A 111,119-nucleotide genomic window follows, 5' to 3' on the forward strand; every position below is an offset into this window, starting at 1 on the left:
GCCTGCAATGGCTGTCCCTCAATCTTATCATGTGCAACACATGATCGATTACTTAGCAATATATGGGGGTCCCTAGTACTTACTACATGTCTATAACTATAGTTATACAACAAGATAATAAAAACAGAAAAAAAGTGAAAAAAAAAAAAAATAGAAAAGCTCAAAAATGTCAAAATCGTTATTTTATATGTGTGGGAAAAAAATATTTAAAGGCTCTATTTGTTAACGCTTTTGAAATGATAATTTTTCTTGTATCTAACTTGAAAAATTATTTTATTTTTTGAGTGTTTTATGTTTCGGATAATTTTTTTTTAAGTTTTTGTTTTGCAAAGGAAAATATAAAAGTGAGAAGGAAAAAATATTATCAAATAATTTTTTTTTTTTTTTTTATCCTATCCTTGGTGAAAAGAAGATTCTAGTTCAAAAGTGATAAAATTTGATAAAATCATTTGATAAAATTTGAAAGTTTTATCCATTTGCTTCTTTATCCTTTTTCTATTTAGAAAATAATTATTAAATTGATCTTATGGGGGGTGCATTTGGGATTGCGATTTTGTAAGAATAATCTGCGTTTTTAAAAAATATCACAAAACTTAAAACGTTTGGCATTACGATTTAAAAAATATTTAATTTAAAATAAGAAAAAAATTTGCGATTTCTATAAGCAGACTAGATAGTACTTATTTGAAAAAGCGTGAATTTAAACCAAAGTCATGATTTCACACAACAAATATTTTATACAAAAATACTTTTTAACATATTTTATCAAACGTCTTTATGATTTTAAAAAGTAGCAATTTTTTAAATCGTATTTATTGAAATCGCAATTCCAAACAGATCCTTAACCTTGTTTTAAATCCATCGTTGTATAAAAATAATCTTAAAGATTATTGGGATTTTGTCATGTGTCAAACTAGTTTTTTTCGACCAACTTTCGGTCAGTTTTTGTTGACAGAGATCATGACACATCAACGTATATCCATGTCAATGCCAAGAGTTCTTGCCACATAGGCTAATTGCTGATGCAACTTGACACGTTGCAAAAAAAAAAAATAATAAATATATATAACCGCAACAGAAAGGGTGTTTTTTTCTTTGCTTTTTTGTAACGTGTGACGTAGACATGTGCTGATGCGTCACGGTCTTCAATCTTCATCACCAATTCAACGTAAACAGAAAGAAGTTAGACGGAGTCACGGAGGCACTGGTTTGAAATAAGAAGACACCCCAAGATAAATCTCAAGAATCAATTTAATATTTATCCTTTCTATTTATTTTCTCTAAAGCAACACTTGGAGTAATGTTATTATTAATAATGTTAAATGATGCTTTTAAGAAAGAACAAGCCAACAAGGTGTTAATTAAAAAAGAAATGAAAATGATGCTTTTAGGAAAGAGAAAAGTGTTTTAAAAAATATAAATAAAAATAATGTTGCTCTTCATATCTATTTATTACGCTTATTTTATACCCGTTAACTTGACATGTTTGAAATGATTTTTTTTTTTTTTTTAAATGATTAACATGAAAAACTACTTAAAATACATGTAAAATAGAATTATGATCTGATAATAACCAGTTAGTTATATTGAACATGTATTTTCATCAACTCAAAAAGTAAAAAAACAAGAATACCCTTATAATATAACTAATTGGATATTATCTTGTTCATTATCATGTTCCTATAAAGAATTGAGATTTCCGGTTGCCTCAAGCATAAGATATCTGACCTTTTTTTTAAAAAAAATTTGTTTTTTAAATTGAAGAAGAGAGATATTAAAAGAAAATTCAAATTTGAGGTATTAGCACTAAATTTAAGATGATAAAATCCCTTTTAAGTGATATCATCCCTAAATGGTTAACTTTCCACCCCTAGGTTTTAGTTTTAAATCAAAAAATAAATTTTGAGGTATTAGAAACTAAATATTAACTCATAAAAATTTAACAAAAAAAAAACAAAATCTAGCAGGACTAGAAAGAGAGAAATTTTTCTACATTTTTTTTTTCTAATAAAGTCACATAAGACTTTGATAGACACTTGTCTGACTCTTAGCAGCCTGATAGCAGAACTCTCCTATAAAATAAGTGTGATAAAATGGTGTGAAGAATAATATTATTTTTTTAAAAATTACTCTTATTTCAATGTCATTAGAAACATTAACGAGTTCGTTTGACAATGTTTTTTGTCCAAATTTTTTGCCAAAAAAAAACCAATTTTAAAAAGTTTTACCAAATGAATTCCGAATACATTAGTAGACTTTTTATTTAATTATAAAAACACCTTTGTAATTTCATAAAATAGCTAAAGAAACGATGAACAAGTGTATTCACCAATAAAATCTTTAATTATTACTTCTCCATCAATGGTAGATAAACTCTGACCAATATTACATTATTTTAATATAGTTTCAAAATAGTGTAACTTTTCCCTCTCTCTCTCTCTCTCTCTCTCTGGCCAACTTTTATAAAAGTTTAACCGACCAACCGCTAGCTGTTAATAAGTCAGTGTTGGGAGGTTCCTATCCTAAAGTCTCTTTAGTTTTGCTTACTCTACCCGCTTGCCAACACAGACCCTTCTCACCTCTCTCTACCAACTCCACCTTTTTCTTTTCTTTTTTTCTTTTTCTTTGAGTCCATGATTTTCATTTTTCATCTTGTTTGGTGACTATGAAAAGATCAACTTCAAAGGGTGTAATGAATAATGGGATTAATAGGGAGATAGGTTGGGAGCTCAGGCCTGGTGGTATGCTTGTTCAAAAGAGAGACATCGGGGATTCATCTTCTGGGACTATGATCAAAATCAAGGTCTCCCATGGTTCTTATCACCATGATATCACTGTCCCAGCCCAATCCACTTTTGGTAATCATCAGATTGTATAGTTTTGTTTCTGGGTTTCTGCTGTTTTGCTTTATTTGTTACAATTTTGTGAGCATTTGCTTTGTTGGGTCACTCTGGTAAAAAGGTTCATGTGTGCATTTTTCCTAGTTTGGTGCATCTCAATTTCAACTGTTGAGTCTTTGTTTGGTGGAAAATTTGAGAAGTGGGTCATTGCCATGAAAGCTACGTTGGTAATTTTGTCCTGCATTTTAGTAAATTTTTTTTGATAAAAGTCAAAAAGGAAATTTTGAAGTTGATCTTTGTCAATAAAGAAGTTACTTAGGACTTACTTTTTTGATTCAAGGTAATGGACTCTTAAAGTTAGCCTTTTGAGATATGGTCATTATATTTTGTGTTTGCTTTATCTATTGTTGGACTTTGGCTGCAACACTTGTAATTACAGTTTCTGAAATTGAGGTTCAATTTCTATTTTTGGTTAAATGAAAGGGGATTTGAAAAGGGTTCTTGCCCATGAGACTGGTCTTCAGCCTAAGGAGCAAAGATTGTTGTTTAGAGGGAAAGAAAAGGAGGATGAGGAATGCTTGCACATGGCAGGTGTAAAAGATATGTCTAAAGTAATACTGTTGGAGGACCCAGCTAGCAAGGAGAGGAAGCTTGAGGAGATGCAGAGAAATCAATGTGTAATGAAGGCCTATGAGGCAGTTGCCAATGTGAGAGCAGAAGTTGACAAGCTCTCTGAAAAGGTTGTTGCTTTGGAGGCAACTGTCAGAGGTGGCACCAATGTCGAAGATAAGGAATTTGTGGTCTTGACAGAGTTGCTCATGGTGCAGTTGCTTAAATTGGATTCAACTGAGGCTGATGGAGAGGCAAAAGTGCAGAGGCGGATTGAGGTATGTGTGTGATTATTACTTATCATTTTTCTATTATCAAAACTATCAATTTGCTAGATCATGTTGGAGCCTGATCATCTGTCATTGAAAATTGTTGTTGTTTGGTTGGTTGATGTGTCAGAATTTCAGAATTCAGGACAGGCTTTTAAGAGCTTCTTGTGCATCTTAGTCAAAAAATACATAATGAACCAGTAAGACATGTAAGATATTTTTCAACTTCTAGCTGATCAACAGTGTCTAGGTGAATTAAAAAGTCCCTATCCTTTATAATACCTTAATATTTTGAATTGCCCATATTGAGCGGGTGAATTATAAAAACTAAACTTATAGCCTTAATGATACTAAATCTCACAATTCGAACAACGTTTTATAACTTGACTAGTCTTTTTGAACGGACAACAGATATGACTTGATTATTCTCAGGAAAAAGTTGAGAAAGCAAATTAGATGTTTAACTGTCAATGTATATGCTAAATTGATGACAGCAATGTGATGCTGATAATTTGTTGCACAGGTTCGTCGAGTCCAGAGCCTTGTAGACACACTTGACAATCTGAAGGCAAGAAATTCTAATCCCTTCAGCAGCAGTAAGGATGTGGTGTCAGTAGCCACCAGATGGGAGACTTTTGAGTTGGGAGTGGGGAGCCTGTGCGCCCCAACACCACTGCAATCTTCTACCAAAATAACACAGGACTGGGAAGTGTTTGATTAACAAGAAAAAAATTCCACCCACTATAAGGGATCTGTGTAAATCTATAATTGCAGTATGTATAATGTTATGGGAGCCAGAACCCATTTAGCTTGTTCACTTCTTTTTGATTGTTGAAAAGCTATCTTCATAGAAATAGAGGCAGAGGCAGAGGCTTATGCTTGAAGAACTGTACTTGCTGTACATGTGGTTCATGTTGAATGCTTGAGACTGGGGTTGAGATGCTTCTGCATTCTTATCTGTTTGCCTTCTCTTGTGTAGGCCCACACTTAAACCAAGTTAATGCCAACATGACTTGTCTTGAGTAGACATATGAATTGAAACAACATGACTTTATGATGTAGTCCCCAAGGGATCTAGAAACTCCTAGGCATATATGCATGAGTTTATGACACTAATTTTTTTGCTTATTCAAAAAAGGGTAGATCAGGGCAACCAAAGTCGTTTTTCTACTTAAATAAGACAATAGTAGCATTTAATCACTAGGGGTTCACTAAACTGCTAGACAGCTTGCAGATGTAGGGATTACAAGTGCTTCCTCAAATCGAGGTGGGTTATAACCCAATCGAGCCCCACCAAACTATCAGCGGAACAAGTCAGTGTTTTACTAATAAAAAATAAACAACTTAAATTCTAATGCCCCCTAACAACATGAAGATAAGCTTAAGGATCACTGGACCACAACCCTTGTTTGTATACGATAAAGGCTTATGACAAGATGTAATTGGACTTTATAGCTGAAGTAATGAAGAATTTTTGATTATGTGATACTTGGGAGATTTGTCAATGCATTTTTACTCCAACTTACTCCATTCTTTTCAATGGGAACCTGTTTGGGTTCTTTAAGTCAAAAAGTGGCCTTTGACAGGGATCTTATTTGTACCTTCCTTTTCATCCAGTTTTCTAATGTAGCTTCTCGATTAATTGAAAGGGAGGAACAAAGTAAATATATTAGGGGCATCATACTCAGCAAGTCCAAGTATTTGGGCTTTCCTATTAATCTTCATCGATCGGAAAAGACATTTTGAAGATATATGTTGAAGTTTGTGGGAAAATATAAAATATAGAAACAATAGCCGAAGCAAGAGAAAGAAAAGAGAGATAACGAAGTGATTCGGTGTTAAACATTTACATCTACCACTCTGAATGACTCCTAGGGCTACATTATGTTTTCATTAACTTGATTGTTTACCGTATATAAGTTCTTATTTATAGTTGAATAAGTCGACCTATACAAGTAAACCTAAATCAACTTATACAAGAAAATATAAATCGACCTATACTTAAAAATATAAATCAATCAACTAAATAATATCAAAGATAAGATCGAATGGAAGGCAAAAGTGTTATCACATGCGAGTAGAACTGTTCTCATCGTATCAATGGCTGCAAGCCTGCAAGTATCCCCTCTTACAACATGACGTCGTTTTTACTCCATAAATCCTTTCGAAAACTCTTTGGATGTGATGTTAAAAGAAATGTCATTCACAAGTGGGCGGAACAAGAAAAAGGTTCCATAAAGAACACCTCAAGGCTTGGAAGAAAGTTTTCAAGACATGCTTGAAGACAAAACTAGTCGCCTCCCAAGAATTTTATACAGATCAATTTCGATGTGGGGATTCGAGCCGAATAATTTTCAATAAAATTTGGTACACGTAAAACGCAAATCCGTTGTAGTCTAGTTGGTCAGGATATTCGGCTCTCACCCGAAAGACCCGGGTTCAAGTCCCGGCAACGGAATTTTAATTTTTTTTCTTAATATTTTTGCATCTCTTAGTCAAGACTTAAGAGGATCCAAACGTCCTTGGGTCCTACCGAAGATATAAGTGTAAAAACTGATCATAAAGAGTATTAGCACTCGCTTCTCTTTGATTTTTCTTAAATTTATGAAACAAAATTATTTTTTGTTTTTTTATAAAAATATATTTTACAATAATTTTTTTTACATTTCCTTATACCACTAAAATATTATTTTTTTACAAAATATAAGTTCTCAACCTCCTCTCACTTTTTTCACAAAATCTCAACACAATCCCAAACTAAATACATAAAGATGAAAGAGAATGGAGAAGAGATGAAAGATAAATATTTATATTAAAATAATGTAAAGAGAACCACTTTTGATTTCCTATAAATTGAAAAACAGTTTAGCAACCCCTGATGCGCACGTGCACATGACACAAGTTGAAGTTGAAGGTGTTATTTTCAATTACACTTACACTTCTAACATGCATCCTGTGTATACATGATACAAAGCCAAAAGTAAGCAATTGTAAAACATATGAAAACTCATGGACAAATTTTATTTTTTAATTTTCTCGACAATTTACGACAAGGAGTACTAAGAAGTTAGCAAGTCATCAAGAGAAATGGGGCATCACACTACAGTTTATGCTCCTCTACAAATGATTTAGAGCCAACGACATAGGCACACTGCACAATTAATCACCCTCTTAACATTGTAGACTAGCTTTATAAACAATTCTAGAAAGCTTTAATTGCAACTTGAATAATTCTCAACACTATGCTAGAGCTTTCTTCCCAAAGCTATAGCTGCCACCGGGTATACGTGGGATTCAGGATGTTCATATCAGGCAACACATGGAACTCCAAGCAGGCAATAACTTATCAAGGGATTAACTTTCAGTTCTGAATTTGCTTTGTGCTTGGGTAGATAGTCAAGAAGACAGGGAAAGGAAAGAAAAAAAGTACAGAAATTCACTCAACACCAAAGTCTTATAATATTTAGAAATTTCCATTTGCCTTTCTTACTCTTTCCCGAATTGGAACCATATTGATATTGGTACACAAGCTGTTCACAATTGTTCGAGTCCAAACATCTAAAGAGCTATGAACTCATTATACTTTCATAAGATATGCTCTGCTATGGCACACCAAACTGAGAGAATCATGTTGAATATTCAGCCCCCACCAAAAGAAGAACTGAAACATATTTCCTCAGCCAGGTATATGATGGTATCGGTCATTGGCCTGACAAGCTCATCAGTTTCATGGCTCTGGAAATGTGCCATTTGAGTACTCCTCACCTGCAGCACCGGATGTTCCGTTTGATAACCGGTTTGTGCTGGTGGAATTTGAATAAGCAGAATATGTGGAAACAGGGCTGCCTCTCGAATACCGGTTCTGTGCAGCCGTGCTACTTCTTGTTGCCTTCGGTCGAGCCTTTCTACCCTGTAGTGGATTACAGAAGGAAAAGCAAGAGCTAATGAGGATTGAGGAATGCCTTGTGTAAAGAAATGGATTTTCACACCAAAAAAAAAAAAAAAAAGAAAGGAAGAAAAATTTCATCAATCAAGTGAAACAAAATGTTTATGGATGTCCATGATATTCTATGAAAACCACTACAAATATTTGATTTCCAACTTTAAGAAATGGACTACTAACTATAAAATCAAGGGAAAAAAGGATCACCTTTCCCATGCACTTCTCCAAATGAGGGGCAAATCTCCCAGCCATTATAGATCGACCACAATTCATGCACTCAAATATTTCATTGGCTACAGGAGGATGAGTTTGTCCAAATATGTCAACCACATATTTGCTATTAGCTTCACCACTATTACTGGGATCAGCTACCCTTACCCGGGCTTGTGCTGACAGCCTCAATTCTTCCTCCTCTTCTTCCAAATTACGATCAAGGCCCAACCTTGCTATTCGATGACACTCAGATGCGACATCAACAATTATGGAATCAAGGAGATCCCCCAAAAAATGAGATGAAAGCTGCAAGCAAAAACAAACAAAAAGCAAGAAAATATGACAAATATCACTTGGAAAAATTTCTACACATGAACAAGTTTCTAAATTTTATCCTAATCTTTACTTTAGGTCATTGTATGAAACCACTCTGCAATATTTAGGGTCATATATTACATTGTGCAGTCAAACCAACAAAACAACGTCAGTTGATACAAAGACTCATGTATGATATATCTCATTTGACTGAGAAGAACCAAAAGAACACGGCAAAAGAATGGAAAATAAAAATAAGTGAGAAAAAGAAAATCTTATGAGAAAAAGAAAATTTTATTTCTTTACAGGTCCCCGCCCCCCTACACCCCAAAAAACCCTTTCTTCCGTGTGCAACATAAAAGGGAAAAGGGTACCACAACTTCTTCTCTATCGTCTAGCTGTGATTTCAGTCTAAGACAGGTCTTAAATCAGGAAATTTGAGGCCTTCTATCTTGTCGTGTGCAAGAAGAATCAGTCAGATCTGAAACTAAACTTCTGGAGATTGTCATCTCATCACCCATTGTTCAACAGCTAAGCCACAAAACAAAATGTGTTCCTATGAATCAAAGGGATACCTGAGAATGAGATGTCATATTATCCTCGTTAGGAACTGACATTAGTCTTAGGAGCAGCGCTGCTAGGTCCGATGTGATGCCTGCTAACCAAAAACTCCAGTTAAAGACAGAAACCCCCTTTTTTGGGTAAATAAAGTCAGAAACACTTCATTATGTAGCAAATAGCAGACAATAATGATAGAACCAATTATATTGATTATTGTGATAAAAAGAAAACAAGAGGGCATAGCTGTATCACACACAAAGTATACAAGATATACACAGAAAGAAAGAGGGAACAAGCTAATAACAAAATTAAATTCTGCCTTATACGCCGCTATTGAAAAATGCTAATTGAACTATAGATTTTCATCAACTCTTATAGGGGGTAAAGCATCTTAACCCAGAATCTCATGAGAAGTAATAGTTGTTATTAAGATGTAGATATCCTTTGGGTCTTTCCTGATCCATATTGCTCCTACTATTGAGTTTTCCCACCCTCTTTTCTTCCAACTAAGTAAAAACCCCATTTTTTTTTCCTGGGTTGTCCTGCCCCTCCCACTTCATTATGTAGCAAATAGCAGACAATAATGATAGAACCAATTATATTGATTATTGTGATAAAAAGAAAACAAGAGGGCATAGCTGTATCACACACAAAGTATACAAGATATACACAGAAAGAAAGAGGGAACAAGCTAATAACAAAATTAAATTCTGCCTTATACGCAGCTATTGAAAAATGCTAATTGAACTATAGATTTTCATCAACTCTTATAGGGGGTAAAGCATCTTAACCCAGAATCTCATGAGAAGTAATAGTTGTTATTAAGATGTAGATATCCTTTGATGGTCTTTCCTGATCCATATAGCTCCTACTATTGAGTTTTCCCTCCCTCTTTTCTTCCAACTAAGTAAAAACCCCATTTTTTTTTCCTGGGTTGTCCTGCCCCATTACATATAAGATTTGTATTAGATCTCCTTATTTTGTAATCTAATCCAGAAGTTGCACATTGTATGCAAAATTTATCCATTTCAATAACTATAAGAGTATATACATATCTGGTTCACTAAGAACAACACTTAGCTAGTTTTCTATCAGACGGCAACAGATACGTGGGCGATCCAATGCACTAACTTATACAAGGGACATACGTCCTATTTGCTTCCAAGTTTCCAATAGTTAAAAAAAAAAAAAAAAAAAAGGAAACCCATTTGATTATTGAATAAATAGGTTATGAGCAAAAATCAAAGACCCTTTGGTCCTAAAACGCACAGAATTGCTGAAGGAGAGGAAAAGCTATGAACTTTCAACAAGAAAAAAGAAAAACTGTGAAATTTAACTGGAAGGGAAAGATACAGAAATAAAGGTAGACGATGATCAGCTTAGAAAAGGAAAATCGATGACATCCTAATAGTCTTAATGAACCCAACAACGATTTTACGTGCAGATTGTGTAACATCGATACTAGCCAAATCAATACAATATGAATTTGCAGATCCAGAAAAAGTAGGCATTTTTGCGTGTCTGTGAGAGAGAGAGCTCACCAGGAAACTATTGAAGGGCGGTGAGAGAAAGTGCCACCAATCTGAATAACAAACAGAGTGAGAGAGAAAGAGAGAGAGTACTGTGACCTCGCCGTCGCTACTTTGGGAAGGGGAATTTGGATCGAGTTCGTGGTGACAAGGCCTAAAAGCAGCTAGTTTTCAAAAAAGAGTTGTAGTGGCGACCTACATTTGTTAAGGCGATGGTTATTGGCCTATGAAAAAGAGAGTCTCAGGGCAAGGATTATTACAAGACGAAGTGTTAAGTTGTTAAGGCGAACTACTTTTTTTTTTTTAAAAAAAAAATATTCCGGCGAAAAGGACTACTTGAAAATGTGCTTTCGTAACGAAATATATGTGCTTCTCGTGACCCAATAGTTCACTTTTGTTACCACATTTATTTGTAAAGACGATAAAGGAATATCGTCAAAAAGTTGTAAAACGAAAAAGTTCCGTTGCCGGGAATCGAACCCGGGTCTCCTGGGTGAAAGCCAGATATCCTAACCGCTGGACGACAACGGAAGCTTGTTGATCTAATGCCATGAAAAAACAAGGAAAGAAAAAAAAAAAAAAGGTTTAACTAGCAGCCACGGAATATACTGAGCAAAGAGAAATACCAACCAGATTCTTCTTCTCCTTTCTTTTTTTTTTCCTCCTTTCATTGCCTCACCCAAGGGCCAAAGCCATCTCTGCCCCAGTCTATGTAATAATTATATGATGCATACAATACGACCTCATTATCTATTTGTAACAATTCTGTTTTTATAACAGCAGTTATGAATGCCAATATGAAAAGGAAAGAGAGAAAGAATAGAAAGAATGAATGAATTGATTATTGAACTAAGTGTTTTGAAGATATCTAAATTTTCTTGAGTATTTGTGGACTCATCCTCTAAGTTCACAATGAACAATTGTCTTTAAAGCTACTTATTACATTCTCATTCAAATTATTCATACATCCTCCTCCAACTAACACTTCAACTAACTAAATTGTATTATAACCTTTTCAACTAACTAAACTATCTTATAATAGTGCCTATTACATCTACTTTAACCCATTAGACTATGGTACCACCATAAAAAGAAAGAAAAAAACGGGAGAGAGAGAGAAGAAAAAAAATAAAAATAAAAAGAGAAAAATTTTAAGATTTTTGGTTAATTTGTGAGTTCTTCCCGGTTGATCCTTGGCTCTTGCTCGGAATGCTGAGGCCCTTCAGGGTTTGCGAGCTCTGCTTCACCACCATCCTTCTTCACGGGTACGTCGTCGTTTTATTAGTTTCTCTGATTTAAGAACTTGAGAATTTGGTTCCTACAGTCTACAATTTGAATTTCTTGACTGTGAATGAACCCTTTTGTAGATGCTTCTCGGGGACCCTTTAATCGTAATTGTCATCTCTGTAGGTTCTCCATTTTGTTTCTTGGAATTCTGCTTCTTTTTATTTTTTTCTTAGCTTTAGGGGGTTGAAGTAAAAGACGAAGGAAGTTGAAAGATTGTTTTTTTTTTTTTTTTTTTTTTAAAAAAAAAAAAATGTTCTGCAAACAGTTCTCTAACTTTTATAGTGTTGTTTTCAATATATCAGTTATAAAAATTTTGTTTGATTGGCTGCAGACTAGCATGCTATGCAGTTTTGTTTTCATATTCGGTTTCAATCATCCAACACTTGTGCTTGATTGAGTTCTTGCCTTTTTTCAGTGAATGTATGTTTAAATTCTCCAGGAAAGTAGTCGAAGTGATCGGATTTTGTTCTCCCCTCTTTATCAGCGGTGCATTATATTCAAACGTGGGCAATGGGTTTTATAGCCCACTGGACTCTATGGACAGTCAGTGGCTAGTTTGCAATAGCTGTATAGAATGTAGTTGAAAGTTTGTTCTGTAATTGAAACGAAAGAGAGAAAGACAAATTGGGTACCCAAGAAAGGTCTCGCTTACGAAGATATTCCCATGTCTTTAATCTTTTGACGGCTGCATAAGCATAAGAATAAATGATATTAGGAACTAAGTTAAGTAAAAACCATTCTAGCTTTCCTTAATCAACAAACAAAGCATCACTCTCTCTCAGAGGCTAGTTTGCAATTGCTGTATAGAATGTAGTTAGAAGTGTATTCAGTAATTGAAACGAAAGAGAGAAGGACAAATTGGGAAGACAAGAATGGTGTGAGAGCCCCAATGTCTCTCGCTTAGGAAGATATTCCCTTGTCTTTAATCTTTTGAAGGATCCATAAGCATATAAATGATATTAGGAACTAAGTTAAGTACAAAGCATTTTAAGCTTTCCTCAATCAATAAGCAAAGCACCATTCTTTCTTTCTCTCTCTCTCTCTCTTTGCACTAGGAGTGTGAGTATATAAAATACATATTGGGAAAGAAATGACTTGGTAGCTTGAAACCATAACCCTCTTTCTCTTTCTGTATCTCCGTTTGTTTGCGAGGATCTATCCGTGAAGCCAAAAGTGAATAAATCGCCATGGACGAGGAGTATGATGTGATAGTGTTGGGTACGGGTCTCAAGGAATGCATCCTCAGTGGTCTTCTCTCCGTTAATGGCCTCAAGGTAAGGCTTCTTCAAAATTGTTCATTTTACACTGTCAATCTTCAATTTATTACTTGGTAGTTGGTCTTGGATCAAGATCAAAATGGGTAACTCAGATTGGAATTTGATCATGTTGGATCTACTTTCTTAAATCTCTGCTTCTGCCCTCGCTTGTCATAGTTTTCTTGTCATTTTTTTTTTCTCTCTGTTTGTTTGCAATCGTATAGATTGATTTTGTTTAGCCTACAGTTCTGTATGTAGCTTTGAAAATCATAAGGAATGATTTGATTTAGCCAAGTGTTCTATATGTAGCTTTGGAAAATTCTCAAGTGGGGGATTTTTTTTACATATATTTTTGTTTTTGATCTGGCTTGTGATTGCCATTAATAACCTGATTATGGCACTGCAAATCTCACCAATAAATTGTTCACGTACTTGGCGTGTCGGCTGGACAGTAATAGTTCTGGAGTTGTCAACTTAATAACTTGCATTGAAGTGGGCTATCCATGATGTTACACGCTGAAAAAGAAAAAAATGGTGGACTAATCAGGAAGTTGAGAGGTTGTTTTTGATATATGTTTTGTCAGTTCCTTTTCATCTTAGATGAGTATAGGAGAATGGTGGCAATATTCAGCTTGAATATTGCTTATTGCTTTTTCGGGGCTTCTATCAATTTCATTGGACTACCTTGTATTTATGCACTTATAGAGTTGTATATGGTTTTACCTTTGCACAAGAGTACAAGTTTTCTGGGATTTTTGTTTTATAAAAATTTTGGCATGCAAAAGATGCTCATGCAATGCACAGATTGAATTAGTAGTGCATGGACATTGAGGAGTTAACCTTCTTGATAATAGCCCTTCCAAGAACATCCATATAACCTATCATGAGTGGCAACACTGAGCAACCTTTGGATTTGGTTGTCCAAAGATATTTTATTTTTATAAGTAATAATATATCATTATAAGCATAAGGCGTCCTGGGTACACAGGAAGTATACAAGTATCATTATGATTGGTTTAAATCAATGGACAAATACTATTCTGTCGATTGCACTGCAATAATTGATGTATGTATCTTGTGAATCAGGTCCTTCACATGGATAAGAATAACTATTATGGAGGCGAATCGGCATCACTTAATCTTGTTCAGGTCCTATTTCTGCAGTGTTATTTGAGATTTGTTGAAGTCTGAAACTTTATATAGCTCTTTTATTTGTTAAAATCCAACTATTTATTTACTGTGATTGTTATCCTTATTTACAGCTCTGGAAGAAGTTCAGGGGAAATGATAAGCCTCCCGCACATTTGGGCTCTAGTAGGGATTATAATGTGGGCATGATCCCTAAGGTGTGTGTTTACTTTTTCTTGTCTTCTTTCTCTCCTCATTGCTGTTTGCTTCACCACCTATGGCTGTAATTCTCTTCTGTTTCAATTTCTTCTGATACATGACTAAATCTCGTTTGGCTAGTTTATGATGGCAAATGGCACTCTTGTTCGTGTCCTCATCCATACAGATGTCAGTAAGTATTTGTACTTCAAAGCTGTTGATGGAAGCTATGTCTACAATAAAGGAAAGGTATAATTTTTATTTTTATGATATTGGAATTTGCTTGTTATTAGGTTTTGTATATATTTGATCTTCACTTGGTTTGCTGGTGAGTAAACCCATGATTATAGATTCACAAGGTTCCAGCAACAGACATGGAGGCACGCAAATCTTCACTGATGGGCATATTTCAAAAGCTCCGTGCTCTCAAGTTTTTGACTTATGCTCAAAATTATAATGCAAATGATCCCAAAACACATGAGGGGATGGACTTGACTAGAGTAACAACTAGAAATCTAATTGCGTAAGCTATTGCTCATTGCCTTTTCTGTACAGGTTTCTCTCTCTTGCTTTCTGTCTTTAGATATTTAACCGTACAATTTAAGTGGTCTCAATATGTTTTCATAGACATCAAGTAATTGGTGTTAGGGAATGTTGTTGGAGCTTCAGTTTATAGGGGCACAGTATTTCATAGTTGTAAATTGTAAATGTTATGGGAAAAGTGCTTTGGAGCATAACCACATATGATATGGGAGCGTAGAATATAACGTGGAAGGTCAAGTCTTATAGAGCTCTTTAATTTTATAATAAATATTTGAATGTGAAGTTCTTCAGTGGAAGTAATAAATTTGGTTTCTTGTTTCCCGATGTTTACATCTTTTATTATTTACTATTCATCTCTTCAAAGAAAGAAAAGTTGATCTCAACTGATGGCCTTGTTGATAGTACATGTGTGCTGAACATAGTGAGAACCATATCCCATTTGCTTATCATACTTTTGACATATTGACAGAAAATATCGTCTGGATGACAACACTGTGGAATTTATTGGTCATGCATTGGCGCTTCATAGAGATGATCTCTACCTCAATGAACCTGCACTAGATACCGTGAAGAGAATGAGGGTGAAAATTGCCCTGATTTTATATTTAACACCTTTTTGTTGATTCTGATTCTTGCACATTGAAAGTTTCAGCAGCTTTTTTTTGCACTTATTTTTCTCGTTCCTGTACCATGTCATAGCTTTATGGGGAGTCTTATGCACGTTTTCAAGGAGGATCCCCATACATATATCCTTTGTATGGATTGGGAGAGCTCCCCGAGGTCTCTCTCTCTCTCTCTCTCTCTCTCTCTCTCTCTCTCTCTCTCTCTCTCAGAGATCCCCCCCCACCAAAAAAATAAAAATAAAAAAATCTCTCCCTTGTACTTTTAACTCATTTTATAAATTATGGGCTCTATTCAAGGTTTATCAGTTGAAATCAATTATTTCTTTCTCAGGCATTTGCACGGCTTAGTGCCGTCTATGGTGGGACATATATGTTGAACAAACCTGAGTGTAAGGTACTCCGTATATTAGGTTTCACAGATCAACACTATCTTTGTAGTTGCACTCATCATTTTTCTGGTTTATTTGTTGTTGCACTTACAATTTTCTGGTTTATAAAAGGAAAAATCTTTATGTATGGATGATAATGGACTAGACACTGAGTCTGATTTGATCTGAATTTCAGGTGAAGTTCAATGAGGAAGGCAGAGTTGTTGGTGTCGTGTCAGAAGGGGAAACTGCTAGGTGCAAAAAGGTTGTCTGTGATCCTTCATACGTGCCCAACAAGGTAATAACTATAATATCCTTTTGGGACCTTGCCCCCACGTCTCCCTCTTTCACTTTGTGTTCATTTCCTTCTCCCATATGCAATGTAACTTGTCTGATGAAATAAATGGTGAATTCTAAAAAAGGTTTTTATTGTGGAACTTAAAGGTCTCTTTTCCTTTTTAATACAGAATACATTGAATTTTGTATGCCTCACAAAAAGGTGGCTGCATTTTTAACAGGTTAGGAAGGTTGGTAGGGTTGCAAGGGCAATTGCCATAATGAGCCACCCAATCCCAAACACCAATGATTCTCATTCAGTGCAGGTTATCCTGCCACAGAAGCAGTTGGGACGCAAATCAGACATGTGAGTTCTCATAAATTATATGTTGGGTTCTTCCTCTATGGGAGTGCATGCATGTAGCTCAAAATTTGGTTAAAAGAAGTGGGGATTTGATCACTAACCTGGATGCAAGATGAAATCCAGCTTTTTAACATGGAGTGGGGGGAGATCAGAAGAGAGGTTTAAGAAAATAATTTAGATTTTTCAATGGCCGCCAAGGGTTATGTTTCCTAGATCGTTATAGTCTGTCAGTTGAGTGTTTTTGACAGGGCTTGTATAATTTGCCTGGAAGTTTTGGTTTAATTGGGCATTTGGATATCTTATGGAAATTGCTACTCTTTTTTGAGATTAATATGGTGTTTGAAATTAGTCCATTGATTCCTTTTATACTAGTAAGATTTTATTCAAGAAAGAGAGAATAATAATATCCTAAATTTTTCTAAATTGTAGATGTAGGAGAAAATCCAAGAAGGAATTATATTCAATTCTTCCAAGGACACTCATCCGATCATATAATGATATTAGGAATAAGGACCTAAGTGAGTTCTGATTCAGCTCAACACCATTAGAAGTTTGATTTTTACACTCTTGCCACAAAATCCACATAACACAAAGTGAAATTGCACATGGACTCTTTCAGATATCATTCCATCTAAACCCGAGAAAAAGGTAGTGACAATAAATCCCTTGCCATGTACGGTGAAGTAAGATATGATTTGCTGCCTTACTACTACACTTGCCCATATATTTGCCACCTAAACAGGAATAGCGATCGAGGACAGGAAGTATGTTTGATGATGTTTCCAATCTACTAGCCCATTGATCTCTGCAGTATTATCATTTTCAATAATTGTGGTGAAAACTTGTCTTCACTTTGCCAATTTGCTCTATTTGTTAGAGCGTGGTTGGTATTATTCCCTGAGTGGACAGTCAAACCCCGGATGGCACCTCACTTAGTCAATCCAAGGATGTTTTAACCATTGTAACTTCAGCTGGAAAATTTCACATCACTTGGTTTGTTTAGATGCTATGTTAAATAACGTAATATAACTTCATTTCAATTAAACATCAAATTCCTTATTGTTATGTTTTCTTTTCAGCGACTATATATGTGAAGAAGCTTTTTTCCCCCTAAGGCTTTGATGTATGCCAGGTTTTCTCTATATTGTTTGTTAGGAGTGCTTGTAGGAACTTTTTCACTCTCCAAGCTGTAAATCCCCACCTGCTGTTAGAGCAATAACTTCTTGTTAGATACTTATTCTAGTGCTCCTTTTCTTCTGTTATGTTTCTTGCCGGCCTGGTTTTGTAATCCTTCTATGGTTGAGCAGGTACCTTTTCTGTTGCTCCTATGCTCACAACGTTTCTCCGAAGGGAAAATTTATTGCATTTGTATCAACTGAGGCGGAGACTGACCATCCTCAGACCGAACTTAAGCCAGGAATCAACCTTCTAGGGCCCGTTGATGAGATATTCTTTGATATCTATGACAGATATGAACCATTCAATGAACCGACCTTGGACAATTGCTTCATATCAAAAGTAAGTGATCTCCGATTGTTTTCTTAATTCTTGACTCTTACTAACCTATGCATGCTAAGAAAGTCAGTCTTCATGTTTAACAGAGTTATGATGCAACAACACACTTTGAGTCAACTATCATGGATGTACTCAACATGTATACCATGATAACTGGAAAGGTAATGGATTTCTATAATGCTAAATCAATTGGTTCCTCTCCCTGTTTAAATCCCTTGTGGTCCAAAATTATGTCATGGACATGCTTATTTATAGGAACTCTTGTATTTTGATCATTCATGAAGCTTTTATCACTCATGTCGGCTATAAACAAAGCATTTTAGTGGCCATTAGAAGTGCTTTACGCAAAAACAGCTCTTGTTTCTCACCATAGTTGGAAGTGCAAGTTCTACCCTCATAAGGTTTCAAGTAAAAAATGATTGATTGGTGCTTGTGAGCAGGTTCTTGACCTCAGTGTGGATTTAAGTGCTGTCAGTGCTGCAGAAGAATGAGGATTGAGGGAAACAACTTTGGGTGCTTGAGCTGATATTTCTGCTTTGTTTTAAGTTCCAAGAGTGGCAGTGGACTTGTTATTGTTTTCTATTTCTGTCAGACTATATGTCATATGTGATAAAATGTTGTCTCCCAAAGAATGTTTGGGGAATTAATAAAATAAATAAATTATAGGGAAAATTACTTATTTAGTCTCTAGGGTTTACACTCAGTTTATTGTAAAATTATGATTTTACAACAAAGATCCTAAATTTTAAAGGACCCAATCCTAAACTAATGTGCATTAATTATAGGGAAAATAATATGGATTGGACCGAGATATAACGAGTAAGTTACCAAACACCACCCTTAATCGAGATGTTGCCAATCATAGGACGCCACGGCATTGACAACGAAAACCAACCTATGTGAGCTCGGGTGCTACGGCATTGGCACCCAAGCTCTACCTTACTTAACAAGTCTCCAAACAAACAGTTAAAGCAAGTAACTTCTTGGCCCAGAAAATTTACATATCACATATTTGAGGTACTTTCCATTATTCATACAACAGTAATGTGAAGGCTCAAAAGAGAAGATAACGTACGTCGGATTCATAATCAGCTGGGGTGCGTCATGCTTGAAGGTGTGGGACACAAATCACGACATTTTTCTGCCGCCCCCTTTCACAATCACATCGCATCCTGACCCTCCAATGCAGAACGATAAGACACCATTTCCAAACCTGTTTGAGACAGACAGCGACTACCTTGCTCCTCTCCCGATGCGGAAAAAAAGTGCTCCATCTTGATTTGATAAATAATGAGAATCCTTGGTTCAACATGAGTCAATTATGGCTATGATTTCTAGGTCAAACACAACTCGGCTTGATGAGCCCTAAGGGCTATTATAAGGAAAGCTTGAACCAAGTATGATCTCTTTGGAATCTACAACTAAAAATATATGCTTGGATATTCGTTCTCGAATTTTGGATAATTAATTATTGACTTAAGTATCGGAGCTATCACTGCCAACTCACACCAACAAGCTCTTCGTACATCTTTTCGTTTTGCAGATCATCTCATTTTAGTGGTCACCTACCAAAAAACTGCATCAACACATGATATTTATTAACGGTTCTAAGAATCATATCTCAATAATATAGTGTTAGAATCATAAAAATTTCAATAATCTAGGTACGTATATAGGATCCAAATAAAACTTATATAGAATCCCTTAGAATAAATAGTTCAAATTTTCATATCACAAATAAAAATGTTGATTGGGTAGGGGGTCAATTAGAAAAATGAAGTTCTGATAGTGGTTAGGTTGGGTTATGAATGTCCAAGAACAAACTTCTCTCAACTCGACTAACCGTTTTTTTTTTTGCTGACATGTTTGCATAAGGGGAGCAAAACGGGGATGATGATTCAAACTAGTAATATTCGTTTTATGAGGCGTGACTCTTAGCCGATTGAACTACTCGATTAACCCTTGTTGATGGCGTAATTTGGTCATCTTGTTGAGTTATGAACGTCCCAGAACAAACTTCTCTCAACACGACTAACCCTTTTTTATTTTTTTTGCTGTAATGTTTGCATAAGGGGAGAGAAATGGAGAGGGTGATTTAAACTAATAACATTTACTTTATGAGGCATGATTTTCAGCCAATTAAACTACCATTTGGGACTCGATTAACCCTTGTTGATGGCATAATTTGGCCATCTTGAAGTGGTCAATCAGTAAGTAATTTTTAGCAGTCATCGACACCTATTAATTCAATAGTTATAAACTGCCCAAAAATAGCCCTAGAGAATCGATTTCCAGCCCTATATTTGTATGACAAACGTACACAGTACACATTTATTAAACTTGTTTATGTGTTTGTATACCATTAAATTTGTTTGTTTGCTATCTCACAAAGGAGAAATGGACAGGATTCTAACTTTGACAACCATCGTACCACGTCACTTTCTATTCACGCGTTTAGACCCCACACGGAAACCAGCCATCACTGACATCAAGACTGGCTCAATTCTCAGGATTCGGATTAAATTCTTAGCAATTCCGAAGTAAATATGAGAAAGCCTAAACAAGACTTAGAGCATTCTCAGCAGTCTTTTTGTCATTTTTTTTACATTTAAGAATTTAAATTCCTGTGTCAAAATACATCCCAATAATTTTCTTTAATCATTTCTATATCATTAAAATATTTATTTTTTAATTATATTGTATATATGAGAGGAGAGAGAAGAGAGAATCGTAAGAAGAGAGATGAGAGAGGAGAGAATAGAGAAGAGAGAGAAACCTTTTTTTTTTTTTTTTTAATTTTAATAATCATAAGGATTGCAATAGTGAAACCCAAAACATTGGGTTCCACTACAGCAATCATAATGTTTATGGTTCATTTAGGGAGTCTGTTATGGGACTTTTTTTGCGATTTTTTGGACATATTCTCTAAACTTAGGGAACAGACTCTCTTATAGGGAGTTTACTGAGAATGCTCTAACATGTTGTCCAAACAAGTGGATGCAGATTTTTTAGGGCCTTTTTTACGTTTGGATGATAAATATGAGAGAATTTTTTATAGGGTTCATATGTTTAAGCAGGTGGGTCGGTGGACAGATTGTCCAAAATGTGTTAGAACAAGTTGACTTTGTAAAAGCTCTTTCACATTTACTATTCGAATTACTAACAATCCGAACACAAATATTTATGAGATCTCTATCCCAATTCTTAAGCACTAAGCTTTCCTATCTTGCTCCAACTAAGGTTGCAACCCATCAGCACAGCTAGAAGGAATCAATTTCGACAACACGAGTTAAAGACAATGTCCGAATAGGTTGACGGGCTGCCCAAGATTTTGACTTTGTTGAGGCTTACTTACGTTCGAACCATAAGTAAGTATTTAGACCTTGTTCGAGCAGGTGGGTTGGTGGACAAGCTACCTAAGATTTGCTCGGACAAGTAGACTTTGTAAAAGCTTTCTCACATTTATTGTCCAAAACACAAAGATTTGTGAGATCTTTGTCCTAATTCTTAGTCACTAAGCTTTCATAACTTGCTCCAACTAAGATTGGATTAGGACCCTCCAACCATTCTTTTTGGGTAAGTACGAACCCTGCAAGGCTGCAACCCATCACCCCATCACCATATCACCATAGCTAGAAGGGATCGCTTTCGACAACACGAATTGAAGGACAGTGTTGGGGTGGGGGTGGGAGGGAAACAACAAAAGAAGCTTGGGCCACGAGGCCCCCAGTCACCGTCGGACGAATGACTTGGTGGATGTGGTGGGATAATAAAACAGGGAACTTTTGGAGGGTTTGCTCTAGTCAAACATTTCACATTCCTTAAATCGCACAGATATATATGAAGCAAGCAGGCATGCACCAACCAAAAAGGATGTGAAGAAGATTAAGATATGACACGAAGAAGATTGGTGGATTATTCAAGGCTCTCATTGCTCTCACCCGCCATGCCTCCTGGATACCCAAACGAGCTTCTCTTCTTGCATGATAAGCACTTCGAGTTACATGGAGAGATTATGATGTTTGTTCTCGTCGCTGTCTTCTCTCTTTTCATCTTGTTTATTGTCTTGCTGCCTCGCCTCAAGAGCGCTAGGGGCCAAGAATCGGAGCATTCGGGCTCAGTGACTCGGCACAGTGACTCGGCAGAAGTGTCCGTTGCCGTGGCCGAGGAAACGGAGGAGGATGGAAGATGTTACACCAGAAGGGAGGATGGATGATGTTACACCAGAAGAAGGGTCAGTGCAGGGAGAGAGTGAAGTTAGCAGAAAATTCCCCCAGTTGAGTGCTTCGGTTTGCGAGAGCTTTTGCTATATAATTCATATTATTGAGCATGTATTATTATGAACCTGCTTGAGGGTTAATTATTTCAAAATTCATGATTATTTTATGTACTTAATATTCTGAAGTTTAGGTTTGATGCTTGGTATTAATTAATCTCTAACCTGTGGCTGTAAGTCTCCCATGATCAATATAATCATCTTGTGTTTCCATGATATTTACTTTGCTTAAATCTTATGGTTTAGGTCTCCCTAAGACAAGCTCCTAAATTCTATGAGTTTATGTAATTTATGCTTCTTCCAAAATGTCCATCTCTACTTTTTGTTACTTGTTTAAGATATTTCTTCGGAAGACTAGAAAGTCGTCTCTCTCCCCGACAATTATTCAAAAAATTTAAATTGATAAAAAAATAATTTATTTAATTATTTAATTAATATTCTAACACTTATTATTTCTTTTCGAAAGAACGCAGCCAGCTTTAAATTAGTCTAGTACAAATGCAATGAGCTCGAACATTGATAGTAAAGGTATGCTCATTGTACAGTACACACTACAGTTGAAAGAAACAACGCACAAGTTTCAATATTGCATAGGATTCCAGATTGCAAGAAGAAATTACCATCTCATTTATCATAGGCTGGCTCTCTTTTTTTTTGGATAAATGAGTATGTATTGAAAAGAATGAAGAAAAGAAACAATGGCACAAAGGGCAAACCAGGAGTGAATATGATTCTCCATTTCATTTGAAATGAAAACTCTTCATTTTATAATCAAATTTTAAAGTTGATGTATCTAATGGAGTAACGGTGTACATTATGTCAATATTAATAATCTTTTGAAAAATTTAAATAAAATGACATCATGAATTGATTCTATCAATTTCATTTGAAATTGAGAAACGTCTTGTCCAAACCCCAGACAAAAGGATGCACTTGAGGAGGAGCCCCAAAAGCATACAAGTGCAATTAATCTTACAAGCCTAATAAGAGTTGGCTCTCTTGTCCTAAAATTGTCCAAAATTTTAGTATACAACGAATACATTATCCACCCCTACGTCAGGTCAATCCCAACACTTCCCTCTGTTAATCAAGTCTGCTTTCCTTAACTACTGAAATCAGAAAACAAGAGTGCCCACCAATATGGAAGTCAAGGGAACTGTCAGGTTGTCATCAAGCTCAGTGCTTATAGGGAGTGATTCCACCAGTGCTGAGGCAAGAGACGCAACCAAAAAGCCCAAAACCATTTCCCAACTTCCCCGAACAAATCCAAATAATGAGAAATAGTACATATACCTGTCAAAGTATCATTTATCACAAGCAAAAACAAATGACCATGCAGAGCTCAAAGAGTAATAGAGGGGGGGAATTTTTTACCCTACAGATGCCAAAAATCCGCCAGACACCATTGCTACACTACCAGCTACAGATTTGTCTCTGTTGTAGGGAATTTTAGCACCACCAAACCGCCTTCCAATAATGTCAGCTAAACCTGAATCAGGGAAGTAAAAGCCCATTATTTCAAAAGTCAAACAGAGAAGATCTGAGTAGGTTTGCTGTTTTTGGCACAATTGTGCAAAAGCTGATGTTAATTTCTACAACGGCTAGAGTCTACCCAAATCAAGCCAACAGAACAGACAAGAGTAATTAACTCGATAGGAATTACCATCCCCAGCACAGAGGTTACAGATTGCTGCAATTGAAATGGGGGAAGTTCTCCAATAAATTATACAAGCCAAAGTGATTGTTGTAGCATAGTAGAGTGGTCCCTTGAGAAGTTCCCTGATGCATAAAGTAAGCTAAGGACAAACTGAAAAGTAATGTAAAGATATGATTAATCAATCAATCAAAAATATGTGTGTGTGTATATATATATATATATACTTAAAAAGAAAAATGATTTTGCTTTGAATCTTTGCTCAGACGTGGCTCAATTTTAGAAAATTTGATTCCCACCTAGGAGATATCAGAATTTATATGGCAATCCAGCAGGTAGAACCTTAACCAGTTCCTTATTTTGGATTACCAGAGGATATAATATCAAAAGTCCAGACAAATTAACCTCATTTCTGATATGGGTCAAGCACTTGAGTCATTTCATAGCAAAAGTGATCTCTCTAGGTGGGATCAAGTCCAGGGAAGAGAAGCAGACATATATGACTCATTTTTCAGAGAAGCATTCCAATTTCCCAACCAATAGTTCTCTCAGAATTGTAACCTATAGTCTCCGTGTCTGCTCATTGACTTCACTATAGCCTCATCTTTCATTATTCCACGTCCCAAGAGAAGCATTCGTATGATATTGATGCCCGGAACAAGAGATGCTAAAATGGCCCCCCGATGCCCAGAACTGTAATATTTGGTAATAGCTATTCAGAAGACAGATTATGTAGTAAAATTATGAAAAAAGTTCATTGACAATAATAAGATTACCTGAACAGAGGCCAGCAAAGCATGAAAACCAGCCCGATGCTTATATGCACAAGCTTCCGATTCAACTTCTAAACATGGCCAAAAAATAAAGAAAGAATTTGAGGGAAAAAGCAGAGGAAAAGAAAGACACAAAATTAACAATATGGAAAATTCCTTAAATGCACATACTTTAAGACAGCATGTTATGCCTGTTTGTTCCATTTTTAATCGACTGCATTTAATTATATGGTTCTTTAGTTTTGCAAGAAAAACAAAATGCCACCACAAGGGCTACATTAAAAGAGAAAGGAAGCTAATCAAAATCCATCTCATATAGTATCTAAAGGCTAACAGCCCGTTTGTCATTGCTTTAAAAATAGGACTTTTGTCTATAGAAAAAGCTTAAAAAAATATTTTAAACTTTTAAGCTTTCTTCAAACACAGTTTTAGACCTTTTTAGAAAGAAAATAAAAAATAAAAAGAAGTTTTTTAAGTGCTTTGTCGCAATCCAAATAGGCTCTAAGTTTGCATGTAAATTTTTTGAAGACAACTACAAGTCTACAAGGGAATTTTGATATATACATGTATAGGCAAGTCAGACATCAAGCAGTTGTGAATTAGAGAAACAAGAATCAGCCACTCTGAACCTATCCTTAACTTCTATAAAAACCAATTCTGAACCTATATTTCTGCAATTCACCCAAGCAACTAAGATTATTAACCAAACCCAGAAGAACTCTAACAAAAAAAAAACCCAAAAGAATCAAATTCTCATAAACTTGTAACCACTTACTGATACAACATACACAAGAACAAAGGGGGATTTTGATTTTGACCTGGTCGAAGAGCCCTCGTTTGGCGGTCTCTCCCCAGACTCGAAACATCGACAGCGCGATGCAACCGCTCAAGAGGGTGGCGCAGATATCGGAGACGACCGGGTTCTCAAGCACCATAGTGGCAGCCGGTGGCTTGGCGTCCCGGTTCAGTACTCTGGTCTGTCTGGGTCTGGAACCAAAGCTTATAGTGGTAGTATTAGAAGCTGAGAGCGAAGAGAAGGGAGCCTTGGAAATTGATCCCAATTGAGATCTGGGAAGAAGTGGTTCGAATCTGGACGACCACGACGGAATCGGGGTTAAGATATTCACGTTTGCAGTTGAAGCAGCCATTTCTTTAAATAAATAACACTCTACTAGAGTAGAGTGTAACTTTTGACTTTTTCTTTAGCTTTTGCTCTTTATGTTTTAATTTTTTGAAGCAATTGCCTAACCACCCTGGACTTGTCGTTGGGTGGCCATGGCTAAAGAATATTGCGTCAACGAATAGATTATAGAACTTATTTCGTGCAGTGATGAACTTTGGGGGATTGGTTTTGGGAATCAGGCCCCATCCTCTCATAAATTTTGTTTTTTTAAAAACAAATTATGAAAAATGTACAAATGTCTCAAACTACCGTCTAGTTGATAAATTCTTTCAAACTTTTAATTGGGATGTTGTCGAGACTTTACAGGAACCGTCAAGACACAGCGGTAACTCAGCCGAGACTTTGCCAAGCCCCCACCGGACCCGATCGGCCTGGACACCTCCGTGACACCGTCGCAACTTGTGTATGTTTGTGCACCATTGTCGGAACTCAAATTTTTTAGGTTTTTTTTTTTAAAAAAATATATATATTAATATTTTTATGTTGTGAATAAATATTAATTTTTATAGGATAATATGATTAAATAAAAATATATAAAAAAAAATGTAGTAATTTTTTTTAGAGAAAATTTTTTTGGCTAAAAATATTTTTTTGACCGAAAACATTTTATGTCGAAATGAATAGAACCTAAATTGGAAAAAAAATCAAGGTTAAATTTTTAAATTATTTACATAACTGAATTTCCAACTTGCATATATATGAATTTATTCATAAAACAAAATTAAGAACAAATCCGAGTTAGCTTCAAAACAAGGCCAAGTAGCTCGAGAAACATCTCGTCGAGATTGTCCCTTCAACTACCAAACCCATTTTTAGACCCATCTTTCATTAAAATAAATAAATAAATAAAACTAATTCCCTTTTCTTCTCTTCGCAACTAGCTGCATCAATCAACCCAAAAAAATCACGAGAAGAAAGTTGAGTTTCCAAATCATGAGGTCTTGAAATATTATCTTATATGAAAAGAAGTTTCAATATAATATGCTGTGACATTACTAAGTACAAAAACTTAAACTTATATAATATAATTGGAATCAATTATATTCTACGACTAACTATTCATTCTTGTGGTTTTGTGACTATCATAGGTACGATATGAGATCTAACCACTTAACGTTAGCGTTAATACAATGAGTACTATATACATTTAGGATTCAAGAATCTTGCAAGAAAATTAAAAGTCAGAGTGGCGCGCTGTTGGTGATGGCAGTACAATCTCTGATACTTAAGCAAGTAAAAGTGTAGAGTTAAGGTGATAAGAGAATGGAAGACATGGTAGAGATTAGGCATACATATGCCATTCACCCCACTGACCTTATATAGGCTTGATCTTAATTTTGATTAGGGGCTTGGGTAAGAAAAATATTCCCACTCACTAGCCGATTGAGCCCTTTGACAATGTTGGGTTTCCTTCAGGGTTTTCCTTTCTTGTGGGTCTTTAACAAATCGTTGTCTTTGGCGGAATACTCCTTCTATTTTTTTTTTTTTTTACAAGTCCACACAAGAGGGGAGAGAAAAATTCGAACTAGTGACTTCTGCTTCTTTAGGCGTGGTCCCAGTCGATTGAGCTACCTCTTGGGAACAGAATACTCTCCCTTTAGGTGATCCCCCTTGGTGGACAATCTTTCCTTCTTTAGGACTGTTTCATAATCATAGGGATTTGTTACTGTATGTGGGTTTCGAATCGATGCTTGTTGGTGGGTCTAGGCACATGAGCTCCAAGGTGGTCCTAGAATCACACCTTAATTGTTTGGATATTGGATTGATAGAGCTTGGGCTGAACTAATGGGGGATGTAAGCCCCAATTTTAGTAGTCTCTCTCATTCCCTTGGGCTACTTATGTACGTAAGTCGATGAAAATTAAATAGTGTTGCTTTTGCAGGCACTTGTCCATATGGTCCAATAGGATCATGACCCCTCATTCCAACTAGTATATCCCAATGCACAACAAACACCCAATTGGCAGAAGTATTCATAAGAATATTGTTATATTGGATTTAACTCTAATTATGCCAAAGATAAATCCAAACCCCATGGGCAAGTTGACTCAATAGTCAAGGTATCGGTTAGGGCCCACGTACGCATCTTTAAGTGAAAACCACTTGATCGAATTTCTCCTCTCTTTCTCCTTGTATAAACATGTCAAAAAATAAAAAATAGTCAAGGTATTAGCTAATTTTTTTTTTAAAATACCTCTATAACCTTTTTAAAATCAATTCTTACCCCTCAATTTTATTTTATTTTTTTCTTTTTAGTTCCGCCCATGCCAAATCCTACCAAAATTATGAGCCTATTATGATCAATTTCTATTTTTAACCATAAGCGGGATGCGGCCGACAATTCAGTAACAAAGTATGTGTATTATTAAAAACTACACAAGGCATTAAACATTATGGCAATCATTAATCAACTAAAAAGTTTAATTTAATGTATAAAATGGTGGACCTCCCAAGTATGTGGATCTGTTAATGATAATACCTTTTGGGATATTTGATAAATGCAGACAACTATAAAAAATGAAGGTATATATGTACTTGAATGTTGTAACATCAAAGTGCAAAACAGATTCAATGCCCTAGTTCTCATTCAGTAGACCAATTTGCAAGGAATGCGGCTGCGCATAGGAGTGTTCAAACGGTTATAACCGTCAGTTATTGGCTATAATCGCTAACTGCAACTGACTTTGGCGGTTATTGGCTTTTAATAACCGCAACCGCCTAAGCAATTAGCGGTTATTCAATCAAATAACCGGTGGTTATAACCGCTTTTCTTAAAATTGGCTTTTGGGTTTTTTAAGTGTTTTGAGCCTTTAATTTGCCTATTTTTTGGTCTTATTTTAAGGGTATAAGGCCCAAAAAGATGAAAAAAAACATGTACGTTGTTTTGGAGATATATATATATATATTGGTTATCTTAATATTTGGATCTTTTATGTAATAGTTTGTTAATAAAAATATTTAATATATATTTATATTATTATATATAAATAAAGGTGGTTATCAGTTATAACCGCATTTCCCTATCCCCTAAAACCGCTAACCGCAACCGCCCTAGGCGGTTAGCGGTTTTTAATAACCGACTACCAAATCGGTTAATTAGCGGTTATAAGCGATTATTGGTTGTCCGGTCGGTTATAAACACTCCTACCATCGGATTGCGAACGCGCGAAAGCAGTTGATGGACTGACGATAAGTTGCACACGAGAGAGAGAGAGAGAGAGAGAGAGAGAGAAAAGATGTGATTAGGGTTAGGAAGAAAGAGCACAAGCTTTCCGGTGATGAAAGAGTCCGAAAAAGCGGAATGATGATTTTGTTACGTGAATAATTTCTTAAACGTGTAACGGAATATATAATTATTAGGTTTCGATTAGTGCACCTAGCATGTGTCCACTTACACATTGGCTATTAGCCTGTTACCTGTACCCATATAGAAACTAATTCATAGTTTTTCCTTTTTTGCTAATGTGGATTTAATAGGGTTTCATGATTATGAGAATAGCATTATGTTGGGGAAACTTACTGGCATATTCTTCTCAGCCTAAATGACAACCGCTGATTTCCTATCATTATAGAGTGACAGAATGGATACTCAAAGTGACAATATTCAAATAGTTATAGCAAGTAATTTGTAGAGTTTCCCTCTCATTCTAGCATCTATAAATTAAGGGGTGGCTGTGGCAGATCTTTCTTGTATTCTAGCCCTATTCATTTCTTCCATTTATAAGCATAAGCTAGTATGAATAGCAAGTGAAAATCCATTTTCTTTTTTCGTTTTTTTGCTGTGCTTTTTCTTCATATACTCATACGGCTATATATGGGGATTGTCTTTATAGGTGATCATTAAGTTGTTGATTGAAGAAATGGAAGGCCCAAGTAGGAGTCGTACTGTACCCCATGGGAATGTTAGCTCTGGTCATGAGCTCTACACCATTAATGGAAGTCATAGCTCTGTCAAAGGAGTTGCTGGTGCAGAAATCGAGACCGCCCAGCCCCCTCGAGGCCACGGTGACAAAGATTACTCTAACATTGACCCCAAGAGGCTTAGAAGGTTCATTAATTAATTCACTCACTTCTCTATATACAATCCTTTTCAAGATGTGCTTCCTTTTTTTGACCCAACATGTCTTTAATTATCTATCCTTGGCTTGTAGAATTATGGCAAGCAGACAGTACTCACAAAAATATCGACTCAAACAGATCCAATATATTTCAGAACTAGAAACAGAAGTGAAAGCTTTGCAGGTAATTTGCATCTCTATGATTGGATGCGTGCGTGCCCTTTTAAATAAACGCTCGTAAATATGATCCCTGAATGTTTGTCATCAACCCTATTATTATTTTCCATGTAGTTGATATGGTAAATTTATTTATTGAACCAACATGACATTCACTAATCAAAACTTTGTAACAATGAATTTTTATTTCTTTGGGATATATATATATATATATATATATATATATATATATATATACATGCAGGCCAAAGTAGCAATCCACTCTCCAAGGATAAAATATAGTCATCATCAAAATTTGCTTCTGAAAGCTGAAAACAATTCAATTAAGCAAAAACTTTCTGCCTTTTCTTGTGAACTTATGTACAAAGAAGGTACTCTCTCGCTCTCTTTCTTTCTTTCTCTCATCAATTAGTTTCACACATGATCAATGAAAGATTAACCAAGAAATAATATTAATGCAGCTGAATATGAGGAACTGAAGAAAGAAAGAGACATTCTTAAGCAGTTAATGTTTGAGGCTTGTCAACAACAACCGCAGCAACTGCCAGAGATGCTCATCAATGGCGCACACCCTGGGAATCATCCGTTAGAGTATCATCATATGGGCTTAAACCAACCTGATCATGAGAGCTGTAATGATAATTTTGTGGCACCTGGGTTTCCGCAGATGGTGAACCAGAACTCTGCTCAATTTGGCGGTGGAGATTTTGTGGAGTACTTCAACCCTCCAAACCCTGCAGGGCCCTCCTAAAAGAACATTCAGTATTGGCTTGTCCCGGAAAAACTAAGTTTTTCTCCGAACTAGATTAGAGCTATTTCTTCTAACTGATCAGTCTATTAAACTCCTATATATCCAAAATATGTAATTCTCGCATGCATTTGAAAGAAAACTGTCTTTTAAACTATATATATATATTGTACTTGGGTTTAATTTTATTCGATCTTGTTTAAAATTTATTTATCTTGATGCCTTTTCCTCCCCTAGGATTCTCATTAGAACTTACATATATGAGAGGGGATGAATATGACAAGAGTTATATAGGGGATGAATATGAAAGAGTGAAATTTTCTTGTAGTCTAATTAAGCTAATTACTTGAATGATAGGGTGGTGCATTAATGGTTTTCATTGGTAGATGAATATCATACAAGTCAACCTTAAGTAAGCAATCTAGGGTCACTAATTACACAATTCAAGAGTCACCCTACCTTTCTATTTACTCCCATGTTTTTATATATATCTATCTGTCTCTAATTTAAGGCTCTCCAAAGAATTAAAGTATATGTTTAAATTTTGATTGATCCGACGCGATTGTTGAAGTAGATTGATGTTTGATTTTTGAAGAAGGATATATAAAGTCATTTTCCTTCGACTCAATTTATTAAATTGACATTTATTCTTGAAATCGATGATCTTCTCACGTGCATTTTACATTAGCGGTTAATTTGATTAAAAATGCGTGTGAGAATTACTTACTCTAGAAGCATATATCAATTTAATGTTCTAAATTGGAGGAATTCCTACCGGTTCAAATTGGGGGGAAAACTTTACCCTATGAATTCAAGAATATGAGGAAAGACAAATAAAAAAGGAGTTAATTTGCAGAATAACTTGGGCTCTAGCTTTCTTAAAAACTTTTATTATTATTCTTTCTTAATTTTTTTTTTTCCCCTAATCTGCTTAATACATCGTCTGCAGCAATATCCCAAGAACCGACCAACATGCATGAAAACTTCCTTACATTATCTACAACTAGAAGACATGTTTGACAGAAATCTATTTATTGAGCTCTTTCTGTCTAGCCAGGTCCGAAAATAAACAAATTTGTTATTGCTCATCCAAATCGCAACATTCTTGTTTTGTCCTTAGAAAAGCTTGTTTTGTCCATATAACACAATTTTGAACATTTTTAAAGCAAAAAAGTCAAAAGAAATATTTTTACCAAATGAACACATTTTTGCTTTACATAGTTTTTCACTTTTTTACCTCATAATAATCCCATAAAAATGTATTTACTCTTCCTAAAAGCCTAGATGTCCAAAGATATATGATTAGATTCTCCAAACAAAACCCCACCTCAAGGTTATTGTTGGAGCCGATTACAAAACCAGATCATTAATTTAGAGAATAACTTCAATTAGGTCGTGATGTAAACTTGGTGTTTTGCACTCTCGAATAGAAAGTAGACACCTAAGCTAAAAATATCAAAAAATAATATAACTCTTCACACTAAATAATTTTCATTCTCTTGCCAAAATACATATTGACAAAACTATGGACAAAATCACTTAAGCCACTGTCTTGCCTGGTTTTGGAGGCTTTGGTGTCAGGGGCTCAGAGGTGGATGGGAGGTTCGTTGTGGGTGGTGCACGTTGGGTTAAAATGAATTAAAAAATTCATGAGATTAATTTGAATTAATTAAGAATACATTATTTTAATTTCTATTGTATTTAATATTTTTACTTGATGTATCAAATTTTTATTGAAGGTTGTAAAATAGACTTTCGATCGTATATTATACTACTGATAAATAGGTTTCGAAAGTATTAATTAAATACTCATAATCGAATGTACTTGTCATGTCAAAAACAAAGTGACTTCTTTTAAGACATCTGATACAAATTTGGAAAACATATTAATTTGGAGCAACTCAACACTGAATTTCGTATTAAATATTGAATTAATATATCTTCTAATTTTTTTTTTTTTTTTTTGGGTTGTCTCCTTAATTCATGATTAAACCCTAGTAGCTTAAACTGTGCTAGCTTTATTATTATGCAAGCTTTTTGTAGAAAAAAAGAAGAAGAAAATTTCACTGAAAACTCTCGAACTTTCACACGTTTTGAAATATACTCTCTAAATTTCAAAATCTCTTAATTTGGTCCCTTGAACTTTCAAATTGCTCTCAATTTAGACACTCCCATCAATTTTAGCCGTTAAAAATACAAAAAAAAGACCAAAATATCCCAAAATATCCTTGATTTTTGTTTTTTTGTTTTTGTTTTTAATATATAAAAAAACGTTTTGAAAGTTTGAATTTTATATAAAAGTCAGAGGTATAAACGTCATATAACGTTTAAAATTTAACGGAGAGATCCAATTAAATTGAGAGCAATTGAAAGCTCAGAGAATTAAATTGTAAGATTTTGAAGTTTAGGGGGGGTTATCAAATCGGGTGAAAGTTCAAACGTTTTCAATGAAGTTTTCTCAAAAAAAAAAAAAAAAAAAAAATCCAATTGCTTGTCTGGACGTCCACATGGCACAATTTGGTGACATGTTTGCTGTACTATAATGATTAGGTTCCATACTTAGCCTGAATTCTGTTTCAAAAACTCATGGTAGCTTTCTCATGCATTCAAATTAGCATAAGCGACAGCTATCATATTTTACCATATGGCATGGTTCTTAATTACCGTTGGAGAGATCCTTAATAGAGATAAGCATGAATATGATAAGAGAAATGTTTGGTTTTTATTTTTTTGTTTATCTCTGTATAAGAGATAAGTATGTCGGTTCCACATATTTAATAGTGAATTAAAAAAAAAAAATAGAAAAGAAAAAAAAGGACAAAAAATGTATAGGAGAATGACACTAAACACATCTCGTATTAGCAAGGAATATCTAACTCAATCATCAACAATATCTTATGAGGCCATGTAAATTGACCAAATTACGTACCTAATGCGAGTCATGCGACTAATATATAGCATCTACCAGCTAAGACAGAATCAAGATTTCTCATTATGAGGTCATAATATGAATGAGAGGCTAAGTATAATTTAATTTTATAGGGTCAAACCTAGTATGTGTGCGCGTATATATATATAATAAACAAAATTAAGAAAAGATTGGAAAACCTAGGGTCCTTCTTATACCCAACATTTAATTCCATCCCTTCACATTTTTATTGTACAATGCTGATGTGGCTGTTTCTACCAATCCTTAGATTTGCTTCTTCTTTTTTTTCTTTTTTTTTTTTCTTTTTTTAATTTTTTATTTATTACTATGACTGATCCAAATGTTGCTTGGAATTGTCATATTAGCATTATGGGCTAAAAATGAGGTTTCTAACGCTACTCTTTTAACAATATAAGGTGAGATCTGTGTTTTAGAGTATGAGTAAATAGTAATCTTATACATCAAACTTTTATTCCATAATGCTAACGTGGTAGGGTCTAAAAGTTATTAATTTTTTTTTTTTTTTTTTTTTTCAAATAAAGACTTATCCAAAAGTTATTAGACTCCGTCACATCAATATAACAGGATAAAATAAAAATGTAGCGTGGTATAGTATTTCTCTTTAGGGTATTAGACTTGTTTCAAATTTACCAAATGACCCGCTATGGGGAATAACGAGTGGTGCAATAATGTGACAAGGAAATATTTGGTAATTTGACTGTATTTTCTCTTTATAAAGGTAGGGCCAGGCAACGCTCTTAATCCCACAGGCTCATCCATCAATTGCTTGCTAGGGTGTGAGTAGGAGTATTACAGAAAGTTCATTTCCTTATCTGTAATTTGCAGGAAGAAAACATTGAGATATGGAGGACACGAACAAAAAGAGTAGTGGCGTTGGCCTGGACGTGACACCATGGCCTAAAAGTTCAATCGAAGCGATGCCTCCCTCCGCTGATCTTCCTTTAGGCACTAGTACTTCTTCCTTTCAAGTCTGGAAAAGACCCTTCCTCCATGGCGACAATGGTTCTGGCAGCAGCAGCAGCCGGACGACCAAGATTTATTTCCGGCCACTTGATCAACCCAACTCGCAGCCGGCGTCGACGGGTGGTGGTGTTAACAAAAAGACCCAGAACCCATCTCCTAATTCCTCCGAAGACGGCGAAAGTAACTCTATCAAAGCTGAGACTGTGAGCAATGTCAGGCCCAAATGGTGTCGAAACATAGATCCAGACGAGGATCCTAAAAAGCTCAAACGGTGATCCATCTATCTCTCTATGTTTCTTTAAACTTTTATGGGTCGGCTTGAGTGGTAATTCACTTAACCCTAAAGCCATTTTCAAACATGGTTTGGTGGGTATCCCCGTTTGAGCTTTACACGGTGTCCTAAAAATCTAATCGGAGTTGAGAGCCGTGAAAACTCTGACTATCAAATAATAATAATAACAACGATTTATTTCTTTTTACATATGGTGGGTTATATTTTTTTTTTTGAAGCCTTGAAGGATCTGCATAATTTTGTTAATTTGTAGGATTATGTCAAACCGACTTTCTGCACAGAAATCTAGAACGAAGAAGCTTCAGTACGTGACTGAGATGGAAAGGAAGGTGAAAGCTTTAGAGGTAATTAACCTCTTGATTATATATAAACATTATATCTTCAAAATTATATATTTTCTTTATATATATACGCCAAGATCTTCTATCTTTCGTCCTTTGTGTACATGCAGGCTCAAATATCAGTACTATCTCCTCAAGTTGCACTTTATAAAAACCACCAACGTTTCTTACAACTGGAGCAAAAAAGTTTGAGCCAGCAGATGTCGGCTTACACCAACAACAAAATCCTCAGAGACGGTGACTAGACCGACCGACATCCTCCTCTGAGTGTTTGTGTCTTTGTCTTTTCTCGTACTGCTTAATTGTTTCTTTTAATGAAAAAATTTTGTTTCTGCGTGTTTTGGCAGCCGAAATTGAAGAGAAGAAAGCGGAAGTGAGCAGGCTGAGGCGACTTCATTTGAGCCAACAGCAGCAGATGCAGGCGCAGAAAAGAATGCTTAGTTGGGAAACTGGGAATCCAAACATGATGGGTTATTTGAACTCAAATCAAGGTAAAATCAGTTCTAATATAACCTAGATTACAGCTAATCAATCCTTAACCTGAACATTAATTATTTTAACAGTACTATATATCTCTAGGTGATCCCGTACGTTATTATGTTTTCTTAGTTTATGGTTTCTAGAATCCATTAATATATGTATAAATATATGGTTAGAGGAAGTGTGCATTCCATTCTTGCATATCAAAATCAAGAAATTAACACATACCTGCAAAGTGATCCTATCGTACTTATTTATTTTTTATTTTTTCCTATTTTTCAACAAAGAAACCTACGGGTGAAGTTATAGTTCAAGGACAGAAAAAGTAATGATATTTAGGGAAATATAATTGGTGACATGTTTGGAAAGGATTTGACAATAAAAGCGTGATTTTTGAGAATTTAAATCCCGTCCAATAATATTATCGTAACGTACTTGAACCCCATTTATTCGGGATATGTATTTCGATATAGTTCAAGCGTTCTGGTTGTTTGAACAAGTGGAGTTTGAAGAAGCTCAGTTGCAATACGATAACTCTATTGCATGGAATTTTAATCCATATTTTCCTTATGCAATTTCTTTTTCGTTAACCAGAGTACTTCAATACAGTAGGGGCGGAATTAGGTAAGGCATTAATGTCCCAAAATTTATGTACTTTTGTTTGTAATATTCTCTTTAAAATCAACTTTTTATTTTTTAACCCCAAACGTTTTTAATTTTTTTTTTTTTTTTAGTTTTGTCTTCTTCACTTAAATGTTTAATTAGTTCGGCCGAGGGGTTAAAAATTGAACTTCATCCCGGGCGTGGTAATCGAGGGTGTCGCAGAATATTTGATTTGAGTCAAACTCATGTAGTGAGAAATGGGACAAACAAAATGAGCAGTTACTTGTCTTGGTTGTCTTATTGTCTTTGTCTTCTTTATTCATATCCTCGAACACAAGCTAATGACTATATATAAGCGCAAGGGTATAAGTCATCCTCGAAGGCTAGAAGCTTTGCTCACGACATTGACAATCGTTGCAATTCATACAATTTCATTTTCTTGCCTCTTTTTTTTTAATTAGCTGAAACATTTCTCTTTTGTGTTTTGAGATTTTCAATAATCGCACGGTTTCAACTATATACTTATGTTAAAATAGTAATTAAATGATTAAATTTATATTAACTTAAATTTTTTTGAAATAATTCAACAACCTCCTTCACATTAGTTTTCAATCCTTTTCTTCCTGGTCATTTGGTCTCTATCATGTAATTAAAGGAATGACTCATCATTTTTCTTCTATGGTCAAACCCTAGAACTTTTTGTTGTTTTCGAACAGGTTGGAATGTCCGTGTCAAAATTTTATTTTATTGCATTTAACAACACGTACACGATCGATGTGACATGGTGAATAAATGAATATATATATGCTTGGATTTTTGCAGCCCAGATTAGTAGAGAGAACCCACCACAAGTGCATAGGCCGAGCCAACTAAATTTGACACAACAAGAAGCACAACAAAAGCAAGGACAGGCGTGGATGCCAAGTTGGGAACTTGCACTAGGGCAGATGGTGAACCCGAGCTTAAATCAATCTGGGCCGTCGACACAGCAGAAAGCAACGAACATTAACTCAAACCAGGGTGGGATAGACAAGATGCAGAGCTACAACTCCTCGAACCCAGCTGATACAGCTCCCAATTGCTTCGTATGAGTCTTTAAATCGATAAAAATTTGCTACAAACTAGTTTGTAGCTGATTCATACAAAATCATCTAATAAACACGTGAGAAGCACATGTTATTAAAGAAATATATACTTCTCACATGTTAAGGGACACATATTACTAATATGAGTTTGTATGAATTAGCTACAAACTGGTTTGTAGCTAATTTCAGCCCCCCTTTAAATGTTCTGCTTGTCTGCTCTTCATTGGATCACCTTCTTCGATGTTTTTGTTTGTCCCGCGGTTTGTTGTAACGTACGTAAAGATTAATTGCATGTTGTGCTATGAATTTTGTATTGTCTGTTGACTATATGTGTTTATGTATAACATTATGGAAAATATAAGGATGGTGATTAAGGGTATATGTACTACATTGTTAAATTACATAGGCAATTACTCAAAAAATAAAAAATAAAAAATAACATAGGCAAATTAGACTGTCGCTTAAGGTCCTAATAAAATATGAGGCCCTAAATAGCAAGAGTATATATATATAACTTTTAAGGCTCCAATTATGGTAGAGGTTAGTCAATGCTTTTTAATTAATGCTCCAATTATGGTAGAAGTAATTACAAAGAATTGAATTCTAAGATATTGAGAATTTAGAGAGAAAGAAAGAGGAAAAAAAAAAGGAAAGCCACATAATATTAAAGACGCCCCTAAGGCAGTAACTAAACTCATAATTTTGCTTGAACTTCAAATCTACATGTCAGCCAAGTTCCTTTATTAAAATAATATTTAGAATAAAATAAATTTCTTTGTGCAAATTAAATTCTATAGAAATAGAATTATGTAGCTCAACACAAAATATGTCATCTGTTGAAACTAAATGTCTCACAGCAGAGATGAAATTTATATGTCAATTGGAAAAAAAATATTTTAAAATAAAATTAAAATATAAACTAAAAATTAAAATTATTTTAATTAATATTTAAACATACAAATGGCTCAACTTAAACTTAGGCTTTAAAATTTATCGAATTGGCCCTAATTCCAAAATATTAAGTTGATAGGAAATTGTTAATTTTAGTCATCTAGTTAATATTCTAACACTTTTTCTTCATAAACTCTTCTTAATAAGTAAGGTCCAACATGTAAAATATTTAATTAAAATGAAGTAAATGACAAAAATAAGATTTAAACAAGATATTAATTTGCTCTAATACCATGTTAATTAATTAAATTATCACTTATCTCAAAATATTAAGCCAGTGAGAAATGATTAATTTTATGAGAAACTTCATTTACTCCCTTGAATTATCACGAGTTTTAATTTGCAATGTCACCCCTAAATTATTAAAAGTTACAGTGTAGGTGTGATGTTTCAGCCCATTTAATTTCAATCTTCATTACCATTAAAGATTTTCGATTATAATTATTAAGAATATTTTAAAAATAGATATGATTTATTACTTTTATTAAAATACATGTAAAAATTGTTTATTAAAATAAATATCAGTTTAAGTACCTTTTTATTCATAAGTACCATTAACCAATACCAAGCTGCTTTTCTCTAGTTTCTTGTTGGTAACTCGCGTAGCAGCGAACAAAGTGCAAGTACTGAGTCAGCTTTGTTTGGGCTATTCTCGGCGCGTGGTGGCGGGTCCCTGTCACTGCTCTTCGGCTTTAGCCAGGGTAGGCATTGGCCATTTCAATTTTCAGCTCTGTGCAGGGTCAGAGTTTGCTCCATTTCTGGGCTTCCTGTTTCTCCTTAAAGTTATCTCTAGGAATCAGTGCTGGGTTGGACTTTTTGAATACATAGCTCTTGGAGGTTCCCACTCTCAACACAAATAAAAGTGGAATATTGTAGGAACCATGTAATTTTTGTGTTTTCTTTCTCTATTTTCGTCTCTTTACTTTGTCATGAAATTTGTACAAGAACTTAATTACTTGCGTGGGGTTAGATAGGCCTCGTGTTCCTTCTTTACGAGATTGTCTAAGTTACATGAAATTCGAACAATGAATTACATAGAATTCTAATACGCTTCTAACACCATAAAACCATGGGCTCTCTTCATGTATGACAATCCATTAATTATTATTATTTTTTTTCTTTTTTTTTTCTATTCAAATAAGGAAAACTACGGCAGGAGAATTATAAAGGAGGTTCATTGCCACTTCTGATGCAAAGAGAAAGAAAATGAGAAAAAAGTGGGAATGCTTCTAAACACAAGGCGAGAAGCGGCCCATTTAACAACATGTGTGCAACAAAGTTGATACATTTAGAAACCTTCAAAGCCTTCCATTCTGAGATAAAGACGAGCTGATTTTGAATATCGGCAACAACTGGTTCTAATCTCCAATCTGAAAGGAGGAGAGGATCTGTGATGGAGATAATAGTTACCAAGGAATCACCTCAATAAGTAAAGGAGAGCAACCTGAGGAGATCGACAACCAGTCTGACCGCCAAGAGGACTGCATGAGCTTCTCCCAAACAAGCATTCATGGCAGGGAGCTTCAAGGAATTGACATCAATAAAATCACCTAAGTGGTTCCTGAGAGTGGTGGCAGCAACGGCAAAAGTAGGCCTGATGGCAACATCAAAATTCACTTTGAAAGATGCTGGGGATGGGGGAATCCATTAATTACTTACCAAGGCCAGGCTCCCAAACCTGGCCATAATACCAACTTGATACACTTTATTTGCACCAAAAAAGAAGTGGAAAATAACCACACACACTTAAAAAAAAAAAACAAAAACTTGAAACCTTTGTTTGACCCTGGCTGCTGGACGTTCATTTGAAATCAAGAAGAGGTAAGCCCAACACAACATGCTTTGCTTTTTATCAGAGACATCGTTTATATCTTATGTTTATACACTAATATTGTTGCTATATACATAATCTCTGGAAATGTTTTTACAATAGCTAGTTAATTACTATACCTTTGATGACGAGCTACTATATATCAGATGTGGATCACTGATTTTTGTGTTGATCGATCACACCTGGAGTTCAAAAGAACGCATTTGAAACAGGTTTGTGAGGAACACAACAAATGCATATACTTGGCCAGAATGGGAAAATGTGATGAAGGAGGTGAAAAGGATGAAATGAGTTTAGTGGGGGTCAAACCAAAAGAATATTTAGTCAAAATTAATATAGAGTTTGTGAAGTCAAAGTTCAAATTCATAACCTCTGATTATACCATTAAGAAGCTTAGGGCCGAAAGCCTTACGTCTAATTAATAAAAGGGCCATGCACCTCACAAAAAGGTGATCAACTCCATAGAGAGGCCCTTAAAAGTTTAGGAGTATTGTAATGTGCGACAAACAATCTAACAATTTTTACTAGAGATCATCTCGAAAGAAGTCTGAAATAACAAGGGTGAAATTCACGAAAAGAGGTATATATATATGACCTTCACCATCTAACACCACTCTTTATTCAACAATAAAAGGCTCTTCCGGCAGCCTCAACCTGGTAGTTTCCTTCTTATCTTGCAGGTAACCCATTATTTGGTCTAGCTTTCCAAAAATATGCCTTTGCAATCTCTATCATTATTTCATGTTAAATCACCACCACTTATCTAAAAGTCTAAACTAATAAGAAATACTAAACTTAATTATTTAATTAATATTCTAACTATCACTAATAGTAGTTTTTAAAGAGAGAGAGAGAGAGAATTTACATTCACAAGAGTTTCTTATGCAACATATTGAAAGAACTGAAGTATCAGGAGCTGAAATTAATTGATAAGTAACATGTTGCATTTGAAAAATGCAATGGATAACATACATGATAAAGAAACATTTAACGAAACTTCATATTTCAGCAACAATAACAACAATCTATGTATCCTCTTGTACAAGTACCAACAGGATCTCACTAGAATTCTGTAATTCATATAGTCAGATCAAGGGTACTCGCCAATTTCGGATTTTCTGCATTATAATCTTCTGCACTCAACCTGCTAAGCTTTGATGGCATGTTGAGATCTATAGAATAGTCTCCCTTCTTTGAAGAAGATACACAAGAAAGCGATAAATTGCTAGCCACTTCTTCCTCAATCCATGGTATTCTCTTATGATCTTCCTCTTGTCTTGATCTTATGCAGCTCAATGATAGACTCAAATCAATGTCATCATGAAAGCATTTCCTTCTTCCTGTGCTTTGCTGATCTTCTCCACTAGTTCTCTCTCTTCCTCTTCCATGCAATTCCCTGGACCTTGTCTGCTGGGTTTTGATAGGATTTTGATTGAGCAGCCATTGAAATTCTTCCTGAAACTCTTGTAGTTTTCTCTTGCTACTTTGTTTAGAGAAGGCAATGTTAATGTTATTCATGTTGAAAGCTCCAATATTCCTTTTGTTCAAATCAATACCTTCAGAAAGGGTATCTCGTGTTCTAATATTCGTTTCATGATGATCAGTCAAATAAGGCTTGGATATCCAGCTCCCATCACCATTCCAAGAAAAGTCACCATATCTTGAGAGAGAAAGATAAAAACTCATATAGAAAATTGATCGATAAATGCACTTAAGCAAAGCAAGTAATTAATTAAAGGCCCTACAAAAAATTTGGTCATCTGCGATCGTTGATAATTAAACTTCTACTACTAGTCATCGCTAATTTCAACCAAAAAAAAAAAAATCATATCAGCAACAACAAAAATGTCGTTGCTAAAGACCAAAATTCTTGTGTTGAGGTAAAATTATAAGTTACCTGAATTTGGGGGTAACCCTTTGATCAATAGTAGTTTGAAGCATGGAGTACTGTTTCCAAAGGTTTTGGCAATCCTGATCTGCACTTCCCATAAGATGTCCTCTACTGGTTATAACTGTCAATTCATGAAAGATAACAGTTCAAAGTTTCATATATTAAAAGCATGAGTCATGAGTAGGAAATTATAAACCCTAATTTGTACATTCTAGCTAGTTGGTGTATATATAAATTTATATAAATATATATATACCTCGACCCTGATCATCAATCTTCTTGCTCCGATACATCTGCTCGAAACATGCCAAAATTAAGAAAAACAAAAAAAATGAGACTCCCAATGAATGAAGTGAATCTCAAAGACTGAATATATATATGAATACTTATACTAATTAATTAACATTTTTAATTTACCTGTAAATGGCTTTTGACATGAGAAATGCTTAGGCCCTTGATGTTCATTAGTTGCAAAACCAATTTAGGAGTTGCCCCTACACAAAAAGAAAACAACATGTATAAAAACCATATATATATACAGAAATTCCCAAAAGCTATAATGAATTTGCAATGATCATAAAAATTAAAAAAAAAAAAAAGGTGGAAAATTGAAGATCTTACTCTCTTGACCTCCAAGTCTCTCTACAGCCTGGACAAAACAAAGGTGAAGATCAGGAGTCCATCTTAGTCTAGGCAGCTTGGATCGTACATATGGCCGCACCCCACTAGAGCTGCTGGCCTTCTTCTCACTCTCCTCATCAACTATGCTGTTGCTCGAGCTTGCACTGTTTTTGGTCTTACTTTCATCATCTCCTTCCTCTTCCTCGCTCCTCTCTGAAGATTTCACATTCAACCCATCGTTTTTCCCACTTTCCATCATGCTTACTTCTTTCTATATATAGAAAATCCTTAAGTTGGAAAGTGATCGAGTCACTTCAATTCAAAGTGAATATTGCCTCTCATGTGTATCCACATGGTTCCTAAATCCACTGATCTTGATCTTCCTTTCTGCAGAGCAAAGTTTCCTCACCCGGAAAGTTCCATAAATTAAAAAGAATATGAAAAGAAAAAGAAAAAGGAACCCTAGTGGTCTTGATCTTAGTGTACAGATAGTTTTCTGCACAGAAAGAGTTTAGATCTTGTACCTATTCATGTAGGATAAATGTCATGTCTTGTATAAATGATGTGGTGAAACATGTAAAGTAAGAATTTGGACCAGTTGTTATCTGGGGTAAGTGGAAGATTGGATAAAAGATCGAGAAGTGGAAATAAACATGCATGGAATTATAAACTGTAGAGGTGAGCGCAAGACCCAAACTCTCTAGCAGGCGCGTAGCTATGACAGTGCTTCCATTTGTACTCGTCTATATATATATATATACACACATTATTAAACTTGAGATTTACCTACCTCGAGGTCCTTGACTATCGCTTGAGTCTATCCATGAATCTGACACCCAAAACTTGTAATTATATTACATTTTTATTTTATAATTATTTCATAATGTTAATGTAGTAATCTCAACTAATCTTAATTTTATTTTATTTTTTTCCTTTTAACAAGACTTTATTCAAGTATTGGTTGGTGTTGTACGTCACGTTAGTATTGTAAGATAGTTATGAAATAAAAATGTAATTTTTAACAATCAAACTTTTACGACAACCCCAAAGTTGTTGCTAATAATTAAGTGTTTAATTAATTATCAGCAACAACTTTTGCTAGTCGATGCTACTTTTAGAAAAAATTTCATATCGATGACAACAAAAATGTCGTCGTTAAAGTATTAAATAACAATACTTACCTGAATTCATATAAAGTATGGTTAGTCATTCTTCCCATTTCTCGTAAAAAAAAAAAACACCTCATAAGAAAAACAAAGCATTCACTCTTATGTACATCGATCTTTTCCACGTGAAAATTATATACTCTCATCAATAATCCTTAAATCAAATGACTATATATTAATGTGAACAACATGGGAAATCACACCATATAAGGAAATTAACTTACACACCATGGACACCAATGTTACCAAGTTAGACAAGGAGCTCTTACATTCTCTATTTAATTATTTCATAAAATTTTTATTGACTTAAGCATCGGAGGTTCTTCGCCAACTTCTTTTGGCTGGCATCATCCTTGTAGCTTTTCTTTTCTTTTGCAGGATCGAGTTCCATCATTAATCCGACCGTTCAAAAATATGCTTCAACAATAACCATATAAATTTAGTAAGATATATAAGAAGAAGATACAAGTTTACAACAATTTTGAGAAAATAGTTATAATATTTGTCACTAGCTAGCTAGCTAGCTAGGGCATGGACTGGTATATATATATATATATATATATATATATATATATAGGCCAGGCCACGCGCGCATAATTATGAAAGCGAGTGGAAGAAACCGCCATATATACGTGAAGTATACAAATGTAAATGGAAAGAGGCAAGGCATTGTAGAGAGAACTGTGCTGAGATGATTCCCGTTGTCGGTGATCACGGATTTGTCTTTGCTTGTTACCATGCATGACCGCACCTGCTGATAACAAAACTGGTTTTTTTTTTTTTTCACTTCTCGAATAATGTGAAGTTTTTGTATCCTGCTCTCTGACATATTTTGGATTCAGTGCCTCTTTTCTAATCTAACGGCCATCACTAGCGGATCATGCATGATTCTCTATTAATTGCACAAAAATTTATGATGGTCCTAAGATTGGATGTTTGCTATAGAAGATATATATAACAAATTAAGCTTTGACTTGATTCTTCGAATAAAGCCTTTATGTGGCCTCATGTCTCCTTCTTTTACCTTTTTGTTCTATTTTCTTTGGTAGAAATTGAGCTACACTCCAACAGGCCAGGGTACAACTGGGAGGAGACCAAGAAAAACACAAGTCTTTTTTAAAAAAAAAAAATTAATTAATTCAAGATTCAATTGTAATTAACAGTTTGAATAGAACCAAAATTGGACAAAATCAGATTTCATGCTGATTAAAATGATTAAATTCGTTCTCTCAATTTAATTACATGAAGCTATATATATGGCCGGTGACCAAGCTCCACCTCAGCTTCACGCTTCTCTGAAGCACCTAACACTTGAGAAAGATGTTTGTATTATTGTTTTTGGAATAATTTAGTTTTCCCCTTAATTAAGTTATTAGAGAAAATTCATCCAATATAGAGTGGAACCACTGTACTGAGAAGATTAACCCATGTAATTATATGGAACCAGCTGAAAAAAGGAATGGAAAAAACAGTCAAGCAAAAGACAATTAATGATGTGTGAATTATGGACGGATATTTGTTCTAATTACTTTATGTTATAACCAACTACAAGGAAAACTCTTAATAAGAGTAATACTAATAAACTTGTTGAAGCATATTTTTGGACGGCCGGATCGATCGATGATAACCTGCAAAACAAGAAAAATGATCATTAGAAAACATTGGCTCTGAAAGACTGGAGGACCGTTTTTCATGTAACGGGATGCTTGAGTGGGCCTTAGACAAATTTATTCTACCAACGAAATTTATTCATTTAATTGAATATTTAGAAAGACATTTTGTTAATTAATCCAAGTCTATTCTGATGTTTTCAATATGTTTCAAACGTCAACTTCTTCTCTCTTTTTTTTTTTATAATATTTTTTACCTCCCACAAAGAAAATAATAGTAAGAGAACAATGCATGATGAACTACTTAAATGACCCATGACAAGAACAAGAGCCAGAAATCTCAAGGTCAAGGCCATGCCTGTCTCGTTCTATTCTAAAATTTGTTCATAGTTTGAGTCGAAATCAAAAACTCTTATAAATTATGGCCTCAGGGCTCTCTAATTTCGTCTATACAATGTGACAAGAACCGTCCATTGTCAGAAAGATTCCTTAGTAAAAATTGGGCATCCCTTAGCAAAAAATAAGATTGTCCTTATTAGTGGGTAATGTCAATATACTTACACGTTTTTAAACTGCTCATTCGTCATACCATCATGTTGATTACAGAGCAATTATGCTAGAGTAGTAACAATTAATAATAACAATGATAATGATAATAAATAAAACAAATGTGAAATGAATTATTATATGACCATAATTTTGGCAAGGACTTGAGAGGAATTGGGAGTTGATAGCCATCAAACGTTGTCTAGTGGTGCATGTGAGGAATATTTAAACACAAAACTTGTTTGTTTTCTATGCTCATTGAGACTTGAAAAGCTTAGACCATTGCCTATTTGCCAAATTGCCAGTGAAAGGTCAACTGCTCAAAACCCCCTACCATTAATTTATTTCACTCCACTCCAGTGGAACATAATTATTTTATTGCCCATGGGAATACTAGCCCTATTAATGCGGATCCAACAATAATTTGAGAATGAGTATGTTTGTCCACTTTCCCCACCCTCCCCACCACCACCACTGTCAGCTCCTCTATCTCTGTGCTCATCGTGGTATGTGTTGCATCAAACCAGGTGCATGTCATGTCATGGATTGATTCGGATCCTTTGAAGTTCCTAGGATTTAAGATTTACGCTACCTATTTTTGTTTAAAAGTTATTATTCTAGTACATGTTCTCTTACTAATAAAATAATAATAAATTTTTAATAATATTAATAATTATCATTATTTTATTATTTTATTAGTAATTAAACACGTGACATGATAATAATTTTTGAATGAAAATAAATGACTTGAATTTGAAATTTCAGAAATTAGAATTTCTCAAGAATTTCAGGGGATTCGAATCCGTTATGAATGGGTCATCACCATGGATTACTATATTCATACGAAATTATTCATAATTTAAACAGTAAATATGAAAGCAGTTATATTAAATTTATTTGTATAGATAAATAGTTTAGGTATGTGAGTTTCATGAGTTATTTTACATTTGTCATTCGGATTACTATCAATTGAGACAGTAAAATTGTTAAGAATCTCTATTTCATCACCATAGCATACTATAACCTGATGAATGAAAAATTTTGACACTCAATTATTGGTACAATGTTTTTTTTTGGAAAATTTTACAAAGGTTTCTTAAATTTTCCCGCATTTTGAAAAAACACTCAAAAGTCTAAAAACTTTTAATTTCACCCATCGAACTTTTAATTTGATACAATCTACTCCATTCGTTAGGATTTTGGGTTTAAATAGACATTAAAATAGATGAAATGATCTTTTATACTCCTAAAATGTTTTATAAAATTCTAAATTTACCCTTAATCTCACATTAATTTTGGTCTTTAGCAACAACCAAAGCGTGCTTTGAAAAAATTTATACTCCATTAGGATTTAACGTCAAATCCTAACATATAAGGTAAATTGCATCAAATTAGAAATATGAAATGTGAAATTGAGAGTTTTTAAACTTTTGGTAGTCTTCTCAAAACGCTTGAAAGTTTAAAGGGCTTTTGTAAAGTTAACTTTTTTTTTATTTTTTTTTTATTGCAATCAATTTGAAGATCGGATGAAAAAGCTTCGATAGGATTTACTTGTTGGAACGAATTTTACATTTCGAGCTATTTGAGCACTTGCTTGAACTGTTGAACTTGAACATATAAATCCTATAAGGGCTAAGTCTTAGCCCTTATAGGATTTATATGTTCAAGTTCAACAGTTCAAGCTATCCTGACTGCAATTCGGTCAACCAAATTGCACATGATCCCCATCCTATGTTGGGCTTAGCTTAAAAGTTGGATCCGACTAGGAAGGGCCTAAGGTTAAAATGCTAGTTGTGACTTGTGAGTCATTATACACTCATCAAAAGGCTGAGACTTGTTTTGGATTGAACCACTGGGAACATATATTCTACTAGAGAATACAGCCGCACCAAGAAAGTCCTAGCCAACGCGGGAGAGGACCAATCTATACTCCATTCTTGAATAACCATCCAAATATTTATTAGTATTTAGCTTGGTAGTGATTCGGACAGACAATTGTGAAAGAATTTCTTATGGATTTCATTTGTTGGATCACCATTTGTTAGTGCTTTTTATAGTATGTTTTTGTTTAAAAAAAACATTTTAATGATATAAAAATGAAACTTTGAGAGTTTCGAATTTTAAATTGTTTACTAATATTTTTGTTTTGAAGAAAAAAATAAAAAATAAAAAATCACATAGCAAACATTTTATTTCTCAAGAATAATGGTAGATACATAAGATTTTTACTTTAACATTTCAAAATAATTACACTTACCCTTTGAGCGGGCATGTTCTTTGCAATGGCTCCACCGAATTTTACGAAGCGACAATATACTCTCTCAAATTATTAGACACTTTCAATTTGCCCCTTCCGTCAATATTTTATGTTAAATTGGACAAAAATACATCACTTAACCCACTCGTGACTCAAAAATGTCCATTATAACCCTACATCAAATAAAAATAAAATAAAATAAAAACCATGGAAAGAGACCCTATAAAGACCCACGATTCGACCGTGGGTTTTGCTGGGGGAGATTTTTTTTTTTTTTTAATCTAAGAAGATAATTGTATTATTTACACTTCCAATAGGGATATAATAGTCAGTTTTAATCAATGTCGATGACATGATGTATTTTTCATCAAAAAATGTAATCGAAGGGGCAAACCGAAAGTAATGCATAATTTGAGAGTGTCAATTATCATTTCAAAGTTTAGAGGGTTAATTGTATAATTTAATAATAGTTTGCCTTAATTTAGAAAATGAAAGAATTATGAAGGACAAAAGGACTCTTTTGCCCTTTATCAATTTAGGAGCAAAAGATGAAGCACGTTCAAATTCCACTTGTATGAATGACACTTAAGTAAATTCACGTATCTAGCTATTAGGTTCTTGACTCACTGTGCAGTCCTTTAGCGAACACGTCTCCATGAACGATTCTCTCTCACAAAGACGACTTTGTCTTGCAGCGATGGCGATCGTCAGCCATTGCTATCATCGCCGTCTATGAGCACCACCAAATCCCTAAACCCCTTCAATTAAGTCCCTTTTTCCAATTTCCAACTTTGCCCTCTACCACACTTCCAATTTACACACACACTCTCTCTCTCTCTCTCTCTCTCTCTCTCTCTCTCTCTTATAATGGATCCTTAATTCGATTTCATTTTCTCTGCAAATTACCAAATAACCGCAACCTAACTGCTCTGTTTGGCTGCCGAGAAACTTAGAGAAAGAGAGAAGAAATTGAAAAAATTTCGCGTATTCTTTATAGTCCTTTAACCATCCGAAAACCCCCACTCTAAATTATTGTGAACTCAGCAACTGTTTTGATTTTGATGGACGTGAGTTTTACTATTACTATTTTACTTTCTTCTCTTTTTCCTTAACTTTTTCGGCAACCAAACAGGCGGAAACCGCTTTGTTTTGAAGAAATGGCCTCGGCGTACGCATTTGCTCCGTCGACCAAGCTCAATTTTCCGTTTTCTTCGTCGTTTTCGCTTCGAAGGTACCGATTTTTCGCTCCTAGGGTCTGTCGGAGTTCAAGAATTTGCACCAGAATCGCCTGTTATTACCAAAAGCCTAGCTTCGTGGTCGCCGCGAGACCGAGTAGAGTCCGAGAATTCGGGCCGTTCAAGTCGGTGGAGCTGGACCGGTTCGTGACGAGCGGTGACGAAGACGAGATGAGCGAGGGGTTCTTCGAGGCGATCGAGGAGCTGGAGAGGATGGTTAGAGAGCCGTCGGATGTGCTTGGGGAGATGAACGAGCGGCTCTCGGCTAGGGAGCTCCAGCTGGTGCTTGTCTACTTCGCTCAGGAGGGGAGGTAGATAAACACGGTTGTTTTTTGAAAAGCTAAAAACTTTAATTGTTTAATTATATTCAGCGAATTCAATTACTCTTTCGAACTCGAATTACTTGCTCTGATATTCGTTCTAAAACTGAAGCTGAGGTGAATTTAGCCATTTGATTAATATTCTGATAGGGATTCGTGGTGCGCGCTCGAGGTGTTTGAGTGGCTGAAGAAGGAGAATCGTGTGGACGAGGAGACAATGGAGCTCATGGTGGCGATAATGTGCGGGTGGGCGAGGAAGTTGATTGAGGAGGGGCGTGAGGTTGGGGACGTGGTGGACTTGCTGGTGGACATGGAGTGTGTGGGGTTGAAGCCGGGGTTTAGTATGGTGGAGAAGGTGATATCTTTGTATTGGGAGATGGGCGAGAAGCAGAGAGAGAGAGTGGTTTTGTTTGTGGAGGAGGTGTTGAGGCGTGGGATTGGTGTTGGCATTGATGATAGTAATGGAGAGGAGGGGCATAAGGGTGGCCCAACAGGGTATCTTGCTTGGAAGATGATGGTGAGTGTCGGGGAATTTAGTTGAATTCCTTTTTCGTGGATGAATTTTGATGAGTTTTGTATTGGTGCTTTGGATATCATTTTGGATTTGAGTTCTATTCACTTTTAAGTGTTTTTGGTAGTTTGAGTTTCTATTCTTCCTCTGTTTTTTTTTTTTTTTTTGGTATAATAGCTTGCTGTTCTGTTTCATGTTGCCTGAGATGGTTTTAGTTGTTGAAGCTGGATGGTCTCTTACTGCTTGTTGCTTGTTTTCAGTTGGGTCTCAGTCAAATTTCCTATTCTGATACTAAAGTAGTAAAGTGTGTTGAAACTGCTACTCTTCCATATATAGTAGTAAGTACAAATTTTGTGATATTTAAGTTTATAGTGTGGAGGATGTCAACCCGTTCCAGCAAATTGATTAAACCCAAGTATCAAACTGTGTTTCTTATGCTGATTGTCGAATATATTTCAGTTGTCAAAAAATATTGTTTGTATTGGTAAACTAAGTTTGTGAAATTGGTTTATTTCATGGCCAGTCTTTCGCATATCCAGAATGAATTTAATTGCTAATTTTGTAACATGTTGTTTCCATGGTATTTATGTTCTAAATTTTAGATTGATTTTGAATTTAACTAGTGGATGACAATATAAGTTGTATTCTATCAGGTTGAGGGTAACTATAGTGATGCGGTCAAGTTGGTGATTCATCTTAGAGAATCAGGGTTGAAGCCAGAGGTCTACAGCTACCTCATTGCTATGACAGCTGTGGTTAAAGAGCTGAATGAATTTGCAAAAACTTTACGCAAGTTGAAAGGTTTTGGGAGGGATGGGTTTATAGCTGAGCTTGATGTAGAAAATGCTGAGCTTATTGAAAAGTATCAGTCAGATCTTTTAGCTGATGGTGTACAACTGTCTAATTGGGTGATTCAAGAGGGAAGCTCTTCACTTTCTGGGGTAGTTCATGAGAGGCTCCTTGCAATGTATATTTGTGCTGGTCGGGGACTGGAGGCTGAAAGGCAGTTGTGGGAAATGAAGCTTGTGGGCAAAGAGGCTGACGGAGACCTTTATGACATTGTTCTAGCCATATGTGCTTCTCAGAAAGAGGCCAGCGCCATAGCACGGTTGCTTACTAGAATTGAGGTTACAAGTTCTTTGCGCAAGAAGAAAAGCCTATCATGGTTGTTGAGAGGTTACGTTAAAGGAGGACATTTCGATGATGCTGCAGAAACACTAATTAAAATGCTTGATCTAGGCTTTAATCCCGAGTATTTGGACAGGGCAGCTGTGTTGCAGGGACTAAGAAAACGGATCCATCGATCTGGAAATGTAGAAACTTACCTCAAGCTTTGCAAGCACCTCTCTGATGCGAGTTTGATTGGACCTTCTCTTGTTTATCTCTATATGAAGAAATATAAGCTGTGGGTCATGAAAATGCTTTGAGAATTCTATTCCAACGTATATGAGATTGTTAACTCCGACCTTTCCCAAAAGTATACTTTGGTGGTCAAGATTTTATAGCACAAGCACTTTTTCGCTGGGTGTTAGCATGTTAATACGAGCACCAATTTCTGGGTGCTTTTTACATGCTAATTTTGTATAGTTTTGGATGGCTTTGCCTTTGAGCTGCACAAAAACCTTGGATGGACCAGTTCTGAGGCGATCAATAGTGAAAATTTGGAATAAAGTTATGTCTGTCTTGTTCTTAGGAACAAATGCTGTATATATGGTGGCAATTGTAAGCATGACAATAAAGCTTCAGCACAATGTAATTTAGTGTACTGCATATATATATATACACTACAGGTACGTTATTTTTCCACTCTTGTTCCTTCTTTTACTTGTAGAGTTCCATATTTTGTAAAGGGCCTGGTGTATATTATGGACTTGTCATGTATATGGTGTTTGTTCAATATGATGAACTCGAGTTCTGATTGCACATACCATGCTTGTTTTAGGATTTATGGCAACCTTGAAGAGGAAGAATACGATGTTTACATTGGATATGTTTTCTTTTCCTTGTATATGTCATGATTATGTAGAGAAACCTTCTCCTGCTTGTCAAGTCTAATCTTCATGTTCCTGCACATCCTTGAAGAATGATACAATGAATTTCTAACTCATGGTATTTCTTTCTTCAAGTCAGGATGAAACCATGAAAACATGAAAGAAGATTGATTTACTTGCCTAGAAGAAAGAAAACACTTATCAAAGAGATTACGAACCAAGAATTGTTGGTTGGCCTTTTTATTTTGGCCTTGGGCATGAATTCAAGTTGTTTATATTATATATCTATTTTACGGACCTTCTTTTGGTATGCAATATTGGATAAAGATTCCCTAACCCAACAAATTTGTTATTCAGATTGTTAGCAATTCAAACAACAAATTTGAGAGAGAGTTTATATGAAACCCATCTATCTGAACAGGCATGAGACTAATTAGGACAGGTGGGCCTCATAAAAACTCACATTGGTAATCCAGATCCATGCATTATTGAAGTGGGTGTGTTTGCCTTGTTGTGTACAGTCACCTGAATGTTCAATTGTTTCTCAAAAATTGAATAAAGAGGCTTGTTCAGTGAATGAACAACGTCGTTGTTCATGTGTGATATATTAAAAATAAAAATTTAAAATTTTTTTAAAAAAAAAAAAAAAATTTAAAAAACACCCAATCTTCTTATAATTACAAAAAAAAAAAAAAAAAAAAAACTTTCAATCGTTTAATTCCAATCGAGATTGATATGTTCAAGCATGTGAGTATGCTTGAACATCCTTCACAGCCGTATATTGACAAGCACCCAATCTTGCAAAGATTCCGAGAATTTAATACAAACAGTTCAGTAGCCCACAACTTGTGGTGTTGATTTTCGCCCGCTTTAAACCTTGACTCCCTATCAAGATGCTCGTGTGAGAACTGATAATTGAAAAACAGGCTGCTACAGAATTTTCACATGGGATTCTCGGACTGTATTATTTGTCTTGTCTGTTTGCTACTTCAATTACTGGCACGTTCTGTTTTGTCATTGTTTTTCAGATAAGTTTGCAAGCTCTAATTGTCTAACATAATAGAGATTTCACTAATTTTGCTATCTCGATTAATAACAAACAGACAACAAATATGAGTTTTTATGTAAGCGTGGCAGATTAACCGGTTACTGATTACTGACCTATTACCGAATTTAACTGAACCGATAGTTATCGGTCGATAATCAGTTAAAAATTTTATACAAATATGCTTATCGGTCAGTAATCGATTAGTTAATAATTTGTTATTAAAAAATCAATATGACCGATAAGTTTTTTTAATTTTAATTTTTTATAATTTTATATTTATTATACATCGTTTTGGTTTTTATTTTATATTGTAGTGGATCAATATAAAGAAAAGCTTCAATAAATTATTTTAGCCAAAAATATACTCCAAAATAACTAATTTTTAATAAACTATTTTAGGTTTTAGCCCAACAAAACGTATTTGGGCCTCCAAAGCAATTAATTTTTGACTCAATTAGCAACCAGTTAAAAACCCAATAAAAAGCCCACAAAAAACCGATATAATCGACCGGTTAACTGATATGACCGATAATTTTTGGTAACATTTCTTATTAGTCGGTAATCGGTTAGGATTTAGTTAACCGATAGCTTATCGGTCGGTAACCGGTAAGTCCATTAACCGGACCGATATGATCGATACCCAGCCCTATTTTTATGGGACTCTTCCGCTTGAATTAAGCAAGTTTCAAATAATCCCGACACCCGCCCACCCACTTGTAAGAGAGCTTCTTTTTTTTTTTTTATTGTCTAAATTATTAACAATTTGAATAATAAATTATTGAAAATCAGGATATGTCTCGACATTGTGGAGATGTTCACCTAATTATGATTAGTTTTATTTCAAAAAAAAAAAAAATTGAGTAGTTTAGTAGAGTCCAATGAGAGGTAAAGGCTCTATGCAGAAGAAAAGACATGCTAACTAAAATTTAAAGAAAAAAAAAAATGTACTTAGATCTGATGTTCTAACCCATCAATTATTTGGTCCCACTGTCCCTTTTCTCTATTTGTTTAGACGATAATGATTAGTCCTTTAAGCATATTCATGCAGACCCACGTGTTACGCAGCTGTCCCATTACCATATCTTAAGTTATCTTCTAGTTGTGGTCGTTATTTATATGACTAAATTGGTTAAATTTAGGATTTAGAATGAGGTGGTTCCCCATCCTCTGTATTTACCCATAAGAGGATCATTAATGATTGAAAAATGCTCGGAGACTTACATATTTTTTTTTATTACAATCGTCTTACAAACTTGCGTGTCAATTTATATGATACTTATCACGTTAATTACATTCAAATTTAATTATTTAGTAGTTGACGTAATAAGTGTTAGATTGACTTACAAACTTATGTGATAGTTCGGGTGACACTTATCACGTCAGCCACATTCAAATTTAATTGATCGAAAATACTTGGATTACTATAGCTTTTATTACAATTTTCTTACAAAATTAATAAGTCAATCATTACTAATTAAATTTACAAATCAGATTTTCTTATTGGTTTTGTTAATTGTTAGTTTGTTAGAATTCTTTATAATAGCAAAAGTCTTACTTAAAGGTGGGTGGAATCATCAGACTCGTGAACCTATTCAATTAGATAGATAATTACCAAAAAATGCTACCTACTCAATGATCTCTACCTTTGCTTAACATGCAATCCCACCATATAACTTACTTTCTGCTTTTAATTAATCAGCAGTTAAACCAGAAAAGATAGCTTAATTAGTTGGTAATTAACCCCATCCGGCCATCTCAGCAGGTGGCCAACTCTCTTACGTGGGGTGATGGGGACGTGGCAAAATTGGAGTGGTTAGTCTGCGCACTGAACTCCATCTTCCTCGTTGCTTTTGGAGTGAGCCACCTAAACCAAACACTGCTGCGGTTAGAAAAAGGCAAACCCATCGAGAGAGAGAGAGAGAGAGAGAGAGAGAGGGAGTTAGCTTAAGAATCTGTTGCATGAAAGAAAGAAAGAACTGTTATTTATTTATTATTATTATTATTATTATTATTTTCTCGAGAAACAATCACCAGTTGAGGCCTATACTATGCACCCCTACTTGCTTTCTTGCTTAAAACTCCATTCCATGAAAGAGAGAGCAAGAAAAAGTTTCCTTCTTTTTCTCAGGAAGCTAACACCATTTTAGACTCATACCCTGCATCACCACCTCTCTCTCTCTCTCTCTCTTGCTGGCCAAAGGCAAACACCCTTTTCATTCAGAGCCTCACTTTTCTTGTATTCTTATTTTGCTTTGAGCATTTTAAGTTAACAATTCGTAAGAAAGCTAGCTACTTGAATCTTATTTGCTCTGTTATAGACTATATATATCGTAATCTGTGTATATATATATATATATAATCCAATAAGAAATGCTTGGTGTTAAGCTCATAGAGCGATTCAAGAGTATTCAAGTTCATGCTCTTAGTCCCTCAGACACCACCAACGGTAAAAACCCCATTGCTGCTACCAAAGGTAAGCTTATCAAACCCTTTTCGAAGTCCAAACCCACCAACTCTGTCTCCGTAGCTGAGAATCTTCTTCCTTACGGATTCCCTACAACTGACCTCCTTGAGCCCTCCATAGACCCCCACATCAAACCAATTGACTTGGTAGAAGCTTTAGCTGACCTTTATGGCCGTCTTGAGAGTTCCTCGCAACCCAATAAGTCATTGCTGCACATGGAGAAGTACTCTCTCTTGCGCAGCCTTGGCGATCCCAAACTGCTCCGCCGGTGCCTCTGCGCCGCGCGTCAAAACGCTGGAGATGTGCACTCGAAGGTTGTTCTTTCAGCTTGGTTGAGGTTTGAGAGGAGGGAGGATGAGCTTGTGGGCGTGTCAGCTATGGATTGTGGCGGTCACATTCTTGAGTGTCCAAACGCTACTTTAGTATCTGGGTATTGTTTGAATTCAATTCATGATTTTTGCCAATGTCTTAAGGACCACTCCAAGGTGTTTGATAAAACAATCTTGAAAGGGAATGAGGATAGTGATGTTTCATTTTGCATTGGTAATGAGGAGATTCAATGTGTCCGATATAGAATTGCAGCGCTGTCTAGAGCATTTAATGTTATGCTCTATGGTAGGTTCTTGGAGTCTAAAATGGATAAAATTGATTTTTCACGAGATGGGATTTCTGTAAAGGGAATGAGAGCTGTGGAAGTGTATAGTAGAACTAGAAGGTTGGACTTGTTCAGTCCTGAGGTTGTTTTGGAGCTACTTTCTTTCGCAAATAGGTTCTGTTGTGAGGAGATGAAGTCTGCCTGTGATGCTCATTTAGCTTCATTGGTTGGTGATATTAAGGACGCATTGATTCTTATTGAATATGGTTTGGAGGAGACGGCGAATCTTGTTGTGGCAAGTTGCTTGCAGGTATTGCTGAGAGAGCTCCCAAGTTCTCTGCATAATTGGAAGGTGATGAAATTTTTTTGTAGCTCTGAGGCTATGGAGAGATTGGCCAGGGTGGGGCATGCTTCTTTCTTGCTGTATTATTTCCTAAGCCAGGTCGCTATGGAGAAAAGCATTGTATCGAACATGACGGTGATGCTATTGGAGAGATTGGAAGAGTGTGCCAAAGAGAGGTGGCAGAAGGCGCTTGCATTGCATCAATTGGGTGTAGTGATGCTTGAGAGAAAAGAGTATAAGGATGCTCAGGGTTTTTTTGCGGCTGCAGCTGTGGTGGGTCATGTTTATTCAATGGCTGGTGTAGCAAGAGCTAAACACAAGCAAGGGCAACAGTATTCGGCGTATAAGTTGATGAGCTCTCTCATATCTGAGTATAAACCAGTTGGGTGGATGTACCAAGAGCGGTCTCTTTATAATATTGGAAAGGAAAAGATTTTGGATTTGGAAACTGCAACTGAATTGGATCCTACTCTTTCATTTCCATATAAATACAGAGCTGTTGCAAAGGTGGAGGAGAAGCAGATTAGAGCAGCCATTTTAGAGATTGACAGAATTATTGGGTTTAAGCTCTCACCCGACTGCCTTGAATTGCGAGCTTGGTTCTTCATTGCACTTGAGGAATATGAAAGTGCTCTTAGAGACATTCGAGTAGTTCTAACTTTAGAACCCAATTACATGATGTTTCATAGGAAGATTACTGGGAATTACTTGATTGAGTTGCTCAGCCAATGGGCTCAGAAATGGAGTCTGGCTGATTGCTGGATGCAGCTCTATCAGCGATGGTCTTGTATTGATGACATTGGCTCGCTGGCTATCATACATCAGATGCTGGTAAATGACCCTGGAAAGAGTCTCCTCCTGTTTCGGCAATCTCTACTTCTTTTGCGGTAAGTTTGTGTAATTTAATTTAGACTTGTCTCTCTTATTCATCTTCAATTTTTATGCTGTAAATCATCATGAAGGCAATCCACTAACAAGCTCATCTTTCGAAGATTTTTCTTTTCAAATCTCCAATTTTGATGTCTAGAATTATTTGTAACACACCCTAGTTTAAATTATGGAACTCATCTGTCAGCCCAACTTGGAATCATAAACTCATACACATTCACTAGTGAAATTCCATAGATTGTTGCATGGTGTATTGTCATTTGTCTATGATTATGTCGTTTGTGTAACACAATAAATGCTGCCATATGTCTCTGATTAACTCTAAACTTACTACATTGATTTCCATGAATAGTTTCTAATATTCATTAATCTAATAGGCTAAATTGTCAAAAGGCTGCAATGCGCTGTTTGCGATTGGCTAGAAATCATTCAAGTTCTGAGCATGAAAGGCTAGTTTATGAAGGATGGATTTTATATGATACTGGTCATCGTGAAGAAGCTCTCTCTAGAGCAGATAAGTCCATTTTTCTTGAGAGGTCATTTGAAGCTCTTTTCCTTAAGGCGTACATATTGGCAGATACAAGTCTGGATCATAAATCTTCATCTTATGTCGTCCAAATTTTGAAGGAGGCTCTTAGATGTCCTTCAGATGGTCTTCGGAAAGGACAAGTGAGTATTATCTGAACTGAGATCCTTATCACCTTCTGTGCCTTGATGTACTTGGTTAATTGTGTATTGGGATATTTTGCAGGCATTAAATAATTTAGGTAGTATTTATGTGGATAGTGGCAAGCTGGATCTGGCTGCAGATTGCTACATGAATGCCCTTGAAATCAAGCACACAAGAGCTCACCAAGGGCTGGCACGTGTTTATCATCAACGAAATAAACGGCAAGATGCATATGATGAGATGACAAAGCTAATAGAGAAGGCACAAAACAATGCATCAGCATATGAGAAACGGTCAGAATATTGTGACCGAGAAATGGCGAAAAATGATCTTGATATAGCAACACAATTGGATCCACTGAGGACATATCCATACAGATACAGGGCAGCAGGTAATATTTATGGCCCTTCTCCCTTCAGTACTGCTGCATTCTCTGCAATTTAATTTTGATCTGAAGTCAGTGCCAGTGATACACATGTGATACTTGTCCATGAATTACACACTTTGTGTATAAAACTGTCAAATGCTAGGTATGAAATTTAAGTTCTTGGATATTTCAGATTGCTTCCTGCATATTAGTCTCAATATCAAGCCGAAAACTGATTTTTTGCTCAATCTTTAGGCACTCAGTTATCTCCAGAATATAAACCATTTAATCTTTAGATAGCAGCAATGAAACAAGATATGCTACCTTTTGACTGTAACTGGAGGGACTGAGTATGGTTTTGATAGTTCATCTTTTAGTAGTCATAAATTGTCAGGCTTGTGATCATCATATCACACTGTCAGTGCCTTGGTCATTTGACAGAACATTGATCTTACTAGAGCTTATTCATTAAAAAGTTTTTTTTTTTTTGGATTAAAAAAAAAAAAAAAAAAAAAAAAGACCAACAGCCAAGTACTGCCAAATTTTCTTGGGTTGCTGGCATCAGTTTCTTGCTATCTTCTTTGCTTAGGTAAATGAAGGAGCCAAATTACTAGACTCTGAACTGCAGTCGTATTTACATAACTTGGAATCTGATGGGAAGATAACAAATAAAAAGTTGCTGAAAATGAAAGGAGAGTCTAGAGAGACCTTTAGTAAATGTAGTGGCAAGACTTCTTTTCTGCATAGTGCATTTTGGTAAAAGCAAGTTTTGAGGATGAGTCTCACATTTATCATTTATCTACATTCATCTCTTTCACATCAGAAATTTCTTGTTTTTTTGTCAATGTGACTGGGTGAGTAAACATATTCATTAGATGGAAATCAAAACTTATATACTAACCTACAAAATGACATATCACCAGTTCTGATGGATGACCAAAAAGACACTGAAGCCGTAGAAGAGCTTACAAAGGCCATAGCTTTCAAGCTTGACTTACAAATGCTTCATCTTCGAGCGGCATTTTACGAGTCAATGGGGAACCTCACCTCTGCTCTCCAAGATTGTCAGGCAGCTCTCTGTTTTGACCCTGACCATAAGGAAACACTTGATTTGTATTGTCGAGCACGAGACTTCGCTGTTAATCGACAACTTCAGTGAGGCACCTTATATATGTTCCTAATGAGGTCAGTATCTGGCTGACTTTATCAGCTGAGGGGTAGAAATCATGGGGACTTTCCATATAGCCTCATTTTCCCCCAGAAATCATGCTCTTGATGAGCATCAGTCTGCAAACTGGTCATGGCAATGATAAGGATTGGTCATGAGGAAAAACAAGCAAGGGAGTGCTTTGTATATAGCGCTTTGTGGAATTGATGATGAGGAAAAGACAAGTGAAGAAGTTCCCACAAGGGATTATGCAAGGGCCACTTAGAGCACTCCGGTGAATTAGGATTATGTATGTAAAAAATGAACCAAAAAGAAATGTCCATATAATCAAATAGGGCATGGGATGAGTATCAGATGTTTTTATGGTGTTGGAGGTTTTTACAATTCTTGGACAACAGTATATATGCGTCCCAAGTTGTCTCTTGATAGAAACAGGGATTTTGTTTTACAGTTCTCCTTGTATATAAACAAGCTTATAGAAACATCTATATGTGTCTCAATTTGCCATATTATTTCTGATTTTCCTTTTACCATTTTCAGACGTCTTCATCTGCAGGGATGGATTTATCTTCATCCAGTTACCAAAGAAATGATTTTTCAAGTCTGAAGCTGGTGACATAGCTATTCTGGTTCTTCCTCGAGTGTTTTTTTTTCCAGCACAACATCCCCAATGCCAATGGGATGAATTGTCCCTGATCTGATTTCAGGACAATTTTTGAACTGCCAAGCGTCTAGGCTTGTGGAAATGGTGGAGAAAGTGTGGAAGAATGGTGGGGTGGTTTCAAGATTGAAGATAAAAGTAGTCATTGACTTGAGTGAGATGACCAACCACAAACTTAAATTGGCTGATGCGGGAAACACTCAATATTTATTGATATTAAAGTTAATGGTACACCTTCTGACAGTGAAATTTTACAACCTGAGCACAACCAAAAAAGAAAAAATAAATAAAATACAAAAACAAGTGAGCAAGCCGGAGCAGAAGCATCCTTCTTTCTCAATTATGTACAAAACAATTATCTTCCTCTGCCTTACATTAGACACGAACAGTTACGAACACGGCAACTAAAACCAACAGAATCAGGAAAGAAGAGCAGACAAAAACTTCCAGATTTAGACTCGAGCCTCAACTTCAACTCTCAACTTGAATCTGTAGACATTATTTCAAGCTCTGCCCACCAAAGTGGAGATAATTTTGGTGTCGCTCCATCAGGCCCCATTGCTGTGATCTCTTTCAACTTAGCTGTGATCTCTCTCATTGTTGGTCTTTGCTTTGGATCTGGTTTGACACAATCTTTTATCACTTCAAACAATTTCTCAAGCTCATCCACTTGGAAAGATTTTAGAGTTGGATCCACCATTTCTTTCAAGGGTTGCTCTCCTTTTAGATAGTCAGATGCCCAGTCTGCAAGATAGTCATTGTCAGAGTATGGAATCCTCCCTGTCATCATTTCAAACAAGATTACCCCGAAGCTGTAAACATTGGTTTCTGGTTCCACTGATGGGATTTCCAAAAGCTCCAGAACAGATGATTCCTTCTTGGTTGCAAATATATCATTCCAAAAACTGAAATCTGATATTTTGGCTGCATAGTCTTCAGTCAGGTATATAGAGAAGGATTGCAGGTTTTTGTGGGTTATAGGTGGACTCAACTGGTGCATATACTCCAGACAGTATGCCATGCCCATAGCTATTCGGAGTCTCATTCCCCAGTCCAAGTGCTCTGCTTCTTTTACTGCAAGACATCCAAAATTAACATTTACCTAACTTTAACCTATTTATTTATCATACCAAAATATATTTGCTTTTTTTCTTAAACATGGAGGGAAGAAGGGTTAAAAGTACTCACTGTGTAAATGCTCAAATAGTGTACCATTTGGAGCATACTCGAAAACCATAATTCTTGTGAACGGCTTCTGTTCTTCACAATACCCAATGAGGTTCACAAAGTTTTTATGGTTCACCTTTGATAATGTTTCTATCTGAAGAAATAAATATAAGCAACCTTAGAAACTATCAGAATGAATGCCTAAAGCTTGCTAGATTTGGTTCTTCTATACCTTTTTTCTGAACTGGGCTTCCAATTTTTTTGTCCAGTCTTCAGGAGATGTCACTGCACTAGATGTTACAGCTATTTCCACCCCACTTGAAAGAGTCCCCTTATACACAGTCCCATTTGGTAAAGAACCAATTATATTACTGAAATCTTCACAAGCTGCTTCAAGTTCTGACCGGTTGAGCTTTGGTACACCTGAATCCAAACTGTCAAAATCAGATAATTGCGCCTGATTGGAAGGATTAGAAGATGAATTTTAGTACATCTGCTAAGAATGCAAGGATGTTTGAAACTTCTTTTGTGGTTCTTATCAATGAGTTAACCAAAAAATTTGAGGTTCAGAGGGTCATTATGTCCTTTGAGCCAACAGTTAGATACATGAAACAAGAAAAAGGATGTTTCCTTAGCCTCTTGTTCCAATGCTATCATCAATTAGCCGATACAATTTATGGCCCAAGGGTGAATTAGCACACTGTGTGTGTTTGCTATCAATTCAGTCATCTGTTGTATCATAGTTCTATGTTCTCATGAGAAAGAAGAACAACCTGATATAAATGCTCTCTGCAGCTGCCCACTTAGCCCAGTTGCCCAGGGTTTCACCGCAACAACCTTACTGGTTCTGGAGAAAACAATGCCAATGACTGAAGCCAAAATGAATAAGCCAGCCCCGCTAATTCCAACCAAAACTAGAACAGTATGCTTTGTCTTAGAGTTCTTTTTAGCTACGTCGCTTGGAGTTGAATCAGGGGAAGGATTGGGAGCCATGGGGGATCCTGTTGGTGTAGATACTATTGTTGGTGGATTAGCTGGAACTGTTGAAGCAGGAGTTGGTGCTAAAATAGGTGAGGTTGAAGGAGTCAGAAAGATATTGGAGGGAGATTGTGACGGGGAAGATACTGGAGACTCTAATGAGGATGGCGATAGGGAAATTGATGATGGTGATGCTGACAACGGCGAATCGGATGGCGCCAATAAAGGTGAAAATGGAGATGGTGATGGTGATGGAGGCAGAGAATGATGCGGTGAGGAGGAGGGAGAAGGTGATAGGGATGATGAAACCCTCTTGTTGTCTCCATTGCCTCTGGATGGATTTGAGACACCAACCGCCCGCAGCAGCTTCCTTCGGTAAGCTTCGTCTCCAAATTTGACAGTGTTCCTAACATAGCAAAAGATGTCAGCAAGGAGAATACACTGCCCATAACATGCTAGGTTATTTGACAAAAATTGTTGTAATAAATAACTTTCAAGTGTAAATTTAATCAATGCCAGAGATTAAAACTTGCTTTGAACTTCTGATTAGAACAGAACCATGGCAACAATGCAAGCATGATGATCCACCAGACCTTAAAGAAGGAAAACTGCAGATCTTCTGTCAAAACACTCTGGCTAAAGCTTTCTATAATAATCTTAATTCCCAGACCCATAACATTTTCTCATGCAGATTAAGTAGTAGGATTACATCTATTGAACTTGCTTACCAAGTGAAAGATCTGCTGTTACAAGATGATCTCAAAGGAGTACCAGTTAGCTGGTTATCATCTACCTGAGACTCGGAAAGCGTCTTAAGTTCATAGAGTTCAGGAGATATGGTACCAAGGAACTTGTTGTTGTCAAGTAAACTGCAGTAAGAATCACAAGATGGACTTAATTAGTGGACGCTCATATAAATAGGACTAGTGAAAATAATAATGTGAAAGGATCATATTACAGGGTAATCAGGGAAAGATTATTGCCAAAATCAGATGGAAATGATCCAGTAAAGTTATTGTATCCCAAGTCCAAATACTCGAGGTCCTTCAATTCTGCAATCTCTTTTGGGATATTCCCAGAAAAAGAATTGTTGCGTAAAATACTGCAGAAAGCAAGCACAAGTAATGATCAGTTCATGAAAGAGAGAAATATAGTTAAACAAAAAAAATTTGTTGGTTTTTTGGCTAAAATATGTGCTCACATAGATTTTATGTAAGCCAGCTTCCCCAGTTCAGGAGCCAATGTTCCTTCAAGACAAAGATCCTTCAAAGTTCTGCAAGTTGACAATTCTGACTTCAGGGTTACAAATTAAAGCACATTGAACATTTGAAACCATAAGTTAACAGATGGAAGAATTGCTCCATCAAACTATGGACCTTGATGATGGAAGAATTGCTCCATCAAACTATATATGGACCTTGATTGAAATCTTCTATAAGACAAAGAAGGCGGTATAAGAATACATTGTTCAGAGGCAGAGCAGCTGTATATGCACATTTTAGACAGGCAAAAGTACCATTGCATACACATCTCTAGCCTCAGGAACCCAATTCTAAGGTGCCTTTACAAAAAAAAAAAAAAAAAAAAAACGGACATTTTTTGCATAGACCCAAGTACTTGTAATCATCTGTCAAAACAGGAATGCAGTTTTTCTTCTTTTTTTTTAAATGAATCCCTCCAAGTTAATAGAATACAGGACACAAATTCGAAGCCAAACATTAAGATATAGTCAAATTTTGATCAAAAGCATAAACATAACTGAGTTTTGTGAGTTTTTTGGATGGAGTTCTAGAAGTAGTTTCTGAGAGCAAAATGAAAACCCAGAAGCAAAAACACGTATTAAGAAGGAAAAAGACACTCACAAGATCTCCACTTTTCCATCCGAGCACTCAACTCCGAACCAAGAACACGGATCAACCACTCCGTCATTATCATTCCAATCCGACAAAGCCCCTAACGGGTCTCTCACCACTCCATCCCGGAACCTCAACAACGCCAAACCTGCGACCAAACAAACTCTGTTTTTCATAAAGCCAACCCCATATATATATCAGCTCAAAAACTGTACGGACATGCAGAAGTTATGTATACATACCTTCGTCGTTCAGAGATGAACATAGACTCAGATTCCTGGTAAACAGTGATAGCACCACCATGAACACCGCCATGCGGAGCTTCAACCGGTTGATTCTCCACCGTCCGTCCATCCCAAGAAAAGTCAAAACCTCTGGAAAATGAAAGACCATTCTTCTCTCTTTGTTCTAGTCCAATTTAGTACATAAAAGAAAACGTTTATTTATATATATATAGAGAGAGAGAGAGAGAGAGAGAGGGAGAGAGTCTCTGCAAACTAAATGAAGAAAGCGCGTATATGATTTCTCTTTTTTTCCTTTTCAGAAAACTTACCGATACAGCAACCGAAATATCGGGGACTCGGTGAGTAGGCTGCAGGGAAGGGACACCGACACGGAGCCCGGTGTGTCGGGGAGTAAGACTGCAGATTCCAATGTATCGGCTTGCTAAGTCAGACCGTCCTACGTCGTTTCGGCTATTTCGGAGTGATTCAATAACATTGGACTTTCTGTGTCTTGGTTGGCTGCAGCGTGCTGCGACTCTTCTCCATCCATTAAATTTATAGCGCCGTCCGCTCTACTGCACATGCTTCTCACGTGCGCCTTACTTTTCTTCTCCTATTCTTCTTCGTTTTCCATATATTTTCTTTTCTTTTTAATGTATTTTCCGATGTCAATTATACTGTGGAATTTTTAAAAGGTCGTTAATTCTTAATATTCGATTATCCTATATACATCTATACATAGAAGTTCAACCATATCACGTATGTCTGCTATAGTTAATATTAATAATAAAAATTTTAGGACAATTTTTTTTTTTATAAATTGGGTTCGAACACCAATGATAAATCTTAAATCAAATCACAGAAAAATTATCATTATTGAATTTTGATCAAATGATGATTTTAAATCATCTCATTATAGAATAACAAAAGAGAAACACGAAAATAACTTATAGAATTATTCCGCCCGTCATCAAGTTCGGTAGGCTTGTATCGCTTTCCTTCTTTAAAGTGGTCTCTTTGCACTAGTATTCATTTTCCGGAATAATATTCAAAATTCATTCATATAGGAGTCAGCACGCGATGATTTATTCTGGCATGCTGCTCCATGCATGAAATTTCTTGTCACTTTTATATATATATATATATATATATATATATAGTAGTCAGACATGGGACAATTCCTTTTAATCATATCTTGAAGATCACGCAAACAAATGGCAAAATTCATTTCCAATTCCATCCTAATCCCAAACCCTAGAATTTATTGAATTAATTCCGGCCTGCACAGGATAATTACCCCATTAACAAATAGTACTAGATCTTAGTGGTTATATATATATATATATAATGAAACTTAAAATACAATGATTAATAATTTTTGTTTATGTACTTTTACAATAAATTATGGTTCATATATATCCATTTGTCTAGTTTGAGAAGATGGGTCCTCCCTTAATATCATAATACGTACTAAAGACAATAATATCTTAACCGACTTGGATGTGTGCCATATGTGGACCAAAAGTAAACTAGTATAAAGGGGTGGATGCCCACAAATTTGTTTTCTCTTCAAATTAATACGCGCGTCGGAACAAACTTTTTTTATTCCGTTTGAAGGAAAAACTTTGTCGTCGACGTTTATGAGAATAGGTCATGTAATGGGATTGTGATGACGAGGAAAAGACATGGCGTGTAAGAGAAGTAGTAAGGTTGGACGTGGGTATAATGCTTTAATCAAAGTAGAGAAGATGGGGATATGACTTAAGGTAGGGTGGAGTATGGTATCTTATCATGTTTTAGCGTTTTCTTAGGAAAGAAATGTGGCAACTACGTCATTAAAAAAAATGAAAGAAATTGTTAGTTGTCCTTTCCCTAATGATTAGGACATAGAATCCAAGCATGTTTTGCAAGTGACAATGACCCTAATTATGCTTTGCTCTCTGCTGGAGTAGTGGTGATAGAAAGAAGGAGAAGCTGTGTCTATTTGTTTCAAAAGAAGCTCATATATGAATAGTTTTCCCACAAAAGAATAGAGAATGAGAGTAACGCTAGAAGTTAGATTTTTGTCTCCTATTTTATCCTATGAAAGGTAGGTTGATGTGGCAGTATCATTTAACCTTTAGATTGTTTTCCTTTTTAATAAAAGTTTATCTAAGGGTTAATGGGTACTGTTATATTAGTCCAATGAAATGTAGGGTGGGATTGGAGTTGAGTTGCGTATATAGCATTACTCTAGAGTAAGGCTTGCATCTTATGTCCTATTTACAGATCACAAGGTAGGACTGTCACATCAATAATTGAGGATGTGTGGCAATTTCACCTTGCGTTTTGTGTGCACGATAATAGGACACAAACCACATTGATAGTAGATTCTTTGAAAAATGCAAAGTAATTTTCTTTGAGGTATAATTTCGTTTTTAGCGGCATATATAACCATTCAAAAAATTTTAAAAATGGATTTGAAGTGCTAGCTAGCACCAATAGAAGAAGTTCATTAGATGATGATAACTCCTCATAAGTACATTAGGATACAGTGTTTAACATAAATGTAGTAGAGTTGATCAAACTCAACAATTAGACATAGGGATGAGGATTTGCACTGCAGTAAGGCAGCACCATGTGATAGTATGTTCGGGTCCAGTCTGCATAGACAGGTGTTTAGGCAGTCCAAACAGGTAGTACTAAGACAAGTTCTTTCATGGACTGCCCTACCAGTAGAGCATGTTAAATCAAATCATTGAAGATAGGAACGGGGATTTGCACTGCAATAAGGCATCAGTAATTGAAGACAAGTGGCAGTTTCACCTCACATCCTAAGGCTATGTGCACAGGAACGAGATACAACTCAAATTAAGCCCAATGCTTTTAAGGTGTGCTTTACAAGTTGATAGCGGGTTCTTTGAAAAACGCAAAGTAATTTTCTTTGAGGTATAATTTCGTTTTTAAGAGCATAGACAATGAGAAAAGAATGCAAAATATTAATCTGGATTTGAAGTGCTAGCTAGCTCCAATGGAAGAAGTTCATTGGATGATCATAACAAGCCATCAGGAACATGTATGAGTACGACAGTAGAAGTGTCAAGAAATCGACAGTCCACCCTACATAGAATACTACACTTGGTTTAGAATGTTTGGATGGTAATAGCAATTATGAAACCTTCTGTCATATGGTTTTTGTATTCTAACATGTATCCCCATGTTACACCTAAATGCATGGCCATAGGAGCAGCACCATATCATGTCATAGAAGGTTGAGGTTGGTCTGCTCTGGACCACAGTTCACTTGCTCCAGAATTTTCCCAAGTATTGTTTATGTGGTGGAATCAGACTCAAGACCTAAGTGGGGCTCGTTTGGTCTGCTTGAGAAAAGACATGGCAACCTCCCAAATTCAATAGACAATGCCGTACGACCTATTCTACCACTAACACTCAATGATGCCCACCCCACTTGCTTGTTTAATAGACTGGTTTGAAAAAATTCTTCCTGCTCAATTTAAATGTCTTAGCTCTTTCGGGAGCTTCTGAGAAGTTGCGTTATTAATGCTCTATCATTTACTCTCATGTAAACGTTCTTCCTAATATTGGATCACACTAAATTGGTCTATGGAAAATGCAGAGGCAAATTTACATTATTGTAAACAAAAGTCAGAATTCATTCAAACTATAAACATGGGGTAGGAAGGGAGACAATAAATTCGTTGGCAATTTTGGTTAGTAATTAACTCCTGGGAATACCAATTGCCTGGATGGAATGTTTAACATAAATGTAGTAGAGCCGGTCGAATCCAACCATGCATTGAAGACAAGGACAGAGATTTGTGTTGCAATAAGGCAATTTTATCTATTCAGACAAGTGTTTGGACAGTTTAAACGAGTAAGAATAGGCAAACTCTTTGTGCAAGATCAGAATCCAAAAATAGGATACGGCGAACCGGCATGCTCACCAACCTGGCGGCTTCTATGGGACTAACAAAATATGGCTTCTCAAAAACGACTCCTGTGGAATTTCCTCATAATTTCCTTTTTCCTGGTGGTTGAACTTTAGATTTCAATAAGAATCTATGCGAATGCTGGCTATGTCAATCCTATATATGGTTTTTACATGGCGCATGCAGCAGCCATAATTGACTGTACTACTACATTTTATTGGAGTTCTATATGTACTAAAATCTCATATCAAGTAATATAATGTTCTGAATTAAAAAAAAAAAAAAGTTATATAATGTTCTTAACGTAGTTACGGGTGGTAATTTGTGTTTGCTTGATGAGTTTGGATCACATCGAGACATAAGTACAATACTATATATATAAGTTAACCATAATCTAATAATTTAATTAAATAGGTCAAATCATTCAACTTTAATTCACTAATTTTATATTGGGCGTTTATATTGTGTTCGCAAATCATGTCAAAAATTGTCAACCTTGAATGTCGTGTGTCGAAGTCGAGTCGTGTCGAAGCGTATAAAACTATATAAGTTAACTTAACTTGACTCATTTAATTAAACGGATCAAATACATCAACTCTAACTCACTAATTTCGCATTAGATTCAAATTAAATTTATAAATTATGTCAAAAATTTCACCCATATTTTTCAACATTATACTAATTGGTTAGGTGAGAATATCATTTATATCTGGGCATGGTATTATTGATACCACGTGAATAAGGACGAGTTCAAGTATGGTGTTGTAGTGAAAGTCATAAAATCTGTCACATATTTGAGCCTATGACAGTTCCTGTCGGAAAATCCAGCCTAAAGATTCAGGTTAATTAAGGTTCATCCATATGAGTGTCGGCCCAAATACACAAAGGCCAAAGCCCCATCACTTCTTCTGTCCCATAAGAGAACACTAATAGGCCTAGATAAAGGCCTGAAGCCTATTCTAGCTTGTATATAAGCTTGCCTCCAAAAAAATTACTGGTGATTTTTTTTTTTGTGAAAAATAAGTGGTAGAGATCGAATGATTGAGGGAGAAATTTCAGTTCCTTTTTTTTTTTATTAAAGACCATCTACATTATTTACTTTTTAGTAGACTAAGTCTAGTAATATCTTAATGTGCTACGCTATCTTATGGTCTCACTAAAAGACTTCTCAATGTGTTAATCTCCCTAATTATACTCTCTCCAAAATCCAATACGCAATAAAAGATTTCAAGTAAACCATGCCTGCCTAAGGGCAAAGAAGAAACAACAATTGCTCAATCAACTTCCCTTTCACGGCTAGGGATGGTCGCAGAGATTAGTATGGATAGGGGCTAAGGGCCAAAATTTTTAGTAGGGAGGAGCCAATAGGCAAAAAAAAAATCCTTGTGTTGAAGGGCTAAGGCCTATACCGGACACCCTATTCCTTTGTCCCTGTCTACAAGGCACTCTGCAACAAGCAAAGGAGAGGGCACCTGCAACTTCTGCTTTACCACCTTCTCATTGGTTGATATCAGTGTACGTGTGAGTGTTGTGTCTCATATTAATATATATGAGTGGGTCCAAACCTATTAGCTTAAGCTTTTGGGTTAAAGTGATGCACAAACATATATATTAATGCACTCTTAGTGAACTCCGCATACGATTCTCTCTCTAACAAATAAGTTTCCGTATAAAAGTGTAGAAGCTTTTCTTCACAGTCTCTCCTATGTAAGTCTCAAGTAAAATTACGATTCAGCCTATAAAATCGTGCATTTTTAAACATGCACTTCCTTGCTTGAATTCACGTTTTCAAACTTCAATTTTTTTTTTTTTGGTTGACCATGACACTTTTCACAATTTTATTTAAAAATACACGTTTCGACTGCGAAATCGTGAGGCTAAATGCACTAGAAGTGAAAGGAAGAAGACAAGAACTTGACTAGAATTTATAAAAGCTAACTATATCTCTTACAAAAAAGTTTCTGGCAACAAGAATATTATCAAAGATTTTCTCTGCAATATCTAGTGAAACACTTGTAAACAGATTTGGCTGCTTATGATGAGCCAGTGGATTGCAATTGCATGTTGTTCTCTTTTAGATGACTGGATTAACCCCAAAACAGAATATGTTTGACGTGTAGCCAAACGTTAAGGTAGCAGCTGAATAAATAGACGTATGAACCAACTCCTCGAACAAAACTCTCTGACTTCCAGTTGTTGTCATTAACGTTACAATGTGTCAAATGATCAATGGCGCCATGTATCCCCAAACAAGGAGGGAATAGAGATCCAATGAATATCCAAAGCTTTTTCTAAACGAGAAAGGAGTTTTCTAAAGGAGAAAGGAGTTGGGGGAGTTGATTGATATGATATAAATGTGAAATAATTTTTGAATTTCTTGTGAAAAAAAAATTTGTTGTCTATTATAAAAAGAAATATTGTTTCGAATACAAAAGTCTTTTAGAGTAGAAAGTTAAATCATCTATCCATCTAAGAGTGACAATGTCATCATTTATGAGGTCATGGAATAGAAAATAATATTTTATAATAATTTTAAAATTTTTTAAAAATGCTAAGGACCCACCCAATTACTAAGGTAGGTCCGCCCTCGTCTATGATAACTCATTTTATTGATATTGACCCCCTGGTAATCCTTATGCTAATATATAATACAAAAACGTATTAGTCATGCTTATAGATCGTCCCCTCCTTGACGTGATGTTTGCTCTGATATCAAATATAACAAACCTTAAGTAGAAATCACCCTTAAAACCCCGCTTCCAATGAAAATGTATCTAAAAAGTAATATGCACATAGTTAATATTAGATTTAAGCAATTCATGATGCTTAGGATTTGAACAAGAAGAATATGGATTTACATACATTTAAATTTCTAAAATTTCCATGTCTTTTTTTCTAGCTTCTTTCGAAGATAGAAATTAGAAAACCATATTGGCAATGGCAAGTGGAAAATATGTAGCGAAATGTAGGTTAGCAATTTTTTACATGACTCGCGAACTCGATATAAATTTAATACGAAATCAATGAATTAAGGTTAAGGAGTCTAGTCCATTTAATTAAATGAGTCAAGTTAGGATTGACTATATACCTATGCCTTAATATGACTCGAACTCAATACTCGATATAAAGATTGTGAATTTTTGACACGACCTGCAAATGCGAGACAAATTTAACACAAAGTTAGGGTTGAAAAATCCGACATATTTAATTAAATTGATCATATAAAAATTAACTTATATAATCTTATATTTATACTCTAACACAACTGTACCCAACTTGCACACACTAATTGCAGTTGTACAATTCAAATGGAATAACTATTTATTAGATGAAAAATGTTATATGTTGGAATTGGTGGCTCATATTAATATCAGTAGAAAGCCAAGTAGACGAGAGCAGAATGAACGTCGTGATAGCGACGTTCACGAAGCAGGAGTCTACTGGCCCATGGGTGTAATTAAGTTTGCAAGAGGATCGATTAGGTTATGGGGGTGCTAGGGCAACGCTAACGTGGTATGATATAGGGTATTTTGAAGATTTTCTTAATACGTTCCTATAAATAGAGTTTAGGATTTTTCCTAAACCTGAATTATTGTGCACAGCTGGTGCATGTGTTGAAAAATGCGAGCCAAAGTACATGAAAATCTCCACAAAACTCATGAATGAAGTTAGAAGGAAAATGTTACATTTTCAAAAAATAAAATTTAAAATTTATTTTCTAAATGATGTGTCATAATTATATATAATCTATTATTTTAAAAAAATGTAACACTATTTTATGAGATTGTGGAACACTATTCGAGGAGAAAAAAAATAATAATAAAAAGTATTCAACGTTCCTCAAAGGAGGAATAGCGGCATCCCAATTTCCAGCTAGCATAGTCGCGTTCAAAGCCCCGCTATATTCCGTAGGCGGCGCTGGTTCTCAGATGAAAATCATGAAATTGACGATGACGGATGACTAAATCGAAAGCGACCGAAGATATCTTACCTCACCGCCCACCGTTCACGTCACTACTTACCCTCTTTTTTTTTTCTTGCATAGGATGCCTGAGTTACATACGAGTTATTATCTCAGCATTCTTTTTCTTTTTAAATTATTTAATCATTAATTATTATTATTATTATTATAAATTCTTAAACGTAAATACAATATTTAATCAACTTCAAGAAAAATGCCCAAAAATTGGCTCTCAAATAATCTATTACAACTCCATGATCATCTCAAAAATTTGAACCGATAATAAATTTAATTATTTAATTAATATTATAACAATTCTCATAAATTGTGATATGTGGGCTTATGTAGCCAAAGTAATTTTATTCATCGCCCACTCCACCTTACACAAGTAAAAATTATTACATTAAAGTTAGAAGTAAATTGCGGCACTACAATTTGAAATTAAATTTTACTTTGATATCATATTAAATCATAATTATATCAAAGAATAAATTTAATCATTGAGAAATGTTATATGTCACACATTTATCTAATACTGTCAATTTTTTACACAACACATGAATCCAACAAGAACCTAATACAAAATTAGTTGGTTATGATTACTGTGTCTGATCAATTTAATTAAATTGATTGAAATAAGATTGACATATATAATCTTATACCAATTTAATTTATTTCATTTTATCTGACAATACAGACGTGGTAGGGTTTAGTTGTCCTTAATATTAATCCTTAAAAAAAAATTATAAAATGCCACATATTAAAAATGTGGCATATTATCGAGGCAACCAAAACATTGTTTCCATCCAAAAGACTTCTTATTCACTTTTATAAAGACGCCTCTTCTTCATAAAACTAAAAAATTGTTTTTTTTCTCAAATCTTTTTTATAACATAAAGAGCAAGAACCTAATAAAAATATACTTAATTCTCAACTGCATGCCACATTTTTAATATGCTGTATTTTTCAAGCATCTCGGTGTAAAGAAACCGCATAAATTTCTTAATTTAAAATTGTAAGAAATCCAAATCTAATACGAAGCATTTCTCTAATATATATATCCAATAACTATTACACTTTGCTACCTCATTGTTTACTTGTGCTTTATAACATTACTCTTAATCATTTAATTAAAAAAAATAACAATAAAAGTAACCAAGTTAGCTCATATATTATATTTCTTAAGCAACCAAATTACTGGGTGCTTGTGTGGCACTTCCTATATCCATATGATATCCCACACAGCTTAAGCTTTAACAAAATAAAACTACAAAACTGAATTATCCAAAGTAAGGAAAAAAAAATAAAAAAAGATTTTTTTTTTTCTTTTGGTTAATTTTTCTTAGTCTAATCAGAGGGATCAGAGAGGCGCAGAAGAACAGGAAGGGCACCTGATCAGACCGTTCTCATTGCACGCCGTACAGCTCTTGAACCCGCTCTTTTCCACGAACAACTTGTGACTACCGTGGCACTCGTCGCAGAGGATAAACCTATATCCGCCGCACCCGTCACACACGCCGGGTTCCGCTGGGGGCAGCCCTTCGACGAGCTTCTTGAGCTCACCGATCTCGTGGAGCTGTTTGATCTCCTCGGCACCGCCCACGTACCTCCCGCCAATGAAAACCCTCGGCAAGGTCACCTTGCCCTGGCTCTGACCCAGGATCTGCTGCAGCTCGGTTAGAAACCCCGAGTCCATCGAAAGATCTCGCTCGTCGATGGAGACGCGAAACCCGCGCAGAATAGATCGGACGGCCCTGCAGTCCTCGAACGTCGGCCTCACCACGCGCAGGCTCGTGAAGTACACCACCACGCGCTTCTCGGTTCCCGGGAGTGGATTCGGCGGCTCAGATTGCGTGTCCGGTTGGTCCGAGATTGAGACATTGGGACTGGGCTCGGGCTCGGGCTCGGGCTCTGGCTCTGGCTCTGGCTCTGGCTCTGGCTCGGGTTCGGGTTTGGGTTTGGGTGCGAGAGGTTCGGTAGGCCGAGTTGACCAGGCGCGGATGAGCGAGTTGGCGAGCCGGACTCGGTGGAAAACTGAGGGCTTCTTGGGGGTTGAGACGGTGGGTTGAGTCGGCTTGTCCTCTTCGTTACAAAGCTCCGGGACGTCCTTGAAAGAAGAGCAATGGAAGAGCGAGGTCGGAGATGATGACTTGTCGTAAATCCGGACCGTTGATTTGGTGCCCCGCGGCCGCCACATTTGAGGGTAGAGATCAGAATTCGGGACTCCCAATACCGAAACAAAGAAAGAAACTGACACCAAATGAAACAAAATTGAGAGAAAGAAAATGGGTTTGGATTTTTCTTTTCCCTTTTTTTCAATTTTGATTGCTTAAAGCGAAGGCTTTCAGAAGCTCTCAGCCTTTCTGTTTTTTGTTTATATTTTCTGTTTGGACTCCAAAAAAAAAAAAAAAAAATAGGGGTATGAGAGAATGGGGGCTAAGGCGGTTGGTTAAGGTAGTTGAGGTTTGGAATTGGGTGGGTTTAAGAGAGATAAAAAGGGTATGGGAGGCTGTGATTAGTAGATGGGATTATTTGGCCTAATTATAGATGAGAGGTCCTGATTAGTGGATGGGATGATTTACCCTGAATTTTGTTGGGTTACCTTTTCGGGTTGGGTATGGACCTGGTCAATGCAGAGTCCCTACTCTCTTCTCTCCTTGGTATATATTCTGTTTCCTGCCGCGGGCTAATTGTCTCTAAATAATTTAGACAGCCAATATGAAAGAGTTTTTATTATAAAACCCGTCATTTTAATGAATTGCTCGAGAATAAGCTTAACAGGAACTTTCTCTTTCCTGTCATTATGTATGTTTGGGTGCCCTTTCTTCAATGGGGGTACCATTTCTGCAAGTGCTTGCTGCTAGGAAAGTGCTTTGTGTATTTTAAATCTCTCTTGAATTGTTTTTGTTTCCTTTTTGGGGCAAACTTGAATGGGAATTCTGCATTTTACTTCAATCGTAATTCAGCCCCTCTCTGGCATATTATATTCAGAGTCATCCGGCCATTTGTTGCTAGAAGATAGGGTTGTGATGGTTTTTAAATACTCCCATTAATGGTACATTGGATGCCCCATCCAACCATTTTCATCTGCTGACACTAGCACATTTAAGAACAATGAGTTCTCATTAATTGAGAAGGTTGAATTGTTTGCATTGATTGGGTGGATGATTAACTTTTTATTAGGTAAGATTGGACTTTATAAACGATTTTAGGAATATCATGTGGCGTGTGTGAGCGCTGTATAACATAGGCTTGATGAGAAATTTTAGAAAACCCTTTTTAAAACAATAGCCTTAATAGCACAAATGTGGCTCTTTATTTGGTCGTTACAATTCCTACCATTTAGAGTATTCACATTCCGCTAAATAAATTTACTCTTTATTTAGCTGAAAAAATTACATTTCTTTATTTTAGTTGTCAGTTTTTAAAAAATACATATATCTCGCTCTCTATTTTAGTTATTTACTTTCATTATTCTATTTAAATTTTGTTTTATGAGAAATGTTATATGTACTTTTAGGTGATTACTCTCTAATATGGCAATGAAATTACCATTAATGTGAAATATAGATATTAATCCGTCCAAAATTCAGCGGTGACATTCACTACCAAGTCACTGAGGAAGCACTTGAAAGTTTAATATATTTTTTATCACATTTAGAGAGAATGTTAGAGATTACAGAATTTTTCTGAACCAGATTTAAGATAATTTTGGTCTTGTTTGAACATCTTGGATGTCTTATTAGGCCCAGCGAAGAAGATTTAAGAGGGAAGAATAATAAAAAGTGAGAAGTGCAGCATGTGTATGGGACCATGTATAATCAGTACAGGGGAGACAAGGCGTGTTTGGTAGTTCTGAATCGGTTGTTTCCAAAAGCAAAAGGTTAAAAAAAGCTGAAACGCACCAGCGAGTGGGTGGAGTCTGAAAAGCTTTCACATGGAGGCACTGGCGCCAGAGAGAGTTTTTAAAGAATGAAAGTGGAGGGGTAAATGTAGATGCTGATTTTTCTAGGTAACCGTAAATGCCGATTTGATTCAACATACAAGATCCTTCATGGATGGATGGATCATCCTCTTCCTCAAAATCCTTGCAGGATTTCTATTTATTGTAAATTAATGGTCCGAATAGTCATAATAAAGTCATTACCCAAAAGGTTAGTTGTTGGACTTTTTTTATTATTTTTTATTTTTATTATTATTTTTTTTTTATGTGCTTGTTTAGTGGCCGAATACCCTACTAGGTTGATCCATTCCTTCAATTGGATTTGGTGCTGGTTTGACTACCCCTTTAGTCGGATTTGAGATGGTCGAATCGTTCTAAGGTCATGGGATGAGTCGACCACCTTACGACCGGCCCTTTTGGATGATCGAATCAATCAGTTGGGCCACTAAATATTCATCCAAAAATTAGGGGTGCATTTGATAATCCTTTTTGTTTGAAATTTGATAATTGTGCTTTTTAGGGGTTTTTCACATGCCCTAGCAAAATGCTAAAATTCTGAATGTCTATTAAGGGGGAATGACGGAATGTGATTGCCATTCACTTTTGACAACAAGGACAACAAAATAAATAAATAACTCAATTTGGAAATCGTGAAACACATGTAGTTTGCTGTTTGGGTAAATATAGCCAAAGAAAAAGACGTTGTCAGGTAAAGATTAACAGCAAAAAAACTTTATCAAACGGATATGATGTTTCGTTTTTTTTTGGGTAAAAAAAAAAAAAAGCCTAAAGCCTAAAACGCGTTAGCAAACAAGACTTACTCTTTTGTTCTGATGTTATTATTACAATCTAGACCATTCATTAAAAGAATCGACCCAAAAATGTATATATATATATATATATATATATATATATATATCCCTGTTCGTTCATGTGAACCAAAATTGTGATTCCTTGTTGGTTTGGGGCCGGTGCTGGGAAACTTCATTAATGGTGTGCCATTGTTGTTGACACTTAGAAGTCTAGCTTCAGAGCTGTCAAAATCCGTGTCTCAAAAGTCCAACATCCAAACAAATTACAGATTGGCTCCGGATCCAGGTTGACCTCTTTCTGCCATCTGCCATCTGGATCTGGGTGGAGCTGTAATACTACCATAGTTTTTTTGTTTTTTTTAATGATATTAAGAAGTTCTGATAGTCATCAGCTGTATTGCTGCCAATAGTTCTGCAAGTAAATGGTATGATGATCGCTACTTTATGCTATATTCTTCAAGTATTTTAGAGCTTTTTTGATTCGGCTTTATTATAGGGATTAGATAGTCAAAATGGTCAAATATATATGTTTTTACCCTCCATCCATTTAACTCTTTATTATGAGGATGATAATTTATTATAGGTGATCCACTATCCAATGGTTTTGGAGTGGCTGATCATCTCAAATTTTTTTAATTGAGCGTAAATTTATAATTTTATGATGACCCGATAAAAAAAATAGTGTTCAAAATGCAAGTAATTGTAGCATGATATCTAGCTAATGGCTAATCATGTACAGCTGGCCCAAAAACCCCTAGTTCTGTTAAGGCACGTGAGTTCGAACACTATGTTAAATGTGTGACAAACACTACATTACGTAAGTACTTGTATAGATGAGGTATCGATCGATCCTAGAAACGACGGCTATAGCTAATTATCCATTATTTCCAAATGTGATTTTTATGTTATGTATGGTCATGTTTAAGGGCATATCTATTGACTAAGAAAGAGTGAAATTAATAATTTAATTAATTATTTAACCCGCTCTCTCGCATGTCATTCAACAAGTGAACATAGTGTTCTAATATTACATAAATATAAAATAAAAAAAATATTGGTTTGAAAAAGTATTATAATTAAGAAAGAGCAAGGGGATAAAATAAAATATAAATTATGAAAATAATTATATATCTTTAAAAACGAGAAAAACCAGTCTTGTACGTGCCAAGGAGACCCACAGGGCAAAGTCGCGATAGAATAAAAATGGAGGCGGCCGGTGCTACCACTGGTGAGCGTAGTGATCCCCAATCGGAGATCACCGGAATCACCATCACTGTCAAATTCAGCGGGAGGTCAATCCCGGTCACTATCTCGCCGGACGCGACGATCGGCGATCTCAAGTCCCTCCTCCAACCCCTCACCAACGTCCTGCCACGTGGACAGAAGCTCATTTCCAAAGGGAAGCTTTTGGTCGATGCGACGACGTTGAGGGCGTCGGCGGTGACCGGCGGGGCCAAGGTCATGCTCATGGCCTCCCAGGGGTTGCACCAAGGGGTAAAACTCAAATTGGCAACCTTTTTTGTTTATTTTCTGTTTGGTTCTCGAGAAAAGAACGAGGGAAAAGAAAGTGATCGTAGTATAAAGTGATAATTTTTTGCATGATAGATGTTCATCAAGCTTTAAAGTAATGGGTTAATGGAGATTAAATTGAGCCTTGAAGCTGGAAATGTTGTGTGTGTCAAGCAATTGGGGATTAGAAGGGTTCAAAATTTTCAATTAGTTAATTAATGTTAGGGTTTGTTTGAACTAGGATGGTCCAATTCTAAAAGAGGCTCAGAGTGTACCGAGGCGAGTTGACAATGCTAATAGAATGGTGAACGAGAAGACGCAAGTTCGCGTTGATAAGAACAGGTTGGAACGGTGGAAGGTGACCGGAGTTGTGGCGTTGTCCGAATGCAATTTGAAGGTACAAGAAGCCTCATATTTTTTACGTTGACATGTTGTGATATCTTGGTTGGCTACTTGGCTCTTATTTCCCTTGTTTCATGTTGCCAAATATCCTTCGAATCAATCGGTATATATAGATGTGGTGTAATTCTAAATACTCAACTTTCTTCCCACTTGGCTCATCAGCTCTTGTATTTTTTTTTTTCATTTTTTAATAAAGGCTGATTCAATGGCCAATGAGCACTGACATATGAGCTTGATGAGATGAGAGTGGAATAGGAATTGAGTATATAACATTACTCATAAATGCATTATGATTGTTTTTTTCTTTTTTTTTTGAAAAAAAAAAACAAAGAAAATTTCATCATAGCAGTTTTCACGCAATTTCAATTTATTTCTTTGAGTTTTTAAAATGGTATTTTATTTCCTTAAGTTTTCCAGTCACCTTCCCCCGCCTTTAAAACTGCTTACCAAAATTTGCAAAAATGGGAAATATTAAAAGCCCCCGCCCAATTGAAGAGGGACTTGACCAAAATTCTTTTAAGCTCGGCTTGCTTTAGATCATGTTTCATATTCAGTCTAGGGTTTTCTGCTATCAAATTATTATTCGCAAAAATGAAAATTCATTTTTTAAATCCCTCAAACTTATTGTAAATTCTTGTGTGTCTAACTTTTACTCATTTTATTCTTGTATTTTAAAATTTGAAAGGCCATACCTGATGAAGTGTGGGCTTGTGGACCTTCTGCAAGAGTCCTTGATTTGAGCAACAACTCTGTTCGAGATGTTCCTGCCCAAGTTGGCCGTTTGAGTTCCATTCAGGTAAACAAAACTCCTTTTTCATTTTTTACAATTTAACTTATCTGCTTTGAATATTATAACTTATTTCCTTTATTCTCAAAATTTTGTAGAAATTGTTCCTGAATGCAAATGCTATAATGGACGAAACAATTAATTGGGAAGCACTAACATCTCTAAAGTATCTAACGGTTCTATCTGTGAACCAAAACCAGTGAGTAATTTCTGTACTCTATGACACCTTATTCCCGTTAATGTATAAACTACAAATGTCATGTGTGTTTTTGCTTTACCTACTTAGGTAATGCCAAGATATGACTATATATGAATAGAATTGTAAGTATGTCAGTATATTGCTTGAAGCATGTCTGGAAAGTAGGAAAAGGTGTCCCATGTCTTGCACTATTATGTGTCACTTGTTGTCTTGCACTATTATGTGTCACTTGTTGAGAGAGAGAGAGAGAGAGAGAGAGAAAGAGAGTTGAAAAAGAAGAAGAAGAAGAGGCATACATATTTGCTTAATTTTCTTAATTTTTTTACATTTTAAAATCATATACATGTCGTAGATAGGTTCTCTTTATCGCATTTCTTGAAGTTCATGTCTATCAAGCCTGACTAGGGCCAGGCAAAGCCCCTTGCCTAATCATTGGTTGATCTCTGTAAAACTAGTTGTTTTGGTTATGTGATACTGCCTGTAATCATCAGAATCTATTCCTCGAAAGTTACATGAGTGGGTTATACCCTGTTACCTGGTTCAGTTTGTAATATCTGTGCAGCCGATCCCAATTAGTGTTGGATTTAAGAATTTTGAGTTGACTGTGAGATTTGTAATATCTATGTTGGTAATCCCAATGCTACGTTTTTAATTATCATTAATTGTAGAATTTTTTTTTTGAAAGGATTAATTGTATGATTAATGCAGTTTAACAACTTTACCTTCTGCGCTGGGTGCTCTGACTTCACTGAAGCAACTTCATGTCGCAAACAACAAGTTGACTAGCCTCCCAATTGAAATAGGTCTATTGACACACCTTGAGGTCATGAAAGTCAATAACAACAGGTAATGTGTAGAAAACATGTAACCAATTGTTTTAGGGCAGGGACATGTTTTTCCTAATGGGCATTAGAGGATGACAGAACTGGTTTATTGCCCTATTCCTATTTCTGTTCTCTTTTTTATTCCCTGCATCATTTAGCCGTTATCTGGTATTAGTAATTTTAAGAGTTCCCTATTTGCATTTTGCAGTAGAAGGACAAAAATAGTTCAGATCCATCTTTTGTTTTAAGTGCACAATTTTTGATTCCTATAAAGATGCCGGAAACAATTAAATAATGTCCTTCTGGGAAACGTAAATATTCTTGTCTCTAACACAAGGATGATGTCTTGAGGAAATAAGTTTTGGAAGAGTATTTTCATGCTTGATAACCAATGACTTCTGTTTGATTGTTCTTGTGTTTCTCTCTGGATCAGGATAAGCACCATTCCTACATGCATAGGGAACTGTATTTCTCTTATTGAGGTATGACTTCGGCATCTTTGTCTTTATCACCCCTCTTCCTACCCCTCCTTGTCTTCCTTGGGGATTAAATTCCTCTGAAGTGTAGACAAGATGATCCCAAGCATTGCAAGCCAGACTGCCAGACTAAAGCATGATTTTTTTTTTCCCAATATGTATATACTATACATCTTTTTTTAATGTAGTTTTCTTGGTTTTTCATGGTAAAGGTTGATCTTTCATCAAATCTTCTATCGGAGTTGCCAGAGACTTTTGGTAATTTGCATGATTTGAAGGTCTGTACTTTGAGAGTTATTGATTCTCGTTCTCCATTTATTCTGTTCTATTTTAGCACTTTTTGCAGTGTGAGAGCTGGTTTTATATGTAAAATTTAGCTCATAATCATTAAATATTTAGCAATAAAGCAACAGGTAGTTTGGGAGGGATTGTCTTCTTCACAATTGCCTTTGATAAAACAAGGGGATCTGCTTATTTATATACTCTCAGTTTTCTAACTTTGAATTCCTTCGTTTTAGAAGAGATGGAATTCAAAACATATACACATGAGGGTAGTGCAGACTCCCTCTGGGGAGGAGGAAGTTGGGCAACTTCTTGAGCACCACCTTCAAAGAATGTGCTTTCAGTCGCATGCCATAGAAGGCAACCCCTTGTGCATTACCCACTGATCCTGATTTATGCCGATGTGCCAATTCATGTGCAGGCTTTGTATCTCGGTAACAACGGGCTAAAATCAGTTCCTTCTACGCTATTCAAGATGTGCCTTCAGCTCTCAACACTGGATCTCCACAACACACAAGTCACAATGGATCTCCTTCGTCAGGTGCATATGCTTGACCCATTTGCCAAGTAGTCCAACTTATCCCACTTTTATTGGAATGCTTAATAACAACAACATTCTTCTGACAGTTTGAAGGGTGGGAAAGCTTCGACCAACGCCGCCTCTTAAAGCATCAGAAGCAGCTCGATTTCCGAGTTGTGGGCTCTGCTGAGTTTGATGAAGGTGCTGATAAAAACTGATGGTCCATTTTTTTGAATAAAATAGTCATTTCATTTTAGTGTACTAAAGATTGGGGTATTAGACTCTAGATTTGTTATAGGATAATCTTCAAGCTAGCATCCACTTGAAGATTCCAGTGAAGGCAAAAGTGATTCGAAGCTATACGCAACTCCATTTCTTGGTATAGCAACCTTGTAATGGAGGTGAAAGTTCTCAATGGAAGTTCATGGTTCTCCAAATTAGAAATGAGAGGGTAGATTTTATATTCAGTTGTGCATGGACTTCTTTTCTAGCCCACCCGTTCCAACATCTTGAAGATTATGGCAAACTCATTGACATGGTAGGAAAGGAAGAATGCGGTAGAGAGAGAAGGTGTAGAAGGGAAACGTGGAGGGTTAAATTGAGGTTGCAAACACCATTTTGGGTTCTACTCGGACGAGACCGTGGACTTTTGGCACTTCCAAGAAAAAGAAAAAGAACGAAACACACAGGATTTGACGGTGTGCAGAAGCTTTGCTAATTTCACTATATTGAATATAAGTAGTGCCTTTGAAAAAATGGCAGTTTGAAAACATTAAAATATCTAAATTTTCAGAGAGCAATTTGAAAAGTGCACTTCTCTACAAATTTTATTTTAAGCGATTTTTAAAAATCACATTTTTCATTAAATACATTTTGAAATCTCTATTTTTCCAAACAATAAACTTTAAAACTGCCGAGGAAAAAGACGGTAGGGTAAAAACCATTGAAAACGTACTACGAGTCGTTGGTCCCACTGTGTGAGATGGAACAAGGGTGATTGGGTTAACAAAAATGAAGGACAAGAGTTTCCCTCTAAAATACAATTGAAGAATTTGCTCTGCTAAACACAAATCAGGAAGTTGATATGGTAACATTGCCGCACCGAATTACGGAGCTAAAGTGGTAGCAGATAAAATAATGATACTGATGATACTTAATGATAATAAAAGCAAATTAGTGAAAACACATCCATGAAGCATAAGCTAGAATAATGCAAGCATCTAGATGGAGAATTATCTGATGATACACATTACTCAGAAATTTATATTATGAAATGTGAACTTCTGTGAAAGATACCCATTTAGTTTACTCATTGTCAAATGAGCAGTAAAGAGTCATGGAGAGCTGTAAAAATAGAGTTGTTTTCATAGAGTGCTCATCCTTCCTAAAATCACAATCCAATTTGCTGCGCGGATTGCAGAACCTAACGGTAGTAAATGGATACTTGAGGGATGTCAATATCGTTGTCCTCGTCATCTTCGCATGCCACCACGACATCCAAGTGGCGACGGTATGCCGGCAGTTCTACTTTGGCCACTTCCCTGGCAAGATCCACCATTTTCTTATCCATTCGGTCTTTGTGCCGAGGGAACATGCTATTGTAGAGCAGGCAACTACCGCATGAAATGCTGTAGGCATTCAGCCCTTTCTCCTTGAGCCACTGGAGAAGTTCCCTCAGAGTAGGATTGCCTTTCAGGATCCACCTGTCCCAAACAGTCCAACTCATGTTCTGATGCTTGATGATCTTGGGCGGTACTGGCTCGGCCATGGAGAACAAAGGCAGCGCAAGGTTCGCAAACGTGTTACGATAGGCTTCCACTTTGTGCGCTCCATCCAAAACCTTGTACAGCTCCAGGCAGACAAGACCCGTGGCCATTGCGGTGGATGTTGCAATTGCAGGAATGATCCTTCCAGCAATAAACTTGGCTTTCAGCTTGTCGACTTCAGGAATGCTGTAATTTCGTGCCCTCATGTTGGCAAAGCCGGCTATCATGTCCATATGGAAGTTCGTATCATCATCCTGCACATTCATTCGACAAAGTTTATGAAAATCAGAAATTTGATTCAAAACTACTAAGAAGAAATATTTTAAATTTGATTCAGCCGTACCTTCTCAAATTGAATTGGTTTCATCCGGAACCCGGGCAGCAGGTTCTTCCGGCACTGCTCTAACTTCTTGATTAGTTCAGCAATGACATCTGAATCATCTATAGAACTGGTAGACATACTGGTAGCCTTCTCATCTGTTACAATTCTCACATCTTTCTTGGGCTCAAATTCTGGGACAATCACCCTATCAACTGCTTCAGCCAACTTCTTAGCATTCTTGACCCAGTCAGGAATTGGGATACCATATGTCTCTGCGCGTAGGATGGATGCTGCCATAATAAAATGGAGGTAACTGGGATCAGCAAATGACAACTGCAGTGGACGAGGGAATCGCTTAGGGGCTGACCAGAATGGAGCCCCAGTACTAGTTGCAGCATCCTCGGGGAAAGTATAAATCAACTGCTTGACACGGTTGGAAAAATAATCTTCAAACCTGAGTAAATTAAAAGATGGTATCAGCAAATGAACAAAAAGAGAAAAGGACTTGTGTATCATAATTTTAACAGGAGAAAAAGGAAAGCTACTGAAAGAATTATCAACAAGGAAAGTACCTTAAACGAGCCCAGGTAATGCAGTCTTGGAATGTCTCGCATCGTTCTTTGTCAAGACACTCCAGTACACGCTCCAAGTTATCCCTGGCCTGAGCATCACCAGCATTTATCATTGCAGTACTATATTCACTTGGGTTGGACAAATACGCATTCACTTCTGCTGGTGTTTTCTCAAGCAAACCCTCAAACTCAGATCGAGCCCATGTCAAGCAGTGGTCAATGTTGTGAGGAAATGAGTGTACGGTGCACATAGGCGCTTGTTTCTCAGGTGGGTCTCTTGAGGCACCATAGTTTTCTGTGAGGTGAGGAATGACCATCTGAGTGTTGCATTTGGCACCGAGAGTTCCTGACTCAAGAAGCGGCTTCTGGAAGTATAAGCATCTCTGGTCAACGTACAATCGGGCATTCACATTGTCTAGAGCATTAATCACAACACTCAAATTCTCCCAGAAGGTATCATCAAATACATTCTCAGTTTCAGGGCCAACTCGATTCTGCAAAGCCTCAATGTTCAGACGAGGGTTTATTGATGAAGCAGCAGAAGCAGCAACAGTGGATTTGGCCTGACCAATGTTCCAATCACGGAAGAGGAACTGCCTACTGAGGTTACTCTTCTCAATTACATCATCGTCAGTAATTGTTAGCTTCCCCTGATCACCACATGAAACTCCCATCAAGGCCACATTCTTTAAGAACTCACACCCTAGAGCACCCGATCCAACAATAAACACTATAGCGTCCTCCAGTTTCTTCTGAAGCTTAGATCCGAAGACAGAAATCTGTGCGTCATAACGACCATTTAAGGGTCTTAAATCACTGGAATCCAGTGGCTCTGTTGGAAGTGACTCCACTGAGTCAAAGTAGAAGAACTGTAGAAACATGTAAAATAACATTAGGTTATGTGAAGCAATCAGTATAAGATGTCAACTACCTCTCACTTCTCAAAAAGTGGCCAAGATCTAATTGCGACTTAAAAAACAAGAATATAACATCAGCACCCTAGGTCAAGGCCTTATAGAAAGGCCATAACCATTTGAAAGTCAAAAGCAGTGAATATTCCAACTCTCCACAACATGATAAAGGAGAAGACCATGTACTAACCTGAAAAAGTGGATGGAACTTCCCAGAACATGCTTTCACAACCTCTTGTCCCACAATACCACCAAACATTGCAGCCATGGGATTCAGTACAGCCTTCGCACCAGAAGCAAAGTGCCTCAGAAGTTTTGGATTAATGTCTTCCAGTCTCCCATCTCCCAAGCTCTCATTAATGTTACTGGCAACAGATATAAGCTTCTGAGCATCCTCTTCCGAACCAGCAACAGGGAAACGTCCCAACTCAGAGACAAACTTATCCAGTGCTTGGAATGCGAGGTGCAGGAGAGGAGGGCGATCAAACTTGGAGAAATCACTGAGAAGAAAATCACCAGGATCGGATAATGCTTCCTTCAATGGCTTAAAGTTCAATACCTTGGGCTGTTTCACCTGTGTGACAATACCACCCTTCATATAGGCTCCATAATTTGTGGTATCCTCCTCAAGAGTGAATGAGTAAGCCCTTGCATTTTTAATCTTCCTTGGTTTCCCATCATTCAATTCTGTCATTCCGTGAACTTCAGAGAACACAACAAGATCCCCGTCCTGAAACTCAAGCCTTTCATCATCAACACATGATACTATGGCAGGATTGTCATTGCTGATTGATGCAATAATACCCGAGTGGGGTTCCTCTCCATCAACGTCAACAACAGTGAACTCAGGTCCAAAGTCACAAAACACAGAACCAAAAAGGCCTCTGACTTCAGTTTTGATGAATGCAATAGAAGGCTGATGATTATGACAGTAATCGTTGAACTCAATGGCTTCCTCAAAATTGATATCAGTAAACACAACAGCCTGCACCACCAGAGAATTAACATGTGCATGTACAGTCCAGTAAGCAAGGTACAAACATACACCAGGATGTTGGAAGAGAGCAAGAGCAAACAAAACATTGCATATAATACATGATTAGCTTATGGACCATTTTAGATAAAGAACAAAAGAAGCAAGATTTGAATTGTGCTGACTGAATTGCCATAACCCTAAAATATCACTTGCCAGATTTTACTGCAAATACATGGCTAGCACTTCATGCTTTAAACAGACAATTTCTCTTTCTTCATTTATTTTTCAGGGGGATAGTTGGGTGTTGCAATAAAATTGGGAATAGTTGAAGGCAAATAAACCATATTCTGGCAATCTGCTAGTTCTGATGAAGCAAGAGTCTCTAGTTGCAACATTAAGGGTGTCGCTAACTCTACATGAGTAGTATGATCTCTATAAATTTGTGAAGCAATCAAGGCTAATGGGAATGGGCTAAATTGTCATTATATTGAATGATGAGATGAAATAAGGCCACTATGACACTAGACCAAACTTTTTTTGATAAGTAGACACTAGACCAAACTTTTAACGCACACTTGACAAATTTTTCAATGGAAGTTCATTATATCAACAATCATAGTTTTAGCATTTACACTATTCACAGTGTCAGCTAAATTACTGAATTAGAAACTGTAACCTATAGCTCTATAGTAAACATATATTAAATGGGCAACTTAGTTGCTAGTTTATATGCAATAAAAGAAAACTAAGTAGAACTTAAAATAGAACAACTATGTAATGATTAGGATATTTTGTCCACATTCTTATTCAAGTGTCTCATTTAAACAACTTATGATATATGATGAACCAAGAAGTAAACCATAACAACTACTGAGATGGAGTCGCAAATTACACTCAAAGCCTAACCATAGAGCAGCAAATTAAAAATCTAATTGAAATCCGACAACACAAATTTAACCAACAAGATACCAAAAGATTCTAACAAATTAACTATTGAAGATGGAGAAAGAGAATAACCTCCATAGAAACTTAGTTCAATCATTTGTATCCAAACTCCCATCCCTCCCATTTATTACGTTAATTCAATGTCCTTTATTATGAACCCAAAAATCATTTTTTTAGTATATTTTTTAAAATTTTAAAATACATTAAAAAACCAAGATATTGAACATTTTTTAGATGATATATTTTGTAATCTCCAATTATCTTGATACTTGGAAAGTATGATGACCAAGCGTAGGTCATATAATACAACAGTAGGTTTTGCAAAGTATTGATCCTATGAGGAGTCCTACACGAAGTGTACCTTGAAAGTAGTCCATATAACATAAAATGTTATAAGAAATGTATGTTAAATAAAATCCACTGGAAGCAATTAAGGTAACCATATGGATTACAGGTCACCATAATTAATATTTATGGTTTAAACCCTAGGCTTGAACAGAATATGACTAAAGAGGTTCAGCAATACATATAGTTTCAGAAAAGAAAAAAAAAAAAAAAAAAAAGAGAGAGAGAGACATAGAAACACAGGAACCTTCAATCAAACTGACATATAAAATTAAATCCGGCTTCTCTACCATCAAGATGATATCAAATAAGGGAAGTAGATTTAAAGAAGTCAACCCCCCCCCCCCCCAAAGCACGCAGTTTATAGATCAACAAAAAATGCAAAGAAATGAAAGTACCTGGAAATCAGAAAGCTGTTCTTTTGTCAATTTTGTTGTTAAGGTACGAACAACCACAGCATTGTTGAGATCTTGCAACTTCTGAACGGAAGCAAGTGCTCTGTTCTTGCCAACATCATTCTCAGAGAAAATGAAATTACTAGACAAATCCCACAACTCCACAGTTCCTTCATCATGCAAGGTCACAGACTTGACACCAGCAAGAATGAGATTCTTTGCTGCAGCAAGCAAAAATAACATTAAAAACACCAGCAAGGTTAAGGATTATAGAATGAACTTGGAATTACAACACCAGCAAGAATGAGAATCAAGTCACATTTATATGGAAATGCGAAGGATGAGAGGTAAAATTATTTATGAACTTCTTAAAAACAAAATTAGAGACCAAAAGATAGAAGATAGAGACAGCCACTAGACTTTCCCAACTTAAAAATCATAGATCCAGAGCGTTCAGATCACCAAAAGGTTCTCTCTTGTATCATTTTCATTCATTTGGTTCTCTCAGTGAATGAGAAAGAACAGGAAAAACAACAATGCCTACCAAGCACCAAAGCATTGTTGTAAATAGTTTTTTTTTATTAAAAATAAAAAAGAAGATGAAGAAGAAGAAGAAGAAGAAGAAGAAGAAGAAGAAGCAAAACAACCTTCAAGAACCAAGAAGCAGGAAAAAATCACCAAATGATAACATAAATGTGTATGAAAAACTCTAAAGTAAATACCCTAACCTATCTTATAACCAAATGATTTCATGATAAAGACTAACGAACATCCATCAGACATGAAAACCAAATCATCGTATTAAGAATTCTAAATCAATATCAATTAGAACTTAAAAAATGCGAATTCAAAAAGCTCCAAACGAAAACATCCTAATCTATCAACATACAATGAAATCACAACCAATATCTACCACAGCAGAAAATCATAAATACTAATCGTTATCTATATTAGAAACAGAACTGTTAAAGCAAAGCAAATTGTCGTACAATAAGATCAATATCAACCAGAGATTATTAAAGAAAACGTAATCAATATTTAAGTAACAGAAGCTTAAAAACATTGACAAATATACCAATCTCAGCGCCAAGACCCTGTAACCCGGAGACGAGGACGTTCGATGCGAAAAGCCGCCGCATCGTCTCACGGCCGTACACCGCGAGCTGCCGGCTATGGAGATCTTCATCGATGTCCGTCGAATTCGCGTCGCCCAAAGCCATGATCGGAGCCTCTTGCTTTTCTTCTTCTCTAGCTACGCTACCGCTACTGTAGTTGTTGTTCTTGTTGCTAATGTTGTTCTCGCCGCAAACGACGTCGCTGCTGATCTTCCCCGTCGAATCTGCGGCTTCGGCGATCCGAATCTTCTTCAAAGCCGATGAACTCTCGCTCTTCTTGTTGCTGTTGGTGTTGTTGTTGTTGTTTTCAGTGTCTTCTTCTACAACCAGAACTCCTTCGCTAGCTCGCTTTCTTGGAAGCATATAGTGCAGTAAGCTGCTGAACACGCGACAAAACGCCATTACCGAGATTATCACAACCAGAAAAGCAATCAAGAACCGGAAATAACCATTACAAAAGTTTCCAAGCACAAATCCAACAACGATCGGAGCCAGAATCGAAACAACAAGCCCTAATAACCCTAATCTCAACATGATTCCAAGGTTATCACACGAAGCAAACGAGATTAAGACTTAAATAAGCAAAAGAAACGTACCGATTAGAACTGCGATGTAGAAGAATGGAATCTAAGAGAGAAAAAGAGAGAGAAATGACTTTTGTGGGTTATTTTGGGGGTTTTTTTTAGTTCTTGTTTTGCCTTGATGGGCTGGGTTTATGCTTAGTGGAGAGAAATTATGCGTGATCTGTGAGGTGGTGGTTCATATAGAAGGGGTGAGGGGCATTTATGGATTTCCATTGCTTTCAGAAGGGGTTTCTAGGGTTTTGGGGGTCTGTGAGACAGGTGCTGTTTGTTGAGGAAGGTACCATTTCTTTCTCTCTTTCTGCCGCAGAGAGTGAGAGAGAGAAAGAGGAAGCGCGTAGAGAGTATAAGTCAGCTAGTCGTCTGAAAACGCCGTCGTTTTGTCGCGGTCATTCCTGACGAGATTCATTAATCTGTCTTGGGTCTCACGGAAGTTCATTTGATCGGCCAAACGTTTTGCTTTGGATTCAGGTATTCTGTTATTAAGCTGTTCAGATGGTTATTGCAATTTTCAGTAAATTATTGGTTAGTTTAAATTGCTAAATTATATAAAATTTGGACCGTCAGATTATTTATTCAAACAGATAAAATCTTATATAAATTGTTCAAATTATTAAAGATTCTAATTCGCTCGAGACAAGAAAATCTTGTAGCCCTTTCCCTTCAAGGGTTCAAATTTTTATATCATTTAGAATCTTAGATAACCTAATAAAAAGAAATTTTGATCCGTTGCTTTATCCTTCCACTAATCATTTACCAATACCGTGAGAGTAAGTGGCCATGGCCACAAAAAAATCTAGAAGAAAGAAAGAGTAGGTCATGGCATAATTTATTTTAACTAATGGAATATAGTTAATCCTTTTTAGTCTTACGGTATATGAAGAAATCTCTTCTTAATTTTTAGGAACAATAATTCAAGAAAGATTGGCTATGATTTAAATTAGTCTGAAAATTGTTAAGAGAGGATATTTGTGTGTGTGTAAGTGGTCATGTTTAGGAACTGCATTAAAAATATAATGATTAATTTGGGCACACTAATTTCATATATTCTTATTATCATCATCATAATCACCAACTTGAAGAATTTGGTGGGTGTGGACCATGAGCTACAATTGGAAAACAGAAGTGTTTTTCTTTTTTTCTTCTTTATTTTTTTTTTTGAAAATTGGGTAGTCAAAGACCTAAAGTTCTCAATTATTGTTGATAGGATCGCACTTTATCGATTAAAAACATGAAGCAGTATGTGACTAACTGTGCCATCCACTTCTTGGTGTCTCCGACGCACTGTAGGCTTGGACCTTGTGTTTAGATTTTTCGTGACCAAATTATATATATATATATATATTTTTTCAAACCATATATATATTTTTTAATATACTTTCAAACGAGACACTTTATGTGATTTGTTTTAAAACATGCTTTTGGCTTACGAAATTGTAGGGCAAAACCGCACTCTATGATACATAAACATTAGTTGGATGTGTGATTTAGTCCCGAAAGAGGTAAAATAAAATCTAGGATTCAAATATAGATTAAAAAAAAGGAGTATTAAAGAATTGATTTATCTGTTCTTATGAACTTAAATTTTTAGCACAAGTGGTGATATAACATGGTACTAGAGACAGATTATGAGTACGATCCTTGACTCTACAATTTACCTCTTATTTAATTAAATATTATAAATGTTGAGCTTTACATATAAAAAAAATATTAAAATATTAATTAAATAATTAAATTTACTTATTTCTATTCCCTTAAATGTTTAGGACAAATAATAACTTAAAATACAATTGCCTCTTTCTTTAAATTGCCTCTGTACTCATAAAAAACATAGGAGGGATGCCCAATGGGCCAACTACACTCCCAGCTGCTTGCTTAACTGTCCAGTGGGCTGTACGGAGCTTAGGCCCATATTGTCCAGCGATACTGCTCTTGCTTTTCCCACTGCCGGTTCATGGGCTTTCGGGTACCATCCAAAGTGTTCATTTGGCTTGTTGATTCCAAAATGTACAAATGAAAAAAATAAATAAAAAATAGTGTTTTCAAAATACAATTAACAAAAGTGTAATTTTTAAAATCATTTGTTCTTAAAAAAGCACATGTTGTCTAGGGTTTAAAAATGTGATTTTTTTTTTTTCATTTTTTAAGCTGCCATTTTTTTTCGAATGCACTCCTAAATAAATATTTTTTGCAATTTTATTTAAACACGTACATTTGACCTGCAAAATTACAGAGTCAAACACACTCAAAGAACAAAAAAAAATAATAAAGAGCCTTTTATGGTCTCTGTAAATCATCTCCTAGCATGATATTTTTTCTTCTTACCACAAAAACAGTTTTCACTTTTATGTCATATTACAACATTTTTTTAAACCGAATACAAAGAAACCTCAAAACACATTAACAAACATAGTCGTATATCTATCAATTAGATCCTTTCTTTATCCATACGCTAAAGGATTTCTTCGCATTTGGACTTCTATGAAGTTTCTTACATTTCTTTGCTACAGCTGATAAAAATCATTGTTTTGGACACCACACACAAGCAGGGAGAGAGAGAGAGAGAGAGAGAGAGATTGGGTAGGTTTATTAATTTATTAGATGCCAGAGGTTTCTTTTCTCAATTCTTATTGTAGCATATATGGTATATTTACAGAACCATATAGGCATATGAACTAAACGAAAAGAGGACCTATAATCATAAACCTTAAACAATAAACTTAATTATTACTTTAATTAGATTATAGAGTTGTTGCTTTGCTAAAAGCAGGCCTTTCGGTGTTTTTCCTTGACTTGGAACTTGAACAGTCACATGCACATGCCACGCATGTGGATCGCTGTTTTCTTTTTTTTTTTTCTTTTTCTTTTTTTTTTTCTTATTCATGCATGTGCAGCCTTCATGCTTGACCAGATATAAACTGCTCATGTGATTCCTTTCTTCTGGCCAAAAAAGAGAAGACCATGTGAACGACCCAGACCCAAATTCATTCCTAGGTATATCTAATCCATTACAAAGATTAGAAGCAATGAACAAATTAGACATTTCAGACCAAAAATAGATGGATAATCTATCATTCCTTCATTTAATATATAGTCATCCATATTTCCATAATATATAATCGTTTTTGAGATGACAAAGTTTTCCTCAAATATGGGTCGGAAGAAATTCCTATAAATCAGTTTATTAAACTAATATTTGTGCTTCGAAAATTATACTAAGATACCACCCCGGCCGGGTCTAGAATGAATGAATCTATAATTGATAAGCAATGAAACCTGAAACTGCTGCAACACTAACCTTAGAAGCTAAGTGGCATCTCTTCCCCTCTAAATGAGAGATCTTTGATTTAGCAATGGAAGAAATTCGGAAAGGGGACGGTTACCAATTATTATGTAGTCCACTATTTATCTGACTGAGGAAAAGGGAAGAAAAACTGAAGCTATTGTTTTATTTGGATTGTGAAAGAGCTGAAAATGACTGGAAACCTAATTCCCTTTCTTATTTTTTCCTCCGGTTGATAGAAGAACCTTTTTTTTATAAGTCAATCTCAACAGAAAGTTCATAGTGGTGGAACCCAAGTATACAAAAATATAAAAAACAAATCATGAAAATCACCCCTACTGCCTCAAACGAGTTCTAAAGTTCAAACCACTCCAGAAACCCAAGTCATCAACATACTGATGTGCCTTGAATTCAATCAGTGGATTTGGTTGCTATATTCTTTGTTGTATATCTAACAAGAGGGTTATCTTTTTATAATTTCACACTTTTCTCTATATTTGAATTGTAAATTTGAGTTGGGGTTTCAATAAGCGTGTAATTCACTTCAGGAGCTGTCATTCGGCTAAGAAAGGAGAGTGAGAGCTTGTAACCCTTATTTTTCACAAGTTAGTCAAAGGAACTCTCATCACCTGTGGATGTAAGCATAATTCAAACTGCGTAAATCTTATATTCTTGTGTGTTCTTTTTCTTTATTTGGATATGTCAATTTTGTTTATTTTGCACAACAATCAGTAATTCTTCAGGAACTGGTCCGTAGAAGTTGAACCTCATAGAGTGAATGGAGGGAGGGGGTGCTTGATAGTTTTCCGCCTCCCATGATTCATGAGACACGAAAACAAGGGTGACCCCTCTTGGGGCCCTTAGAGAGCCACTACACGAACAAAAAGATAACTTTATATATAAAGTGCCTTGTAATAATCAAAACCTGTAGGCTCGTAAGGACACACATATGACACTTTAGATCAAATGATCCTACTCTTTTTCACAAGAAAACGGAGAATACCTAGTCAATCATAAGAACACGAATGGAGAACATGTTTTAATGTTCCCACCACCACTCATCACCATCATGAATTATGTGATCACAAAAGCATTTTAAAGAAAACAATATTGACACCATTTTTTTAAGAAAGAGAATATGATAAAGATATAGATTTGCAATGGCAAAAGAAAGGAAATTATATCTTCATTTCTGCTATATAAGCTTTGCGGATTTATACTAATGCATGGCAACTCCTAAACCAGGGCCCATTTTACATAAATTAGTATCGACAGATCAGGTCCCACACAAACTTAAAAGGGTGTTTACCTGTTGTTGTTGTTGTTGTTTGGCCGCAGCAATATCGATATAATATCAGAGAATTGAGGGCGCTTTGAAGGGATATTGTTCCAGCACTTTGTCATCAAAACTTTTAGAATTTGTGGGCAGTCCTTAGGGATATCTGGTCTAAGGCCACAAGCAGCAATCCCAACCGCTGCTTGCACAGGTGAAAACGCAGCATAAGCTGCCTCACCAGTCACCATCTCCCAAATTACCATCCCAAAACTGTATGCATTACTCATCCATGTCTCAGAAACACTCTCCGGGTCACCAGCTATTATCTGTTCTCAACCCGGAAAAAGAAAAAGAAAGAAAAAAGTACCATTTTCAGCTTTGCAATACTCGATGAATTGGAATATACTAAAGGAAAAGAAGAGGCAAACTTTCATAAACAATCAAATATAGGTGAGTTGAAATGAACTCAAAGAACTTAACAATTTTTTTTTTTTTTTTTTTAAGTGTTCCATAACTCCTGCAAATGTTGTAGTTCGAAATAAACAGGAAGCCTTTTTTTTTTTTTTTTAAGTGTTCCGTAACTCTTACAAATGTTGTAGTTCGAAATAAACAGGACGCGTCAAAAGATGTTAATGCAGGTACTGTCCAGAAAGGGATAATTAAGTTAAAGTTTCAATCTACACCTGTACCTTATCTTTCTTCCAAAATAAAGGACTAAGCCAGCTGTAAATATTTGGCACTTATCAGAAATTATCAGTCCTTAAATTGCTTCCAATGACATCAACAACACAATATTATGTAGCTAACAAAGTTAGGAAAAGGTGCTTACAAATTGTAATCTATTATTATTCTTCTTTGGCTTTTGTTTTTTGTTGCTTTTTTTAAGAAAACGACTACTAACATTCGGACTAAAATCATGCCATAACCTAAAAAGCTCCATTATGTGGGCTCCACTAGTTGAAAGAAATGTCATGAAAGTCGCACTTTGGGATCAAGCTAATTTGTTTAGGGAATATACAGGAGTGCTTAGATAAAGTTAAACACAATATTGAAGTATAAAGCAAATACAATTATGAAGACATGTTAAGCATGCGTCAACTATGATGTTGAGACAAGTGACATAAAGTCTCTTTTAAAAAAGTGTAGAGTGGTCCTTAGAATCCAAGTCACATACAATGGATCTAAGTAATCTTTTCTTACGCAGTAAAATTTACATTCATTCATCAAAGAAAAAACATTTTTTTTTACAAAATTCCCAAAAAGTTTATTTAGGTAAAGTTGCATTACATATTTACGTTGGCAACTAGAGAAGATAGCATAAATATTTTACTGTAATAGTTTAACATATAGTTTTAATTCAAATCCAGTGTAAAAGTTATTTACCAAAAATCCATCACCAACTTGCAAACCACACTGTTAAAAATAGCAAGCAGAAAATCACAGGAAAACAATCAATGTGTGATCAAGGTTTCCTAACATGCATTTGGACTATTGGATGCCACTTGGAGGGATTTAAAGTAATTCCATCATAGCAAATTATAATACAAAAATCAGACAATTAAGTTTCTTGAAATCCTAAGGAGTATAGTGAAACGTGGTTTCAAATGCATACTTAGGAAAGCAATGATGGCATTTTATTTCCACAGCATTCAGCATTTGGAAACACAAACCCCACCCATGCATTTAATGGCTCAGTCGAGTTCTAGACTAAGTTATTTTAAATGCTTAGCGATACTGAGTGGAAGAATATCATTACAGGTCACCTGAAATGCTCCAACTAGTTATGCTATTGCTTTGAAAAAGAAAATGTATCAATTTTACATACACATTTATATTGCTATGAATGATTTTTGGTAAATTGAAGCCAATGTCATAGGGAACAAACCTCTGGGGCTAGCCACCGATAACCATCAGTTTCATACTCCATGGCCTCACCAACACTATTACAAGCAGCAACTATACCCATGTCCCCCAAGCAAGCATTTCCATGCCGATCCAATAAAATCCTCTGCGTGTTGAGATCTCTGTATGCAACACCATGATCATTCATGAACTTAATCCCCTCCGCGATATCAACAGAAATTCTTATAATTTCCTTACTCTGAAGCTTCTTGCTCTTTAGCAATAAGTCATGAACTGATCCACCTTCCATCAACTTTGTCACGACACACAACCCATGAGTGTCATCGACACAAACACCATAGAATTGCAGAATGTTTCTATGCCCACAAGTCATGAGCTCCAACAGATCCTTTCTGAGCTCAAACTCGTAAGAATTCCCCTTGTCACAGCCCTTGAGCTTCTCAATTCCAACCCTTTTGCCCTTGTAAACTCCCTTAAATGAATTGGGTCCAGTCTGATCAATAAACTCAAGATTATCCGAGTTCAACAGCCATTTCCCAATCTCATCCCCACCTGACTGAATCGTCTGCCATTCATCAACCGATACTACAAAAGACGATGTGGGTAATGGCAACTGAAGCTGAATCTTAGTGCTCAAATTCTCAACCCCATTTCTATAACTTTGGTCACCCGGTTCTTCTTCAATCTCTCCGAAGTCTATCCCTTTGGTGCTCTCTTCCTGACACCCACAAAACCCAAAAGGGAGCTTCACTGCACTGGTTTTCGGCTTCTTTATAGCCGATTTAAGAGCATTTTCAATCCGGGTTTTGACCGATTTCTCTTGCCCAGCTTGAACCAGAAGGAGAACAACCCCAAGAGTGAACCCCTTTTTCTCAAAGATCTGAATCTTCTTGCAGCAAATGGAGGCGCTATCCAGTGCCCCCGACATTGCCGGCCACGAAATCGAAGAGTTACATGCAAATGTGAGCTTGAATACAGACCCTTGAACTTCATCATCTGACACTTCTTGAATCAACATCGCAGGGTGGTCATCCCCTGATGCCTCCTCTATCAACTTGATATGAAGGAACACTTCTTTCATATCAAATCCCGCTTGAGCATAACTGTTAAGAGTCAGTTTAACCAAAATCGTACTTAATAAATAAATAAGAAAATGTGAGAAAACTATTTAGAATCAATTCTCTGTAACCTAAATGCTCTGTTTGGCTCCTGAGAGTTTCGATTTCAATGACACGAAAAGAAACAAAACCCATTTCTCCACTTAACTTAACAAGATCAAGATTATATACTCCGTTTAGTTCAGGACAGTTTTTCATTCTTTGTTTGTCTTTCATTTTCCTATACTTTCTCAGCAACCAAACAGAGTTCAAGCTTCAGCAACTACTCCAAACCTGAGCGGCAACGAATCGTAATGCCTGCGAATGTTGGAGACGAGCTTCTCCGGGAGCTGGCTACCGGGGTAGAGCTGAGTGAGGTTTCTTACGACGCTGCCCCACACGACCTTTCTAGTGGACTGAGACTCGATCTTTAGCGACGAAGACGACGAGGACGAGGACGAGGAGGGAGGTGGAAGGTCACGTGCCGAGTCGAGATTCAGCGAGTTCTTCAGCGAGGCGAGCGCCTCGGACACGTTCCGGCTCAGCCTCTGTAGGCGCTTCTGCATCGCCGAAGACTCCTTCGCTCCGGTCCCGGCTGCTGCAGCCCCGACAGAGCCCCCCGGAGGCGAGCCCTCCGATCTGTCCTGCGTCCTCATCAGCACCTGCTCCACCATGTCCTCGTCCGTACTGGCTCGGCTCGACCAACACTCCAGCGCCGCAGCCATTGCTCGCTTCCTCAAACGCAAACCAAATGTCGCGCTCACACGGCCGAAGAGCTCACCTCAAGCGACACTCAGATTTCTTAGTCTTCACCATAATGTTTTTTCTTCTGACAGGAAAATGTGAAAGACCGAGAGGGAAGGGTGGTGGTAGTAGTTTGTTTGTTTAGGAAGGTGAGCTAGCGAGAGGGTAGCATGTAAATACTAAATACCCCCAGCAGTGGGGTCCACTGGCCCGGGTTTTTATCATTTGATACTTCACCGCCTGGATTATCTGTTAATTTCACAACGTTTAAAGGAGAGTAACACTTCGAATTTGGTGATGTGAATATTGACTCCATTATTGATTTCTTAGGGTAATTACAGTTTTTACTACGCAATTTTTACAAATTTGTCAAATTTGCATGACAGTCGACGTGACACTCATGATATGAATCACTAAATATCAAAATTTCTCGTCGTTGAAAATCTTAATAATTTCTTTCGCTCGTGCAGTTGAGAAAGACTATGACTCTGTGAGAAGCTCTTGATGGGCCTCTTGTCACGCTCCTATAATTTTATGTACTTCATGTTAAGGATTATAAGTGTACTTATTATATTTTTAAACTGATGTGATAATTCACGTAATATTCATTATATTGGGCACTAAAATGTTGACTATTACATTACACTCATTTTATAAAATATGAACTATCATATAATTTTTCTTCCCACAAAAGTTTTTCTCTAAATTTGTTGAAATAAATTATTTTAATTCAGTCTCTTAAATTCTCTATTAATTCTTATTGGGCAGTCTTATATATCATTAACTTTTATCTTATTATTATAATGATACGACGGGGTCTAGTAATTATTGAATTTAAAAAATAAAAACAAAAGCTAATTCATGATGACTATTACTTTTCCTTACTTAAAAAAAAAATATTGCATTACGCTTCTTTATATTGATTATGACCGAATCAATATAATAAAATAAGAAAAATGATTTGTATTAATTTTTTTTCATATTTTTCAATATTATTTAATAAATTAATTATTAAATTTGTAAACTTATAAACTTCACATAAGTGAACCTCACAAATCTAATGATTATTAATTTATTAAATTTAAAAGAGAATACAAGAAAATTATTAATAAAATATTAAGATCAATTATTTATCATAAAATAAATCTACTTACAAGGAGACGACGAAAGTAGAAAATGTTCACAAAAGAGCTATCCATGTCTCCACTCTACAGAGTACGAAGAGGCCCAAGAGGGTGTGGGACATGGGCCCGGGTACATGGACGTGGGTCCAGATGTTAGTTCGCGGTCTGCCATGTGACTCCAATTTGGAAAAAACCAATCGGCCTTGACTCTTGACGGGGGAAATCAGGGCCGTTGATTGGGGGAAGGATATATTTGGGACTTATATGCGGTTGGTTTCTTATGAGTGGGTCCGCTGATTGAAAATCTCGTTCTCATCAGAACACCATCTCTTCAAACTTAACGGATTGTCGTCATTCGATTACAAAGCGGGACCTCGTGCGGATTTAGCCGGATTCTGTATGAATTATTTTTACTGTAAATATCTTATTTTCTTGTATTTTCTTGTTAGATTTATATGATATAAACTGGATTGATTTTTTTTTCCATGAAGTACATAATATAAATGATAAAACCAAATTTAATATTTACCTTTTTAGATTTTTAATTTTGATAATTAAATCCTTAAATTATAACTTGGGTTCAAATAAGTCTCTCTATTAATTTATCATCCTATTATTTTTTTATTTTGTTTTTCTAATTGAAAAATTGTATGCTAGGGAGACTAATTATGGCTATTTTATTTGAGCGTGACCATAGTAGCACCTACCTATTGGGAGCCGCACAGAAGGAGCCTAAACAGTGAAAACATCAGACGGCGGGCACTCTCTCAAGTCCGACTGAGACATAACTTGACTCAACTCCATAAAGGCATCAATGAGAATAAATGTGGCAAATATTAATCAGGCATATGTGAGAATTCTTTATTGCGGAGTTTCGAACCCACGCCTAGTACATACCTAATCACTTTGGAAAAAAATTTGAGTCATTAAACCACCACCCTTGACGGTAATTTATCATGTCATTAATTAACGGCATTAGCCACCTTCTTCCTCTTGTATGACAGTCTACAATCCCCATCACACCTCTTTTTTTGCCTTAAGACTTTTTTTTTTTTTTTTGAAGTTTATATATTTCTTTCAAATTACCATTTAAATTAAATTCTTTTTAAAAAAAAAAAAAAAACTAACAAAAATTGCTGTGTGGTCCTTGTGCAGTTGATTGCATCATAATTGTAGTGGTTGTTTGGGTTGATAAAAAAACTCTGGTCCTGCCTCAACCGCTCACTTTTCTCCCCAAAACAATGAAAAGGATTCCTCCATAAAAGCACAGTAAGGGCTAGCTTTTGGTGTCCATGATGTATGTGTCCCTACTAAGCCTTTCACCATCAACATGAGATTCAACACCATCCCAAGGTTACCTCCAAATTTGCATAATGCATCACCCACAGGCCCAATCCTGTGTTGCAACTTTCATACATGGTCCAATAACCCCATCTGGCATATATAGCCATGTTACTTTTGATCATATACTTTATATATTTTTCAAATCTTTTACATAAATTTGGATTTATAGAAAAAAGAAAGGAAGACAGCTAGTCCATGAAATGTATAGACATTAGACAATACAAAATCAAGCACAATGATAAGTTATAATCCATTAAAAACTACTATATGCTTCATTTAGGTGAATGATTTTAGCAATTAAAGATAAATTATTAGATGCTCAATGAATCCTTTAACCTAATTGTAATCAATTTTAGCAATTAAACTTCTATAAATATGTATAGAAGTTTACGAATTTTATCCATAATTTAAAGGGTAATGTTATATACTACATCACTATCTCGCTAAGTGGATATGGCACCACCAATGCACCCTTAGAATCAACCATTGTCAATAATAATAATAATAATAAATTGACAATATCACATGAACATGATAAGATAATAGTAAAAATAATAATATAATATATAAAATTATTCTAATTTAAAATAACTTATTATTGAGATGTGTCACATCAACACAACAATAAGTCGATAACAATAATTTTTTGAAACTATTTAGATAACTAACCAAAAATAATGATGTCTCCTGAAATTATTTGTTGCATTAATAAATTAAAATAGGGTGCAGGCCCAAGTGCCCAAATAAGTCCCCACTCACTTACGTACCTCCCCTCAAGGAGGAAGCTAAGCATTTGGGGCCCTACCACGCTCATTTCATGATACTAATATAATAAGGTCTAGTTGTCTTTAGATCGGTCATTTGTTAAAAAAGTAAAAATAAATGCAATGATTAATAAACATTGCCACATCAACTTTGTAAAATGTTTGTGTACCATGTAATATTACTGTTTCAAAAAACTTGTGTTATGTTTTCCCAATTTATAAGAACATCACGTGCAATTTGCATGTTAGTTATCTTTTTTTCTTTTAAAAAAATATATATATTTTACTTCTTAAACTATTCATTCATTTGCATTTTTAACCACAATGTTTAAAAAATGACACTTTACCCCTAAAGTATCCGACATTGACACTTGACTCTTATGAAGTACACTTTACTCCCATGAAGCATTTTGGATTGACAATTTGCCCCCCAAAACTTAGCTACTTTGATGAGGTAAAGTGTCAACTCAAAGGGTAAAGTGTACTTGCTTCAAGGGGGTCAAGTGTCAATGTCAGGTACTTTGAGGGCGGTAAAGTGTCAATTCAGAAGGTAAAGTGGACTTCAAGAGGGTCAAGTGTCAATGTCAAGTACTTTGGGGGATAAAGTGTCACTTTTTAAACATTTTGGTTAAAAATGCAAATGAGTGAATAATTGTGGAGGGTAGAGTGTATTTTTCCTTCTTTTTTTTTTGGTTAACTTTAAGGGGTAAGTATGTTTGTTTTTTTTTTTTCTTCGTTCAAAACAGGATTAAGTTTCACTTAACCCCCTAAACTTTCAGCGCTTTTGTGATCATCCCTTAAACTTTAAAAACTCACAATTTAATATATTGAACTTAAAAGTTTACAATGCCACCCCTTATCGTTAGAATTTGGAGATAAATCAAACATAATATAGGTGAAATGTTATTTTATACCCCTCTATTAACAAATTATTTAATTTTTAAGTAATTAACATTTCAAATAAAAAAACATGAAACCCACGGCTTGGTCGTGGGTCAACCCAACAACAAAATTTGTGTGTGTGTGTTTTTTTTTGTTAATTTTTTAATTTTTTTAAAGGGGATTTTGGGTATTTTGGTGTCATTTGGTAAGATTTAACTAAAGATTCTAACGAATAGGTTATATTGCAAAAAGTTTTAAAGCTTAATAGTTTAATTACAAAAACGCAGAAAGTTTGAGAATTTTCTTTCAAAATAAAAACATTTAATAAATAATTTATAACACAAAACAGCCACAATACACATATTGAAAAAGGTTAAATACAATTTTAGTATACGTAGTTAGAGCTAAAATCAAATAAACCTTCTGTTTCAAAAAGTGTTGCAAGTGATTCATGTAATTATTGAAAAACCTTACTTGGTACTTCCGTGTAGGTTACATCCAAATATTTAATGGATCTCCACATTAGCACTTATAAAATAGTGACGCATGCCCTTAATGCCACATATTAAAGCCAAATAAGCAAATCAGATGACATGGCATGATACCTATATTTTTGGTGCCATGTATGCTAACAAAAATAATAATAATAAATGGTAACTTATGTTAAAAAACTAAAAAAAAAAAAATCTAGAGAATTGGGGTGTCTGGCCATCCTCATTTAAGGTAGGAGGTGGCTATGACCAGCCAGTGAGTGACCGAATCACCCCATGGTGTATGGGGTGGTTTGACCACCCTCAACTTGCAAAATGGGGGTAGCTTCTGCTACCCTAGACTGGCTGAACCACCTCAAAGGCCAACCCTATATATATATATATATTATTTTTTATTTGGCCTTGATGATGGTTTGGCCACATCTAAATCAGTTGGTCTGAGGTGGCTGAAGCCACTATCAAGCCAAACGGGGGTGGTCGAACCACCCCTATAGGCCATTGAGGGTGGCTCCTAGTTAAAATAGGGGTGGCAGAATGCCATATGGCCAAAATGGGGTGGCTTTCCACATTTTTTTTTTTTTTTTTTAAGCATACATGACACCAAAAGCATAGGTACTAGTCTAGGTCATTTGGTTTGCTGATTTGGTTTTAATATGTAGCATTAGGGATATGTGTCACTATTTTACGAGTGCTGATGTATTTGGACCGAAGTACTAAGTGGGTTTTCAATAATTACAAGTGTCACTTGAGACATTTTTTGAAACACAGGAGTCTATTTGATTTTGATCCTAACCACATGTATTAAAATTGCATTTAACCCTTTAAAAAAAAAAAAACAAAAAAACAAAAAAAGGTCCCTTGCATTGCCAGCACTGTAAAGACAAAACGCAAACCGGCGTAGTCTTCTTTCCTTCCTCTTTTCCGCGTTTGACAGATCTCAGTCCTCTCTCTCTGTATTTTCAGCTACTTTTGGACTCTCTGAAATCTTTGATTTCATGGCGTCCACCAGCAAAATAGAGGCCGACGCAGAAGATGAAGCTCAAGAAGAGGAGGCATGTCCTTCATATTCCCTCCATTTTATAATTACCATTATTGTTTTTATAATTCTATTTTTTTTTTTTTTTAATTTCTTACCGTTCTCAAATTTGAATTCCGGTTATTTTATTCTTTGATAAGTAAAGAGTCTAGTTATTCTGATAATTCTCTGCATTTGCTTTATCCGATTGAGCTGAATTTCGGAGTTAATCTGATATTATGAAATTGAGTTCTGGCATTTCTTGTTTACTAGCCTTTTGATTCGTTTTTCAATTGCATATTGGTTCAGGTTGAGCATTTTGATGATTTCACGCTCGCCTCTTCATGGGAAAGGTAAATTATATCAGCTAATCGGATTGGGGATTAGGATCTCCTAAGTGACTTCGTAGCATAGTTCTTAAAATACTAAATGGTTCAGATTTTGCTATCTCAACATAGAGAGACAATGAATTAAGAATATTAAAAAATTGCAGATGCTCCTTTGTTTAATCCTTGGAAAAATCAACTTATACTTAATTTAGGGGTGGAACAAATCTGATATTACTGGTTTCTTCTTTTCTAGGTTCATTTCTGAAATAGAGGCGGTTTGCCGGCAATGGATGTCTGATGGTCCAAGAAATTTGTTGGTACGCTTTCTTGGATTTGGAAATTTAATATTTCCATTGTAGTGAACACAGAAACTAATGCATTTTGATTTTGAATGATATGGATAGTTGAAGTAACGATGCCTTCGTGATAATGTTGGTTGGCATTTATAATAAGTCAAATTCTTCAGGGTTCAAGTAATTAGCATACTGAGCAGATTTTCATTATACTTTTTATATTTATAATTATACCCATATATATATATATATATTTTCCGTTCTTATAGAAAACATCAAAAAGTGATTGCCTACGACCAGTTGGTTTTTAGTTTATTCTATTGCATGTGCAAAACTTGCTGCTGTGCCTGTTGATGTGATTGTTTTCTTGTTCTATCCTCATTGGCAAACCGTCTGGGTTTCTTGCTCTAGTATTTTTCTGCGTCAGGTTGTCTATGTAACCTTAAATCGGTAGCAAAGTGGAAATCAGTTCTCTTACTTTTTGAAACTATGGATGTGGAATATCATGTGGATAGTTGTTTATGGATTGTTTGAAGAATAGGTATTTGCTTTCATAGAATACAGTTACTTGATCAAGTTGGTCACCTTGGACAGAAGTATTTTGAGAGTTTTATTTGAAGATAATTGTAGTTTTCTAGTAATCGTTAATTCACCCAAAATGTGGGCTGAAATCATAGGTTCTTCAGTAATGTTTCTTTAACATACCATTGATTTTTTCCCTTCTACTTAACTGTTATAAGTTATTTGAAAGAGAATTGTTATGCCTCAGTTGTCTTTGACATTTTGTCACTGAGGTGATAAAATTTTTGGCTTTATTACTGATAGCTGTGTGGTAGTTTGTCCTTTTCAAGTGAAGCTGATCTCAATCTTCTCTTGCCTCTCCAATATGAATTTTCTTGTTATTTGGTTGTAGGAAAAGGGTGCTGTTCTCTTGGAATTTTCAAAGAACTTATATAAAGTCAAATTTGACTTGAAGTATGCCTCAAAAAGTTATTGCATGGAGTACTACTTTGAGAAAACCAACAATGATAGTATGTGGATATTTTTTGTTTGGTGATTTCTTTTTATCATCCGCATATTGGGGATACTATTAAACTTTCATTTATTTGAATTCTGGTTGACAGGTAAAATTTCAGACTGGAACTTCACTTTGCACGAGTTGCAGTTATGTTTTGGGGTCAAGGAGTTTTTGGTATGTTTTGAATTGGCATCTTGCTCTTTATATGATACCGGATTTTTTTGAAGTGAGCTAGGAGATAACACAAGCACACACTCACTAGGGTTAGATAAGCTCACCACCCAAATGGAGAACACCAATGGGATACAGAAAATCACCACCCGAAGGAGTCTAACAAGGGATATCACCACTCTAAGGAACCCCACCAAACAGATACGGAGCAAGGAGCTTGCCACCTCTTGGAATCCACCAAAGAATAAGAGTTAACAAGAAGAACTAATTCTTCTCAAAAGCCAAAGGCTGATCCTAATTAAAAATCATGCTCTCTATATATTCCATTCATGCTATGGGGTTTAAATAACTAACTTGGAACAACCCTCCAAGCATAGGTAATTAAAGTTTACACTTTTCAAGACAAAACATTTAATCTAAAACAATCAGTCTTGACTAGATCTATCAATACTTTAAAAGACATTTAGAAAAATGAAAATATGCATTGGAGAAACCAAAAGGCATAATTAGAAACAAAAAATCTTCAAAATTTGTTGTATTCTGGCAGCCCAGATGGATTCGGATTCACAACAATTTGCTGCCCAGTTTGCTAGCAAGTCTCTGGCAGCCTGCCCTTCTCCTCTGTTAGGTGGGTTCCATAGGGACAGCAACATTGCTGTAGATCTTTATCCAGCCTAGACACCTAGTAGTAAAATTTCCATAACTTCTTCTAGAAACTCCAAATTGCACACCGTTTGATGCATTGGAAACTAGAGACGTAGAGCTTTCCAATAGCATATGGCTTGCTGGCTAATTCTGAAAGCATCCCAGACTTTATTTTGAAAATACCTAAAAAACTGTTCCTCTGAACTTGAGTAGTATGGTTGAAATTCAACCAGAGAACCTTTTTCCTCAAAATTTTAATGTTTTTCTTATCTTCACACCTTATGTTTGCATCGTCAGGTGATTGCTCCTCAAAGTGCTAGTGGTGTAGTTCTTGATGCACCGGAGGCTAGCAAGCTTTTAAGTGCAGTTGCAATTGCCATGTCAAATTGTTCAAGGTAGGGTTCTCAGTTGAAAATTCTACCATGTAACTATTGTGAAGTACGGCTCTCTTATGTTCTTCATCATGGCTGGGTGAGTTGGGTCATTGCAAATTAACCTCAGTGCTTAATCTGGTCATGCACTTTTTTAAGATGTGAAGAATATATGCCTGTGTGTAAAATCTCATTCTCGTGTCTTGTATTTAAAGCATACTGGCATATTGTGTTGGCTACTTTCTTGCACTATTGGGGGACCTCCAGGGAAGTCTTTTTTTTGTTTTTTTTTCTCTCGTGTTGCACCTTGTCTTCTCCAATAATTCAAACCGAGTTTCTTGTAGGGTCATTGATGAACAGTTTACTGTGCTATTGGATACTATAAAATTATATTTGTATTTGTAATTTATCTGAGGGTAACTTAAACTGAATTGTAATCTCCTGCCCACTTGGGATTTGCAGTTTGTTGCCAGCATTTGTTCCAGTGCATGATCCTTCTAGGAAAGCGTACATTGGTATCCAAAATATGGGAACTGTTTTTACCAGAAGATTTGAGGCAGATCATATGGGTACCCAGGTTCCAGTGAAACTTATGCATTTGGAAGGTTTACACGAGTTGTTTATTTCAAAGTTTGTAAGTGTTTACCATACTTTACATTTTGAAAATATTTCTTTATGATATACTTCTAGCTTCAGTATTATTGAAATTGCAAATTAAGGATTCTATTGCAAGCTTCTTATGCGTTATTAATAGCTCTCATCTTTTGATTAATAAAGCATACATCAACTCAGCATCTAGGCGTCTTTTGATTAATAAAGCATACATCAACTCAGCATCTAGTTCGAACGCACACATTGATAAATGTTATTAATCTGATAATGTTGGACTTTACCATGCCTTAGGGGGCACAACTCTTATTCTTTGTAAACCATGGAGTTTATAAGATATTTCCTAATTATATAAAAATTGCTAATATTCTCCAATATATTGTATAGGCATCTTTTCATGTGCACTGTGGCTGCATCTTGTTTTTTATGCCGAATTTTGTGCGAAGAGTATTTGTATAAGAATTAAAGGGCTTCACGCTTATAATGATTTTCAGATTGCATCAGTTTAAGTAATTGGGGTTGAAGAACTTAAAACTGATATAAGATTCTGTTTAAGTTAAGTTACCCTCAGATGCATCAGTTAAGGTAATTGCATTAGTTCTTCATATTGCATCAGATTTCATGATATCTCAATTACTTATTGAAAAAAAGAAGAAGATTGTACCATAGTTTTTGGTTTCCCCTAATTATAATAATATTTCATCTGATGTTGAAGGCCTACTCCACATTGGACTTTTCAGTGCATCTTTTCAAAGTCAATTTTACGATGAAGCTTACCTACAGAACCCTTCCCTTTGATGATGACAATGATATCCAAGGAATTGATACTGAAATTACAGAATCTGGAGGAAACCCTGGTAGTGACGCCCAGAATAGAGCACAATGGGATGATAATTGTCCTTGGAACGAGTGGTATTCTGCAGAAGACCCAATTAAAGGTACATTATGCCCAGGATTTTTCATCATATACCTGTTTTCTGTTTGACACTGTTGTGTTAACTTCAGTTTTGGAATGATGTCTGGGATGATATTTAAGATTAGTACTTCAATGTGCGTAACAGTCTGCATGCTAAAATGATGCAACATGAACTTAATATACTTTCTTTATTCTCTAATTTTCCTGTTCTCTTTATCTTGTTATTTGGGGCTGAAAGAACTTAAAACTGATATAAGCTTCTGTCTTGATGAAATATTCTAAAGATTCACTATTACTTTAAGCCTGCCCTACCTAGGGGATAATTTGTTCCTTTTGTTTGATGGATTCACTGCTTACAGGATTTGAATTGATTGCCATATGGTCAGAGAAGATGGTTGAAAGCTCTCTCCAAATGGCTGAATTGGAAAATGATTCACCTGATGATGCTGAGAAGTGGATATTATTTCCAATTTTTTCTCAAAATTTGTAAGAAATTCCTTTTGTTAGATGGAATGTATTAATACGTTGATAAGAGTAATTTGTGTAAATTCAAGTATTTTTGTTGTGGTGGTTGGGCATGTGATATTGTGAACGCTTGTTATTGTTGGTTCTTTCTATTCACCATATGCTACAACTTTGATAAAGCTAAAAACAGAGCTTGCTTTTAACTTCTAAGATTGTATATCCTTTACGTAAACTATTGCTAAAGTGGTAAGTCACTATTCAACAAACTTTTATGCATGAACTAAAATTTGTAACTTGGTATTAAATGTTGTCAGACATGAGTCACTGTTGATAAAGTGAGTTTAATGTACCTTATTCTGTTGGTACATGTATAAATATTTTCCCATTGGTAATAAGATTTTATCCACTGAATAATAAGGTATGTATTTTTTTATTCTAGTAAAATTATGTTTGATCTAACGAAGTGATTTTGCCTTGCAAAAGACTTCTCCTTTGCATACACGTTATAGTTCATCATGGAGTTTTATTTGGATGCCAGATTGAATAGATGAATATTCACACCCCCCCCCCCCCACCTCCCAAGCTCCTTTCTCTTTATACTTGTTATGTATTTATTTTCCCATTGCTCTTTCAGAATTTAAGCTCCCTTGCATATTTAAATGATTTACTGAGAGCTTCAATGACTAATCTAATTGTATATCATATGTTTAGTACTTTAGGTTGGTAGCGTTGCAAGCAAAATCTAATTTTGATTACTTTCTCGTGATAGTATGTCTTTTTCTTTTGAAATGTGCAATATCTTTAAAGAAGGATTATTTTTTGTCAGAGGTGACGATTCCAAAGGAAACCAAGTTGGATTTGCCTCCCAATTGGATCTTTTGGTTGATGCATTAGATATGTCATTTGAAGCTCAATTTATGGAAGATTTTGTTTCAGGTTTGAATCTTCTTTTTTTTTTTTTTTTTCTTTTTTTTGTGTGGTTATATCACAATCATTATCTAACTATATTGGACGATTTGTAGGTTTTGGTCATTTTTGTTTCTAGATGTGGTTTCAGATTGCTTCTAATTTCAACTTACATTTTCATCTTTCTGGTTTGTAACAGTTGAAAACCCAGGTCCTGATAATTTGAAGACCTCAATGGTTATACCTCCACCTACAGTCATTGATCGTATACTTAAAGAACTTTTTCATGAGGGTACATTCTACAATTTTCAGCTTCTGTTGATGTGATTGATAAATTTTCTCCTAAGTGTAGCATGTTGCTGGCCTGAATATACTATGATAAACATAAACTTCATTGCATTTTTCTCTACTTTGCATTGACATTTGACATTTAAGGCGGAGAGCATTTATCATAAGTTCACTTATATGAAAGACCCACAAACCTGGATTTGTTATTGGGCCATAAGTTCCTATTCCTGTTGCCCTGTTCTGCATCAGTAAATAATTAATCTTTGTTTGTTATTGTCTGAGGTTCTTTTTGCTTTTGTGCCAAGGTGATTTGGAAAGTTTCTTCTGCTTAGCCATGTTGGATCAAAAGAGTATCTATTATCTTTGTTTTTGGTGTTCAGGTTCTTATTGGTATACTTCAAATGTGTGCATGCATGCACATGCACATGTGTTTATAACTTAAGTAGGTGTATTTTAGTACTCACATTCAGTTTCCACTGAGTATAGATTATTAGAAATTGCATCCTTTTTCCTTTCTGATCAGGGTGCATTAACTTTTGACAAATATGCTGATCAATTAGTGGTATGCAAGTATAATCAACAATGAAAGATAGCATACTGAATAGAGCTGAGATTAAGACAGCTTTAAAGAAGCCATTCTGAAATATACTTTTAGTTGATTGCTGGAACTGCTTAGCATTTGATGGATAATATGATTATTGATATATTTTTACAATCAATAATCATTTCTATGCGAGCTGTTTATTTGATTTTTTAATAATTATCTTAGAATTAAGATATTGCCATTTATATTTGGAAGAATATTATCTTTTTAGGAAGAAAACTTGTTTTATTATGTATACAAACTGAGGCAATAGCTTTAACTCAAATGACACTTC

The 111,119-nt window shown here is 35.7% G+C and overlaps 14 protein-coding genes and 2 non-coding genes across 21 annotated transcripts in view; 8 read left to right on the top strand and 8 right to left on the bottom strand.

Annotated features, from left to right (window-relative positions):
• The first annotated feature begins 2,520 nt into the window (after nucleotides 1-2,520).
• Nucleotides 2,521-4,674, top strand: LOC132164183 (BAG family molecular chaperone regulator 4-like). The gene is made up of 3 exons (XM_059574620.1): nucleotides 2,521-2,858; nucleotides 3,324-3,727; nucleotides 4,242-4,674. Exons 1-3 carry the CDS (start codon nucleotides 2,666-2,668, stop codon nucleotides 4,437-4,439), a joined length of 795 nt encoding a protein of 264 aa, XP_059430603.1. The 5' UTR covers nucleotides 2,521-2,665; the 3' UTR covers nucleotides 4,440-4,674.
• Nucleotides 4,675-6,103: 1,429 nt separating this feature from the next.
• Nucleotides 6,104-6,176, top strand: TRNAE-CUC (transfer RNA glutamic acid (anticodon CUC)). Its single transcript has one exon. It is a non-coding gene; the product is annotated as a tRNA-Glu (tRNA).
• A 961-nt stretch (nucleotides 6,177-7,137) lies between these two features.
• LOC132164167 (SAGA-associated factor 11) lies at nucleotides 7,138-10,469 on the bottom strand. The gene is made up of 4 exons (XM_059574604.1): nucleotides 10,292-10,469; nucleotides 8,765-8,844; nucleotides 7,869-8,180; nucleotides 7,138-7,628 (listed from the first exon to the last, which is right to left on the bottom strand). Exons 2-4 carry the CDS (start codon nucleotides 8,804-8,806, stop codon nucleotides 7,446-7,448), a joined length of 537 nt encoding a protein of 178 aa, XP_059430587.1. The 5' UTR covers nucleotides 8,807-8,844; nucleotides 10,292-10,469; the 3' UTR covers nucleotides 7,138-7,445.
• Nucleotides 10,470-10,738: 269 nt separating this feature from the next.
• TRNAE-UUC (transfer RNA glutamic acid (anticodon UUC)) lies at nucleotides 10,739-10,810 on the bottom strand. Its single transcript has one exon. It is a non-coding gene; the product is annotated as a tRNA-Glu (tRNA).
• A 562-nt stretch (nucleotides 10,811-11,372) lies between these two features.
• On the top strand, nucleotides 11,373-18,520 carry LOC132163992 (guanosine nucleotide diphosphate dissociation inhibitor 2-like). 2 transcript variants are annotated; one of them, XM_059574388.1, is made up of 14 exons: nucleotides 11,373-11,544; nucleotides 11,982-12,840; nucleotides 13,909-13,971; nucleotides 14,085-14,168; nucleotides 14,290-14,397; nucleotides 14,499-14,671; nucleotides 15,161-15,272; nucleotides 15,391-15,471; nucleotides 15,646-15,708; nucleotides 15,879-15,980; nucleotides 16,201-16,325; nucleotides 17,630-17,840; nucleotides 17,924-17,998; nucleotides 18,278-18,520. In XM_059574388.1, exons 2-14 carry the CDS (start codon nucleotides 12,754-12,756, stop codon nucleotides 18,326-18,328), a joined length of 1,335 nt encoding a protein of 444 aa, XP_059430371.1. In that variant the 5' UTR covers nucleotides 11,373-11,544; nucleotides 11,982-12,753; the 3' UTR covers nucleotides 18,329-18,520. The 2 variants fall into 2 exon arrangements, with proteins under 2 accessions (XP_059430371.1, XP_059430370.1); XM_059574387.1 differs by lacking the exon at nucleotides 11,373-11,544 and having other exon boundaries at nucleotides 11,551-12,840.
• Nucleotides 18,521-22,976: 4,456 nt separating this feature from the next.
• LOC132164031 (probable phytol kinase 3, chloroplastic) lies at nucleotides 22,977-25,746 on the bottom strand. Its single transcript, XM_059574437.1, has 6 exons — nucleotides 25,359-25,746; nucleotides 24,544-24,611; nucleotides 24,329-24,460; nucleotides 23,777-23,892; nucleotides 23,488-23,602; nucleotides 22,977-23,406 (listed from the first exon to the last, which is right to left on the bottom strand). The coding sequence occupies exons 1-6, from the start codon at nucleotides 25,686-25,688 to the stop codon at nucleotides 23,229-23,231; spliced, it is 939 nt and encodes a 312-aa protein (XP_059430420.1). The 5' UTR covers nucleotides 25,689-25,746; the 3' UTR covers nucleotides 22,977-23,228.
• An 8,751-nt stretch (nucleotides 25,747-34,497) lies between these two features.
• On the top strand, nucleotides 34,498-37,425 carry LOC132163160 (bZIP transcription factor 18-like). The gene is made up of 5 exons (XM_059573347.1): nucleotides 34,498-34,889; nucleotides 35,164-35,254; nucleotides 35,362-35,488; nucleotides 35,599-35,742; nucleotides 37,157-37,425. The coding sequence occupies exons 1-5, from the start codon at nucleotides 34,498-34,500 to the stop codon at nucleotides 37,423-37,425; spliced, it is 1,023 nt and encodes a 340-aa protein (XP_059429330.1).
• A 3,853-nt stretch (nucleotides 37,426-41,278) lies between these two features.
• On the bottom strand, nucleotides 41,279-42,972 carry LOC132163161 (uncharacterized). Its single transcript, XM_059573348.1, has 5 exons — nucleotides 42,714-42,972; nucleotides 42,510-42,586; nucleotides 42,349-42,385; nucleotides 42,099-42,213; nucleotides 41,279-41,861 (listed from the first exon to the last, which is right to left on the bottom strand). Exons 1-5 carry the CDS (start codon nucleotides 42,970-42,972, stop codon nucleotides 41,279-41,281), a joined length of 1,071 nt encoding a protein of 356 aa, XP_059429331.1.
• Nucleotides 42,973-48,900: 5,928 nt separating this feature from the next.
• Nucleotides 48,901-52,346, top strand: LOC132163349 (pentatricopeptide repeat-containing protein At2g30100, chloroplastic). The gene is made up of 3 exons (XM_059573601.1): nucleotides 48,901-49,838; nucleotides 49,998-50,364; nucleotides 51,012-52,346. The coding sequence occupies exons 1-3, from the start codon at nucleotides 49,450-49,452 to the stop codon at nucleotides 51,783-51,785; spliced, it is 1,530 nt and encodes a 509-aa protein (XP_059429584.1). The 5' UTR covers nucleotides 48,901-49,449; the 3' UTR covers nucleotides 51,786-52,346.
• Nucleotides 52,347-55,767: 3,421 nt separating this feature from the next.
• Nucleotides 55,768-60,427, top strand: LOC132163346 (ethylene-overproduction protein 1-like). The gene is made up of 4 exons (XM_059573599.1): nucleotides 55,768-57,686; nucleotides 58,065-58,356; nucleotides 58,439-58,748; nucleotides 59,648-60,427. Exons 1-4 carry the CDS (start codon nucleotides 55,768-55,770, stop codon nucleotides 59,881-59,883), a joined length of 2,757 nt encoding a protein of 918 aa, XP_059429582.1. The 3' UTR covers nucleotides 59,884-60,427.
• A 314-nt stretch (nucleotides 60,428-60,741) lies between these two features.
• Nucleotides 60,742-65,272, bottom strand: LOC132163347 (inactive receptor-like serine/threonine-protein kinase At2g40270). Its single transcript, XM_059573600.1, has 10 exons — nucleotides 65,105-65,272; nucleotides 64,794-64,959; nucleotides 64,561-64,699; nucleotides 63,900-63,971; nucleotides 63,657-63,800; nucleotides 63,427-63,567; nucleotides 62,494-63,104; nucleotides 61,953-62,143; nucleotides 61,742-61,874; nucleotides 60,742-61,627 (listed from the first exon to the last, which is right to left on the bottom strand). The coding sequence occupies exons 2-10, from the start codon at nucleotides 64,942-64,944 to the stop codon at nucleotides 61,032-61,034; spliced, it is 2,178 nt and encodes a 725-aa protein (XP_059429583.1). The 5' UTR covers nucleotides 64,945-64,959; nucleotides 65,105-65,272; the 3' UTR covers nucleotides 60,742-61,031.
• Nucleotides 65,273-73,817: 8,545 nt separating this feature from the next.
• Nucleotides 73,818-76,075, bottom strand: LOC132163351 (uncharacterized protein At5g39865). Its single transcript, XM_059573603.1, has one exon. It carries the CDS (start codon nucleotides 74,860-74,862, stop codon nucleotides 74,026-74,028), a length of 837 nt encoding a protein of 278 aa, XP_059429586.1. The 5' UTR covers nucleotides 74,863-76,075; the 3' UTR covers nucleotides 73,818-74,025.
• A 2,494-nt stretch (nucleotides 76,076-78,569) lies between these two features.
• LOC132163350 (LRR repeats and ubiquitin-like domain-containing protein At2g30105) lies at nucleotides 78,570-82,886 on the top strand. The gene is made up of 9 exons (XM_059573602.1): nucleotides 78,570-78,914; nucleotides 79,171-79,326; nucleotides 80,017-80,127; nucleotides 80,217-80,317; nucleotides 81,026-81,163; nucleotides 81,575-81,623; nucleotides 81,830-81,895; nucleotides 82,321-82,440; nucleotides 82,527-82,886. The coding sequence occupies exons 1-9, from the start codon at nucleotides 78,624-78,626 to the stop codon at nucleotides 82,635-82,637; spliced, it is 1,143 nt and encodes a 380-aa protein (XP_059429585.1). The 5' UTR covers nucleotides 78,570-78,623; the 3' UTR covers nucleotides 82,638-82,886.
• A 724-nt stretch (nucleotides 82,887-83,610) lies between these two features.
• LOC132164791 (ubiquitin-activating enzyme E1 1) lies at nucleotides 83,611-90,675 on the bottom strand. 3 transcript variants are annotated; one of them, XM_059575351.1, is made up of 7 exons: nucleotides 90,363-90,675; nucleotides 89,727-90,142; nucleotides 88,655-88,872; nucleotides 86,181-86,975; nucleotides 85,080-85,948; nucleotides 84,529-84,961; nucleotides 83,611-84,439 (listed from the first exon to the last, which is right to left on the bottom strand). In XM_059575351.1, the coding sequence occupies exons 2-7, from the start codon at nucleotides 90,127-90,129 to the stop codon at nucleotides 83,843-83,845; spliced, it is 3,315 nt and encodes a 1,104-aa protein (XP_059431334.1). In that variant the 5' UTR covers nucleotides 90,130-90,142; nucleotides 90,363-90,675; the 3' UTR covers nucleotides 83,611-83,842. The 3 variants fall into 3 exon arrangements, with proteins under 3 accessions (XP_059431334.1, XP_059431335.1, XP_059431333.1); XM_059575352.1 differs by having other exon boundaries at nucleotides 89,727-90,145; XM_059575350.1 differs by lacking the exon at nucleotides 90,363-90,675 and having other exon boundaries at nucleotides 89,727-90,331.
• A 1,503-nt stretch (nucleotides 90,676-92,178) lies between these two features.
• On the bottom strand, nucleotides 92,179-98,744 carry LOC132164792 (uncharacterized). 3 transcript variants are annotated; one of them, XM_059575353.1, is made up of 4 exons: nucleotides 98,161-98,744; nucleotides 96,792-97,872; nucleotides 94,940-95,232; nucleotides 92,179-92,337 (listed from the first exon to the last, which is right to left on the bottom strand). In XM_059575353.1, exons 1-4 carry the CDS (start codon nucleotides 98,589-98,591, stop codon nucleotides 92,250-92,252), a joined length of 1,893 nt encoding a protein of 630 aa, XP_059431336.1. In that variant the 5' UTR covers nucleotides 98,592-98,744; the 3' UTR covers nucleotides 92,179-92,249. The 3 variants fall into 3 exon arrangements, with proteins under 3 accessions (XP_059431336.1, XP_059431338.1, XP_059431337.1); XM_059575355.1 differs by lacking the exon at nucleotides 92,179-92,337 and adding an exon at nucleotides 92,938-93,284; XM_059575354.1 differs by lacking the exon at nucleotides 92,179-92,337 and adding an exon at nucleotides 92,938-93,287.
• A 5,358-nt stretch (nucleotides 98,745-104,102) lies between these two features.
• Nucleotides 104,103-111,119, top strand: part of LOC132164795 (uncharacterized) — a 19,014-nt gene continuing 11,997 nt past the window's right edge. Inside the window, exons 1-11 of the mRNA XM_059575357.1 lie at nucleotides 104,103-104,267; nucleotides 104,540-104,583; nucleotides 104,813-104,876; nucleotides 105,766-105,883; nucleotides 105,977-106,044; nucleotides 106,984-107,081; nucleotides 107,520-107,691; nucleotides 108,382-108,604; nucleotides 108,942-109,068; nucleotides 109,874-109,983; nucleotides 110,153-110,245. Of these exons, the coding sequence (XP_059431340.1) occupies nucleotides 104,211-104,267; nucleotides 104,540-104,583; nucleotides 104,813-104,876; nucleotides 105,766-105,883; nucleotides 105,977-106,044; nucleotides 106,984-107,081; nucleotides 107,520-107,691; nucleotides 108,382-108,604; nucleotides 108,942-109,068; nucleotides 109,874-109,983; nucleotides 110,153-110,245 (1,174 nt within the window). The 5' untranslated portion in view covers nucleotides 104,103-104,210. The remainder of the gene's footprint in view (nucleotides 104,268-104,539; nucleotides 104,584-104,812; nucleotides 104,877-105,765; nucleotides 105,884-105,976; nucleotides 106,045-106,983; nucleotides 107,082-107,519; nucleotides 107,692-108,381; nucleotides 108,605-108,941; nucleotides 109,069-109,873; nucleotides 109,984-110,152; nucleotides 110,246-111,119) is intronic.

This window comes from Corylus avellana, chromosome ca10 (assembly GCF_901000735.1).
Source record: "Corylus avellana chromosome ca10, CavTom2PMs-1.0".
Classification (NCBI taxonomy): Eukaryota; Viridiplantae; Streptophyta; class Magnoliopsida; order Fagales; family Betulaceae; genus Corylus; species Corylus avellana.

Bases quoted from the DNA above. Each gene is read 5' to 3' on its own strand.
- LOC132164183 (XM_059574620.1), top strand. From the start codon at position 2,666: ATGAAAAGATCAACTTCAAAGGGTGTAATGAATAATGGGATTAATAGG. The intron at 2,859-3,323 runs GTAATCATCAGA...GTTAAATGAAAG, and splicing joins CCCAGCCCAATCCACTTTTG to GGGATTTGAAAAGGGTTCTT. The intron at 3,728-4,241 runs GTATGTGTGTGA...TTTGTTGCACAG, and splicing joins AAGTGCAGAGGCGGATTGAG to GTTCGTCGAGTCCAGAGCCT.
- LOC132164167 (XM_059574604.1), bottom strand. From the start codon at position 8,806: ATGTCAGTTCCTAACGAGGATAATATGACATCTCATTCTCAG. The intron at 8,181-8,764 runs GTATCCCTTTGA...TTTTGCTTGCAG, and splicing joins ATATGACATCTCATTCTCAG to CTTTCATCTCATTTTTTGGG. The intron at 7,629-7,868 runs GTGATCCTTTTT...AATCCACTACAG, and splicing joins TGGAGAAGTGCATGGGAAAG to GGTAGAAAGGCTCGACCGAA.
- LOC132163992 (XM_059574388.1), top strand. From the start codon at position 12,754: ATGGACGAGGAGTATGATGTGATAGTGTTGGGTACGGGTCTCAAGGAA. The intron at 13,972-14,084 runs GTCCTATTTCTG...CCTTATTTACAG, and splicing joins CATCACTTAATCTTGTTCAG to CTCTGGAAGAAGTTCAGGGG. The intron at 17,841-17,923 runs GTAAGTGATCTC...CATGTTTAACAG, and splicing joins ACAATTGCTTCATATCAAAA to AGTTATGATGCAACAACACA.
- LOC132164031 (XM_059574437.1), bottom strand. From the start codon at position 25,688: ATGGCTGCTTCAACTGCAAACGTGAATATCTTAACCCCGATTCCGTCG. The intron at 23,893-24,328 runs GTTACAATTCTG...TTTATGCATCAG, and splicing joins AGCAGACACGGAGACTATAG to GGAACTTCTCAAGGGACCAC. The intron at 23,407-23,487 runs GTAAAAAATTCC...ATACTTTGACAG, and splicing joins GGATTTTTGGCATCTGTAGG to GTATATGTACTATTTCTCAT.
- LOC132163160 (XM_059573347.1), top strand. From the start codon at position 34,498: ATGGAGGACACGAACAAAAAGAGTAGTGGCGTTGGCCTGGACGTGACA. The intron at 35,255-35,361 runs GTAATTAACCTC...GTGTACATGCAG, and splicing joins GGAAGGTGAAAGCTTTAGAG to GCTCAAATATCAGTACTATC. The intron at 35,743-37,156 runs GTAAAATCAGTT...GGATTTTTGCAG, and splicing joins TTATTTGAACTCAAATCAAG to CCCAGATTAGTAGAGAGAAC.
- LOC132163161 (XM_059573348.1), bottom strand. From the start codon at position 42,972: ATGATGGAAAGTGGGAAAAACGATGGGTTGAATGTGAAATCTTCAGAG. The intron at 42,214-42,348 runs GTATATATATAT...ATGAATTGACAG, and splicing joins GATTGATGATCAGGGTCGAG to TTATAACCAGTAGAGGACAT. The intron at 41,862-42,098 runs GTAACTTATAAT...TTCTCTCTCAAG, and splicing joins AGGGTTACCCCCAAATTCAG to ATATGGTGACTTTTCTTGGA.
- LOC132163349 (XM_059573601.1), top strand. From the start codon at position 49,450: ATGGCCTCGGCGTACGCATTTGCTCCGTCGACCAAGCTCAATTTTCCG. The intron at 49,839-49,997 runs GTAGATAAACAC...ATATTCTGATAG, and splicing joins TACTTCGCTCAGGAGGGGAG to GGATTCGTGGTGCGCGCTCG. The intron at 50,365-51,011 runs GTGAGTGTCGGG...GTATTCTATCAG, and splicing joins ATCTTGCTTGGAAGATGATG to GTTGAGGGTAACTATAGTGA.
- LOC132163346 (XM_059573599.1), top strand. From the start codon at position 55,768: ATGCTTGGTGTTAAGCTCATAGAGCGATTCAAGAGTATTCAAGTTCAT. The intron at 57,687-58,064 runs GTAAGTTTGTGT...TTAATCTAATAG, and splicing joins CAATCTCTACTTCTTTTGCG to GCTAAATTGTCAAAAGGCTG. The intron at 58,357-58,438 runs GTGAGTATTATC...GATATTTTGCAG, and splicing joins ATGGTCTTCGGAAAGGACAA to GCATTAAATAATTTAGGTAG.
- LOC132163347 (XM_059573600.1), bottom strand. From the start codon at position 64,944: ATGGTCTTTCATTTTCCAGAGGTTTTGACTTTTCTTGGGATGGACGGA. The intron at 63,801-63,899 runs GTGAGCACATAT...TGCTTTCTGCAG, and splicing joins CTGGCTTACATAAAATCTAT to TATTTTACGCAACAATTCTT. The intron at 63,105-63,426 runs GTAAGCAAGTTC...TTGCTATGTTAG, and splicing joins AACAGCAGATCTTTCACTTG to GAACACTGTCAAATTTGGAG.
- LOC132163351 (XM_059573603.1), bottom strand. From the start codon at position 74,862: ATGTGGCGGCCGCGGGGCACCAAATCAACGGTCCGGATTTACGACAAG.
- LOC132163350 (XM_059573602.1), top strand. From the start codon at position 78,624: ATGGAGGCGGCCGGTGCTACCACTGGTGAGCGTAGTGATCCCCAATCG. The intron at 80,128-80,216 runs GTAAACAAAACT...AAAATTTTGTAG, and splicing joins GCCGTTTGAGTTCCATTCAG to AAATTGTTCCTGAATGCAAA. The intron at 81,624-81,829 runs GTATGACTTCGG...TTCATGGTAAAG, and splicing joins ACTGTATTTCTCTTATTGAG to GTTGATCTTTCATCAAATCT.
- LOC132164791 (XM_059575350.1), bottom strand. From the start codon at position 90,300: ATGTTGAGATTAGGGTTATTAGGGCTTGTTGTTTCGATTCTGGCTCCG. The intron at 86,976-88,654 runs GTACTTTCATTT...CTGGTGGTGCAG, and splicing joins AACAGCTTTCTGATTTCCAG to GCTGTTGTGTTTACTGATAT. The intron at 84,962-85,079 runs GTACTTTCCTTG...TAATTTACTCAG, and splicing joins ATTACCTGGGCTCGTTTAAG to GTTTGAAGATTATTTTTCCA.
- LOC132164792 (XM_059575353.1), bottom strand. From the start codon at position 98,591: ATGGCTGCGGCGCTGGAGTGTTGGTCGAGCCGAGCCAGTACGGACGAG. The intron at 97,873-98,160 runs GTTTGGAGTAGT...GACTCTTAACAG, and splicing joins TACGATTCGTTGCCGCTCAG to TTATGCTCAAGCGGGATTTG. The intron at 95,233-96,791 runs GTTTGTTCCCTA...GGTTGAGAACAG, and splicing joins ATCGGTGGCTAGCCCCAGAG to ATAATAGCTGGTGACCCGGA.